Consider the following 144179-nt stretch of genomic DNA (forward strand, 5'->3'; position numbering starts at 1 on the left):
TCTAAGTTTTATAGCGATAAAATAACAATAAAGAACTTTAAAATTATGTTGCGTTTCATTATTCGGTGTACAAATCAGTCTCTTTTCAGCTATCGTTTTGTATGTCAGTGTATGTTTGTTTTGTACTTGTAGCACCTAATAAAATTTTAACATGTTTTCCTAATTTATCAACTAAAGAAACAATCCTGAAAATTCACGTTTTATTGTTATCGGTGGCAACTGTAAAAGTATGTATGATGTAATTCTCAGTGTATTTTTCAAATTCATTTTATGAATTTTTGATTAAAGAAGTTCTATTCCTGCAAAAGGAATACATAATATTTAATGTCGATAATGAATTCCAACGACTAACCTACGATTATATTTGCGAATAAGAGACTTTTTCTACGAAAGCCACGTTTCTAAAGGTTTTAGACTTGAAAAGCAATGACATATTTTTAATACCGTTTTAGTTGTCATGAAAAAGGATATTAAAAATAACAAACAACTTTCTCCATAAAAACAAAAGAAAACTCTATAAATACTTATATCAAATTACATTTTATCATCAACATAGTTGCTTATTTTGTTTTTTAAGAATCCTCCATCCTCCGTGATCGAGTGGCGTACGTACCGGTTTTAAGGTGTCGCTAGCTCTGAGGTCCCGGGTTCGATCCTGGGTCGGGTCAATGAAAAATTCACATTTCTACATTGTCTCGGGTCTGGGTATCTGTGGTACCTTCGTTATATCTGAATTTCATAACACAAGAGCTTTAGCAACTTACTTTGGGTTCAGAACAATGTATGTGATGTTGTCCGCATTTATTTATTATTATTATTTATTTATACATTGCACATAAAAACGGTATTCAAAATATGCCAAAGTACATACGAACCCCTGTACTTATGAAGGTATTTCGTAGGAATGTCACAAGATCCAACTTGGATGTCAGACCTCAAGGCGTTTATCAAGGATCTCGTCTCTCGGTTTGGGCAAGAAGACTTAGATCGATATACCAAACCTGTGATGGCCGGTAAGTGTTTTTAATAACATTTCTATTTTCGATTTTTAATATACTTTGCATAAAAGGACATGGTTCCCAAGCTGTCCTTTATTTTTTTATTTAGGTATGTCTCCCGATACCTCGAAAATGACGTTTGAGGACGGATCGATTCATTTTCGTTGCGATTCTATAGACATCAAGTCAGGATCTGAGACCATCCTAGGGAACTCGAGGGAGCTATTTCAAAATAAGATGGCACTTGTCAAATATAAAGGAAATAAAAAAAATCCATGGCTGGATAGATGAGAGGGGTGGCCTATTCTGAATTTTCGCAAACCGATAGTTTCGATTTTAAAAAAACTTCAATTGCTGTAGGTATATGTATAATTTCGTCCAAAAATTTATATAAATACGTTCTTTACAGCGCTAGAGAAGAAACACAACATACGGGTGACAGATATAGACGGTAATATTATAGTTTTAATTGTTTCTTGTATTACTGTAATGTGTAGACTATCACTCATCCAATATTTCTCCGGTAGGGAATGTGGAAACGTCGTTAAATATTCCAGGAACTTCGCTATGGAATCTAAGTATAGCTCCATATATATATTATTTATATTAGACTGCCTTTTACCTACATCTTCACCCGTGTTGATCTCGGTTGATGCGGCAAAAATGTTTTTTAGTTCTTAGGCTTTGGGATGAATGAAGATAAAGTTTTATCAAAATTGGTTATGTGGTTTAGCGTAGCACAGAAAACCGTGCTAATATATACAGGGATTAGATAAATCTACAATATTTAACACACCAGTGCGGTGATTAATGGTTGTTCCTCCACCATATTAAATGTGGCAAAGGGGCGTATATAGGCTGTAGTTTTTGTAACTTTTAATCAGTCATGCGCTTAGAATAATCTCAGAAATTTTTATATTTAATTCATCTTGATCTAAGGCAGTCGAAGATAGACATGAAAGTCATGTTAGGTTTTCTTGAGTATTTTATAATTGCTGAAGTATGCCTGAGTAGTATAGCAAGAGGCTTAAATTGTGTGCTTACAAAAAAACAAACGGCATAAAAATACTTCAAGTATTTAGATCTTAAAGGTATCCTTTAAACTTATGGTTACCATGTTGGATCAATCTAGCCTGGGATCTAGATCAGTAGTTGATATATGCAAAATATATTACAAAAGGACGAATTCCATACTATAGACATAACAGCACATTTAGGTAGGTACGTGTTAGAGTAACGAAAAACTAACAAACCCTTGTTTTTTCAGTTGATCAATACGGTAAGATATGATTTCTAATAAATATTTTCTCCACAATTTCGGGTACCCACACGCTCCATTAGCAGTTTAATGACGCATTGAGTTTATATAAAACTCTTCCCATATGCGTTATTACGCTTTTATCGTATCAAAAAATATAAACGTCTAATCGATAGTCAAGTTGGTCATTTAGTTTATTTTTTATCGTGGTAAGACCGACGTCACTGACAAACGAAAAATTCTGGAGGTCGAAGTTGCTTGGGGGAAGACGATATTCCCACCGCCTTTTTAATAGGTATAAGGAAGCTATGCATGATAAAGAACAGTGGGCCTAACACCACGCCTGATAGTCATGTTAATGTGGTTGTGAAAGCGTGACAGCGCATTATACGGTTTGAGCGACGTCTTGCTTCAAAGATGTTTGGCTTCATTAAATAAATTTTATCTTTGTGTCGTGGGAGATTTCACTAATATTTAAGTTACATGGACTTAGACACCCTGCACGATTTACAGGTGGAGGTAGATCCTTCGTTCTGTAGGAAGCTTTTGGTAATTCAAAGATTACGCCCTTTAGAAATATGTCATAATGTTGAATACGTAGCTGAATGGTCGAGGTCACCACACCAAATCCACTGATCGCGACGTGTCGGGGTTCGATCCCCGCGTAGCCAAGCATTTGTGAGATCCACAAATGCTTGTCCTGAGTTTGGGTGTTTTTGAGCATGTGAATTGAATATTTGTGAAATCCTCCGCGGATTCCTTCTTAATGGGAAGTCGTGTTTGAAGATAAAAAAAACAATTTAATTATACTAGAATCAAACCTTAAAATCGTAATCCTATCCTTTAGCTGGGTTGGCAGTAAACATAACCATGGTTCCGTAAGTAAATTGTAATCTAACCCTTGGTTTCTAGAAGGTCGATCAACAAATTTAATCAATTCATTAAAACTGATCAGAATACCACAAAAGATTAACAAACAATCACTGCACTTATTGATTGACATTCAAGAAATTTGGGGTAAGACAAATACGTATGTAATAAAAAGTGTAAAAAAATACATTATCTGTGAAATGTTCAAGCCTCCATTATGGTTCATGAGATACAGCCTTGCGATAGACAGATGTAGGTACAAAAGAGGGAATTTGCTTTACGTTTTTTGGTGTGGAATGGAAGCTTTAAAATAAGGAGGATTTTTAATTTGATTTCAAGAACAAGGGGTATTGGAGAACTTTTAAGGCAGTTATTCAAGTGAAATTATTTGGAAAATCATTGAAGTGGATTTCTAGAGATTCTGGTGCCTGCCTCACAATAATATTGAAAAGACTTTATTAAATGAGTTTGTTTTTGTATATCCTTAATCTGTATGAAGACGTCTTTTTAAAGTCCTTCGTCGTTTAGTTTAATGTATAATGTTGGATCCTAATTTTCTTACGCGTTTTCTACTGAAGTTAGCCATTGTGAAAAGGATGTCATGTAATATGTGTAACGTTTTTTTAGAATGCATCATTCTAAAATGTGTTCTATTATAAAGGCAATAAGTATTATTTTCGTATTTGTTGCAGGTGAAATCCACATCGATTATGTCGACAATGTGAAACAGAATGCAGGTACACCAATAAAAATATTCACGAACGACGGAAAATCTGTCGATTTCGCTTTTCAAGTATCTCCGGTCGGTTGAACGTTATTGCATTTGTTTCAGATGTAAAAACGCCACAGTATTAGACACCAAACAAAAAAACAAAGACGCAACAAATAAATCATTCAAAAACTTATGAGAATCATTTTATTAGCACTGTATATAAGTATTGATACTGCCTTAAAACACGCCTTCAAGATCTCCTCATTGGCCTAGCCTTTTCCCAACTATGTTGGGGTCGGCTTCCAGTCTAACCGGTATCAGCTGAGTACCAGGTTTTTATAAGGAGCGACTGCGTATCTGACCTCCTCAACCCAGTTACCTGGGCAACACGATACCCCTTGGTTAGACTGGTTGTCAGACTTTTCAAGCTTCTGACTACCTGTAACAACTGTCAAAGATGTAGGAATAACAGCCGGGACCCACAATTTAACGTGCCTTCCGAAACACGGAGGAACTCGTTATGACAAAGAACTTCTGAAGGAGAAACCATCGTCATAATCAGAAAAGACATTCTTCATTCAAAAAATCCTCTTAAATCTGGCAACACAGTTTAATCAAAATCCGACGAAGCTGTAAAAGCAATTTTCTTCGTCGTGCTAGCAACATGTACAATTTCATTTTGTGTGTTTGCACTGCCATTTCTGTGCGGATAGCCGTTCATCGAATTAAGTAAATAGAGGAAATAGGGCGGGGATAAAATCGATTCTTTAGGTTTAGTTTGAAGAAGAATCGAATTTGCAGTGAATCGAATGAAGAATGTGATAGCAAAAGGTGTCAGCGTTTACATAAGTTTTTGTACTTGGAGGTTTATGATTGCGAATGGTAATCTAAAATAAGATGAAGGTAGTACTTGTCTATCTGATTTCGTGGAATAGTCACTGTGCTATCTCTTGCTAAATAATAAGTGTGAGGTTTGAACTAAACAAAATTTACGATAAATTAAGAAAAAACTAGAAAGTGGCCTTTTTGTTAGTTAACGTTGAGTGTTAGATAACGCCTTGCGGCATTAAGTCAGCCTTATTTACTACAATTGTACATAAAAGTAGTACATAAATAAAGAGGAAATTGTTTAAAGGTTCATAACTTATACATTTGTTTTTCAAAATTGGAAGGGCAAAGCATATTATTCTATCCCAAAACCTAAAACTTGCAGTTCAAATCGATAAGAACCGAATGACAATCGATTATCGATATCGATAAAATAAACACTAAAGTAGTCGATAAAAGATTTTAACGTTAATCTACTGTGTAATCCGACAGTCATCTATTTAGCATTTTTATGTTCTTAAATCGAGGAATGCATTTTCTTTAATGGTACGTAGATAAGTGCAGTGAACTAACTATAGTATTAAGCATTAAATATACGGCTATTGGAAAAGAGATTATCATTTAAAGTTTTATTTTTTTATCACTAGCCATCATTCTCTTTATGTGGAGTATTTTTTCTGATTAGCCTTTTCCTTAGCTATAAAAGCGGTCCATATTTACCGGTTTTAGCTGCCTGACGTATTCACATAGAGCGAGACAACGCACTGCACTTCACATAGCGCTCTCTTTCGCAACGGTAATTGTCATAGGCTAGAAGGATGTGTTCCTTTGCAGTAGGTTACGGGTTTAAAAATACCCGTTCAAGTGTAAGTCGGACTGGCCGCAAACAACTGACCGGGACGACTGTCGCTTATTTCCGTGGTAGTAGGTAGAACATCATCAGTGAAAATTTCAACGATGTAGCCACCACGATTCATGACATACAGGTTGGTGACGGACGTATAGACGGACAAACCGATGGACATCGAAGGCTCATGAAAGATTTCTGATTTTACCCTTTGAATCTGGGTACTGTCCCATTGACTTTTGATTTTCTCATTAATTTTGAACCATAAAATGGGAAACATTGTCACAAATTACAAACATTGTCACCAACAATGATCTCGTGATGTTTTATAGCGCAGTAAAGTAAGTATTCAAATTAAAGTGCACTAACTGTAATATTTATGACGGGCAATAACTATTAACGGCAGTGTACACTGTTGTGTGCGGCGACTGACAATGCAGTATACTCCGTGGATAATTACACTGCCGTGCAGAATAAGTGGTTACTATTTGACTAAATACGGTGGTAATAAGTGAAATATTGACGTCTTGTTTTAAGGCACACTGCCGTGCAAAAGAAAGTACTATTTTTGCAATTCAGTAACAAGTATCTAAGGCCTATATTCATTTATCTTTGGAAACGTAATTTTCTATTAAGATGATATTGTAAATTAAAATAACCAAACCGCTAGCCCCTTTTAGACCAATTTGGTGTCAAGGTAGCACTTTTTATAAACACATACTTTTGTCCGACTTCGTGGCAGCAGAGTAATGTTATTGCCAGTCACTTTAAACGTCAACAGAGCATAATTAGATTCTAAATAAGTGCCTGTGTCTTAAAGGTCATCAGTTTAACAAAAATAAGCTTTAAACTTCAACAAGAAAAACGATTTACCGACTCTCTTAATATCAATTCCGTATTTTACTCACGAATCTGACATTAACCTAAATAGTATCTAAATATATTTTCATTTCTCCATTATCTTCAGGATAAAAGACTCCTAAAGCTCCCAATTTTATCTTTGTACTCATTAAGAAATAAAATACTAAATCCAGTGAAGGGAACAAATGATAAATGATTTCAATTGTATTAACGTAGGTACATTACTGATCGTTTTAAGAAAGATATTATGTTAAAAAAGGCGATCCGATATTATGAAAGATGTTGAATTATATCATTATGAGAGAGGAGCTCGTGGCTAAGCTATAACCGCATAAGTGATTCGATCACAGGTTAAGCTATGATAGACGCGGTTGGTCCGTAGATGGGTGACCATCTTTGTCATAACGAGTTCCTCCGTGTTTCGGAAGGCACGTTCCCGGCTGTTATTCCTACATCTTTGACAGTCGTTACAGGTAGTCAGAAGCTTGAAAAAGTCTGACAGCCAGTCTAACCAAGGGGTATCGTGTTGCCCAGGTAACTGGGTTGAGGAGGTCAGATAGGCAGTCGCTCCTTGTAAAACACTGGTACTTAGCTGAAACCGGTTGGACTGGTAGCCGACCCCAACATAGTTGGGAAAAGGCTAGGCCAATGATGAAATGTTGAATTATATCATTATTATTGAATACGCAAAAGTACTACTTAGCAGATACGGATAATTTTGAACTGACAAAAATAATAAATAAGAGAAGATTAGAACAATTTATAGTGGACAAATTTAGAATTTGTCCACTATACTCTTGGTCTGTGACCTCGATAGCTAATTTAGTGAGGTGACTGGTGTGTCTATCCATGAGTCGTAGGCTTGAGTCCTGTCTGAGGTATACAATTTTGATACAAAGCAGCTTGGAGTAGTTAACCCTATCATTTTAATGAATTCCGGGTTCATGAACTTGGATCAGCTGATTAATAACAATTTTGTATTGTGTATCTTTTTTGGGTTTCTGTAGTTAAAAAAAAATACTGACTAGTTTTTTTCAGTTATAGAGTCAAGTTATAGACGTAATTAAAAAGTTATATCGTTATATCTATAATAAAGGTTATATCTATAACTATAAAAATTATGTCTATAAATATTTCTATAGTATCGCCTTAAGTAGAACCATACTTTAATTGTCCATCGAACCGTTGATCTTCCAATATCTCATATTGATTTCATATTCGAAATAAATTTGTAATGAAACGTTTAGGCAGTGCTTATAAATAATGGACTCATTATAATATTGAGAAATATTGAGAAAATTTTACGGATATGTCTGGAATACAAATTTGGATCTAGATTTGAGATGGTATTTAAAGGGCCTCCTTTTTTGAAGCCGCTTAGAGATTAATGAGAATATTATTAAACTAAACCATTGTTTAGGGTTTCGTCTTCAAAGAATTTGAAGGGTTACTTTATTACCAAGTTCCATTGTCTGTCCGTCTGTCTGTCACTACCTCGTACACATATTTGCATGTATTATTAAATGATGCAACATAATTTGTGTAACTATCAGGGCACATGATATAAAGCTTGGTGACAGACGTACATAAAGCAGTCTTAGTCGTACACTCCCATTTAGCTCGTCGAGCACCCTAAAAACACAGATATAGGTAGAAGCTACATATATGTCTCATGTTTTCCTCATTGAAATAACAAATCACATAAAGGGCGAAGTTTCATAAATTCTCAGCGTAAGGAATAAATTTTCATGTTAAATATGAAAATACTCAGCTTATACATATGTATGTATGTGATTTAGCTGGTTTTTCAACAAACTTACAAGATCATTAAGTATTTAGTTAAGGAATTCAATATTAACAGTTATCTACTTTAAATAATAAAATTTTTAGAACCAGACTTTTTGCCTAGGAATGGGATGTACTAGTTTTTCTTGAATCAAAAGATGTCTTATGAAAAGACGGTTAAAATATTAATTTCGTCAACTATAGGTACAAAAGCAGAAAATCTTACATAGATACCTCCTTTTAAGGAATAATCTCTACAAAGTCACATGCAAAAGTTGAGCACTAAAAATATTAAACGTAGTAAAACAAAATTCAACAACAGTAAGTACCTACCATTCTCAAAGAAATCGATGAAAAATGTTATCTTGAAACGCTGACAGAATAAATAAATAAATAAATGCGGACAACACCACATACATTGTTCTGAACCCAAAGTAAGTTGCCAAAGCACTTGTATTATGGAATTCAGATACAACGAAGGTACCACAAACACCCAGACCCGAGACAATGTAGAAAAGTGATTTTTTTTTACAGCGACCCTACCGGGGATCGAACCCGGGACCTCAGAGCTAGCGACACCTTGAAACCGGTGCGTACGCCACTCGACCACGGAGGTCGTCATATAGGAAGCTACCGTTCGCCGGCAGCCGAAAAGTGTATTTATTGAAAAAAAATCAACAATAGGTAAATAAGTCAGTTGGTTTTGCTTAAAAACATAACAAAAACGTACATTCCACATTGAATTATCCGCACTTTCATTTAGAGTCCATTTTGATATTTCTAGTCCGTAATTATTTGTATTAAGCTTAGCACTTAAGCTCATCCAACAACTTTGGTTTATAAACTGCGGAACTTGTGCGAATCTACTTAAGGCTTATAGCAACAGAACCTCGTAGCAACTATTATAATTATTAATGTGCTTCCTGTAAATAAGTTGAGGAAGATTGGTAACATGGTTATGCTAGATTAGTGGTGTAAGCGAATCCTACTGAAATTATAAACGCGAGAGGTATGTATGGATTTTTGTTCGTCTTTCACGCAAAAACCACTGAACGGATTTAGACGAAACTTGGTGCACAGATACTTTATAACCAGGATTGACACATAGGGTAGTTTTCCCGCAGGACCATTCTAGATTTTTAACATGGGAGCCCGCGAACATCAGCTAGTTTGGTTATAATTTAGCTTGACAGTACCAAATGCTTTTAGAAAGATTTCTTTTGCAATTTTCCTTTTAGATGATTTGAATAAAATTAATCTGCAATGATATATTATAATTTGTGTTACTTCGATAGTAACTTACAACTGCACAAGTTTAGTTAAGCTACGCTTTAACGGTTGATACGTAGATGGGTGACCACCTATGTCATAATGAGCTCCTCCGTGTTTCGGAAAGCACATTAAATTGTGATAAATTGTTGATGTTAAATTGTAATTTGAACGCCACTACAGTCTATATAAATCGTTAATGAATAGCAAATGAGGAGCTATTCATGTTAGTTCCGCTTCTGTTAGAATAGGTTTTTGCTCAGAAGTGAAATGGTAAGTGGCTTGTATTATACATTGAACACTAGCAATGTTTTCTCCTTGTTTTGCAGTTGAAGGTAAAATGGGGTGAATAGATGTATTTTTGAGGTGGATGGAATCATAGTTTTTATTAATGTTTTTACGTTTAACAAGTTCAATTATGAAGATTATACATCTCAAGCTTTTTAGATGATAATTGTTTTTAAACATTTTTATGAAAGCAAACGCATGTGATCTCCTAAAACAACACTATTTTCTAATCACCCCTCTAAGTTTACTATCATATTTTTTTAATCGTCGCCCGCGCTAAGACTTTAAAGAAGGTATGCCTTGTGTCGCGTGGGAACATTTAAGTCACATGAAACCCGACTCAGACCAAGCATTCGCGAATCAAACAAATGATTTTCCTAAGATCACCAAGTCACCATGGATTCAACATGGTGACCTATACTAGTAGCTATCCATGCAGTCAAGTCACTTGCAGGTATGCCAATACCAAGAACTCTTAAAGCACCTCCGATTTCACTCGACATCATTTATGAAAGCGAGACGCTAATAGACTGCAAATAGCCGCATCCCGCTTGCTCTTCAGCAACAGTTTTGCTCTAAAACAGACAGTCGACAGTCCAAGTCATTGTCTCTTCGCCTAATACGCTAAATGTACGAAGTTTGGTACAATTTTCATTAGTTCCACTCTATTGCAGTAGTTTGTAAGCTTACCTAGTTGTGAGTGAACAAATATTTGTGTGGCGTATGTATGGATATTTGTTCAGGAGAACGGTGATTGTGTTCGCGAGTTTCGTCTGTATTAGCAATTTGGGAGTCACGAAATCAGGAGCAGGAGAGATTCGTGCCAACGTTATTGGTTCAGCAACTAATTTTGATAATGTTAGTTTATGTTAATTTGTTGAGGTTATTTTGTAGAACACCATTGTTTTTTATTACGTTTGGGAGTTAATATTGTTTTGAAGGGTACCTATAACTGAGTCTGTTGCCGTTCGTCACTAGGCCATACCCCATGAAGCGCGATATTAAGACGGCAATCTTTTCGTAGATCATGTGTTTCGTTTAAAATGAAAATTGATGTAAAATTTTGAGTGCTTTTTTTAAGCTTATTAATTTGTAAATTAATGTCACAAAACCGTCTTGCACTGAATCGCTTTTCGTTTGTGTGTGTAACACTGTGAACACTCATTTAATTAGAATGCTCAATCCGCCATAATCATTATGTAGCTTACGTAGTCATATAATTAACTATTAATACATCATTGGTATGAGTTAAGAGGATTATCGAGATAAGCTCCTATACATAACGGAATAATTTAATACCGATGTTATCAAAACTGATTAATTAATGCTAAAGCTATTTCCGTCTAAATCCATCTTGAAGCTCTCTTCCGCTTTTTTTTCTAATTTTCCACCATAATTTCAGTTCTTTTATTTTCTAGTAGTCTATAGTAAGGCCAACGAGACGAGATAAAGAGTGTACATAATTTTTCAGGGGTTGATAACAATTTTATTTGAATAAACTATTATCAAGTTCGAATTTTGATGGAATCAACTTGTTCACAACATGGCGGACTGTCATGGCGCACTCTCCAGCTCAAACCAAAGATGAGGGTGTAATTGGATGATTTTCCATCATAAAAAATTATAATTTCTGATATAAATTACTTAATATTCAAGTATTCCTTTGAAGCAATGAATTAAAAGAATTCTTTTAATGCCCACCACCTACACTAACTCCTTACTTAAAATTGAAGTTCTCGTGTCAATGCAAATACTATACTAAATCAGAATATGATAAGAAATACACATTTAACAGGTGTCCTTTTTTCTGTCCGCCACTGTACTTTAGTAAACAATAGAAATGCAGTGTAAAACAACATCGTTCGACATCATTGAAACTGTTTTTAAGGAAATTCTATTTACTGTCGAACTCTTTGTATCTCTTTTATTAAAGACCAAAGAATAGAAAGTTCGAGAAACAGAGCTGTTGTAGAGTTCCGTACGTAAAGGTTAAATATGGAACAAAATATTAACCATACTGTGGCGCCATTGTGGATGGGTGACCATCTTTGTCATAAGGAGTTCCTCCGTGTTTCGGAAGGCATGTTAAATTGTAGGTCCCGGCTGTTATTCTTACATCTTTGACTGTCGTTACAGGTAGTCAGAAGCTTGAAAAGTCTGACAACCAGTCTAACCAAGGGGTATCGTGTCGCCCAGGTAACTGGGTTGAGGAGGTCAGATAGGCAGTCGCTCCTTGTAAAACACTGGTACTTCGCTGAAATCGGTTAGACTGGTAGCCGACCCCAATATAGTTGGGAAAAGGCTAGGCCAATGATGACTGTGGCTCCGTTGTCTATCCATCTCAGCAGGTCGTTTCTTATAAACCGTGATAGGTATTTGAAATTTTCACAGATGATATATTTCTGTTCCACTATAACAAGAAATAAAGGTAAACATACCGGTTAAGCAAAGTAGCTTTGGTCATTTTGATCGGTGACTATTTTTTATTGCAAGTTCCTTACGTACGGAACCGTTGCCGTTGGTGTCGCGAGTCGACTCGTACTTGGCTAGGTTTTCCATTCATTTACGAAAGGATAGAAAGAAAACATTACGACAAGTATTGATGCTATTGTTGTTTTCTGAATGTTTGATTTTTATTCAACATTTTTTAAACTTTCTTGTCGTTGGTTACAAGGCAAGAAAAGTATGGCTTTCTACTTTCATGAAGAAGGGGTAAAACGGGGCCCCTATAACTGATGCTCCGCTGTCTGTCCAGCTGTCCGTCTTACCGTCCGTCTGTCACCAGGCCGAAATTTTCACAGAGATTGTACTTCTGCTGCGGAAAACAAAAAAGATCTAGTTAAGGCAAATTTGTTAGATGGCAAAAAAAAATCACGTGTTACTAAGAAATTGTATGGAGAACAGTTTTCTGATTTATAAATGTCTTCCTTCTTTGCCCATGTTGTTTATGTTTTGCATACAATATAAGCGCGAAAAGTTTAGAAAACTCTGGAAGTTGAGACACTAATTGGCATGTGTGAGACTAGTTTTTCTCGCCGGATTCAGCTGAATACCGTATTTTACATAGAGAAAGTTCTACTGACCTCCAAAGAGTATAACTTAAATAATTTACTTTTATTTTATGCTTCCAACCTTTTTCGAATCATTTTACACAACTTGTCTGCTAGGCCAGGCTGTTAAAAATTTCATTTGAATTACGAATGCGGTTTTACGATGAGTGTTACACATTCATCCTCTTTATTGCGTTAGGGGTTAATAATAATAGTACTTAGCTCGTGGCTAAGCTATAACCGCATAAGTGAATCGATCACAGGTTAATCTATGCTTGACGCGGTTGGTCTGTAGATGGGTCCAACGAGTTCCTCCGTGTTTCGGAAGGCACGTTAAATTGTGGGTCCCGGCTGTTATTCCTACATCTTTGACAGTCGTTACAGGTAGTCAGAAGCTTGAAAAAAGTCTGACAACCAGTCTAACCAAGGGGTATCGTGTTGCCCAGGTAACTGGGTTGAGGAGGTCAGATAGGCAGTCGCTCCTTGTAAAACACTGGTACTTAGCTGAAACCGGTTAGATTGGTAGCCGACCCCAAAATAGTTGGGAAAAAGGCTAGGCCGATGATGGTTAATAATCATAGTAGGGTTGTCAATAGTCATGTTGGTTGTCACAAAGGTTTTTCTTAGGGTTTTCTGTGTCATGGTCTTAAAACAAAACAAGAAATATGTAATTACACTGGGCACTGACGGTAGTCAGATAAGTAAATATTTTGAATAATAATGAATGGTTATTTTAAGAAGTTTTGCATCCAAGGGGTAAACGAAATCCCGTTACTGAGGCTCCGTTGTCCGTCACCTGTATCTCATGAACCGAGATTGCTAGATAGTTTAAATTTCCACACATGGAACAGATGATTTATCTTTTTATTCACAGTAGTAGTATATCATAAAATGTAATATAATAAAAGGGCTTCTCATCAACTATTGCTAAACTTGACTCTAAATATCTTTCAAGGCCCTCTGTGCGACAACAATATATGACGTCACGTCTGACGTCGGTCTAAGATTAGGGTTGTCACGCATGGAGTATTCTTACTTACCTACTCGGTGACCGTGAGACAAACGAGATGAATTAAGGTTTATGTAAGTAGTAGGTGAGGTGATACAAGTCAGAAGTTACATTATAATTTCTTAGGTTTAGTTTTAAGTTTATATTATTCTATGTTTAACTTGTTGAGTAAAAAAAACATGTATTATCATATTTGAATGCTTGTCGTATTCGGAGATGATTGCATGATTAAACGAAGTTTTTATGTTTTATTTTCTTTGTTATGACAAATAGACAAACTGTTACTGAAAAGCTATAAAAATAATTTATAAGTACGACTTTTCTTTATACTTTATACGATATACGTTAAGATTAAACACTATTACAAACCAAATTCAATCCTAATTAATTACAATACGACTCATAATTCACTACCACTTTTAATGTCCGTTTTACTCGCGTATGTAATATGTCAAGTACCTTATATACCCAGCCGGTCTGAGGTACATGAATGATATATTTGTTTGTTCGCGATCGTATATCAGCTGAACTCGGTATGTCTAGGTCTAATAATAGAATGGTTGACTGCACTGAAAGTTTCCTTAGATTCCATGGGAATATTGATGAGGTGAGATAACTTTAGCCGATGGATATTACGGTGCCAAGCCTATAGGTGAAGGATAGTTGTTTTGACAAGGTTAGGACAAGTGTTTGTATGATTCACGAATGTTCTGAGACGGATTTCTCAGTCCATGTGACTTGAATGTTTGTTAACCTCCTGCTTAAAATAAGGATTATAATATATATTATAACTAGTCGATAGAGTTTGGCGTGTCTGTGTATGATTATGGCGTCATAGCTCTCGAACGGCTGAAAATCCTTATTAGTTATGAGACCGTAGTGCTCTAAAATAAAGCATTATTTATGAAAAAAAAAATAATTTGAATCGTTGCACTGCTATTATTTAACAGTTTAAATTATTTTTTTCTCATCTTCTTTAGTTACACGACAACATACACAGTTTAACAATGTTTCCAACATGCTATTTATTTCCAAAAAAAAAGCAATTAGAAAAACAAACTTTCAATTACACAACAGACTAAAATTAATAACGGGCCAACATAACTCAAATTAATAGTGGAAACGCCAATTCCAGAAACAGAACAGTCCGAAAATCGAATCCTACAAAAACAAATGAAAATCGAAACAAGCGTAAAAGTAAAAGCTAAAAAGGTTATCGGGGTAAGTTTAAATTAGGGGTAAGTCATAACAGAGTTGGGGAAATAACGATACGAAATAAGATAACGGGAAATAACGATGACGATATCACTTGTAACTTTGTAACGATGGCACGGAAAGGAAAGATGAGATATAAAGTACTTTATTATTTGATAAAGACGCTTGTAGGTTTTGAATTAGGACTTATTATGTGACTATCACTGGCTTCCGGTTTCGCCCGCTTCGGTGTCGGTTATAGCGGGAAAAACATCACAATGATCTGACGAGGTCGATTTAAATTATACGTTTTTATCTAAAACTGCATACAAATTTACTTGAAATCGGTCAAGCCGTTCGGGCGTGTAGTTATAACAAACATACAAACAGACACAAGTCAGGGCGTTTGAGAATAATAAGAATAAAAGCATGTTAAAAAAGCTGCCTTCGAATATTATTTTCGTCAGGGTAGATAAAAAAATAAAGTTCATGTAAAGTTCGATAAAAAGGAAATATTTTTCTGAGTGACGTTACCTACGCCATATTTTCCAGGATATCCTTCTGAATCAATTAATGTGTACAAACAAGCATTCTCCTAATCTAATATCCATCTAAAAACCCAAAAACAAAAACATAACAATAAACAAGAGTCACTAAACTACCTCAGTAACAGTCCATTTGGTTGCAAAAACAAAGCATAAGGGTAACGCAGTGGAACGATTCGAAAGACCTACCACGATCTATTAAAAAAATAAAACTGCAGTTATTAAACAGAGATGGCGCTGTACACTGTGTATTGCTGTCCTGCTTACACGAATCACTTTGAACATGTAGTGGTAGGTTGTGTACACGTAGCAAGGTGTAGCATGTTCGATGGTCGTTACGCTAAATGTGACTGGGAACGCTAAATGGGTATCTTGTGAGATGCCCGAGATTGCAGCAGGAAATATGGTTGTAAATAAATAAATAGAAGTTCTGAAGATTTTGTTTTTTTAAGCAAGAGGGATTTGGTGGGTAATTTTATCTTGGTAGTGATGAAATATGTTGGGGTAGTTTCTTATTTATAGTGACTCCTTTTGTGTTGAATTAACTAATCAACTAATAGTAACTGGTTAAATAAATGAATCATATTATGTAGTTTTTTAAGATTGGTACTACTCTACTTCATTTTTTGTAACTAATTACGGACAATATCCTGAGGCAATTTTTTTGATACTTTTTGTATGTAAAAGATAAACAACAAAATAACGTTACCCAACTTCCTGGGAATCTGTGTTACCACACTGTTGTTTTAGTGGGAGGACCTATAACATGACATACTGTTAGCATCTTTTTACAACTACTGTAAAAGTTTTTCAGATTTGACATGTTACGGCGTGATAAAACAAAAAAAAACGTGATATCTGTTACCTGATATCGCCGCAACAGCAATCGGAAACAAGAGAAATCAATTAAAAGACTTGTTAAAAATTGTCAGTATAAATGGATTGGAGCGAATATCAGTTTGACGTAGATTCGGGAGCCCGCATTTACTTGGTCATCGCTAGGGTTGACTATGTAAGTCTTTTTTGTATTTTTTGTTAAGTTTCGTGCACCAAATAGCTTAAAATTCAGTGCTATTTATGGCAGACAAAGTTGTCGTGAATTATATTTAACTGAATCGCCATACGGCTTAATATATTTAAAGAATACGAGGACTATCGTGATCGTAAGTTAATATTTATTATCATCAAAACTTTGATTGTAAATAACAAAGTAGTTACGCTGGATCGGTTATACCTGATAACAAGTACCCAATGAGTCCTATCTATCATGAGGTGGGAATGAGGAAAAATAGTCAGAAGAAGTTATAAACTAGGCATAGTGAAAGAATCAAAAAGAACTCTTTGCTAGGCAGTGGGACAGAAAAAAAGTACAAAACATAATCTTTTATGTCCATGTCCAAAATACATATACAACTAACAATATTGCCAAGCGTTCCAAAACTGAAAAACCAAACAGTTCCTACACAACTTAACTAGTAAAAATTGCATGAAAACCCAACAATCCCCAACCGGCTAATCTAAAACAGTTTAAAACTATTTAACATTAAACTGGGAAACAAGTTGAAAATTACCGAGTTTGCATGTGTGGCAACCCTACACGCACCCATTACTTTAATTACTGGTCGTACAGCCCGTGCATCTCCTTTCATTTTATTAAACGAGCCGCGAAACTTACTTCACATCTCGCTACATAATTATTTTTATTTGAAACTAAAGAGACATTTTTCGAATGCATTTTTTCGCGTTTGACAACCTTATTTCGAGTACGTGCTTGAAAATGTTTCGGATTAAAATGAAAAACATAAAATAGCTCTTTACTGTGTGTTTTCGTTTTAAACGATATTTCGGTGGTATGTATTTAGTTATTTTTTTAAAATTGTTATCCATACCTCCTTTACGCTTTGTGATATTTGCGATCAAAACTTTATACTATGTCTACGACGTGGTATTATGATATCAAGTGATTAGTATTTGAACTGGCATTTCAGAACTATCAGTCTAACTCGTAGCAATACGGACGTTCATACTTAGAAACGTGAAACACATGTAATTCGTAGCAAAATCGACGAGACCTTCGTAGCAAGCTTGAGATTTGCGGATAACTTGACACACGTAGGAAAGAACGTGCGATTCGTAGTTAACTACACATTCTTAACGCACTGGACATTCGTAGTTAATTTTACACTTGACATTCGTGGCACACTTGATGTTCGTAAGTCGAGGAAGTGCAGTTGAAATTAATAGCAAAGTTGTTTAAGTTGTAATATTTGCTTTGATATTATTGAATTGATGGTATTAGTTAATAGAAGAAAATGCATAAAATACTATTTATAACTTAAACAATAAGTGAGTTTTCAGGTATACTTTAAGCAAAGGGTTTTTCAAGGTTTCTAAGGCATTAAATTGACCTTTTATCTATAGATAAGTGGGCCAACTGATTAACCAACGCGTATCTTGTTAACGAAACATCAGCTAATTGGTATGTTTGTCTGAAACTTCTCGCGTTATATACGATCAGGCGAAATGCATTAAAAGTTAGTAAACTTCAAAGGTCATATAAGTTCGTAGCTAGTTAATTGTTAATTAATTAGAATATTCCTTGTATCATGTAGAGTAAGATAATGAGAGAAGTTGTGTTCAAGGACAAATTTTAACGAGTTTCAAAATGGTGTTTTCCTTTATTTTTGTTTGTTTTTTTAAAGCTTCCCTGAGTGTGGTCAAGTAAAGGACCGTGACCTGAAACCTGATGGCCTAGAGAACGTTAAATCCTGATTTGTCCATATCTATACTAATATATAAAGCTGAAGAGTTTGTTTGTTTGTTTGAACGCGCTAATCTCAGGAACTACTGGTCCAAATTGAAAAATTATTTTTGTGTTGAATAGACCATTCATCGAGGAAGGCTTTAGGCTATAAACTATTACGCTGCGACTAATAGGAGCGAAGATACAATGGAAAATGTGGACAAGTATAAATCATGTGGGTAGGTGTAAATCATAACTTATATCTTCTAACCACGCGGACGAAGTTGCGGGCAACAGCTAGTCTACGATAAAAGTATTTGAATTACAAATACAAGAATACGTAATTACATTTTGAATCTTTTCTTGTATTTAAATATGTTTTGTTTGTTATCTTAGTATTTTGTTCCTACTTTTCCTGATAAAACACTTTTCCTAATCCTTTAGTAGAGAGTTGATGTAGGGGTGGAAATTCAATTCATTATACGTTCTCAAAGATTGTTATTTGACAAACCGAAACACATGCTTGCAACCCGTAATCGAAACTCAACAAAACGAAATTAAAATTTGAATCTTGAACCATATCACAAACCGATCAAATAATATTTGCATACCCATAAAATTTAATGATTTTGGACCATGATCACGATCATCTGTGCCGGAAAAGATCAGTAACTCCGATTAACACATTAACATATTTCAACACTTAACTACAACATAGCCCTTAAAATGAATTATGAAACATTCGGAGTTATTCGTTAATTGGGTCTCGATAATTGACGTTTTAATTCTTACTGTAATTTTGGCGGGATTAAGCGAGGATCGAGACAGTTAATCTGAAAGCTGTGCTTGTGTAAACAGTGAGATAACAAGAGTATATACGCTGAAGGAATGTTTGAAAATTATTTAATTTGATACTTTTATACTTAGCCTAAGACGCTTACGACATATTTTAATCAGGAATCGTTCTCAAAGAAATAGGGGGAATTGTGCTGTTACGGGATTTATAAGCCAGTAACGTCATAGTAGTGGTATTTGTATATTAGTAAATCTGGGGACAATCACCACCTCCTGAACCACATATAAGGTAAGACTATTATTAATTATTAAGGCGAGAGGGCGGCACTACGTTTCTAAGAGTGGCATCTCTTTTCCACAGTTCCTACTTATATGATACCTATATAAGCTGAAGTACTTACTAAGCGGGTAAATCAGGGTACTATTCAATCACGATTTTGAGTTTCAAAAAGTGCTACTTAATAGCTAAATTTTTATAAACTATATTCATTTGTTTCCATTTAAGGTGGTAGTACTTTTACACACAAGACAAATTATATTGTATCACGTCACCAGCAACAAAATCGCTTTTTTATTCAACACTTTAATTAAGCAATTACAATTCACAATAAACTACGGACCTAAAAAGACTTGTAAACAAAGAAAACATAAACTAAGGAGTATCACTTAAAAAAGTCGTATGTAGTTCAACAAAGGTTGCAATAAAAAAGTTATGAGCAGTTAAAGACAATTACCATCCAAGATTTTATGTTCGTTTGGGCCGAGAGTCTCTTATAAATTCCAGACGTCGTTCACAGCGTCATGCTGTACGCCGCGTGACAATGCTTTTTACGGGGCGTTAGCGTGGCCGAGACTGCAACAACATTTGCCGCCTTCGCTTCGCCTCATCTATGGTCACTACTTTTCGGCTGGTCAGTGAGGGAAACTGGAATTCATTGACAAACAGTAATGTTGTCTTTAGTTTTCAATTTAATCTATACTCTATACCAATATATGAAGCTGAAGAGTTTGTTTATTTGAACGCGCTAATCTCAGGAACTACTGGTTCAAATTGAAAAAATATTTTTGTGTTCAATAGACCATTCATCGAGGAAGGTTTTAGGCTATATAACATCACGCTGCAACTAAACGGCTTCCGTTCAAAAAATCCTAATTTAATCTTCTAACCACGCGGGCGAAGTCGCGGGCAACAGCTAGTTTCTTGATAAAAATATTATATACTTAATAATTTTGCATTTTATTTCAAACTTAGTTAGTTATTTTTGAGGGTTCGCCTTCCTCTGTTTTGAGCTGTTTATGTGCAAGTTGTATTCACCTTCAATTATTTATACACTAAACACTAGTCATCTGTTTAGTTTCAGTATGTATTATTGCGAACTCAGGGTTCGTTGTCCTTTTAAAGTCCATACACCATATAATTTTTGACGTGGCGTAAGACTTGAAGCTGTACGCAGTCTACAGCCTTCAGCAGATCGTAGTATCACGTCTTTCATTCTGGGCACCACAATTCGGGTACCGTCCCGAGGGCATTATAAAACATTTTATGCATGTTGAAAATTTTCAAGGCAAAACGAAAACCATTGCAAGAACAACGAATGTTTAGGGAAAATGGGAATTATGCGTATATATATTTTTTTCTTTTACATAATTGTTTGAGTGTAATGCGGTGAGCGATTTTTTTGTTGAAATCATATCTTTTAGAGTATCTGATACATTATTAGAAGGATTTATTGTTGATGCATAAATAAGAAAAATAAATAAAACAACACTTCATTTTCATTACTTTTTTGCTTCATATTGTTTTTCTCAACATTATTAACACAAAGGTGTTACAAGTTTGAAGTGTCTGTCTGTCTGTTTGAGCCATCATAGCTCCCGAACGGTTTCATATTTTGTATTAAGCGAGAATCGGTAAATCCATTCAAAAGTGTGTGTGTGAAAGAGGTTACAGACGGTGATGAATTTTTGTAAACACTTCTATTCAAACTGTTATTCCTTCGGTTGATCTTAAATTCCAATAAAAGGAATCCGAAATATAATTACAAGGAAAATATTCAACAAACTTATAATTCGGAATCTGTATACAAAAGCTGTAGGGACCTTTAATTAATAAATACATAATTGATGTACTGAATTAATTTCACAGATACAGGTAAGTCTGGGGAGGTATCTCGTATCTCACAAAAACAAAACAGCAGCTATAAGCGCACAATTATTGCCATTAAATTGAGAGTGAGATCTTGGAGAACTAAGTATGTAGACGGAAACAGTATATTTAAAGACATTGCAAAAGAAGATACGGAGACAGAAAAATAGTTGCAGTCAGCAAGTATACTGTTCAAAAATATTTTTTATACTGCTTTTACAACAAAAACACACAACTGAATTTATATAAGCACCAATTTACAGCTATTTCACGTTATATGCAAAATGAATCAATAAAATCGGTTTGTCCAGTCCAAAGTTCTGAGGTAACAACCAAGATAAATTAAATACAGGCGAATTGAGAAGCTCCTCAATTTTCAAGTCGGTTGAAAAAGTAATTTTGTCACAATTTTGCTATTACATTTATGCTTTATGCGAGATACGTAATCGAAACTGAATGGTTTGAAGTCCCACCCTGTATTATATTACTTGTAAAGGTTTATTCAATTACTCTACAAAATATATTTTCTAAGTAGGTATATTATTTCGTCAAAGCTTTGGTACGAACCATTAATTCAAAAAATGTTATTTATTTTTCATTTAATACGTATTTCTAGTAGTTTGTTCAGAAAAGTTCTTGAAAATTTTAGTTCTTGATCATTAAAAATGGTTTGTTGTAGGGCCGATACGGAGTCACGTAAAATAGTTCGAGCGACTAAGGTATATCCCACCGCTGGGAAAATATCCTTCCTTCATTTAGAGGGGATAAATAAGCGATTAAGTCATATCCCAATGCTGGGCAAAATTCCTTTTCCCACGTAGAGGAGGATAGTGCCTTTCCGATCCCCATAAAAATTAAAACATTTCAAGCAGCTTGGTTAGTCAAAAAGCTTAACTTAACATTAACTATAGTCGAATTTCTTTCTGACCTAAAAAAATACCTCTTAAAAATGTAAAATCTGACCTTATAAATGTAAAAAACTAAAAAAAACTACGTTACTTAAACCTGGACACAGCAGAATTTATAAAAGACCACACGTTACTACTGGATGCACAATGCTAAAACCAAAAAAACAAAACTTAAATACCATCCCAAAAAATACCCGTAAACTTTTCTTTTTTTTACATTCACTAAGTTTTTCAACACTAAAAGCCGCTTCTCTAGTGGAGTTTATTAGCGCAGAACATTGGTGAACACTCTAAGGTTTAAGCATTAAATAAATGAGAGGCCGAGACGTTGCGGAAATTACATGTTTCAGAGAAACGACGGTACAGAGGAAGGTTTACAGGGAGGCTGTGTAGAGAACTTGGATGGGATGTTGAGAAAATATTCATGTTTAAAAATATGAAGGGATATACGTATAGATATGTATACTATCTTAGGTGATTTTTGGGGTTTGGTTTTAAAATGAATTTAGAAATAAAATACTATGATATCTGAAAAAAATATATCGACTTCATAAACTCAAAAATCAAGTTTTTATTTCAAGTAGGCCGTTTTCCAGGCACTTTCAAAACTTTAAGGTGATGGCTCTAGTTGCGCGGTTCCAAAATGTCGCTCTTATGGAGAAAAACCGGCAAAAAACTCAATTTCTTATTTTAAACTTTTGTAACGAACTCAAAAATAGCTCGGACGATAAGATTGATGTTTAATTATCTCAAAACATTAGTTTCCTAAAAAATATTCAATTCAAAACCAAATTTTATGTAAATTTTGGTTGGTTTGGACGGTCTCCAATACAGGTAGTATTCTGTAGCTTGGTCAGTGTAATACACCGTGTAGTGCCTAATGACCATACAAATACATTAAACTTTTAACAAGAATTCTTGTACTACTGGCTATCCATTATTTATACTATAACTACAACTTTAGTTATTAAATGTATTAATTTCTTTTTTTCTAATCGTTGTTCACTGGAACAGCTAGAAAAAATAAAGTTACTCGTTGTATTATTAGCGACCTGCTGGTAAAATCTCATCAAAATTGGGCAAGCCCTTGGGAAGATTATCCCGGACAAACACAAAAACAAAAAACGAACAACTACCCGAGCCATATTATGTGCCAACCCATTGTAATTCACAAATCACATACATACATTTATTTGATTATTATTAACATTGAAAAATACAATTATACATCATCAATTAATACCAATTTGCAAAAACCATTCGCATGTTTGTTTATTGTTTGGACGGTTCAGTAACTTTGGCCGATATTATAATTCATAATTAAAGCGATTGTCGGTATTTGAACCATAGCAAGGGTTTACGGGCTGGTTGGCATCGTGGTATTAACAATTAATATCAACCATGTTTGTTATACATTGTTGTATGGGTAAAGATTGAAATGGAAGTTTTATCTATACTAATATATAAAGCTGAAGAGTTTGTTTGTTTGTTTGAAGCTAAGCTCAGGAACTACTGCTTCAAATTTTGTTTTTTTTTTGTATTGATTGATGATTGATGATTTCATCGAGGAAGGTTTTAGGCTATATACCATCACGCTGCAACTAATAGGAGCGAAGATATAATGGAAAATGTGGAAAATACAGGGCAGGTATAAATTACTATAACTTATATCTCCTAAACACGCGGACGAAGTCGCGGTCAACAGCTAGTGTTAGATAAAGGGTATAATTTAATGATACTAAAAAAAACAAGGTTAGGTCAGGAAGTCGCTATAGGAAGCGATTTAATTTGAAGTTATGTGAACTTAAAAAAAACAATTAAGACGATGAAATGGTTACCGTGGTACAAGCAAGGCAAAGGCAGAAACATCCGTGAGTTGTAGTCAGTAGAATTCTAACACACCCAAGGCTGATAGAGTAATTTAATAATTTCCTATCCGAAAAAAAAATTGCCCATATTATAAACTTAAATCATTTTCAACCTCTTTTCTAGAAATCTTAAAGATTTTCTCTCACGCTTTGCAACTTTTAAAGCGGTGTGTATCGAAATGACAAAAGAAATCAAACGTGTGTATAAGAGGAATCGTTTGTTCGACGACCTCCGTGGTCGAGTGGCGTACGCACCGGTTTCAAGGTGTCGCTAGCTCTGAGGTCCCGGGTTCGATCCCCGGTCGGGTCAATGTAAAAATTCACATTTGTACATTGTCTCGGGTCTGGGTGTTTGTGGTACCTTCGTTGTATCTGAATTCCATAACACAAGTGATTTAGCAACTTACTTTGGGTTCAGAACAATGTATGTGATGTTGTCCGACAAAAAAAATATATATATAAAACAAAGATACTTTACTTCCGAGAATAACTTTACTTTTTATCAATGTATTTATTTCATTCAAATTCGTTATATTTGTATTAAAACTTTTTTTTTGATACCAATTATTATTGTTTCCGTTTTGTATTTGTTATTGTTTATTTTTACGACGTTTATAATTGGGATTTTGATATTAAAGAGGTAGAAGCTCTACAGTATATAAAATTTTATGAACATTTGAACACTCGGATTGGAACAAGCGTATGTGGGCCGTACAAGTGTTTGACTTACTTATAGACTGAAAGTGATATACATAATGTGTTGTAGAGTTCTGTGATAGTATTTTTATATCGAATAGAAAGGATGTAGGGTCATGTTGAAAAAAATTATGTCTTGATTCATCAAGGAACGATCCCGACTGAGATAAGGGATAAAAAAATAGCAGTTGAGAAATTAGTAGATACTAATTTCTAGATTGGTATAGATATAGATACTATTGGTAGATACTATACCGCAAAGAAAATCTTCGTCTTTTTTTTCTAAAAAAATACCTTTTATCGATCCCGACAAATGTGAACCCTCCACAATTGAAACCATACAGGGTGTAAGGAACACCGTACCACCAAAGTCGCATAATGACTTTAAAATAACGTGTTAATTAATAATAAAGAAGTCGCTACCGTCGGAGATTAATATTTATAGATTTAGTCATTTTTGAGCACGCAATGAATTGGTTACCGCGCGATCCTTACGCTCAGCGTACGTACTTACACGAACTGTAATGTGGTAGGAGGGCGACACTCGGCGACACGATCGAAACATTCGAAACGCGCGCGCATTTTATAAAAATGTTGTGATGTAACGAAAAACAATCACAAAAAAATACCAATCAATTTACACTATTCTGACTTCAATCTGTGTCTTGTGTATTATTAAATCAAACCTACTCTTACCTTAATCTCGCTCACTTCTAACCAGATAAGGTTCGAAAATTTCGAAATGTCCGCCATCTACGTGCACACAAATTTTGGCGCGGCGAAAAATCTGCTGCTGAACCCGGGGCAAAAAGTACCGCGTCCAGTAAATGTTCATCGCGAGACTTGCATTGCCACGTGCTTCGCCATAACACATTAGCATGTTGCCATTCTCCCGGGCGGTAAAATAACCTATCGAGCTACTAGGATCGTAATTTAAATAATACACACACAACACACGCACTTATATCACTTAACACAATAAAATTGTCTGCCTACACGATAATTAGTCCGCGAATTACCCGATTGCACATGCACATTCGATTAGCGTAAGGAACAAACTGAGTAAAAATAGGTACTATTTTGAAAAAAGCCGAACTTTCGGTTTTACCTTTGAGTAGTGTTGGACCTAGGTACCTATGATTCTTTATCGATAAATTACATGAGGTCGAAGTGAATATCGTAAAATTATTCTTGACAATAAAGTACTTAACTTAAACCTTTAAAATTGATTAATCACAAAATGTACTTTTGTGTAAGAGCATAATTGTTTTATGTGACTGGAATAATTATTCAGCAGTTCGTAGGAAAAAAAATGATAAAAATTTTTAGGCAGGAATTTCATTAGTAGATGATGGATATTAGTAACAAAACAGAGTTTAATTTTAGAAAAAATAAATTATTGTTTATAACAACATGTTTTAGAACTACAGAATTCTAAACAATAACAAACTGTTAATAATAAAAGGTTTTAATAAATTTCGTAGTACGATAAGTTGATAAACGCTGAGAAGGTGATTTTCTATTTTATAACATGGAACCCGTGTAACAAAAATCGATGTACTATTTTATCCAGTGTCACAGGTACGTCACTCGCCGATACCGCTGTAGGTGTCGGCGACGCGCTGGCGGTGTCGACAAAGGCGGCTAGCGGTGCCTACAAAGCGCGCGGCTTTTTTAAAGGAATAGTAGGCAGGATTACGAATAATGCGTGCGAGTGCGCGCGCAATAGTTGCGCTATCTCTTACGCTTGTCGCTCATGAGTATTGGTTCGGTTTTGACGTCACTTTCGGTTAGATTTGCAAGAGAGCGATGACCGACGAGTACCTTTACGAATCAGCTGATCGGGAGCAGTTTTTAGTGTTTCATTTACATTGCCTTTTTTTGTGAAAACGGCTTAATAATGATTTTGTTTATGAAAATATTATTGAAATACGTAGGAAAAATGATTTTATGACACATAAAATTAAAAAAACGCGAAAAAAAACTGCAATTTTCATGAAAAGACCGATGAAAAATTCCAACGCAGTGGGGTCTGGAATCATGTCTAGAACTCAGGTCCCACGGAAAAGTCACGGTGTTCCTGACACCCTGTATAATTATAAGATACCTTTATACTAAGCATTCATCTTAAGTTATGTGACGATTCAATATTCGGCAAACATGACTACTATGAAATGAAATTTCCATAACTTAAGCAGGAACATTGAGTAAATAACAGTCGCGTAGCCCGAAGCTAAATCGGAATTGAAATGCGAATAGCTAAGAATGGATTGAATAGTTTAAAGTTTCAATACAGTACATTTGCATCGATAGTCTATGTACTTTTGTTGTTTGAGAACTAAATTCATAACAGAATTGACTCTAAATTATAATGCATACATTTTTTATAGTAATGAGATTAGAATGAATTATCGGGATCGCCCAATTAGTTTTGAACCCAAAAGGAGATCTTAATCATGAACTGACGTGGCGGGATAGAGAGTAAAAGAGAGGGGTATTTTGTTTTTCAAATATTTTAAAGGAGACAGGAATTTTCAGCTCTCTCTTCCAATGACTGAGATTGTGCCCAAAGTAGGTTTTTTTTTCCTTCAGCTTGATCGACTGCTCAAAATTCACCCGTTATTTTCTCACATCACATTTTACGCGTTTCAATATTTTTCTACAAGGAAAAGAGAGGATAATAATAATGAAAATAACAAATAAATATGTATGTAGGTTACAGTTGAGGGGTTTGGAACATATTAGCATATTAAAACGCGAAGTGTTTAATACGAAACAATGTCAAAAGCTCAATAAAAATGTAATTTAAAATTTTAATAAAAAGCGTTACGCGGTGCGTGGTAGAGGGCTTAACGTGCAGTTTTTTTTTAATAAATACCACAACACTAGAATGTTTGTACTTCGGACGTTTTTTCACAAGTTTTTATTAGCTGTTAACTGCCTCGACTTGGTAGTAATACTTTTAATATGAATATGTTAAAAACCTTCGTCATAAACTGATGTCAATGGCTCTACTAATCGCCTAGATTATGGTTTCATTCAAATCTTCTACGTAATTGAATCAAACGGTTTAATGATATGTACGGGCACCTAGGACGGTAGGACAAGCGTTTATGATTACCGAATGCTTGTTCTGTGTCTTTGTGCATGTGACTTGAATGTTTGTGAAATCCCCCGCGACACAAGAAATAAAGTCCTCCAAAAATAGGTATTCATAAACCAAAAAGCAGATTCCAAATCTGATAAACTTTGTCTTTACAAATTCGTACCGGATTCAGTCAATTCTTACCACCTAACTTCTACAACCCACTTTAATACCTAAAATGTCACCATGAAAACTGATAGGAGTAGATCTAACTACAAAAATACAACCGGAAAGGATTCCAATGTATACGTAAGATTCAATACTAAAATAGGCTATATCCAAAAAATACTGAAACCCCTTTTGCAACGTCAGTTAATGGCCATTGTGCCCATAATGTCCATTTGCACGGTCAATGCCTTTCCCCTCTTTTCATTTTTGATGCTTTCTTTGAGATATAATGGGACTCCAGTTATCGAAGTACCTAAGTACCACTCTATTGCTTTGCAAGTCATGCTGTATTTTCAGAAAGTGCTGCTCTGTTTTCAGTAAATTGTTTGATGCATATAAACAATTCAAATAATTTTGAAAAGTAAAGTATTTTTTGGATCAAGTTTATGATAATTAATGGCAGCATCGAATGAAACATTGTTACTTAAAATCGTTTAAAAAATATTTTCTTTGTATTAAAAGGTGCGTTTTTATATAGATAGTCTAATGCATTTTTATTTCTATTATTTATCTCTGATCATCGACCCTTAGTATTTCAAAAAACAGTCGAACCATTTTACCGTCGTTATATGACAATAATGTCCAAAACAAAAATTTTAATATCGTCCGATATTTATGCTACAAATTCAAATTATCCAAACGATTTTTTCATTATCCTCCTAATAGAAAGAGGATACATTTAAATTAATTCAAAACTCTCTGTTTATAATGGACCGAAATAAAATTGTTCAACATTATTTGTGAAAGTAATTTTCGTTCAGAAGATCAAAGGTGTTTTAAGTACCTAAGGAAAATTTTGAAAGGATTTGTGTCTTAAAATTAGGTACATTTACATTAAATTATCTTAGCCCTCTTAACTTGGACAACATTTTTAGTATTGCGTATTTGCGTTTAACTGAACAATTAAAATTGACAAAGATAAATTATTGCTTTAAAGTTTTAGAGAGAGGGCTTGTGACGTAACGATTTCGCAAAATTTTTACACAGAATTGACGTCACGCGTAAGTTCCATTAAATGAAATTTCATCAACTTATGCTTGAAAAACGAAAAAAAATAATAGAATATAACATAATATTTTCTTTACAAAAATATTGAAATAAATAAAAATCATTCTGATTTAAAAAAATCTGATGGACATTGAAAATAAATATTATCCCCAATTACACAAAGTAAATTTTATATACTTTAACACTATCATTTAAAAACTCGAAACTGAAAGAGCAACCGGATACCACGTTAATTTGGTTATTAAGTCCCTCGGCTCTTTTCAACAGCACTAAAACTTTGGAAATCAGCCAAATATCCACTTGAAAGTAATTAAACTGAACGTTACAATAATATTGTTTCATTCCTAAGTCAACAACATTTCCGAAATACCCCAGTCTACCCTTAATTGAAAAATAGGGGAATGACAACCCATGAAAACGAATACGAAAATAAACTATGCTCAAAAAAATATTGTCCATGCTTTCATGTTCCAGCCTAATGTTTACTTACTATCCTAAATTGAAATTCAATTACCGTAACCCGCAAAGGGCTTCGACCAGTTTAGGAAGACCTACCCCGCCCCCTGCCGCAGTAACGTCAAAGGGGAATGCAGAGATGCATGGGACATCAGAAGGCTCAGCCGAAACTGGTGACTTGGAGTCTTGGTTGCTTCAGTATTGCGACCGTCGCGGTGCCGTTCGCACGTATCGAACTATCAATAATAAAAATAAATTAATTTAAATAATAATATTACGATTGTATTACGTCGTTTTGAGTTCGTGGTAGCTTGTTGTAGTGATTGCGCGAATCGTTGTTGGTGTTTGAAAAAGTTTTGAAAGTTTGAGGTAAGTTCGAAAGTTACGTAAACTTTTTGGTTAATTTTTCTTGTTTTTTTTTTATATTTATATTTTACGAATACGTGGTGAAACCGGTGGATATAATGTGGATAATATTTTTCTAATTAAAATTGTACGTAAAAAAAATATGCTGATGATAAGTTATTTTCTAAACCATTTGAAAACATTTATAGCAAGTTACTAATCGAAGTAATAATTAATTACGCAATATTCTAAAAAAATCGAAATCTTATCAATAAATTATTTTTATTTATTTCGCATATAAAACTGAATTCTATGTGTACGATATTAAGATATAAACATTAATCGTAATAAAATAAAACCAGTCAATCATTGCTTATTAATTTCATGAAATAAGATGATTAATTGTGACATACCAGTATTTAAAATTAATACAGATTAATTAATTTCATAAGATGTCATAATTAACTAAAAGGACAATTATAAAGTTACTGTAAAATAAATATAATTATATGAATAAAAAAAATTACATTGCTCTGAATAGCTCCTAAAAAGTCGAATCTCAACAAAATAACAACATTCAGACTACAAAAAAAAATCAACGAAAAAGTATCACACGAAAAAAAGTCCTAGGTAAATTCCTGAATTAAAAATCAGGCTACACCATAAAGGTCCTAAGTTTCTAACTAAATCTCGCCCAAGTTAAAACTGTTTAAAAATGGAAGACATTGAAAGGGAGGCCTCTTTTCTGATGTAACTGAAATATTCAGGTCGAGATCGGTGTGCCTGTGCCAGTTTTAAGGTACTAGCATCACCTTTAGTAATAAAAAAAACTACTTTTTAGTAGTTCGAAAAAGTCGTTAAATATTTTTTTTACTTGGAGGCCGAAGACAAGTTATATATATCCCACTGCTAACATCAAAATACTCAATTTATTTATTTAATTGACAGGTCAAAGTCATTTATTTAAAAGCAATGTCATTCCCATATATTTGATAGATTGGAATACAGCTATTGCTTGTAAAAATGTAACTAGTCTGATCGCTTTTCAAGGGATATGTTGACTCGGATAGTAGTCTACCATATGGTTTTGGAGGTCAGATAGGCAGTCTCCAAGCTTCCTAAAAAGTACGGAATTCAACAAAATCTAGGGTGACATCGATCTCAATACATTATTTAGGTGCTGAAATGTAAACTGCAACTTTGCGGTTATGATTTCTGGCACTTAATAATTTGCATTGCCATTAAGTAAAAAAATATATATATTTATGTAGTATATATTACGTATACGTACGAATAATTAGATAAGCTTGATAGCTTGATATATAGATTCAATAAATTAATTTGTTTTTTTAAAAGACTTATATGAATTAGAATCTTATAATTAATTAATTTTATCATAATTTTCTCCGACTAAACTTCACAGTTTAAAAAATATGTAGTTGATAAAAATATATATTTTTGATACCATTAAACACCCATAACTTCCTACTCGAATGAACTTCAATTTTACTTGTTCTTTGTTTTTTTTTTTCTTAATGATATCGGCAATAGTTTATAGGATATAATTCAGGCTAATGTTTTTTTAAATTAGCCTGTGTAAGATCAATAAGGTTTGGCAAAAAGCCTAACCTTCTAAACTTCCCTATATTTTGCAGTTACTGGCCATCATCATTCAATCACTATAATTTACCTTTAACTCTATAGGAACACATTCCCGAAGCTTATAATTAACAAATACCACCTTGTAGGATATTTTTGTCCATAATAAACTCTAGCACTGATAATAAATTATCTAACTATACCATACAAACCATTGGGCTTAACTATGAATACCTAAATTCGATCTCATCTGCAAATCTACTATCTTATAAATCTGCAGTAAAATTCTTCTGCTACCAGTCCTAAAATAAATAAACACGTATTCTTTAAGAACACCAGCCTATCAAATCTTGCCAAGAATTTTCCCCAAGTGATATCAATTGAACTGTATTAGGTGTAGGTTTTTGGGTAAAGCCAGGGGTCTCGGGATTAAGGCCGGTTTATAGCAAGGGTGCTATTAATTAGGCGTGCGATGTATGTTGTAAGACGACACGGCGCTTGTTCGCCTTGTGTGCTTTATATGGCCGTAAAGTAAAGTTTGGTTTCGTAATTTTTGGGATGTAAAGTATTAGGGTGGAATTCGTAAGCTTTGCCGAGTTTTTTGGGTAGGTATAATTGTAGATTTTCAATCGTAGCAAATTAAATAACAAGTTATAAATAATAGACTTTTGTTAAAACACATCTAAAAATCATCAGCGGAAAATGAGATGAAATTCGGAATAAAATATAAGATTTTTTTTTTTAAATTTCATTTTCAAAGTTACATATTTTGCTCTTCCGGTCCCACGGTCTAGCGTACAAGCATTAAAAGAAAACAATCCACAGATAAATTGAGAACCTCCTTCCTTTTGAAGTCTGTTCTCAAAAACACCATTCAAATCTCACTTTACAAGTCTAAGAGGAAACTTATACGGAAGCTTTCAATTAAATCCCCATCCTCAAAAACAAGTGAACATTATTCTCAAAATCTGTTCAGCACAGTTCAGAAATAATGACAAAAGTTTTCCCCAACAAGAAGCCAACACATCCAAGAGAAATATATATCTAGAAAAACAGTATCCTTCTAAAGGGCCAATGAGACGGTAAAACAAGTAAAACCGTTTGATAGTCGTTTCAATGTCTTTTCTAACTATTTTATTTTTATTTATTTCAAAAACCGCAGTTAGAAATGTAATCTGCGAACTTTCAAAAACATTCAAGTCACATGCACAAAGACACCCAGACTCAGGATTTAATAAGCATTCCAAAAACTCCCCAAAAACTCTTTTCGATGTCTTGATCGAAACTGCGACACGTCGCGCACATTAGGTTTGGATTGGCGACCTCAACCACTCGAATATGCAGATGAAGATGCACTCAAACTACGGTTTGCCTCAAACTCTCAATATCATAACAGAATAAATGAGGCTTCTTACTGATGACAGACGAGCGGACAGACATAGAGCATAGAGTAGTAGGCTTCCGTTTTAACCCTTTGGATTTGGAATAATCCAAATATAAAAAAATATTCAACGAGCTCCAAACAAAATTTGAGCAAAATTCAAAACCAGCTTGAAACAGTGAAAAGTTTGAGCCAAAACGCGTTCGACAAAGCAGTTTGATAGCCTTGCCCTTAAGGTGTGAACTCGATAAAGGTGAAGTGAAGGAATGTAAGTGACTGCTGCCATTAATCTCGGGATGTTAGTGGTCGATATTGATAAATAACTTTGTTAGGTGATACACTTAAGAGGTATCCGCTTTCTTTAGTTCAAGGGTTCTGGAGAAAATGTATAAGGGTTTTGTCCTTGGGTGTTTTTTTTACCTCTATCTTCAAGTTACTCGCTGATATATGTGTTTTGTGTTTACCTTTGGGAAATTATGGCTAGTTTTTATTGAATGAGTCCAGTTTGTCTCTTTATTTCATTACGAGATGGAAGGAAGGCTTTTGTGCTTCTGGAGGAAATGTTGAGCTCATTTCCCAGGGAACATGGATGAGATATATAATTCATTCATCTGTTAGGTTTGTTTTCGCGTTCTATACTCAAAAACTGTACCCTTTACTGGAGCTTCGCTGTCTATCCGTCTCTGATCATGCTGTATCTTGCAAAACGTGATAGTTATAATTTACACAGAATGACGTGATTGTAATTTATACATTTAAAAATGAAGAACGTAAAGCAACGGTTGGTACAGTAATACATTTGATGGCTGTAAATTTTTATTTACTTAGTTTTTTTAGATATTTCTAAGGATCCTCATTGGAGCAAGTCTCACTAGCACTTGAACGGTTTTTATATTAACATCGTAGCGTTCCGCAGTTACACTGTTATTCGTTTATTCTTTGTTGGTTTATCAAACAATTTCTAGCCGAATGTGATCTGGGAATAGGTACCGATCCACTAATTAATGTTCTTCCAGCCTATAAAATCCATAGTAATAGTAAATGTGTAGTTTTTCTTTTTCAAAGCCTCTGCAGTACCTGCGTTTTCTCCAAACTTACACCAAACAAGAATTCTCTTAATGACGTGTACTAAATCTCCTATTCTCGGTATATTATTTAAAACCATTTGCTTGCCCATTAAAGGAATGAAAAGCCTTAACGAATTTTGCTTCTCTCTGGATGGCGAAGCTCAATTTTTCGAGCAGTGTTAATTGCATGAAGACGTGCAAGAGCCCCATTACTCTGCTGTCTTTAAAAATGTTTTAGAAATAATTTAATGTTCAGTAATTTGTGAGGGGCAGTGAGGATTTAGTATTTTGTTAAATTTTTTGGTGTTTTTAGTAGACTACAGTTGGATATGTAAAATTGTTTTTGTATATGATGACTGGTTTGTTGGTCTAGTGGTGAGTGGCCCTGACTGCTGTAGTTGAAGTCGTGGGTTCGATTCCCGCCCACAGGACATTTTTTTTATTTGAAGTGCACGATCATTTGTTCTGTGTCTCGGTGTAGCTTATCTATGTTATGAAAGTATTTTGAAATTTATATGTGTTCGTTTATCAATTGTTTACTAATAATACAAACTTTGCTTAGTTTGAGACTAGATGGCGTTGTATAAAAGGCCCTTTAGGTATATAGCAGGTTTGATCATTGATAACGAAGCTAGCTCACAGCAGCTTGGTAATTTTAGATTATTATATTTGGCATCCTTTTAACTCAATTATATTACTTACTAGCTGTTGCCCGCGACTTTGTCCGCGTCGTTAGAAGATATAAGTTAGGAATTTTCGAACGTTGGCCTTGAAGATGAATATTTTTCCCCGTTTTGCCACATTTTTCATTGTGATGTTATATGTTCAAACAAACAAACAAACAAATTCTTCAGCTTTGTATAGTAGTAATATAGATAAGGCTTTTAAAAGTTTTACCTTTCTGACTGAGAGTCTAGCACATACAAAAAGCTTAGCTACCGCACTAGTAGCTATGAATGAATCATGAAGTTCAACTCATACCTACGTAAAAACTAATCTACCCAAAAACAAGCTATAAAAAACTTTAACATAAGCTCATAAACCCAAACATTTATCGTTACAGTTTCAACGTATATTTCATAGCCGTGAATAATATTTAATTCATAAAGAAATTTATATTTTTACCTCAATTTAATTTGGGGTTATTATTCTCTACGGTACGCTAAAAGTGGGAATAAAGTAATGAAATTTGCGAAATAGATGAAGTTTGTAAATTAAACACGGTTTATAAATATATTTAGGGACTTGAAACTGTGTCTCAGAAGGCTGGGGGCACCACTTCCTGAAGCGAAATTCTTGCAGTGGTGGGAGGGAGATGCCGCTTTACGTTATGTTAGGCTATCTCTTTCCCTCGACAGTTACAGACTTTCTTTAAGAGGTAGTGGTAGGAACTTAGTTTTGTTCTTAGATATGTGACTGTTGATGTAATTTACGCCACGCTTGGGCTTGAAGTTCTAATTTTGGATGTTATATGTTTCGTACTGGATTAACGGTTTGGAAAATTCTTTTAAATATTTGACCTTAATGATAATGTAATAAAGTTTTCTTTGGTATGTGATGTTATTAAATACTAATCGTCGACTCGAATATTATATTTATTGAGTAGGATGTAAAATATTTAATCTTTATAAAAAACTATATGTTTTTCTTCTTTGGTCTTCTAACAAAAAAAAATAGCAAATAAAAATGTATCTTGCAAAAAAAAAACACGTGTTATACTATTAACAGACTTATTCAGAACACTAATGACAATGACCAACAATGCATAAAGTACAAGTTATAAAGTTTAAAGAAAAAATTGAGACTTCCTTGCAATCATCTGAAAAAGGTTTTCGAGAACTACTGAACACAAGCATTACTGAATATTTGACCCGTCACTGCTTAAACACGATGTATATTTTCAGAGATAAATATCGACAAAGTTTATGCCTAATTCCGTGCCAAAATTTATGCCTCCCAAATTTCTTCTCCCATGTTACAGCTACCGTCTTGCGTTCACGCGTCCCATTTATTCAATCCCATTCCATATTACATTTGCAGCAAGGGTCCCTTAAAAACTCGTAAGAAATATAGCCTTATCCTTTCTGAACAAGATTTTAATAAAAGCTGCGGCAAATGAACAAGAAGTTCGGAGTTTTTGAGCAAAAACTTTGTGAACATCTCAAGTGGAGAGTTAAAACCAAAATGAGTTATAAACCATTGTCTTGCGAGGTTTTTTGAATCCTTAGAGACAGATTTTCATTGCATTTTTAATTTTAAGCTTCGTTTTCTTCAATTTGAGGATATAATGAAACTTGCATAATGAAAGGGTTAGATAGTAAGCTATGTTTAACGAGGTTTAAACAGGTTTCATATACATACTGCCCTTAAGCGGAAACTCTAGTTTCTAACAGTGACGAAAGTAATGTATTTCTATAATTTTGCCTTATAATAATCACCACCATGAACCGTGATATTATGGTTCATCTTGATAACGGACCGAAAGACAGACTCCTGGGTACAGGACTCTAAAAACTCGAAAACAAAATTAATTTACTATAGAAATTGATCCAATCAAGGGCCGTTCAATCAGTGGTTCGATAGTTGGAAACGATTCACGTGTAAAGTGGTGATTTTATAGTTGGCATCGGTCAACATTCAACATACGAATGTCTATATGTATGTTGTGACGTCATCAAATAGATGTAGGCAGAGTGAGTTGAGACTTAGTAATCGGATATTGAAATAAGAGGCTTGATATGATTATACTGATTGATTTAGTGGACAGTTTATGTGTACGTTCTTAAGTATGTTTGAAAGTGCATAAGTCCTTCCAAGGATGCAATGTAAAAAGTTTTTTTGTGTAGTCTGAATATTGAGTTCTTTTGGGTTTTATTCACAAAGTTTAAAAACAGAAACCTATGCCTCTTTTATCATTCCGTAATTTTCCAGTTTACTATCTTTCGATGTCTATAGAATCACATACTTACTTCTTTAATGTAATTAACCGCTTTATTTATCCGCGTGACATATGCGCAGCTCAATTTTAAAACTAAACCAAACTGTTCTTTCTTTTCTAAATCAGAACTTAAAAAAAATGAAAGTATTAGTTACTTATTTAACCAACATTTTTCAACAGCCTTGAACTTTCCAACTACTTTTTATACTTGAATAATAACATTTATCGTGACCTGAACCCGATTTGAGCCAACTTAGCTAGTTGTAATTTAAATTCAATTTGCAAGGTTCCGTTGAAAATCACTTCGTTAGAAGTTAAGATTAAATCCAATAGTAATAGCCCACTTAGTAGTAATCTAACTTATCAACATTTTATTGAAATCGAAAGAAATCGTGGTTTTATAAAGGTCATTTTTAATGACAAACTTTATTTCTTTCGCTTGGAAAAATAAACAACGGTAGGCTTTCCTTGGCAAAAAGACACAACAAAAACTACATTTAACAATCTCTACCAATGCCCAATATGTGAATAGGAGATGATATGCCTAAGTGGAGAGTAAAGAAAAATAACATGGGTTTACCACCGTCTTAAAGTAATTGTGTTGTAACGTGCCCACAGCCATAATAATATCGCTTTAAGACTTTGCGGTAGACCCTCTGGCATTATGTGACAATCTTGAATGAACAATTATTTCAGTATTAGAAAAAAGAGAATCAGATATAACGACAGATTTTAAAAGTCCTCAAAACAAAACAGCTATCACGACACTGCAGGCCAGCTCTAAACTTCCAAATAACTCCGAACATCGAATCTCTAAAACCGTCTCGATAAATTCCAATTTGGAATTCGAGACAGCGCCCTCTCGCGGGGAATTAACACACTTGAAATCGGGAACAATCTCGCCAGAAGTCGGGCAAAAGGCAAATAGTTATAAGTTGGTATTAACGACATCCGAATCGCGTTTTCATTACGATAAAGCGTTTTTGTTGTTCCAGTTATTTATGTTGCCATTTGCGGTTCGGCTGTGGATGTTTCTTTGTTTTATTGCTCGTGTTTATTATTATTATCTTTGTAGTTTTCGAAAGGGATGGCATTGTCATGTAAAAGTTTTTTTGCGATCCCGGAATTTCAACCAAAACTCTTAGTTATATTCAGTCCATCAATCAAACTGAAGGTTAGAAGGTAGGATGCAAAAAGTAAATGATGAAGTACAGCAAAATTAAATATGGGGTTTATTTAGAAAAGAAAATATGGTCAAACTCTTAAGAAAGGAGAAGGTTTTGTTTTTTTTGTGTAACCATCATCGATATTTATAAAGTTTTGTGTTACTGAATTTTTTGTTTATACTGTGACCTTCCAGCTCTCGCCTTTGGCATCCATCGTCCTCCTGATATGTTATTTTTCTTATTCTTTTTTATTTTCGTCTTCGTCGATCGTCGCGAGGGGTCTTACTAACATTTCAGTTACACGCACAAATACACCCAGACTCAGACAAGCATTCGTGGATCACACAAATGCTCTCATGGTGTGGTAGCCACAACCACTTAGCTCTCCGTGCAGGAGAGTTTTCTAAGGACTCTTTCCCAAGTCATAAACATCCCTAAGTAAGTAAGTAATCATTACTTCTACTTAGGAACAGAAATAGCTTCCGAATGAATTTCAAACAATTACTTTACCAAGAAATTGACTGCATTCAAATTTAGAAACAGCACGATTTAACTGTCCTTACCACGAAACTAACCATTATTTATGTAAATATATCAAACCATCTGTAGGATTCGTACTTGTGATACATTCTGAATTATTAATGAAGTATACATATTCAACAGACACAAATATCGAATTTATGTCCCATCGCGATATTTGAATATTTTGGGTAAATATTTGATACTAGCAGAGTCCCGCGGTTTTAAGCGCGTTCTTGTCATTCTCACAATGTGGGTTATTATAATTCCATCGATATCGTATTGGTTACTATTTTATTTGAGAAATAACTTTTTCTACTTTTTAATTTAAGTAATATTGATTTAAAAATCAACACCAATATTAAAAAAAAAAATACTAAACACCCACGTTATTCAAATTTTATCAGAATCGGCCCAGCTGTTTTTATAGTCGTCATCGGATTTGCAGCTTCCCTGAAAGTTTCAGCTTGCTGGGTTATCGGAAAGTGCCTTAACATTGTGTTGCAAAAATCCAACCCGAACGACAAACAATCAAGAAAAGTTAAGTATTAAAACATGAGCAAATACACGCATATGTCCATAAGATGCGACAAGACACATTGGATTTCAGCTCTTGATCAGTAACCTCGATCGCTTGAATGTTAAAGCGACTGGTGCATTGAGTCAGAGGTTTTAGTTCTGCCTGAGGTTTAAATTTTCGTATCAATTGCATTTAATTGATAAAAATCAAGTACATGAAAAAATCCTTCAATGCTATTTCTGTGTATTAAAGAGGACGAAATAAGTTTCATATATCGATTATTAATATAAAGCTTTGACCTAAGAATTATTACCCTCAATACAATTTCAACGTACATCGAAGCGCATCTATTGTAACACTCAATCGATGATTATATAAAGGGAACAAAGACGCCGATGTATGAATAATATTACTCAAAGAGAATATCGGTTTTATTATAGCGTTCCGCGTGAACTTGCATTATAAAGACGAAAGATTGAGAGAAGGGAACAAAATAAAGGGGATTTTAGTACTAAACTACATTTAGTTTTAAAATGATAATATAGTAGGTACCTGAGATTGATGAAAGCTAGCTAAATTAAAAACTAAAGTTTCAAGCTTAAATATTATTATATCATACTAAAATGATGTGCGAAAGTGATTTAGGGTGTTGTTATGAATGTGTTGTACCGTCAAGCCTAAACATCGGGACGATTTCTATGAAGCTTGATTTGTGGTAGCTGTCATCTTGGATTAACATCCATTAAATTTCATATTTGAATGGCTGTTGTCCATAATTTAAAAAAGCTAGCGGTCTCGTCACATTTGAAAATCCTTCCTTGTCTTTAATGGCAATTTGTAAGACTAAATTTACAGAAACTTATCTAAAGATATCATTATTCCGCAACATAAATCTGAAACAAATGACTTCCGAATCCTTGTCCAGACAATTGGGAACAAGACGCAACTTTTGGCGTAGACATCAACGAATAAATCAGTTAGATTCCACCTATTATTCAAGCAGGGACTAATCACGACAATCCCTTTGATGTATTGCCGAACACCGATTTAATTCCGCTTCACAAATACCATTTGGAATTTGAAACACGGATTCTAACGGAACTCAGTCTGAGGATTTGTCCGAATTCGTTTTGGCACCCGCATAGTAAAAGCGTTTCGGAGGCGATGTTACATTTTAAAAGATTGCTTGATTGCGAATGTTTGATGTTGCTTGGAGACGAATCAAGTGTTTTGAAATAAGTTAATATTCATAGAAGCTGGTCAATGTAATCATATCGAAAAAGCACCTAAACTCAATGTTGTGTTGAAATTACTTTCCTGCGAAGAAGACCCACTCAGAAAGGAAAAGCATCGAAATAAAGATTTTGTAGATAGAAGAATTAAATTCTTTAATGAGGGAATAAATAATTAATAATCTACCATTAAGTAATAAAATGTATTTCTAATATCATAATTTTATTCTTAATATCTAAGAAACCCTGACCGACAAGTTTCTCCTTTAAACAATTTTTTTAGTCGGCGACCTCATTTTTCCTCATTGGCGCATCACAAACGCCTTCAATTTCAAAATTTACTCTTCTTTTAAGTAATAAACAAACCCCATTAAAATTTTAATTAAAAAGAGCAGTTTAAAGCATCGATTTTAAAAGCAAAGATTGCGTCTATTGGAGGAAAAAAGGAAGTTCATAAAACTTTCTTAAGCCACCGCTGCAGAACCCCATTTTACATCGGTGTAGTTTTAAACAATTTTTCCAACATCTGCTTACTTAAGTAGTTTCCGAGCAAAAAAACAAGCAGGTGGAAATGGAGAAATTTTAATTGGGGTTTAAATTCTCAACGTTTTTTTGTTAAAAGGTTTCTTTCCTGTTTGAGAAATAAATTTAAGCGTCTATTTAAGCGTCTCCTCCGTTAATACTTCTTGTTATTATCTCTTAATTTGGACGTAAAATAGTGATAGCACTTAACACATTCAGCTACATTTGGTAAATCTAATCCCATCAAAGCCTGGAAAAAGGTTATGTAAAATAATAAGAATAATGCGATTTAAGGAGGTCAGTCTTAACTTCTAAGTTAAATTAAATAATAGAGAACCCTAGATGGATTTGGGGGAGTCCTTTGCCCAGCAGTCACATTGTAGGCTGGAGCGTGAAGTGACGACAGCCAGTTACTTTTAGATTCGCTTCAGCTCGTGATTACGGATTCCGGTTAGGTCTGAAACTAGTTGTGTGATCTCAGCAAATGAACGGGATTAAATCGTTTTCGAACGATGAATCCCTATCACAAAAGTTAAAAAGACGAAATAATTATTTTTCTTCGATGTTACTAATTGTGCAGACATTTCTGCTTTGTCGGTTCCTACAGAATTGCTGACTAAAAATACCCCCATCTTTGAAGAAATCCTTTCCTATATCCCGAAACTTATCAGTATCGGGTACAACAATGTGGTCAAAACATATCGCGTGTGAAAATGTTGCCCCAATTCAATTTCGTGTAGTTTTTGCTCACGGTACGAAATTTTCTGTAAATTTTGCGGCGTCATGTGCAGAATATTATATGAAGTATTACTAAGGTGCTGTTTAGAATTTGTTGCCGTTTATTTAAGTATAGAGAAATTGGTTTGTTTAGTGTTTTTAAAGGTTAAGTTTAGTGAACTTTGTTTAATTGATATGACGTCGAATTTTTAGGGATAGCTTTTTGAAAGTTATTGTCAAAGGTGAAGTTCAAAAAGCTATTCTCTTTTAGCTTTTGACTCAGATTAATTATATCATTTAATTTTAACTTTTTGTGTTTTATGTGGATATCCGACTTGCTATAACACAATAACACATTGCTGATAGCCATATTAATACTGGGCAAGAATGACACAAAGACAAAGACACACTTAGCCTGCGTGTCCACTTAAAGCAAATGAATTTCAACCATGTCTTGCATATACCTTAGGATCTAATTTTACTGAAGAAACAATTCTGACGGTATGCTTATAGATCTTCATGTCAAAGTTGGAAACAACCTAGTCTCAGCTCAAAGCACCCAAAAAAAAATACTCTACACCTCCAAAAACTGTTCGCATACAGATTCTATTTGAGAGTGTCCGCAGCGTGAATGAGGGAACACCCGCAAGGCACCGTTGACGCAATCACACAGAACTAAATCACTGAGAGCGCTCCAGGGCTAGCACTTAACACCGCTAAATAACTGTCCCAGAAGGCTTGGAGCTAATTTGGGAAGATGATCAATGAAATTTATTTATCAATAATAGTGGAATGTTATAAATTACCATAAGTTTAGAGAGTCATAGGTGTTCTTAGCATTGTATCGTATAAGAACGCTTAAAAAAACAAAAATTTTTAAGTGAAATTTCTTCATCGGCGTAGGTTTTTTTTTCCGGCACCGTTCACTTTCTTTTTAATATTACTTTTTTTAAATCTAATTATAAGTATTAATATGTGCAGCACCTTTTCCTTGATTTTAATGGCGCCATCTTTATTATTAAATGCAGAATTGTGATTTAAAGTTAAAAATGAATGTTTATAAAATTATCCTGTTTAATCCGAATCGCAAGAATTGAATAACGATACGATTATTCGTTGAACGATTGTATAATTGTAAGATTTAAATTTAAATATTCATGATATAAAACTAAAACTATTTTATTCTGAGGACATCTTCGAAACCTGTCTTCATTTCTCCTCTTATACATAGTCAACCTTCTCCATACTTCTGCTTAGTGTCAAAGCGCTTTGGGGCTGTGAATTTTTAAAACATGTCGCTATGTATGCCCGCAGTCTAATACTGTGATAAAGAACAGTATTTACTGGTGAAAATTGTACAGTCAGTGGTCAAGACATGGGAAGAGGCAGTCAGGCCTTTTTGTGAACCGTTTTTGGCGTTTTGGGGTCAAATATACGACCAGTCATCTTGGCCTGATTAGTTGCAACTTATTTACGGGAAAATAGTTATCTTTTTTGTAAGTTTTGGAGTTTGCCAGTAGATTAAGGTTTTTGTTTAAAATAAATTTTCAGAAAAAAAAACTCATTTGAGGTTTAGTTTTAAAAAGAAAATTGTTGCTTTTCTTATGTTTTTAAAACCGTTTTTCTGCACCTTTATACTTATTAGCTAAAGTTATTTCTACTTAAAGGCAATATGGTAAAATTTTCTCCACCTGCTTCTATATTAATGACCTTCTTTCTGGCACAATCGGACAGAAATGTCAAAAAATAGTACACAATTTTTCAAGTCGTCTGAAACAATTTACCCTCCATTCAAATGAGGATTAAATAATGTTTATATTTCATCTTCCATCTAGAAACGAAGCAAAAAACACGAGGAAAAAACATGTGCAAAAACCGACGTTAATGTAAATTAATGTTTGTTTTGCGAACTTTTTATGTTGTGTCACAAGAAGAAATATTTTTGTACTTACAAAACAACGGAAATAAACTTTTATTGTCCGTAAGGTACCACATATTCTCAGGCCTATTGTTTCGGTATGGCGTGGTAATCTTCAAGCATAAAAATATGGAATAAGGACGTATAAAGTAAAATTTCTGAGTAATTTTAGTACTTTGTGTAATTATTTACGTCCACGTTTTTTTCTTTAGTAAATCAATCTGTATATTAATCTTTAATTATCTGATCTGTTGGTAAACATAAAAATATATTTACGATTAATTAGCATGTTGCTGCTTCTTGATTATTTTTAAGCTAACGTACCCAAAGGTTAAAGCCGTCTGTCACCAGACTGTATCTCAGAAATAAAACCTTGACAATTGAAATTTTTAAAGGTTACATATTTCCGTTGCTACTAACAAATGGCGGAAGGTTAAACTCAGTACGACGTTTCCAAGAGGTGGTCACGACCCTCAGCATTAAGGAAACCAATGCGCAGCAGTAGCAGCCAATAAATTAAACATTGAGGTTCGATAAAAGTTGGTACGGTCATAAGTGTGATGGATGAAAACATTTTTAATTGTTTTTCTTTAGCCTACTTAATTTAACCGGTTTTTTTCCAGATCTCTCTCATACTTTTTCGTAATATCGCAGTAGCAAAGACTTCGAGACTTCTTTTTGTATCCTGAAACCCTATTACCTGTTACCTGTCCACCAATTTCGGTCTACCTGTTTCTATTGCTGTCTGAATCCCGACCATTGAAATGGGATACGTGGAAATTCACTCACATTTCAGATTTGCTATTCTCTTAATATTTATCGTCCAACACAACATAAAGCTGTCGAAACGTCTTAAGATATTGGAGTCATGGTGTGTTAGGTTCAATTTAATTGTAGAGAATAGTAATGCGTCCATAGATTCAGTGAATAAGTGAGTATTGCTTAACAGACACGGTACTATGAATGAAAACGGACTTAAGGAATTAGATGATTTATATTTGACAAAACAAAAGAGACATGAAATTTTATTTGGGTTCCTAACTCAAAGGGAGCGGTACACTGCTATTTAGACATTTGTCTGTCTATTTGCAACCAGGCAGTATCTCAACAACCGTGATACGTAGATACTTAAAATGATCACAGACGATGTATTCTTCTTGCCGTTTTGACAACAAATATGAAAATAACAAACATCGAAATTGTCATAGATGATTTATTCACGTGACCGCTATGACTACAAAATAAAAACAAAAAGACTACAAATTTAAAAAACAAAGTGCCGGGAGCTCGTCTCATACTAGGCCGAATTCTTGTTGGCGGGGTATGACGTGCAACAACGGTCGACAGCTGACCGACAGCGATGTGTGAATCATTGGCTAAGTGCTCTGTGTATAGGCTACCTTACTTACCAGAGTAAACCTTTGTACAGATGCTACTGACACACAGACATCACAAACGATACTAGGTGACGTTCATAAGTCCGTGTTTGAAGTATACGGCGAATGACAGGCCTGTTGGTGTAGTGGTTAGTGTAGTGTAGTCCGAAAATTTTTATTTGTATTTTCATTCCATTTTACAGAAAAAGCACATCATTTAAAGACATATTTTGTAAGCAGTAGCTTAGTATTATGATCATTGGACTGCCAAGTCAACGGCTGCAGGTTCCAATTTTTGCATGCAAAACTTGATAGATTTCTAATTGACTATGTGTATTTGCCACTTTCTTACAACAGTGAAGGAAAATATCACAAGGAAACCAGCACACCTGAGATTTGTTAAGAACTCGGTGGTCTGTGTCTAAGCTGTTGAATGTTCCCAAGACATTTGTGCCAAAAGCAATGAGCCATCAAGAATACCACACATACTTTCCGAATCACTAACTCGGCATTTAAGGAATCCTCTTTGTTTAACACTCTCGATTTGCGTGCGATTACAGCAGTTACAGGCATTACGATGCGTCTCTCGTTAAACTTGATTGAGCGAAAAAGGGTTATTAGGCTTAATGTAATGTTCTCGGCTCACGTCTTAGAACTAATTGCTGGGAAAGTAATCCAAGGATGAACTCACCATATAATTTCCTTTAGAGAAAATTAATTTCGTATGCTTTACGGAGCAGAAGGTTAATAGAATACGGAAAATGTTTCCGTTTTTCGCCGCCTTTTTGTTTTGGGTGTAAAAATTATAAATAAAAGAATTAGGAAAAACGATATAGAATTTTTCTGGTTTGGAAACTCAAATCAGAACTTCTGATTTGAAAAAAGAAGAGATAAAAATAGTAGCAATGATCTGTTGAGATTGAGATCGCTGTTCAATTTCCCATAGGGATTCTGTAATATATGCAAAACGAAATGGATTGAGCAGAATTATGTTATAGAAAGATTATGGATTGTAGAAAATTGCTTTTTCCTATTATTAACATAACATCAATATATGATTATGATTACTATCATATCAAGGTAAAAGTTTGGATTTTGTAGAACAATATTCCTTTTCCAATGCTTTTGTCCAAAAATCATATTGTTTAGTGTTTTCGTAATTGAATAGTTTTTGACTGTTTTATCTGTTTTTTTCTTGGTTTATTTGATGAAACCTAAAGTAAAAATGCTTACCACTTAGGTCTCTGGCCTTCCTTTGCCCTTTGCGTCCTTAGTTTTTAGTCGGTTAAAGATTGACACTCCCTTCCGCTCAACCCAAAGCAACAGAAGCAATTTGATGGTTTCCTGTACGAAAGAAAAAGTGTTTATTGTCACTCCAATTGATGTTCTTGATACGGCTTGTCAAGTTTATATGTGGCAATGTGAGTAGTACAAAATGTAGCAAAAGGGGAAACGTTATTTGTTACAATGGTGAGTGGCAGTCTGTCAGATCGACAGTCGAATTTCCGTATGGAAATGTACAAAAATAACATATGTTTGCATGTATAATATTGAGTATAACAAACGATACGAGGTGTGATATTGGGATCGTTTTCAATATATTCGGCTTGAGCGATATTTTTTCTTCATGTGATTTTATTTGTTTTGAACGGCGAGCCAAAAAGTAAACGGTAAATAAATTACTGAAGATGTATATACAATCAGCTATCACGTATAAGAGAGATATAGGTTAGTTCAAATTTTGACCGCACGGATAGCCAAGTGACCACGGTCACCAGGCCAAAATTACTGGGAATGTCGTGTCGCGGGTTCGATCTGAGACAAGGCGTTTGTGTAATAAAAGCCTGTGTGACTTAAATGCTTGTAAAACCCCCACGATACAAGGAATACATTTCTTGATTAAAGTTTCTTATTATATGCAAGCCATATAATAAAATGTTTCAAACCCACTAAACTGGTGCAGTAAACCAGACTATCTATACTAATATATAAAGCTGAAAAGTTTGTTTGTTTGAACGCGCTAATCTCAGGAACTACTGGTTCAAATTGAAAAAATATTTTTGTGATCAATAGATCATTTATCGAGGAAGGTTTTAATAAATCATCACGCTGCAACTAATAGGAGCGAAGATACAATGGAAAATGTGGAAAAAACAAGGTAGATGTAAATCATAACTTATATCTTCTAACTACGCGGACGAAGTCGCGGGCAACAGCTAGTATTAAATAAACTTCATGGCTTAACTAGAAGGCTCTTATTTCTAAAGTTACCTAAAGACATTTTTTGAAAGTTAGGTAATTTAAAAAAAAAATATACCTATATTCTTTTCGACGTTCATATTAAAAACAAAAAAAAATGCTTTTAACATCCTGATGCTTCCACGATGTAAGTGACATTGTAAAACGCATACACCAAACGGAAACAAACGTTGCCTCTTATCAATACTTTCTAAACCATTACAGACGGTTTGAAATCTTTTTATACTACATATATATCAGTGTTTGCATATCTATGTAACAAATGAACTGTATTTTAAGATTCAACGTTTTTATTTCACTAAACATGCTACAAAAGTATCTTTCTGTTGCTTTAACAGTAGAAGAGTTTACTGTCTTTTGTTTCCTTATACTTTACCTCTACTTTAGTATTCGTGAAAATGTTTAATCAATCAACTTAAAAAATCCCAGTCCAAAATTGGGCTTCTTAGTTTTTTTTAACAAATTGCAAATAATCCTGTGCTAAGAAAAAGTTTAGGATTCCAGTAGACACTCATGCCGTAACACTGAGATTAAATTCTGAATATTTAATCTCTATAAATTAAAGTCCTGCACAAAATTCCTTTTCCAAAAAGATGTTGTAATCTGTCAAACCTGTCCCTCCATATTTTTTTACATGGAACCCCATATCAGGGTCCCGCAATAAATAGGGTAACCCTTCAACAAACGCATTATCAGTATCAATCAGTGTCACAGATGGCATAAACCGTTTCCCTTGTGATTATATTACAAATATAGAACTTTTCTAATATTTTCAAAATGTTAATATCGAATCGTAGCATCGGTCGTAAGAAAAACAATAATTAAAATTTACACAGATAATTTAAGAGACAAATTGATCGTAGTATTATATTCTTAAACATGACATATAATATTATGTGTGTGCATAAATAAAATATAATTATAAATACCTAGTTTCGTGTGAGTTTAGGATCTCTATATGTATTGCGAAAATTCTTGTCGTTGTCAGTATTTAGTATATCAAAATCAATAAAAAACAAAATTTATTAAAATTATTCCACTATGTAGCACTTTTGAAGAAAAGATATATTTAAAAATTATTAATTATTATTAAGTTATGTTTATAAAGTTACATTAGACAGCACCCACTTGCAACCCACCTTTTATATAAATCTTTTGTGTCGTTACCTCTGCCCGCATTTGAGCACACCTTTCACTTTTTATTTTAGTCTACACTAGGCACTTCTACTCTAATTGCACCTTCCACTAAATTCTGAATCTGCAACATAAATAATGATAATTAGCTAAACAAATTCGGTACAGCCTATATCTCTTTACAATTTACAAGAGCCCAATTAGGGGTCCCCAAAAGCGTTTTTATTTGATGTAGTCTTTAAGTTTTTCCTAGTATCTTTAACGTAAACGTCGGTTCGGAGGAAAGTAATCTGTGTTATTTCGGTTTTGGACTAATGAAAGCACTTGGACTTTAAACAGTTTTCTTAAAGCGGTCTTTGATGATCATTGCGATATCGTTATGGGTATAATTGTGAATTAAGTGATCGGATTATTCTATTTGATGGATGCTTTAAAGGTTATTCAGATATTTATGATAAATGTAGTACAATTTTAACGTGAAATTATTTTTGAATCCGACTTTAAACATAAAATAGCTAATGGAGTTAAAAAGCAAAATTGGTTTGTCAATTTGTGAAGATTTAAAATTGTTAAAATGTAATTGAATATAAAGTAACAAAATATATACTAGTGTCATCTATAAATTAGTTTGTGTAAACATAGTATGCTTATGTGTTCTGTGGTATTTTTTATCTGTGGTAGCCAATGTAATAAACTGTCTGTTTGATCTTGATGCGAAAACTTGAGTTTAATTAACAAAAATATGTTTAAATCATAAGCTCCTTTTATTCTAAGGATGAAAGACACATAATAACAAGTCTGATAAGGTTTTATTACCTAACTAAGTACTTAAAAGATTTTTACTCTCGATACCAAATCATCTCGGCTTTTGCAATAGCTCAGTAAATTAGAATTTTTATAACAATTGCGTCGAATCCGGTGCCAAAACTGTTCTATTTTCCATTTTTATATAACCCACTTTGGGGTCATCATAAAAACTTACTACTTGAGGTTTATGATAATCACAACGAAACAAACTAGAACAACCGTCTTGATAGTCCCAATTAGGGGTCTATCTTGGTGTCTCGCTGCCACCGAGACTTCAAATGGCGTTCATGTATAAAAATGAGGGGGTTATTCTCAGAATATTTTTGTACATTATTTTAATACTCGGACTATGTATTTTTATTTGGGTGTTATAATCTTGTTGTCATGTGAATTTCGAGACATATTTCGAATGATCAGTTTTAGGAAGTAATCTATAAGTATTAAGGGAAATTTAATACTGATACCCTGAAACGTTTTTTTCGCGTACCTAAAACGCACAAAGAGGAACTTACAAAAAATTGACCAAACATTTTATTTCACTCTTTTAATAAAATTACAAACACGAGCGTTTGCTACTTTTTTTTTGTTTGTAACAACAGCAATGTTGAAACGCTGAAAATAAAAACACAAAGCGTTTGTTTGTATTTAAAAAATACCTAATAATTGTTTTAGGAAAAAATTGCAAGGGTCGAATGTGGATTCATATTCAACAAAGAAATGTTTTGAACCCACGTGTTAACAATAAAGGCGGTTTTCCCTGATTTAATTTAAAATTTTAGCGTTTGGTAATTGTAAACATTTGTACGAACACCCTGGTCCTTTGATTGTGTTTTGTTTTTTCTGTTTGCGTAATATTGGACAATATTCAAATGTATGGGAATGACATTTGTTTGACAGGTGATGTAGTTTGACTTGTCCTGGTACCGTTTAATGCATTTGAGTAATTTGAACAGCGGTAACCCCCGAAATGTTAACTTAACCTCAAAGTTAAGCAACGTTTCGAACAGTTATAAATTTGATGTGTGACCCAATTTTTTACAAAGTTTTATTACTTTAGACTATTTTTACCATCATAGTCGAGAGCCCGATTCACAATTAACCCAATTTCAAAAAATAGTACTGCATTTTAAAAATTATCCTGTAGGTATTCTGCCTTCTTATATTTCGGCTCTATCTGTCCCATCAAATCTATGACGTCACAACCGAATGGGCGTGGCCACTGCCCGGCTAACCGCGGTACATGACACCCGCTCAAGGCGTGCCATAGGTCCAAGTGGCCCTTAGATAGAGTGGATGAGAGATTGGATATGACACAGCCAAACACACAAGATTTGTGACGTAGTATTAAGGGAATAAATTAGGGGTTCAAGAGTGATAGTTTCGGATCTGTGTGTTCGTGGTCTTAATGTATGAATTACTGTGTGTTGGTTAAGCACACTAATTATCTTTGTTTAAGGAAATCAAAAAACTTAAGTAATTTAAAAACTCTTGGATGTAATCGTCTTAAAATTGACAAAGATTGTAAATGAGATAATTTGTTTTTTTTTGGTAAAAACTACTGTTGTTTTCGGTTTTCTTGTACTTCGTTTTTCTTAAATCCAAAATCAAAACATTTTCATTTCTTATAGGCCTAAAAAGACGCTTGATAAAAGGTTTATTTATAGAACTACTGATTCTATGTGAGCGGTTCCAAAATATCACTTTCATGGAGAAAAACAGCAAAGAAAAATAGTGTTAATGGTTGTAAACATTAACTAACAAAACTAACAAAAAAGCACCAATCTAAATCTAAAGTTAGAAAACAAATGACTGACACTTCATATTCCAAAGACAAAATATCGGTTCTGATCTCGAGTTTGTCATCGAAAAAGTATTCGTATCAAAAGTGTCATCATTTGTGTCAAGAACGTGGTTCTAAATTCAGAATCTTCTACTTCAATAGATGACGATTCGAATACTTTTTTTTAATATTCGTGTCATATCTCGGGATGAGCTCGTGGTTAAGCTCTAACGTCATAAGTGAATCGATCACAGGTTTGCTACTCCTGACGCGGTTGGTCCGTAGATGGGTGACCATCGTTGTCATAACGAGTACTTCCGTGTTTCGGAAGGCACGTTAAATTGTGGGTGCCGGCTGTTATTCCAACATCTTTGATAGTCGTTAAAGGTAGTCAGGGGCTTGAAAAGTCTGACAAACAGTCTAACCAAGGGGTAACGTGTTGCCTGGGTAACTGGGTTGAGGAAGTCAGATAGGCAGTCGCTCCTTGTAAAGCACTGGTACTTAGCTGAAACCGGTTAGACTGGAAGCCGACACCAACATTGTTGGGAAAAGGCTAGGCCAATAATGTTCGTGTCATATCTTCATCGTAACCATGACGCGTATCGAACCAAATATAAGCTTGGATGTGATGTGCACTTGGAAAGTTTGGGTCCGAACTTAAACGGTAAAAATGGTACATCCTTATTCAGGCTTGTCATCATTAAAATTATCACCAATCTATTTATATTTAGTTATTAGTGTACAACCTAGCCGATTTATTTATTTTTAGCCTATTTGTACGGAACCGTCAGTTTTAACTCTTTTTTCAATTAATTTAAAAAAAGACCTTCGTGAGTAAGATTCATATTTAAATGAAAAGTTTAAACCATGCCTATTAAGCGGAATCGTCCGACTAGTTTTGTATCCAAACAGAATCGCGAGTCGAACTCGTTTCGCTAGTGTCGAAACTAGTCTGGAGATCCCGATTAACACGAGTGAGTAAGCTGTTGTATAATTTAAGTAAATATGTGCTTTATAATAATTACAAAATACGCATACGTTGCATTAATTATTTTAAGGGAAAAGCGCTCTAAATGTACTGTATCAAATTACATGCAAAACAAAGTATTTACATATAAACAACTAAATTAATTTAGTGTAAAGACTTTAAATTATAATTTCAATCCGATTTAAAATTAAAACTGGCCGGCGAGGATGATTATTTTCAGTTGATGAAAATGTTTGTATTTTGTCACCAAACATTTATGTTGCTCATTTAATTTTGTTAATTTAGTTCATCGTGGCACGTGTAAATTGAATTTGTTGTCGTTTTGGTGCTTACATTTATTTATGAGTTTGTTATACGGAAATACATATATGTTTCAATGTGTTGTGTACGTGTATCGGCAAATGTGACCATCATGTTTGAAATAGGTTTCAGAAATATCGTGAGGATTTAGTAACCAACGGAAAAAATAATTGCTAAGTATTTATTGTCCGATACCAGGCTGTATCTTGGGAACTGTGAAATTTCAGATTATATATTTCTGTTGCAGCCATAATAAAGCGACATTAAGTTCGGTTACGAATTTGACTGCAATGCAAAATGTTCATGTAACTTATTTGTATTGAACCCTCAGTGTAGTGAGTCCGACTCACACTTACACTATACATAAATTAAGATAATTACAAATGTTACATTTTATTCACAAAATCGAAAACATAAGCCATCCTATGATCTGAGGCTGGTACTATTACGCATTGAAATAAAATTATTTGATTAATTCATTTGCATTCGACTGAATGGATAGCCAAGTGGTAATAGGATACCATGCCATAGCTACTTTGTGCAACGTGTCACGGATTTGATACCCACGTAGGACAAGCATTTGAGTGATCCAGGAACGCTTGTATAGAGCCTGGGTGTCTTTGTGCATGTGACTTGAATATTTGTAGAACCCCCGTGACACAAGAATTTACTAATTCAAGGAAATTAATTCTAAATTTCGAAAGTCACTTTTTATAACAAACCTCAATACATGCCTAATTTGAAATTAAACATTTCATTTATACCATCAACACTGCAAAACAATTTCTAAAGCTACATTAACTGCTAAAATAAACCATTAAAATTTCATCAAATTATATCTAGCTTAGATTTCCTGTACTCTTTCGAGGCTCTTTCATCGTTCCACAGAATTTGTGGGCAGAATATAGGGGACGAAACTTTGTCTGGCAAACGGGAAATACTAATGAAGTCGCGCGGTTTTTTCTGCCTTTTTAACATCCGAAGCCTGTAATTGCCCGGTCAGTGTCAGAGTATTTTTGTTGGAAATTGTTACTGGAAATTTCGTTGCTGTTTTGTTGAATAAAAATTGTTTGTGAAATTGTATGTAGGGGTATTAGGAAATTGTTTTAGATTTTGAAATGGTTTTGGTTGACAAAATTATTTGTGGTTGATTTTGGGATGATATTGCAATGATAATTATGTTATAGTGCTCAAAATGAGTTTATATTTGACACACTAATTTTGTGTAAAATATTTTTAACAGAAAATTTAAGAAATTTAGTCAATTCACGAAAATGTAAATTAGGCTTAATATGCAAAGTTTCGGCAAACGTAGTGTAGGACGTCCTCAGGCACGGTGGAGTGATGATCTGCGCAAGACGGCTGGAGCTGGATGCGAGCAGTCGATGATAGATCTCGATGGCGTTTTGGAGAGGTCTATAACCAGCAGTGGATGAATATGGGTTGATGATGATGATGATGATGCAAAGTTTGTTTGAGATCACCAATAGAATATTACTTTATAGGATAAATTTGCGTATTGTTATTCACAAATGCAAGAGAATTTCTCAAAAGACTAATTTCAGAAATTCCTTTCTATTCTTACCAAAGAGTTATTTAAATCATGACCGAGCCATTATAGTGTTGTGTGATATATAATGTTTGTGGCTTAATGATCATTTGATTTTAGATTCGGAATAGCTGGTATTTACGCAAGTGTCAGCTTGATTAATTATTCCGACCTTAATAGTCTGTAGTGTGTACTTCGAGAAGAAATTTGGGAAACACTGGTTTTTGTTTTGCTTCTTGTTCTATTTTTTAACCAAAATTGATCTTCTTGTTTTTATTAGATATATTCAAGACGTAATTGTTAGGAGCAAGACCGTTATATTAAAAAAAAAACAAAGTTATATAAAATTTAAGTTACAGATAGCGGTGCGGCTGCAATTGAATATGGACTTAATTGTTATGAAGTTAAAGTAGAAATTGGATTATTGGATTATTCTTGCTTCATGTGTCTTTTTATCTGATTCGATTAATAAAATTGAGCCTTTAGGATAAATGTTGCGAACACTGGCATTGTTTTTTATTCCAATTTCAATTCAATAAGGATATTCTTTTGTTTTCTTTTTATATTTTAAATATAATTAGTATTGACTTAGATTATAATTACGAGCACTAAATAAAAATTGTAAAACATTAACTTTAGAGATGCAGATGCTACAATTGAAAATGGATTTAATTGTCACAGTCATAAAGTTCAAGTTAGACGAGTGACATTGTTCTTCAAACTTTTTAAATGAATGAAACTAAAAGCACAGTAAAGCAGATTTGTTTTCAGTTTTGAGTGGCGATACTTGTATAATAAGTGTCCGCCTATTAAGGCTTTGCTGACTATTTTTTCCACATTGTGGACATAAAAGATGGTTAAGTGTCATTCAGTTTTATACGCTGAACCATTCAGTTTTAACGAACTATTCTGCATTTTGTGGTCATCGTATTTAAATATGATAGTTTTATGAATTAACTTACTTTTGACCGCGGCTTGGGTTGTGTGGTCGTGTTAATGCAGCGCGGCTATTTTCTATCATACTTGTTCTTTTTTTGCATATTTTTATCATTGCAAGTTGTGTCAAGTGCACACTTTTCCATCTTAATGATTTATATTAAGATGAAAAGTTAATTAATAATTTATATAAAAGTTTGTAATATGCGTTGACCTAACAGTTAAGTGTTCGTCACTCCATTCTCAAATACAGTTCAGTGCAATCTCCTTTCAAACACCTAAACACAGGTTATAAAATCCCGTTTATTTTCACTTCCCCGAGATGACCTCTAGCGAACAGGCTTTAGCATGATAAACGTTGCTTTCTTTTCATCCCAAGATTAACATATAAATGTCCTCACAAAATTACATTTAATCGCTCGGAACCCACAAAAAAGACGAAAAAAGAAAACTGTGAAAAAAGGTTTTATTCCGAGTTTTCACTTCGCATGTATTCAGAAGTCCAGTCGAGATTAACAAAGGTACGTAAAAAAATAAAAAAAATAAAAATCTTCAAAATTCGAATACAGCGCTCCCAGAATTTAGTAAACAACGCTTCAGGCATGTCATTTGAATCGTGAAACGAGAAATAATATTTGTATAAGTTGGGGCAATCTGATGGAAGGTAAACATCCAACTATTACTGTGTTCAGAGTTTGAAAAAATACATGAGTGAAGACTGGTGTTAGCAGATGAATATACTTTTGTTTTAAGAAGTATGTTATCCTGAGATTCCGATGATTATTTGTAGATTTGCTGTTGTTCGCAGCATTGCCCGTTGGGGTTTCGGTCATAGCTGCAAAAACATTACCCTTCTAAAACACCGTTGGATAAAAGTAGCCTGTGTCAATCCAAGGCGAACGCTACCTCTATTCCAAATTTCATCGAAATTAGTCCAGCTGTTTAAGCAATTAATTACAGCTGATATCCGTCTTGCTACCACAAGGAAAGCTCGTGCTATGTACATTGATCAACCAAATGTTTGTACGAACTACTAAAGTTATTTAAATAAGATTTCTATGCCAGACAGAAACAGATGTTCTTTTTAATGGAATGCGAACTAAACCGAGGACGATTTCTTTACACAAGTTAATTTACACCTACTAAAACCTCGTAGATTTTGCGTAGACCAGTATACCATTTCCATTTGTTAGGTACGGAACCATTGAATCAATTTTCTTTTTATGCAATTCAGAACATCCTTCAAGCTCCATCATATTGCAGTCATATAATATCTGGCAGGGTTAACAAAAACGCAATAAGGAAAGTACTAGAGTATGTTTTTCCTCGTATCCCTGAGATTTCGACTCCTGCGAAACCTTTGCGTCAATTAACTCATCCTCTATAAGACCACGTCTTTGTATAAGATAAATTGATGCGGTTTGAGGCTGCGCTTACCAAAGATATTGTTTGGGTAATTATATTATTTTGGTTAACTAAGGTAATGTGGATTGTATTGGCTTTTAGCATGAAGATTAATTCAATTATTGACTAATGTTCTTTGCAGAAGCAAAGTTGGTTATAATATTGTTATTAATTTGGAATCAAACAAACCTTGTATTTACTGTATTAAACGAACTTGTAACTCATCGTAAAGGTAAAGTTAGGGACTCTGGTTGATTCCGAAACTAGTCGGGCAATCGTCACAATACCACCGACATTCACGTTACAGAAATGCCAGTGTATGAGGAGTTGATGTTTGACGAGCTCGTGGCTAAGCTATAACCGCATAAGTGATTCGATCACAGGTGAAGCTATGCTTGACGCAGTTGGTCCGTAGATGGGTGACCATCTTTGTCATAACGAGTTCCTCCGTGTTTCAGAAGGCACGTTAAATTGTGGGTCCCGGCTGTTATTCCTACATCTTTGACAGTCGTTACAGGTAGTCAGAAGCTTGAAAAGTCTGACGGCCAGACTTACCAAGGGGTATTGTGTTGCCCAGGTAACTGGGTTGAGGAGGTCAGATAGGCAGTCGCTCTTTGTAAAACACTGGTACTTAGCTGAAACCGGTTTGACTGGTAGCCGACCCCAACATAGTTGGTATGCTATGTATTCAGTGTCTCAACTCGCTGTAACCCCTCAATCCTAGCATTTCGCATCTATCCACATAAATTAAACTAACATCGATGTCGTGTCAAGATCTATACAACCCTAAGGTCATACAGGATTTGTGACGCGTTAGGGTCATCCGGTCTATATCTTGTTACTATAGGCCAGTATAGACGTGATTTTTCAACTATTATGTGCTTTTTTAATCCTTCTTAGACATCTATCCTTAATAGCAGCGAAAACGTAGCGAGATAAATCTCTATTTTAACGTTGAAAATCTGGAGTTGGAAAATCTATGTACTGAAAAGCTGAAGAGTTTGTTTGTTTGAACGCGCCAATGTATTCTGGGAGGCTATAGGATATAATACCATCACGCTGCAATTAACAAGAAGAGCAGTAACACAGTATAGTCCTATAGTGTTTGTAACATTTTTTTTTAATATTTAGTAGGAATATCGCACGAATATAAATTTAACTACATCAAGATCGATAAAATACTGTGTTGCTATATTTTTCAGAGTGTCTGTAAATAAATACAAGCCTATAAATGTCTCACTGTAGTCCATAAGTATCTTCCGCTTATAAGACATTTTTTGTACATTCTACCCATATTTATGTCTTATCACAGACAAACCACAGCGCTCTGTCCATACTCTGAAGATCTGTATTTTATGTCTACCTATGTTTTTACGCATAATTAATGATTCTGATTCTGATACCATACTTAATCTTCTCATAGAGGATCCATGACGCGTAAGGGTCGTCCGGTCAATCTGTTATCAGCTTTGGAAAGGCAGACATGATGCGTGGATTGCGGATGGGTCAATTCTGACAGATGACTGCTTTCCCTTAAATAATGGGAGCTTTAGCCCTAATGTGTATTTTGTATTAATGTGAGGGTTTTTGAAGGGTGATATTGACTATGTTATTTTGGAATGATAGTGATATTTCATGCATGCTTATGTGTATTTAGTGTAAACTCTTAAGGGACTCTTTGGAGTGAAATAAAAATACTTAGCGCATGTTTCATAATCACCCGCTTTATGGCAAATAAATTTGACATTCTTTGTATGAAAAAATCTGTTAAGGAATTTAACAAGAACGTATGAGGCGGTGGTGAAAAGCCCGAGAAGAGGAAGAAAACTGTTGATGTTTTGAGTCGAAAGATATCATTGTCGATCAAATGGTTTGATGTTCTCAGGGGTATTAATACCAGCAAGAGAGATGTTTCTACATAATATAGTGTACAGTCACGTTTCCACTTGAAAGATTTCGTTCAGTAACTAAAACCCACTTGACTTTAAAGTATTTACTGTAAATACGTTAGAATGAAGGTGTCCAGGTAACAGGCTTCCTGAAGCCTGTTATTCATTGTGAAAAACTGGTACCTAGCTGCATCCGGTTAGACTGGCAGCCGACCCCAATGTAGTTGGGAAAAGGCTAGGGTGACGATGATGGCTCATGTAGCAATGATATGCGTTTCGACATGCGTCACCCAGGGGTTAAGTTTTGTCAGCAAGTGTCTAGCATTACCCGTTCCCTCCCCCGAGGGGGCGGGTGTCCATGAGGATTCCCCCGCCTAACAAAAAAAGGGTGATGATTTTGATGTTAGAACAAAAATGATAAAAGCAGTGAGAAAAAAATGCCACATAACCTCAAAGAAAATAACACATCATTTTCCGAAAAGAAAATGTATAGATTAGATTAGATTAGATTAGAATATTCTTTATTGTACACCATGTATATTTAAACGAGTTTTCATTTTCCTTCGGGTTTACTTTGAACAGACAAATAACATCTTTGCTATCGTCGTATTATCACTGGGCTCCAACATCGTATAGTCGGCTACAGAACTATAGTGACAAATTTATACAAAAATGTACCTTATGCCTTTACAATAAAGGTGAAGTTTATATTAAAGTGTGATGGTTACTGTCGGAGTGAAGTGTATCTACGAATTCGTTCGATATATTTTGGTGTCTGAAATGGATTGTAATTATTTTTATGATTGTTTCGTTTGTATTTGTCAATATTGAATTTGTCTCTCGTGTGTTTTTATGTTTGCTATATTGCTTAGTGTTTGATTAAAACCATTTTTTTTGTAAAGTGATAAATTTTGTTACAGTAAATAGATATCCATGGATTTTTTGTAACCATATGTGGTAAAACAGATTACTGCCAAGGTGCAGAATTTTATTGTCACGTCAAAGTGTTGCCGTTTCTTATTGGGATTCCTTGCCCAAAGGGTATAAATGGAACCCTATTACCGAATCTTCGCCTTGTCTGCTGTCTGTCTGTCCGTTCGTTCTTCCGTCTCCAGACAGTTATGTTGAAATTTTCTAAAATGATTTATTTGCATGCATTGCAATGCATGAAAAAAAAAAATTGTCCCCCCACCGATTTGTTTATCTTCAGCATATGACCGGTTTTTCAATTCAATTTAAGTACACGTAAGAAACTACTCACCCAAATATAAATTACATTAAACACAAATTTATAACTGATATTCAATCCAACATAACCCATAACCTTTTCACACCAAGCCATACATTATAATAAATTTCCGTGTTTCACGCATAACTGTCAATTTTGACAAGTAATCGTGATTTAAGTGTCCCCTGCTTCTCATGACAAGGGTTTATGTCTGAATATCCAAAGTGACAGCTTAAGGAACGATGACATATCGATAAATACATTTTACTATTATAGAATTATTATATGTTTCAGTTTTTGTTTCGGCTTATTGAAAATGTTCTTTTATTTTAGGGTCTCAAAAGAGAACACAGTTACTCATCAAAATAAAATACATAAAAATTCCTCCGTACATAAAAATTAAATTCGTCCAAAAATTCATACGCAAAACCGCCGCGGCTGGTTCACGTCACGTTGAATGGCAATGCTAGGAAAAAGTCAACTTGTATTATGAGTACTAGACAACTGATAAACATACTTATATATTTCTAAATAGATGCATAATATAGATAAATTACACCCAGACATAGAAAAAATGATCGTGCTCATCACACAAACATTTGTCTTGGTTGGGAATCGAACTCACGACCTCTGACATAGCAGTCAGGGTCACTAACCACTAGACCAACAGGCCAGTCAAATAATAAGTCCAGTAAATAGATGCTATCCTAGATCTTCACAAAGGTTTTTCTAAACCAAACAGAAGCAAACTTGTTTGACTGGTCTGTGAATCTTTCTTATCTGTGACCCCGTTTGTATTAAAACGTGAATACTTTCATAACAGATATCAATTACCTCCAATACCAAGTCTTGTACATCTCAACCACCAAGGAGTTAATAATAGCTGCGATAATCTGCGTGACATGCATCACAGATTAACTGTCACTTGATACAAGCAAACAATCAATCAGGCATCTAATGAAAGCATGTTCAGTTTCCGCTAATTCGGTGATGGATTTGAAGTGGCGATGTATCAATTTAAGGGCTATTTTCTTTTACAATTAAGTATTGGTGCTACCAAAACTAACTAGGTTAGGGGTAGGTACTGATACGGAGCGGGTTCAAGATGACTTTTTAAAAAAGGAAATAGAAATCACTCTGAAATATTTTAATTAATTAGAGAGTTTTACGTTCCACGACGACGTTCAAATCCACACTGAATAATCCTTATGGAAAAATACGAGCGGCGAGTAAATGCTGACATCGGCTTATTGAAACTATACACGATGGCACGTGTAAACCCGCGGTGTAATCGGTTTAATTTTATATTACTGCGCGTGTAATTTAGCATATAACAGTACCTTATAATTTCGAACCTCTTGCTGGTCTTATAGTATTCCCTTTGATACGTAATTGAATCTCATGAAATAAATTGCTGTGAAAGAAGAAATATCATTCAAATTAAATCGTAAGTCATTTATTTATATTAGGGTGATCAGTAGCACAGTTTAAATGTAAAATTACAATGGACAGCACCCAGTTTTGTCCACATTTCACTTTTATTAGTGCCTTTTTAGCGAGAGACGTCTTTCCGGTTTGGTATATTATACAATACAATTCAATTTATAATTCATTCGTAGTGTCAGTAACAATATTCCTCAACTTGCACACAGCGACATCTAGTCTAAAACAAAGAAAATCTTGTTGAATGAGTACATAATATAGATAAGTTACACCTAGGCGTAGAACAAATGGTCTTGCTCATCACGAACATTTGTCTTGGGTGAGATTATAAGTTTTTAGGTAGAGTGCTAGATAAACAAATATTTAAAGCATTATTCATATTTATAGTTGTAAATTAAAGTATACTTTTACAGAAAATCAAACAGTGCTTTATCGAACGAACGATCAAATTAATGCTTGGAATAACCAACTCTCTAACTTTTGCCGAAACAACCAACCTTATTACATTTACAGTTTCCATTCACAATTCATGCCTGTACCATGAGATATTATAGCAGAACTATTGTCATTGTCTAAGTCAGACAGAGTAGTATACCCCCTGTAGCTACATGTCGCTTTCTCTACGGCAATAGTTCTGTTTTAAGTTACAGAGTAGGTGGGCAGATTTCATCCCAATTATAAGTTGGGATTGTATCTGTATTTCGTTTATTGATAACACTGTTTGGCAACTTTCAAGCTATCAAGTCTCTAGTGGCCACTAGTTTTCAGCATTCATAAAAGTTTTTCTGAACCCGACATTGCAATTCTGCATAAACATGAGCGTTGTTGCTTTTATTTGGAAACTTTTAATTGAATTACAAATTGTGTAACTCATTTATACGAAAGTTTATGATAGTAACATTGACAACAGTTAAGCATCATTTTGGGATTATATGATCCATATCAGGTAATCGTTTAGGAGATAATAAGACAAGTCAAAAATAATTCACAAAAATAATACAAATTTGTATTTTTTCCCAATTACTACTGCAACACCTGCCATTATTTTTATTGCATGTATAATTATGGGGTCCCATATATTTTTTTATATGTTTGGATTACTTGCTTAATAGTTAAATACCACTTACTGTTTAACATTCTTATTCGGTCTGTGACCCTCAAATATTTGTTGTATGCCTGTATAATTAATACAACTTTTGTAAGTCGGATTCATTTATCGAAACCCCGCCTCTGTGTCGGTCAGCTCATCATTGAGGACTCTGGCTGGATAAAACTAGTGGGGCAATCCCAATAAAAACTTACGTCTATTTTTCAAAGGTAACTGAATGTATGCATAACCTTATTTCACCCAATCTGGCAAAATACATCTTGAGGCTGGAAAAGAACAAAAGAAGAAACTTATTCCAAGCATTTCTGTAATATCAGCCTATAATGAGTTAACTGCAGGGCAAACCTCCTTTCTACAAAAAAGATTTTTGGTTTAAGTTATCACAATATCCATATTACCTGCTTCAAGAGCAAATGTTTTTCTCTCTTTGTATCCTCAATTTAGGAAACCAATTAAGCTCTGTATAAGTACATTAAATATTATGTTTTTGGATATCTTATTACGATTTGAATAGAAAAATTCCAATGTTATTTTAAGAAGAAATTCTCTTTTGTCGGTTTGATTTTCGTGAAACGCTACAAGGTTTTCGGGATTAATTTGCTACCAGATCCAATTATAATATTTAAATTCGATAAGTAATGTATTTTGATACTGATTCCATATTGATTAGAAAAGCTGTTTTTTTTTTCTCATGATAAGTATTAAATCTCTTTAGCTCTGATTTCTTGTTTGGCTATATACATTTTATGGATTATTTTCAGAATCAAAAATATTTCTTTCAATATATTAATCAGTTTGGCATCGATAGAGAAAAAATATTGTCTTTTTGCATTCATGGATTTGGAGTTCTTTTTTCTTTTTATAACCCTGTTCCCAATTATTGGGACTTAGTACCACGTGACTGGTTACTCGCAGTTCATGAGAGAGGCAAGTGGATGAAGAGTGGCGAGGCCTTTGCCCAGCAATGGGGCCATTAGGCTAGTTATAATAATATTAGGCGCCGTGTGAAGTTTTCATGAGAACACCTCTATTACTCGTCACTTTATCACATTCTTTTGTTTTTTCATTTACCTTCACATAATATAACTATTTAATTTCAGTATGTCCGTACTTATTTGTCCTTTTCCATAGAATAACTATAAAATAATTTGTCTTTTACAAAAGGTATCATTATTATATGCTGAAGCGGGGAGCTCTCCAAAAGTTTCGACAACGCATTAAAATTTTGCACACCGCCTATCGCTTTCATTACTCGATTTTGGCATCATGCCAGTTTGGATAATATCCAAACTTGGACCTTATGTGTCAAGGGTTGAGTTCAATTTTCTTTGTGATGTTAATCCGTTTTTTTAAGTCATCCAGTGGCTAGCAAAGTGATTGCTTTCAGTACTGAGCATCTGTGAGGGCTTTGTCACCAAAATTTATCAATAGGCGTTTATTAATGCAGGTGAAAGCTGTGGGCTAATTGTTTTATATAGGTGATTAGTTTTCCAAATCTTTATAATTCATCAAGTTGAGAGTGATAGAATTGAAGAGCATAACAACTACTGTGATTCTATAAGAAAACGTTTAATATTAATTTTAAACCTTTGAAAACGTAATAACCAAAGTATAGTTCGATAAACAGCTTCACTAATATTCCAACAAGTTCATTCCACAGAGTATCGCAAAAGCTTATTACCATTTGTCAAGCCCCGAAATATTTGCTGGTATTGCCCGATGTTACTTAAAAAGTGAAATATGATCTCAATTTCATTTCGCCAAAAAAGAAACAACCATAACGACTGTTTCCATTCGAATACATAATTAATCAAAAGTGAATCTCAGATTCCGTCGACCTTTTTAATTAAATGCAATTTATTTTCTTGTTTATCTTCAAGAGCCAAAATATTGGTTCCCAAGTTTACAGTGTCTGCCAAGTTAAGTTCGACTTTGGCTATAACACAAGTCGTGACAGCTTTTGTCCGATGCCTTCGATAATCTTTAAAGTGAATTTGATTGACGTAAGCAAGATAAATAAATATAGCGTTAATGCTTCAGCACTTAAGTGTGGTGGCTAAGAAAATATTGGATCAACATCGATCGTCTTTTCAGCCATTAGTATGCCAAGTTGAATTATTCATCGAGGAGTGTGTGCTTTTCTAGAATCCAATTAGTGTAATGCAGATCACGAGTGGTTTTTTTTCTTTGACCATTATTTGAATTAGGGTTTGTGTGAATGGAATGTCTACGTTCTCGCGTTTGATCAATCGATTTTTTGCTACTATTGATATGCATATATCTTCTGGAAAAGTACTTACCTACTTACTAAATATTTAATGCGATTTTTCTTAAAAAATGATGTTTGAACTTAATTTACTTGAAACTAAAAGCTATTTTAGAGTAATTTACGTTAGGATGGTAGTGTTAACTAATCTACTAACTACGTTTTGACTAAAAGCAGGCCAAAATTCAACTAGTAATATTGAAAGTAATATTACCGATAAAAGGCTTTGCTATCGCCATAACTCCAAATATGTTTACCTTCACCTTAAGATTACTCTAAAATCTGACGTTTTAAAAACCTTTATATTATAACCAAAAAATCTCTCAGCTTATCCATTACAAAAACAATTTTCGGTCAAACACTTTCCCCTAAGACGCTAATACTAGCATACTGAAAGGCACCCTACATCAGAGGCCTACCATCTTTTTTACTCTAAGTCTGTCGGTAGTGAAAACGAGATGGCGTCCTTCAAGGCACAGAACGATATCACGCTTTTACAACTGCAATCTTGCTTTGAGATACAGTGGTATGCCCCCAGTAGCTTTCGCTGTGAAGCAGAACATTTGTTTTTGTAGAACATTGTGAGGAAGCCATTGTTAGTGGGTGCTCAGCACTACTCCACGACCCGACCCGCTGTTATAATTAAAAATACCTGTAAAATGCGGTTCCGTTGAGGAATTATGTTGGGTTTTGGTGCAGTGATTTGAATGAAGCGTTTGATACGGTCTAGGTCATTGTGTGGATCAAGTTCGAAAACTTTGTTGTTCGTTACATTTGTTTGTGTTGAGAGTGTTTTCTATTGAAAAGCGATGCGAATAATGTGATGCTATCCTTTAATGGTGTTGTTTTGTTGGAATCTTTTTATTAAAGAGATTTTTTTACTAAAACTATAACAGATGTAAAAATAAAGCAAAAATTTGACAATGTGACATCGTAGATAACATTTTTTTTTAAATTTTTGATGTAAATAATTTAGGTAATTTATTGAAATTTTTGAATTAATCAGATAAATTAATTTATTCTTGGAAGAAAATGTTTTCTTTCAAGTTCAAAACAAGTTCCTCAAGTATGTAATTAAAAATTATTTCCAAATCCAAATTGATTCAATTAATTTCAATTATCAATTCTGTTTTATAATTACAAAAACTTTTCATCAATAATCTGGATTGTCTGGTAATCTAGACCTAAGCTCTTTTAATTAATTTGTCGAGCCGACTTCGTTGTAATAATAACTATGTGTTGCCAGAAATTAGGTTTTGAGTCCTTGAAATAATTTTTGTTCGCCATCGAAATGTTACGAGTATATAGCGTTATTAATTTACTTGTCTTCATTTCTAGACTTTTGCTCCTATGTTTATGTTTATTAAATTTAATAATTATGTCGCGGGGGCTTGATAACAAAAGTTACATACATAATATTCAGAACAAGCATTCGTGGATCACACTAATGCTTGTCCTACGTGGAGATCGAGCACAGTGGTTTTGGCGTGGTGATCTATACAAATTAGCTATCTGTGCAGTCGAATTAATTGTTAGTTTATAGGAAAATAATGAAATACAAAATATAATTCTTATTGAAGGATACTAGGTCTGCTTTAAAACAGTTTTCATCGTTGAATATCTTGAATTTGACTGTTACAGTAACTTTCGTGAAACTCTTTACGACATAAAAGGTCACCCGTCCATGGACCTACTGTATCAAGAGAAGCTTAACCTGTGATCGATTAAGTTTTGTAGTTGTTACTTCAGAATGAGCTCCTCCTGACATTCGTAACAGAAATTAAATAGAGTATTAAAGATATAGCAGAATTTTCAATGAAAGTACTTTCCTCTATAACAAAGATTTCTCCAAAAGTATCAATTTCCAAAATTATCTCTTCACGTCTTCCGATATGGGTCCCCCTTGCTTCCTATATATGAGTTATGGTTTCCATGTAATTATTATGAGAAATTATAGTCCGCGTTTCCTATTAATCATCTGAATTATTTGCTTGTAATCCTGGGGAGCTAAACTGGTGTTATTCGGGAATTAGAATATGATTTTTAAGAGGAACTTTCATATGCCTTTCTTCCTAAAAATTAATTTTATATGATTAAATAGGTAATAGGCATTAATAGCCATTATTTGAATCTTATTTCTTGCATTGTTACGTTCTAGGATGGACTCATATTTTTATTTGAAAATTTTCATTTTTAAGTCTAGCAATGACTAAAATAAGTAAAATACAAATAGGTAAATTGTAAAAAAATTGCAGCTATCATACTTATAACAGTTGCAAACAATCCCTTAAAATGGTTTTTTTTTTTGTGTTTGTTGTAATAGCAGTTTTAATCTAAATCGTGAGTTTTGAGTCCTAAAGAGCAATTTTTTGTGAACCTTAAATTGAATTCTGGAATAAACGAAACAAATACACAATATGACTCTGCGAAACGTCCATTTTAGGCCCCCAATTCATTGGGTTAATAACATTACGAAGCGGAGTGCTGGTTATTGTACAATATTTATCGACTTCCCTAATTAATTTATTATCAGGGATTAACTTAATTACTTTGTGGTTTCAGCTGTTTGTAGCATAAAGGTCTGTACACAAAAGGGCACTTAAAATAAACCTTATTGAAAATGTGCTAGCTGTTTTATTATTTTTGGTATGGATGCGACTTTAGAAGAATCCAGTTGGACTGGAAGCCGACCCAATATAGTGGGGAAAAGGCTAGGAAGATGATAAGGCGGACATAGTTGGTAAAATTGATGTATCGATGGCTTAGAATGCGATTATTCAGCCGTGATAGCCTAGTGGTAAGACTACAGGAATGTCAAGTTAAAGATCCCGATTTCGATCCTAAGACACGCATCTACTTTACGAATGTAGTGTTTTTAAAGGCACGCGACAAATAGATTGAAATCCAATGGCACGGGAGTCGTTTAAAAAAACAAAGGCTCTTTGATCAGCAATGGGTCATTCAAGATACTTACCTTACTCCTGTACAAAGGGCCTAAGCCATTACCCTAAGCGCTCTAGGCTACAATGTCGTAAACTGGACTAGTGTCGCTAGTCCCTAGTAGAAGGTGTCATCTGGAGAAACTACATACATTTAAATTGTCTGCTTAATTCTCAGAAAGATCAGAGATAGATCTGGCTGGCCAGAATCCAATCAATTACCAAAATCCTAAACTGTAAGCCACATGTTCCTTGGTTGTTAACTTATGTAGGTTTTAAAACCTTTTTTCATAGAGGCATAAAACCTGCGGATGGAAATATGGTGCGAATAAGTATAGTTCCTAATGGATTTTTTGTTTTATTTCGGTTAAATTTGAATGTATAGTGTACCACATAATATTATCAAAATCCAAACAGAATAACATATGTAGATATAAAAAATATTAACTTCAATAGTAACTCTGATGGAACAGACGAAATTCATTGTTAAAAACTGTTCTTAACTTCTACCCGTAGTGAGATATCAAAAACTTAATATTGCTCCACTTGCTGCACTGCACAGCATAAACCAGTTCATTCCGGTTATACAGCTGTTGGTGACATTTAACAAGAACAATTTCACGGATGTCCAAATGAGGTTTAAAGTTCTTAATAAAAAACTTCACGCCGTGCAAAGAGGTCACGTTATTTTACTTGAGAATTTTTATAAAGTTGTTCCTCATACGACGACTTAATAAAGCCTTCTTATGTTCATTTCTGTGGTATGAGTCAATTTTTGTCTTTTGTCAAGTAGAATTTAATCCTTGTGTTGCGGATGTTTCACGAACATTCAAGTCACATGCACAAAGACACTCAGATTCAGAACAAGCTCCCATCGATCACACAAATGCTGGTTCTACCCGGGGATCGCACCCGCGATACGTGACTTACAATTTCTGGTGTGGTGACCACTTGGCTATCCGTGCAGTCTCAAGGATAATACATTGTTCACATTATTTAACAGGTAACCTATATCACTCATAGAATGAATGTAAAAAAATATGACATGAGTTTTGTTTACCACCTCTTCCACCAAATCTGTCTGTATTTTGATGAAATTCAGTAAGGAGGTCGCTGTTTTCTTGGATCGACATATGGACACACTTTTATCAGACTACGTTAAAAAGGGTTCTTGCAGCTATAATCGTAATCAAGGCGGTTGAAGCCCTGAAGAATAGCTAATTTTTCAATAAGAAAAAAAAAGACATTTTATCCTTGTAAATTAAGCGAACCACTTAAAAACCCCTCTTTTCTTTGCAGACCATGTCGTGTACGCGGCTAGCCACGGTGTTTGTCCTGCTGTCCCTAGCGGCTACCTCCAGCGCCATCAAATGCTGGAAGTGTGGGCAGTACAGTGACGGCGTCGGTTCTATAACGCCTTGCAGTAACAGGACTGCTACCCGGTTGGAGGAGTGTCCAAGCAACGCTAAATATTGTATTGTGAGTATTTAATATTACTACTAGTACTAGTTCTTTAAATTTTGCGTGTGAAGGATGATGATTTGGGCGACCCCCTAAACAGAATAATGAAACTAATACAAGTGTTATAAAGGTGTGGCTTGTTTGTTATCTACTGGGTGTTTCTGCGCATTACAGAAAATAAACTTAAAAAATAACAAATTGATTTCATTCAGGCGGTTTTTTACAAAAAGGCACTATTTGCTCAGAACCCGTCGTGTCGTGAAACCGACCTAAACTTTACCGGTTTTTTAATCCAATCTTGCATAATTTTCTTAATATGAAGACTTCACTTAAACCCCAAAACATCTATAACACTTATTAAAACCTTAAACAAGTAACTTCATGAACCTTGCTAATTATCTCGCCGTTATAATTTAAAGTAGCTGCAATCAAACTCTCCAAGCCTCTTCCTTTGTGTAGCAACGAGAAACTCATGTGAGAGAAACACTCGAAATATTTGCGCAGTGTTCAGCACTGCTATTGTGTTATATAACACGTTTATTTGTTATGTTATATTATGCTTACATCGCCTCGAGTTAAACAGTTTAATTATGATCGTCTTGATTGTTTGGGTTTTAAGATTGGATCGCAGCTCAGAGGTTGCAATTCAAATATCTGTATCGCACGGCTTCAACCATGTTTTTTCGTCGTTCTTACATCGTCGTTTTGAGAAGTTATTGGGACTTCTCAAAGAAAGTTCTTTCGATATCTAGTATTTTCTTAAAATAAATAGGGAAGCACGTATAAGGTATTTAATCCTTGTGTCGTGATTTTCACAAACATTCGAATCAGATGCACAAATGCCATTGGGGAATCACTCAACTCCATCTTCTAAGCGAGGATTAATCCCTGATATTTTTACAAATAATATATTAAAATCCTTATAAGAATAAAGATCGAGGTTAAGAGACGGTAATTAATTTGCTTAATGTCAAATACTAATCATTTGTGGGCACCACATACTCTTGTGGGATTTATTTGTCACCTAACCGCTCTTTGGGGGAGGCCTACGTTCAGCAGTGGACGGCGATAGGCTGAGATGATGATGATGATGATGAACCGACTTGTTTTTATTAATTATTTTTCTAAGTTCTATCAATATAAGTAGGAAATTGCGGTGTACGACGGATGTGAACAGGAATGCAATGTAGACAGCTATTAATGAACAAAAGTCTTTTTGTAAATTAGATACAGATCACAGAACTCTCCGGATGGATAGCCATGGAATGTCAGATTAATTTCACTTAATTTGATGTTGACAAGAAAATAAGGTCTTATGGAGAAATTCAGAGTATCCAGCTTTTAATAGAGAAAAAAACATTTCTCTCTTTTTAAAGTCTAGATAAATAAATAGTAATTGAAATAAGAATGTAATTTATTTAAATGTCGATTAAGACAGTTTGTGTTATAAAAAGCAATAGCTTTTATGATAGATATTGAACATATGAAGTTAAATAAAATAGGATAGTCCTAACAAAAGAAGTTCAGCATCATTGTTAGAGTTTGCTACCCAAAGGCTCCAGTGTCTATCTGTTTGTCTGACACCAGAATGTATCTAACAAACCATGATAGTTAGATGGTTGAATTTTTAACCGACTGTTGCTATTGTTAAATTCAAGCTTGTTTAAATTATTATTATTGGTCAAGTGGCGTACGCACCGGTTTCAAGGTGTCGCTAGCTCTGAGGTCCCGGGTTCGATCCCCGGTCGGGTCAATGTAAAAATTCACATTTGTACATTGTCTCGGGTCTGGGTGTTTGTGGTACCTTCGTTGTATCTGAATTCCATAACACAAGTGCTTTGGCAACTTACTTTGGGTTCAGAACAATGTATGTGATGTTGTCCGCATTTATTTATTTATTTTATTTATTTACTTTTTACCCAATTCACGGAAACCTTAGTACCGCGCTTCCAACACGCCTTTAACCGGATTTTCCGATACTTAATATACAACCTTAAACCAGTGTAAGTGTAAAAAATCCTTTTTCCATATTAATTTCGGTACCCTTTGTCCAAAAACAATTCTTAGCGCAATCTTTGTTAAGCGTCCGTTCGATAGACGCCAAGACGGCGACGTCCAATATCCGGAACGGACCGGATCGGCATCGGGAAGACGGTTTCTCCGATTTGCGAGGCCGTTTACGAACCGGGTTCGTGACGTCAGTTTGGCTTGGATTTTGGGGTTATTAGTTACCGTGTTACATATAGCGGATTTGGAGTGGAATGAAAATTATGAATGTTACTTTATATGTTTTGTACACAGGGACATACATGGAAGTTTGGGAGCTAGTAGGTTAAGGGCTTTTAGGTTTTATTTTTTATCTTGAAATGGAGGAATGCTGATGTGATTTTTAATGATGTATTATTAAGATTTAAAAAAAAACAGTCCGTCTAGGAGAAAGAGCAAAAAAAGAATTTGTTGTTCTTTTTTTAATCAGTATAATATAACGAAATTGAAACCCATGAAACAGATAGTGAAATGTCGCCACTATAGACGACTCTGCGAATACTCAGTCATAGATCAATCAACAGAAACGTATTCTGTGGCAGTGAAATCTTTAAATCTGTTTCAAAACATATTTTCATTTGTTTCTAAGTGCTTTTTTGTGACAATGATGGAAAACAAAAAAGAAATTGACAAGTGATAATGTCACTTGTCATTTCTTTTTTTGCTTTCCCTTTTAGCTGTTATAAATAAATAATAATTAATGATGTGATTTTCATTCAAAATAACTTTGCTGTTTGTTTGTTTCTTTATTTCTTTTTGAATTTATTTTAATACCGTTAAGGTGCACTTTTGCTTGTCCATCTACCAGTCTTATGCTTGTTGAATGACAATACATTATTGTATTGTCGTTCATTTCTTGTCTACACGTCACTCGACAATACGCATAGTCGAGTGGTATAGGCCACCTGTCAAACCCACTGTGCGCGACGGTTTGTGGGTTTGATTCTTACGTAGAACGAGTATTTGTGTGGTTCACGAATGCTTGTTCTGCTTCTGAGTCTATCTTTGTGGATGTTACTTAAACACATAGACAATGAGACGTATTAAAAAAAAACAAAAGACATTAAACAAAAACGGATATAATTAAGACGAAAGTGTTTCATCATCTTTCTCCCTTTCACAATTCAGTCAGTGTGTGACCAGCACCGCTACTTGTCAGACTGCCCCCTTACCAAACAATTTCAGATAAGGTTATTGAGATAACGAACGTCTTAGCGAACGGATTACCGAAGTTCCCACTGTTTCTCTATCTTACTTCCCTAGTACCTGTGACTAACTTGGTTTAAGTTTAATCAAATTCTGTGTGTGCAATATTTAGTCGAATTTATAGAGTAAGAATTATCTTTTCATTGTTTGAATGATTGTGTGAACATGTTTGAGTATAGTTCGTAATGTGTTAAATTGGCTAGTGAAATTAATATCTAATACATTATCTAGAAGTATAAAACTTCAAAGAGCTAGTTTTCAAAGTAGATGTGAAATAACAAGACGAGTTATAAGTATAAAATATTGTGTTCAATAAATAATTATTAAATTCAAAAACGGCCACAACACAAAATTTTGTTAAAAACAGACCGTTTTGTAAAAAGGGACCATCCATCAAATTTTTACTTCCAAATGCACTGAACTTCGGTTTTAATTTTGATTATTTGTTGTTAAAGCAAATTATAAAAACGTATGACGTCAATAGAACCGTAACGTAACACATTTTTATACACCGTGATTTTTTAGTCGTCTTACAAAAGCAGCCCAGTTCATGTATCCAATGACTAGAACACGTTCATGATAAAAAAATAGGTATTTATTAGATTTGAAAAAAAAAATGCAATTTTTATTCAATATTATGATGCAATTCGTAGTTTTTTAGAAACACAGCTCTGTTGTGAGCGCTGTCCGAGCCTTGTAACAATGTAACAATTTTTTGTAACAATTTTTAAGAGTATATTGAAGATTTCTCTTGTTTAATTTTTTTCGTACTTATTACCTTAGTTGATGATAAAAAAAAATCGCGCCTAGGGGTAATTTACGTCGTATACATGAACTGGGCCGCTTTTGTAAGACGACTAAAAAATCACCGTGTATATGTATCAAATTTATCAGCGCGTATTACAATATAATGTCGTTTATTAATAATAAAAACACCTTTCATTTTCTGCAATCAAATATTTGATGTATTAAAGCTATATTACGTTAAACAACAGTAATGTCCCATGACGTGAAGCCTTTAACGCTTGGTTCACCAAACACTCCCTGATCCTGAAACCCTGACAAAACAGATTAACAGCCCTAAATCAACACCCTTTATCTTACCGTAAATAAGGCTACATATTTCACTTTTGTTAACTTAAAACAACTGTAAACATTTTTTTGTCGCACAGGGTTGGCAGGTCAAAAGTGAGCTGTAAATAAAAACAAGTTGACAGCTGAAAAATTACTCTAAGTACGGTGTGATTTTGTGAACAAAATGGCTTTTTTAAATAGTAAAATTGTTGAAACTTAATAACTGGTTTCGGTTTGGTAATCTTTTTTTAAACTGTTCACACTTTTTTCCCCCATGGAGATATTTATACCTACACATTTTCTAAAAATGCTTTACGCAATTGCATTTATTGGGATAGTTTGCTAAATATATTTAAATATAAGGCCTTAAACAAGCCGAACCAAGGTGTAAACCATTAGAACTGAATGAAAAATTACATTCAGAAATTCATGGTGATAACTGCGTAATTTACTATTCAGGTTTTAACTATAAGCTACATCACTAATATAATCTTTTATATCGTTAATTGGCGGTAAAAAAAAATAAAAAATCTCTTCTAAAACGGGGTAAAAATGAAACGGATTTGGTAACCCTATATGCTTGATAGCTGTACGCGTTTTGGAAAAAGAACTGTTGGATTTAATCCGCTTTTCTTTTGATTTGCTAGCTAAACATTGTGTTGTGTTACTCTACGGAGTAAAATAATGTAGTGACAATTAGAAGAGACTTAACGAACCATTTTTATGTAGGTCTTATGTTTTAGTTTACTTCACCGCTCAGATAATTCGAGCATTGTCGATTAATGGGTCTTCAAAATATCCTGACCTAAGGATTTCAAGTCATGCTATCACCACTGATCCTTTTTTTTTGGTAAGGCGGGGTAATCCTCATGGACACCCACTCCCTCGGGGAAAGAAATGGGTAGTGTCAGACTTTTACTGACTAAACCTGAACCGCCGTGCTACGTCATCAGCGTTTTTGTGCCGGTGTATGGCAATGCGTTGCAATCCTTCAAACACCGACCGCGGGCTTCCACCGGCCAGTAATGTGGGCCGGTAGGTCACTTTCTCGTGTTGTGTGAAGGCCGACGTGTAAAGAGCGTCGGCCTCCTCGCCTCATATTGGGACCGCATCCATAGCACCGAATGTGGCCCCACGCCGTGGATCACCACTGATCCTGCCTTTATTTTTATAAGACTGTAGTAGTTGAGGATTTTAAAACATGGTGGTAGACTCCTTTTCTCAACGAGAAATATTGCATATTTACGTGAGTAATATTACATTATTCAATGATATTCCTAATGCGTTTTTTGAATAGCACTCTTTTCTGCTCGTATTTGATCAGGTAATTACCGATAAAAAAATCTAGATAAACAATGTCCCAGTCACTCGAAGTTTGAATAATATTTATCGTCGAATAATAAAAATGACTCACAAAACGATAATGACTGTAAGTATTATGTCATGTTGACAGTTATGAGAAAATCACGTTCTGATAAATACAGTATTAGTATGTGTACCTTCAAAAGATTGAATGATAACAATTATTGATGGTTAGCGAACTTCAGAATAAATATGTCACGTCACAACTTAAGACAGTTTTTGCGAGACTAATTTTGTCGAAAAATAGAGTCCTTAATCATGAGCTAGCCCAGGCTCAGTGAAGATGTTCTTTTAAAATTATATTAAGTACATTGAATTGCCCCTGGCAATTGCGGGTGTAACGTTTTCTGCCCTAAGCATATGAAGGATTAACGCCAATGTGTAAAGCACGCAAAATTAAGTGAGAAATATTTTTTAATGAGCAGAATTTGTAAATTCGAAAATATTTTTGGATTTTTACATCTAGATCCGTACCTGCTACAATAATAAAATTTACGATCAAATTTTACTTCCTTAAGCCAACTTGTCCTTTAGCGAAAACCGCCCCTCGTCCTTTCATATCGGTAAAACGTATATTAAACATACGTACTGTCCTGAGCTTTATAAGGCTTCGAAAGATCGTCAAAATCCCCTCTAAAATATCACAATTTACTTGTCTCTTTCCTTCGGACACAGGTATAAATTCTCCCAAAAAAAGTAAATTCTGGGCTTTATTTTTACACTGTTTTTACAGAGCGAAATCACATTCAATACAATACTTACCGTCCTTTTTATAATCATAAGGAAAAAGTACATATCGCAACGATACATCTGACAAAGGGAATATTTATTTTTCTGAGGGGGCATAATATTGTAGGGGACTTTGTGTGAACTGAAACGTTTTGTTTGAGATAAGGCGGTCGCTGTGAGAATCGCAATTGTAGGTTTTACTGACACCCATTTGTTTCTTTGAGAATGGCCTTTGGTATTATTGGTTTATACTCTGGTTTCGGAGGAAAATAACTTTAAAGTTTGTAACTTTAAAGGCATAGTTAGGAAGTATCGAAGTCCGATGACTGTTTTTAAGAATTTTGTATCTCCTACTGAACTTTTAGCTCACCTTTTTATTATTGACTTCAAAATGCATAAAAAAAATCAATTAGGTACTTTTTGACGTACTTTTTGACATTAATAGTCGTTATTTTTTCTAAAATTACTGTAATTAGAAAAAATTGGCGTGTCTAATTCTAACACATAGCTAGCTCACTACGGGTTGGCGATTTTAGATTCCATTATTTGGGGTCCAGGCCTCCTCACTAAATTTCCCTTCACCTTTTTCACTCGAGTCTTACAATAACTAAGTACACGTAACTTCACAAAAATCACATTGGTAGATACTATGCCTGCATTTTGACCGAACGTGCACCTTGAGAATACAAATATAATCCTAAGACCGCGGCTAGATAAGATATCTTAAAACGACGATCAGCAAAAACAAATGCTCTACATAAAATACAACCACCACATATTGAAAGTTTAAGGTTAAGCTGTGTATCGAGCCGTAGATAAGCAAAATGGCGGCGATTCACACAGCACTACAGCGGTAAACATTTTTATTCGATTGTTAACCGGATCTACTCCGTATCAGTTTAGACTTGTTGTTTGTCTGTTGTTACTGTTTGTTTGTTGCATGCGGGTGAACTGTTGCAGTTTTACCTGAGGAAATGATATATTGTTCTAGGTTCGATTGCATAGGGGAATGAATGTACGATATTTTTAATCGACGTTTGCGCTATGAATTTGCTTCCTTGTATCGCGTGGGGACGGTGGGGTTTCACAAACAAGTCACATGAATGTTTGCGAAATCCCACGAAAGACACAGAACCTCAGAACAATAGCCAAAAGGAAAACAAATTTGAGACAAAAATTGGTCATATCATATCAAATTACGGATATGCAAGTAGACGGATAGGCAGTGGAGCCTGAAGTATTGGGTTCCGTACCGGTCTCTAAGAAAGGTTCATAAAATATATGTTAGAGAATCAGTGGCATATCAATTTTAATTGTAATTATAATTTCAAAATTATAAATGTAAGGGTGCGAAGGTCGGTAAGCTATTGTCGGGACTACGTGCTTTCACTTGTCAGTTGCTGAAAAAACATACGTTGTCTAAATAATAAAACTATGTCTTTTAGAGTGTTTATATTTATGACCTAACAGAAATTATATTATTTTTTCATATCATTAGCATGCTTTCGCTAAGAAATATTTCAGAAAACAGATTCCTTGCTCCGTTTTACTGGTTATATGTACCAGTCAAGACGACGAATACCTGCATTTTACTTGCAACAAATTGTTCAGGGAATGTCGTCTCGTAAGCTTGTGAAAATGAATGCAAAACTAGATAGGGTGAGAATTTCCCCGGAAAATTTGTCGTACGGATAAATTTGAAGATTTTAAAGCTTGAATCCGGATATCCAGGTTCACGTTTTATTTTTGATCCGGTTTTAATTAAGCTTGCATTCGATTGCACGTAACCGGATTATTCGTTTAGATTCCGATTTGAATATTTTCGTTTCTGGTTTTTTCCCTGGCTGATCTTTAATTTGTGGGAACTTTTTTTTGAAACGGATGGACTTATTTTATGATATCAATATTTATGCTTTATTTTCAATACTCAATACTTAATACGTTTATTGCATTCCACAATGTGAACTTAGGTGGTAGGTACACAAGATACATTAGTTTTGGAGCATTGTGGTCCCTGTCGGGCATAACAAAAATAAGAATTTGGAGGAGAATATTAATAACATTTTAGAATAAAATAGCAAGTTAAATAGGGTATAAAACTTTTTCTAAGAACGCTTCAAAGGCAAGAAAAAGGACATAAATAATTGATTAACATGTGATAGTAATATTATAAACCTAAAAGTTGTCATTTGTCTTTCTGTTTGTTATATTTTCAAGCGTAGCAAAGTAAAATAGCAAATTTTTGCCGTTATAACGTAACCCACATCCACAGACAGTCCGAAAAGCGATTCGTTAATAATTTTCATTAAACCAACCATGATACCTTTAAAACCAATAAATTAATGGACATTACACTGTAATTAAACACGTACGAACATTATCGTTCTGTATCCATTCGTTGTGACGTCATAAGCCGGTATTTATGGGACTGTTCATTCAATTGCTCGCAATTAAAAGGATTTCCCACTTTATATTTTATGTTTTTTCTTTGCATTTATGGTATAGAGAGTAACATTATTTTCGAATGAAACAATGTTTGAATCGATTTTGAAACTTATAATATTTTTGGTAGAAATCCGAAGTCTCACAGCTTAAGCTGCGTTTATTACGGACGGTCCGTAGGTGGGATTTGTCATAACGAGTTCTTCCGTGTTTCGAAAAGGCACTTTAATTGTGGGTCCCGTCTGTTATTTAAAAATATTTAACAATCGTGGGTAGTTAGAATCAATAAAGAAGAAATCATTATTGAAGATGTCTGAAAACTAAGGAAGGTTTCAGGCTTTTAAGGGGAACAAAGGGGTATCATTTTGTCCAGGTAACAGAGATGAACAGGTCAGATTGGCAGTCGCTCCTTGTAAAACACTGGTACTTAGCTGGATCCGGTTAAACTGGAAGCCGACCCCAACATAGTTAGGAAAAGGTTAGGCTGATGGTGATGACCAACCGTACAAATATAAATTCATTTTAAATTTTTGCATTATTCATTTTTTAGATTACCTATACAGCTATACATTAAAACGGGAATAAAAAGTATATTGAAAATATGTTCGTAAATGTATCACCACCTTATCTTTAATTAAGAAGCTTTGAGTGACATAATTATCCGTGTTTCTTTGATTGTTGAAAAGTTCATTAGGATGTCACCGATCCTCATTAGAGTCTTAATAAAGGGAGGACTCGCAAAAATATAGGCCTTTCCTGGTGAGTACTCCCGCAGGCCGTAAATCGTTGGATAGGTTTTTTTTATTCTGAACATTTTCATTGGTTTCAAAGAAGAAAAAAAAGATAAAAAAAGCACAGTGTAAGAAACATGTCTTCGTTTATCCTGTTTATTTCGAAAAAGGTTGATTTTACATTAAATACCGATTTGTACGGGTTTCAAGCAAAGTTTCATTATCGACACAAAATTAAGCCTAATAATTTTTTTTGTACTGGCTTGCTTTCTTTTAGGAAACTGCTTATTTCCATTCACACAATCATAAGGAAGGAACCTGCATCGGTGCTTTTTTGTATTTTATGCGCCCATTCCTTTATAAAATTATCTCACTCCGACCTTTTTCTGGTCTGCAGCAGTTATTAATAATAAAAGTAAATTGCTGTTGTTGGTATAGATACATTTTAGCCCAACTGGGTCTAGGGATACGGCAAGGCATATCAGCGAATAAATATACGTCGATTGTGTATTTTGGTCGGTAGAATTGCTCCCGTTTTTATGGTGTTTACCAAAACAATAGGCCATTACGATCGTGTGTACATTGCCTTAATGATGCGTGTTCGGGTTCTGCACGAAATGTTCCGAAATTACCCGAAGCGGGCTCGTGAGGTCTGTTAAACCGAGATACATAAAGTCAGGGTATCAATGTGCAAAGGTTTATCCTGAGTGTGGGAGAGTCAATAGCTTTTGTTTAATAGTTTTTCCTCGGAATAGTATGTAAGAGCCATTCGAGTGATTTATTGTTTGTCAGGTGTTCATGGAATATCTAGGTAGTACTACCAAGAGGTGAAAAAACAACAGTAAACAAAGTGGTTTTTATTATCATCGTCATCTATGTTCTTGTGTTGACCGTCTTTGGACGAAGTGCGGCTTATATTTCACATCTCCATCTCATCTTATAACCGAATAAGACCAAGCCTTTCATATTTTGGATATTCCTTTACCTAACCAGTTTCTCTTAAATACATATTTTGTTCCTGCTCTTCTTCGAATGTAATTATGTCAATTTCGACACCAATCACCATTTTCCCTCAAATCACCTTATTACGCATTCGGTTATCCTAGAAAATTACAAGACATAGAAAAATAGGACCATCCAACAGAATCGCTTGATATAGACCTTAACAAATATCTTTATTGATCTATTGATATTATATATCAGGAAAAAAGTAACCTTTCTTCCATTCTTTCACAATTTATGAGTTCAGATACCAAGATTTGTTTGTTTTTGTCCCTGATAAAAGGGAAATTAGTGAAAATGGACCAAGTTGGAAATCGCATCTTGGGTTTCCGAACAATATCAGAGATTGGATATTGCTAGGATTACTTGTGAATAAAAGATCGTTTATTCGTTCTTTGAAGAAATTTTCAGGTTGCAATAATTTTTCGCCAATCTACAAGCATCTTTCGTTCCCAAAGGGAAAAAATTGAACCTTATTATGAAGGTAGTCTGTCCGTCTGGCTCTCTATCCCCAGGCTGTGTTTCATAATCCGTGATAGCTATGAAGTTAATTACATATATTGCATTTACTGCTATAACGACAAACAAAACTTTCTTACAAGTATTGAGACATTTGGTAAAAAATATTTTGAACTTTTGAATATTTGAAACATTTCAATTGCAATAAAGGTTCAATATCAAATAAATTTTTAATTGCACGAGTTACAAATTAATACTAAAGATATAATGACAGTTGTAAGAGAAAACTCGGAGACGCTAATTGCCTGAATTGCTGGCACATTTTATTGGAATGTAAAATTAATATGAATTGGAATCTGTTCAGGATTTCAGAGCCTAATGGCTGAAGTAGGCACTAATGTTTTTATCGATACTTTAGTCGTATTGAAGTGTGACGGATAACTTTATTTGAAGGAGGTGTTCAATTGAATGTTTATCGATAAATTAAATGTTGTTTTTAGAGTTCCGTTACCAATGGGTAGGAACGGAACCTTATTACTAAAGCACTGGTCTGTCCGTTTGCCCATCTATTGTAGAGTAGTGTCTATTTGGCACCAGGCTACCTCATGAACGGTGATAGCTTGAAACTTTCACAGATGAGGCATTTCTGTTGCCGCTATAACAACAAATACTAAAGATAGAGGAAAGGTTATGGAATAGGTCAATTTTGTCACTCAACCGTTTTTTTTAAGCTTATTCGCACGGAAACCTCGTTGCGATTCTGACTTGCTCAAAACCGGTTGTTTTCGATAAATATTTGTTTCACTTTCTTTGTTTGGTAAATGCAAATTAAACCTTATTTTTCATTAGTTTTTATATTGGGTATCAAAAATCTTCAAAGTTGATAATTGCATGTATCATCCTAATCGTTAAAATAAATTATTCACAAATTATTGACACTTCATAATCCAAACCAAATCAATCTTTAAACATTTCAACCGCAATTTAAAAACCAACGTTCCTCACATCGCCTCTTAAAAAACAGACGATCAAACCAAAGCTCCACAAAATGGCGATTTCAGATTCAGGATGTAATATAAAGCACGATTTATTTGCAAGTGAAATTAGGTTCCACTAAAAACGTTGAGCTTTTGAGTCTAAGCTTTACTCCTACCACTAACTCTTATAGTAAAACTGTTGCCATTGTTAAAGAGAGATGGCGCATTATACGGTGTATAGCTGCATCTTGCTTCCACGATTGGGAATGTTTCGCTTCGAGATATCGTGGTAGAGGCATTGCAGTTTATTTGTGATAATTTCGTTTTGTAAATACTGAGTCAGATTGTGGTAGTTGCACAGTAGATTAGTGTCTGTTTTCGTTTTGGCTTATTTTCGTATTGCTAATCGGCTTAGATAATGTTTTGTGATGTGAGAAATGGGGTTATGGGTGACTTTTAATTTTACTTTCGGTAAATTTAAAGTAAATATATTATAACAATACAAAGAGATCTCAAAGAAGCTTATTTGCCGGAATAGAAAACCCAGGACCAAATTAGCATGGCGTAGAAAACTGAGGAGATCTTGAAAAAAACTACTTTAACGGATTTTATCGCGGTTTAATTTTAGATTTTGTGACCATGATACCTGCAAAGGTGTCAAAGCATCGGGAAAATCCGTAAAGGTAGTTTTATTACAATATCTAACATTCGCGTAAACCTAAGAAACCACTATGGGGAAATCTTACTACAAATGGTAAGATAAGGTTGGGACAAAGAAGAACATGTATCAAAACTCAACACTATCTTTACAAATTATTCTCTCAGAAAAAAAAAACCGTTTCGCATCTTTTTCCAATTTAAGACTGCTTTATCATTTACCTTGTATATAACCATGTTATGAAACATTGTAAATGAATACTCTTTTCAGTTGATATCGACATCTATTTATATGAGCTAAGTTCGTGCTATAACACAATCGCATTGTTAATCGCGTTAATTTATGCAAAACATTCATTACTCGCGATATCGCATCATGCGAGTACAGTGTGACCTCTTTCCATAAAATTACATGTTTTTTTTATTAGCCCCTAGTGCTATTATTATTACTAATAACTAGTTATATTTTATATTTATAAAATTGCATGTTATAAAAGTGTTGTAATATGACTGCACGGATAGCCGAGTGGTTGAGGTCACCAAGCCAAACCTACTACGCGTGATGTATCGCGGTTTCGATCCCCGCGTTAGACAAGCATTTGTGTGATTCACAAATGCCTTGAGCCTGGGTGTTCTGGGTGTTTGTAAAACTCCCCGCGACACAAGGATTGAATAGCTAAAAGCGGGAAAACTTAACAATATTTAAAATATGAATTGTTCAAACTTTCGTGTCTATACTGTTAATATAACCCATATTATGCAGAAATAAAATGCGGCGTCATGAAGTTTTTAACGTACATTTTTCGTAATTTGAAAGGTTTGCCGAACTTTTTTGCTTTTTTTTTGGTTTTATGCATTAATATTGCATAGTGAAATGTGTGTGTTATATATTAACTCGAGTTTCAGTTTCGGTCAATTTTAGTAAAATTTAAACCATTTTTGCAAACATTTTGTTAAGGTAAACGAATATAATTTAGAATACAAGAGTTGTATATTTATAATCATAAAAGAATGAGTTGAATTAACTACATAAAGGTTTTTTGGCAAAAGAAACGTCCGAAGTAAAAAAAGTTATTATCAAAGTCAAACGTACTTAAGACTTCATAAAAATGCAATCACATAATTGTATACATGTTATGTGATTGCATTTTGTTTTATGATACAAGTTCTGTGCTCTTCTACTTTTGACACAACGTTTCATTCTTCGTCAGCCAATATTTATGAAACTAGTCAACGGCCTATACCAAGTACCTATTTAAATAAAGCTTTAATATCTTGTATTGAGCACGAGCAGGTCAATCAGCCTCTCTTATGTATGAGCAGTTCATGCGCACCGATGCCTCTCAAACAAATTGAATATTAAAGAGTTTGTTTTATTTTTTTATTAAAATATCCACTTTGTGAATGTCGTATGTTTGGTTATTGAAGAGCCGCTGGGGAGCAAAAAGGTTTTATTATGACATTCATTATTTAAATGTTTTTTTGGGTTGTAGAGTTCTTTTTCTAAAGCTGGCAGTTGCGAGGGAGCAAGACTGAGGAGTTGACGGAATGACATTAATCTCTTTTTATTGGGTTGGTGTGAAGTCTCTCAGGACAAAATACGGAAGAACTAACGTAAATAACCGGTAATTATAGTTATACAGTTTTTTTAGTGGCAATAAAAATACATAATTTGTGAAAATTTTAACTTTCTAGAGAGTATAGCTATCATAGTTCGTGAGAAATGGAGTGGTGAATGATAGGCAGACAGGCGGTAAAGGGTAAAAATAAGTGGAGGTCACACATATGTAAGGGTAGTTACAAATTTCTTCTAAGAAAATTTTAATTTAAGATAGAATCCACTGATCTCACTTCAGTTCATTATTTTATCGACAAAATTGTAGTATGCAATTCACGATAAACATGAAGGTGTATAAAACTTCACAAAAAATCCAATATTCCCATTAATGTCAAGTAGAAACGGCTTTTAAATAAAGTTTGTTTGACCAGGTCGGACACTGAAATGCACTTTCACAGCCAAACATGGAACATTGATATGTAGGGAGAAGTGCCATTGTTATAGAACTGGTTGAACAAGAGATAACAATCTTTATTATTGACTGTCTTACACCATATATTGTAAGACAGTTCTTGGTGTCTGGTTCCAGTTCCGCTCTGTGTCAACTATCAAATGCGTAAAATATTGTGCACCAGTACACCGTGACTCGTCTCGAGTGTAAGTGCAAAGCGCTTGTCACTTGTATGCCCCTTTGAAGTATACCCAAAATACCGCTCAAAATTTCAACGCGAGACGAGTCACAAGATGTCGTGTGGATCTCGGATAGCAGGCCGGCTCATACAGTATGTATATTCTCAAAAATGAACTGCTTCAAATCTAAGTAGTCTAAGTAATCTCGATAAAGACGCGTGAGTGAATCGTTGCATTATTTAATTAATTATGTATCATCTTCACAAAAGGTATTAAAAAATATGTTTCAAATCTATCATACAATTTGTCAAGGTTGATCATCACCTCCTAACAGCAGCACACGCACGTATCTAAAGTGCCTCTTCATTCTACTTCCCTGCTCTACGACAACAAAGCCATTCGATGAAATCTCAAATAATGATTTGTTCATTCCATTTATTGCAGTGGATAATGTCAATAGTATAGTTTATTATGCCGATACGGGAGTAAAGCGGTAAGTTTAACTGATCTGATAATTTCGGTTCACTACGCTTTTAGTCCGAGATTATCTGGATTTTAATAATAAATGTGATTTTGCTATGATATGATTTCGTTTTTGCGAATTGTGTTTTCGTAAATTTGTGTATTATACAGTATTCTTTAGAAGGTTATGCTATTCGTTATTTTGAGCTCGTGTCTCAGTTACAACGGTACAACATGATTGAGCACTGGTTAAGCTACACATGATACGGCTAGTCTGTGGATGGTTGAACACTTTCTAAAGCCGAGTGACTTATTACGAATATGTCTGCTATATTTTTACTTTATCTTTTGATTGATGTATACTTATTTCCAAAACCCAGATAGTGGAACCTTTACCCCACAATTTTGAAATGATTCGACCGTTTTTTATCAAACGTATAAAACACTCGCACATCATTCATTATATACAAAAAAAAAACATATCGCTATGATGATACAGACACACGGACACGTCCAACTTATTAAACACGTTAAAGACCTCTTTTTTTATCGGGTGGTAATAATATGTTAAAGGCGTTCTTAATGCTGGAAGCATTCTTAGCCAGTGTCATTTAGAGATAACAAGAAGTGGTAGCATTGGCCAGACTTTACTTGCATATTTAAGGTTATAAGGCGATGTGGATGTCAATATGCTGACTGTATGTTTGTGGACCGTCCCATACGCCATATGGCGATACTCACCCAAATAGCTACGTCTGCGGAAATGTGGTCAGAACCCGCATTTAACTTGAAACGTGGCATTCGCAAACTTTTGTGGGATATAGGAAAATTTACACGCAAGTGAATGGGACTGATTCCTTATAACATGGCCGATTGAAGGATGTCTGGTGTATTGTTTTTTAGATACCATATCAGTATAGGGTTTAAGGAGTTAGATTGAGCCACAATGGGTAGTTTATTCTAGTAATAGTGACATTCAAAGGCAATCAAAGTACTCAATCTAGTGTGTTAGTGAAAGGTTTGCAAAAACAAGAAAATATCGCAACTTGTAAGACACCAGTTTTACTGTTGGACTCTTTCCATATTACGAAGCTTTATTTAATTTCTAAATTTGGAATATACATATGTAGGTAAGTGATAGTATCAGTGTTTAACAAGTAAATAATAGTATCTATAGTTTTTGAAACAGTCTCATTGATTACCTGCGTCGGGATCGAACCATCAGGTACATCGCAAAAAATATTATGCTCGTATTTTTACCGTTATCTGAACAAAAACTTAAATTGATAAAGTTCCGAAGCACGGGGCCAAAGGGGGACTGGTGACGTACTTGTGTGTCAAAAATGTGATGTGACGGGAAATTTCCATTAACTGTATTTAGACAATTTCATATTTGACGGAAGGAAAATATTCAATTTAGTAAATGGTCCTTCAGGTTGTTTAAAGAAGCAATTTAAAAAATGTCATCATGGTAATTTCGTAACTTTGAAAGGAGTCATATGTAAACATGTGGTATTACTATGGACTGCTAAGTCAAATGTCGTAGGTTGGAATCCTAGCACGTACTAATGTATGTAGGCATTATGTGCAAAGAAAATTAATATAATTAGCTAAAAATGGTAAAAGAAAACTTCGTGAAAAAGTCAGCGACTCTGAGAATTTTTAAAGGGTAGTGTATGTTATGCATGGCAAAAGCCTATTCCAGGTGTCAGAAATGGAAACAATACTGTTTCTCTAAAAGCAAACAACTATTGGTAAAGTAATGTATTTCTTGTTCAATTTCAGATACAATATTCTGAATTCAATCGAAGATATCTTTTTTGGTGAATAGATTTGATATAATACCATTTCCTTGACATAAGTTCTAGTGATTTTTCATGTATACACAAAGAAATCTAGGAAATAAGTTTATACTACAATATAGTTTTCTAGGAGCTCGTGGCTAAGCTATAACCGCATAAGTGAATCGATCACAGGTTAAGCTATGCTTTATGCGGTTGGTCTGTAGATGGCTGACCATCTTTGTCATAACGAGTTCCTCCGTGTTTCGGAAGGCACGTTAAATTGTGGGTCCCCGCTGCTATTCCTACATCTTTGTCAGTCGTTACGGGTAGTCAGAAGCTTGAAAAAAGTCTGACAACCAGTCTAACCAAGGCGTATCGTGTTGCCCAGGTAACTGGGTTGAGGAGGTCAGATAGGCAGTCGCTCCTTGTAAAACACTGGTATTTAGCTGAAACCGGTTAGGCTGGTAGCCGACCCCAACATAGTTGGGAAAAGGCTAGGCCAATGATGACTACAATATAGTTTTCAAACTACATAATGTTTACCAAATATGAATTTATGTTGACGTTGACGTCAAGATTTCGTACTTAATAAGGCTCCGCATTAAGTCCGTCTGTCTGTCTATCGGTATGTCTGTCACCAGGCCATATCTAATGAACCGAAAGTAGTCCTCAACCGTTACATCATTTAATTAAGATTGCAATCAACCAATTTTTGAGACTTAACCTCAACATATTTAATGAATCAGTCTCATTATAGTTACTAAAAAAACAACAAAGATTAAAGTGCAAAAATACCATATTTAATGGGTTCCAAGCAACATTTTTTCCCATTTTTAAAGATCGCGCGAGTCCGACCAGCACTTCGGCGGTTTTTATATTTAACACACACGAATCTGGGTTAGCACAGCTAAATCTATTTTTATTAATATTACTTTGGCTTTGTATAGATATCACAAAATAGTGGAACAATAAATTGAAATTTACGAAAAAATAAAAATAAACCTTTTTTATGCAGCATACATTTCCATATATTGTAATAACCGTAACTATTGAATATATAAAATATAATAGTTACAAAATAAAAATATAAATTTCGACTAACTTTCAAATTTATTTCAATACCAAAAATGATGAACTCAATGTATTTTAAAGCTTATCAATGCAATAAATTATTCTAACCTGCAAAACGTAAATTATGTATTGTGCTGTAGCTTTTGTGGCCGCATTTGAATATAATTGTTCCCAATTATGAATCAGCGGGAATGACTGTGGTTTCTATCGTAAGTTAGGCAGAAAAATTGCGGCCGCGAAATGAAATTTGAAATTATTGCCAAATTTTTGTTTGTGTTTTTAATATTTCATTTTAGGATGTTGAATATTTTTTAGGAAACACATACTCGTAGTATGATAGAAAGGTTTATTCATATTTTTTTCCCAACCCACAAAGTGTTCGATCCCCGCGTATGACATTTGTGTATCTGAGTAGTTTTTTTCATTTGACTTGAGTGTTTGTGAAAACAAAATTGCTTAGCTTGAAACCATATGGCGTTTTGTAAAAGTTGTAGGATAAATTATTCATCCTTTGAAAGATCGAAAATCAGCAACCGGTGCAGTAGCAGTAAAAAGCAAAGATTTAAGGCACGCCTGCGACGCGGCGACGTGTATTGATAGGCACGGAACGTTCGCGAGCTTGACAAATTTGACGTGCAAAGCGAGTTTTCAGCACAATATACACGTGCCGAAACATCCCATCATTCATGATCATTCCCATCCCACACCGCCAACAAAAACCAATCACCATAACACAAAAAGAAACAAATAAATAAACAATTGCTTTTTTATCGCGCTGTAACTAATTTTAGGGTGTCGCCCACTATAACCCGCCATCCAATCATTGAGCACAATTTAGCTGACCCAATGACCCGTTCGTATTGACAAAGAGAAGTTATTGGGCCACAGTTTGTTCCGTTCCGAACGATGGACGATAACGGGTGTTTATACCTTAACTTTTGCAGTTTCCCGATTGTTTTTGTGAACTTTTTTGTTTCGTATCTCGTTATTAGGGGATGTTGTTGTAATTGTTTGTGAATTGGTTTAAATTAGAATTTATATAAGACATTGATCATATCAACCTTTAATTATCTTAAGTGTTGGAAAGTCTGTACAGATAGGATAAAGATAAACAAACCAGAATACAAAAAAATATTATTTAGTTAAGAGAGACTGTATGTTTCATTGGTTAAGCTTATGTCGAAAGAGTCTTCTTAAAATGAATAGAGTATACCTATATCCAGTATTTTGATATAATTGTCTGTTTATGCAAACCAACGCAAATTCAGTCTAAAAAAGTGTTAGAAGAAATTTAATACTTAGCCCTCTTTAGGTGTTTTTACTAAGCATATTCCCGAAAAATTTAACAAAATATAGACCAACCATGACCGTCTTTTTATAGACACTAAAACTTATCAATGGCAGACAGGATAGAGTTTGCAGTAAAAATAAACCTTAATGATATTACATACTTATATTTAACTACCTATTAACGCTTGACATTTCCTACGCTATTAACTTAGATATAAAAGGCTATAATAATTAATATTAATAGCCATTACGGCGGAAAATATTCTTGCTTGTTTACGTATTTTTATGGAGGAGTTGTAAAGTTGGAACACACTGGGGTTAGTAGGGTTCTTGCATAACTATATTACTAATATACTATATTCTGATGTGTAGTGACATTTATACTTCGTTTATTCTGGCTTAGAAAGACAAGAAGAAGAAAGGATGTTAATGATGACGCGCATGTTAGCTAGTACATCTAGACTATTTAATCTCATCCTAGCTTTTCCAAACTATGTTGAAGTCGGTTATCAGTCTTACCGGTTGCAGATAAAAACCAGTGTTTTATTCAACCTTTTCAAAAAAGTTACCTGAACAACACAACACCGCTTAGTCAGACTGCTTGTCAAACTTTTTAGCTTGTGACTACCCATAGCTACCCATATTTATCAAATATGTATAAATAACAGCCGGGACAATTCAACGCGTCTTCTGAAACACAGAAGAACTCGTTACAATATGCATGGTCACCCATACGCGGACCTACCTTATCAAGTGTAGATTAAACTGTGATCGATCAACTTGTGGAATCGAATTTAGCAACGAGCTTCTCATTAATTAATGCTCGCCTTCAATGCATCATGAAATTACGAATTGATGCAAAGTTTTCTTGCATCTATAGCACGTTATTGGTGTGACGAAATAAGCCGTGTGTATAATCGTTAATTAAGCGTCGTCTCAAGGGGCGAATGATGAATGAAATTGATTCGATCGATCATTAATTACTTGAGGAGCGATTGCTTGAATTAAGTGGCGGTTCTACGAGCCACTGAAACTGATTTATTTTGAAGATGCTGTTATGATAATGTTAAAATATTTTTTTGTAGTTAACTAAATAGATTATGAGACATAAAAAACGAATTAGGCCAAAGGTATGATAAAACATCGATACCTTTTTTATTTGATTAATAGAATTACGAACCTAGTATATCTTTTAAAATTTATGAAAGTATGTTAAGCTAATGACGTCATTTGTCGGTACAAAAATCTACTGGTAAGTGACGTCACACGAAATTTCAATTTCATTTACCGTCATTATTTTTTGGTTGCGCCTTAAAATATCGCCTTCCTATTAATTTTGAAATCTAGCGGAATATTTATTTTTTGGTAATTTGTGCCCCTCCTATAGCTGAGTGTCAAAAATCTTGAAGAACAATATGAGTAAAGTATAAGAATAAACCATTGAACGCAATTCTCCAATATCTAAAGTTTCTGCAAAAGATTGTTTAAACTCGTAGTCTCGACCATCGCCTTGTTTACTAAGAACCTTATTCAAAATATATACCAAACATGTTAATGTAATACAAATACAATACAAAATACAAATATAACAGCATTTTATCTCAAAATGGCCTCACTTAACAACCAAAACACTCGGTATAAGTATCACAAATTTGTTTTCGCATCTGCAAAATGTAATAAGGAAGTCTATTTTCTTAAGATAATAGACGTACAGACGAATAAAAGTAACTGAGGGTAACAAATGTTTTGAAGGGTGGTCCTTATTAAAAACAAGTTGCATCGTTTATTCTGAACATTTCTGCTCGGCCGGTTATAAAATAGAAGCTATAAAGTGTTTTGCTGCGTTTGTTTAAGTCTGTAGTATATTAACGTGCTTTGTTTAATGTGTATTGTTCTGTTTTATTTCACGTGGGAGAGTTTTTGTTTAAGTAGTTTGTTATGAGAGGTTTAGTAGATAGAGCATGCTCTATGTATGATAGAGGATGTTGTATTTCAAACAATTGCACATCATGATAGTTGTTGCTATTGTTGCTGAATTTCATTGTTCATTATGTTCTTAATGAGTTAATTGTTTGTCAAGTCAAAGCTTAAAGTAGCACAATCACTCGGCTCTACATGTAGTCAAAATAAGTCGTAAGTCAGCGTGATTTAATATTTTTTAAATTATTAAATTTTTTTTGACATTTAGAACTAACCAAACTTTCAAAACTTTTTATTTATTTACTTTTGAGAAATACAGAAGTGGATGGAAAAGTAGTAAAAAGAATTTAGGCAAAGTACAAATCAAGCAATTACAGCAAACAGTCTAAAACCAGTCACATTCGCACAATTGAAACTAATTCTACAAACGTTTGGAACAAAAGCTGAAATTAATAACATATGCTAAACGCGTGTAATTGCCTATGAACGACAATCGTTAGCCGCACCTGCAACACAAACTACCAGAACGAGATATCTAGCCATAGTAGTGTATGGACATGTGTTTAAAGGATATGTGGTTAATATTTTTGTTGCTTTGAGGCGATTGACTTCATGGATGGTAAAATATTTCAGTGTAGGGGATGGGGGGTGAGGGGGAGGGTCCTGGGTGAGGAGGACTGCAAAAAAACCAGTCATGTGCGAGTCGGACTCACTACGCTGAAGAGCTCAAGAAAAATTGGTTAGTTGACAGATAACGAATATAGACTGTTTCAACCAAAGCTTAATTTAGATTTTTATTTTAAGCCAATATCCTTTTAATAGCTTACGGGAAACTAAAAATACTGAATTTCTTCTTCGTTCTCTATTGCGAGGGGCCGCATAAGAGCACTTTTGCATCACTATCACAAGGGCCCCGATTCCAAATCAGTATGGGGACACTCACTGTTAATAGAACTTTCAATTATTGTATTGGCAAAATGCTTAGGAAAATACGAATATTGACAAATTTAATCCAATTTCCCAACTATGTTGGGGTCGGCTACCAGTCTAACCGGTTTCAGCTAAGGACCAGTGTTTTACAAGGAGCTATCTGACCTCCTCAACTTAGTTACCTGGGAAACACGATACCCCTTGGTTAGACTGGTTGTCAGACTTTTCAAGCTTCTGACTACGTAACGACTGTCAAAGACGTAGGACTAACAACCAAGACGGAGGAACTCGTTATGACAAAGATGGTCACCTATCTACGGACCAACCGCGTCAAGCATAGCTTAACCTGTGATCGTTTCACTTATGCGCGTATAGCTTAGCCACGAGTTCCTTACTCCAATTCCCATTCATTCATGGGAAATTGTAAATAACGGAATTGGATGTAATTAGTTACCTCTAAAAGCGAATGTCATGTAGTTTTCTGAATGTTTTTGAAATGGTTGGTTATTTTAAAGTATCCTTATTGTAACTGATCACCCTAATCGAATTTCATAAAATAATCCGTGAAAGCCTTACCTAATCAGCCTAGCCCAGTCTATCTTCGTTTATAAATTGTCATAGATCTAAATACTTGCGTCTTTAAAATATAAGTTAGAAATTTGATAAAAACGAGCATTAAAAATAAACAAAATCACCTATTACGATACAAACATCTAGAAAACTAAAACAAACATTTCAAACCTTTCCTAATTACACCGATTCACGTTTGTTGAAAAATAGCCCGCTATCGGCCCTCAAATTAATTGGTTCGACCATCAACGTTATAATCTTTGGTGATTCAGTGTTCAAGTTTGTGTTTCCCACTTTGAATACATTAAAGTAAGGGATCGTTAAGCTAATAGCTAGTAGTTTATTTTGATTTAGATATGCATGGATTTTACACTGTACACTCACCCTAATTTTGTTGAATATTTATCCTTCGCTAAGGGTAACGGTGTTATGGGGTAAATGTTTGCGTTGCGTTTTAGTAAGTGCTAAGACGTTACGATTTTTTATGGGGTCTGGATTTTTTGTTTTAAATAACGACAATACTTTAAAAATAATAAGAAAAAATGAGATTTATCGAAATGTTTTTGATTGTGTCCAGTCTTTTGCATAATACCTAATCCTTAGTCTATTGTTTTTAAAGATACGATAATATATCCCTCACAAATTTAATACAACACAGAGTGTGTTTAAAAAGGACTTCTGACCCAAAGTGACTTAAAAATACAAAATCAAATAAAATAACAACACCTTTTCCAAGAAAGAGAATTAATTCAAACTCAGGGTTGCAACAAACGTGACGGAAAGAAAACAGGAAATTGAACTAAGTATTTAGAGGTTATGAATAATTCAGATTGACAATACATCATTTCATTTCTTTTACCTGAGACGATAAATCAAAGTTTATATGACGTGCTCTGAAAGGCTCGACTGTGATGGATGTTATATAGATCATTCGGGGATCGGAAGATACATAGGTATAAATGAAAAAGTAAAACGAGCTTAGAAATTGTTTTTTTTTTAAAACGACTCCCGCCCTAAGGATTTTAATCCTTGTATCGCGGGGGGTTTCAAAAACATGCAATTCACACCCACAAAGACACTGTAATTGCTTAGTGGTAAGACCGGAATCCTATTTAAGGATCGCCTAGAGTTCCAGCCCAATACACGACGTGACTTTTTGAATGTTGTGTGCGTTTCAGACATTTAATGTGATAGTTTCTGCGTTTTGGGAAAGTATACCTCTCTATGGTTGTGTCCAATTGTTCTAGAGAGTATAGAATAGGACCTGTGTTTGCGCAAACATTTGTGCACTATAATAATGTTGAGCTCAGATGACTGACGTGTTATGACACTAGTCGTCATGTCATTTACGACAATTAGAAAAAAATCGATGGATTTTAAAATCGATCTCAACGTAGCTTGAAAATGGGCTATACCGCCTAATTAAAATAAATGCACTTTTATGTAAATTAAATATTGAAATCCGCTTGTCAAGTGAGAGTATCAATTAGTGCATTTCAGTCTTTGCAATACTGTTAGAGATGATTTGTCAGATATTGTTGGGGGATTTATTAAATTATGTTATTTGTATCCAAATCCGGCTCTTTCTCTTTCCTTCTTTGTACTTACGTCTGATAGTTTTAAAAGAGTAACTCATGGAGTTTCTTGCCAGTTCTTCGAAACCAAATTTATACATCTCGTTAGCAACTCACTTAACCAAAGATGCCGAATTCGAGAAACAATAAATCTTGTTTGGTAAACAATCGCGTGTGGCCATAACTTAATTATTACAGTTGTTTCCAGCCAGACCCAATTTAAGTTAATAAAGAAAACTGCTAACTGAACTCTTAATAGGTTCTGGTTAGATTTGTTTCACTGTTATATAGGTAATTGGGTTCGTATGTTTTTTATTGTTGATAGAAAAAATATGCTGTTCGATTTGAAAATGATAGCAATGGTCGTGTTTAAATTATTTAGTTAAAGCTACATTATATGTGTATATTGTGTCTAAATGACGTATTTTTGCTAATAGTCTCTAAATCATTATCATTAGAGGCCTCTTACATATATGACAGATGATTAAATCAGCAGCCGTGTTAGTTTTACAAGCATGCAATTATTTATGCATAGAGCTATAGCAAGTCTATATTTTCATCGTTTCCACTTTTGTTTTAAAATACCTACTTGAACGCGCTGCTTACAAGCATTTTATCATTATTTTATAATCCCTAAAATAATATTATCCTTATTATAAGCCTATGTTATTCCACAGCAAGGCAAAGGCTTAACTCTCCTTTTTTTAAATATACTTTTTTTAGAGTAAGCTTTGCTCAGTCCTTCATGTAGGGACCAAATCTATTTTTTTATTAATATTTAATTACTAAAACAATAAACTTAAGACTTCAATTTCATTACATTCACCATGAAACTATCACTTCATTCAAAACCACTATTAATAATACACTGCCAATATCTATAGTACAAACCTCCAAAGTAGAGCCTATATTTTAACTATGAATACGGCCGGCCGTCGGCGCGCGGTCATGCCAATTAAGCGCTAAAAGCAATTAAATTACACCGCTGTAAAATTACTAGCAGTTTGGACGTCATCGCGCTGTCAGCGATTAAAGTGATAATTGAATCAATATCGGTGTTTACTGTCATGTATTGAGTACTATCTAACTTTAATGATACATATTTTGTAAATTGCTATATTCAAACGTGGTCGTTATAGACTGTTATTTTGGGTTCGTTTTAATTTCATATTTGATGCACGTTGGATGATGGTAACTGGGTTGATGCACTAGTTATCGATCACTCGTTAAACTTCACTTGACACGGTATGTCCATGGATGGGTGATAACCTATGTCAAGACGAGTTCCTCCATGTCCTACGCAGGGATCGAACCTGAGAAATATCGCTCTCGTGCTTTTGGCGAATGTATTTTAATGCATACTCAGAAATTTTAATAACAATGAAAAAACTTCAATTATCTAGTCGTTAAAAGAAGCATTTTCAAGAATTTTCTCAGTATTCTTAGAATATCTTTTGACACACTAGCTTTTATGACGTCATCTACTTAAATCACACACAGATGACGCCATGAAAACTAATTTGCAGATTACCTTACTAACTACCCTATACTTGAAGCACGAACTAAACCCATTAAGACAGCAGATCAAACAGTACACGACTAAGTTCAGTAAGTAAACGTGGTGTTACAGGTCACTTGGTTTTAACTGCAGAGTATATGATGCTAAGGAGTAAATTTCTGTTGTGGAAGGGTGACAGCGCTCTACAGTACATATAGTGCTGTCTCACTTTGATAAGTGCAATTATATAAAGTGTGGTGGTAGACCCTTAAGTTAGTTCAGGTAAATTGATCTCACTAAATACTTGACGGTATGAAGAAAAGTCGTTAATCGATGAGCAAGTGCAAGCAAGCAAGTGATTTGTTGAACTGAGTAATATTTTTAATATTTTCAGACTACCAAGTCAAAGATCATATGTTTAACATTATTCTTGCTAAAAAAACGGTGAAGGAAACATCGTGAGAAAAACAATACTACTTGAGATTTTTTCCAGGGTGTGTTGAGACACATCAGACACCTTCGAGCTATTTCAAAACTGACACTAGTTAACATATCGTATTACGTTACATACAATATTGCTGTCGTTACGTGACAGAGACAATACTTTACATTAGTGCTTCTTTTTCACGCTTTTAAAACTACAAAAATATCAGTGTAATACGTGGTGGCATGCTTAAAAGTCATTTGAGTCTATTTGCCGGCTATGAGGCTCAGAAAGGTGATGAGTTAACAAATATATTATGTCTGTTTAGCACTGGCCCGAGGACAAGAAATGTTAAAGTGAACACTAACGCTGTTCAAATTGCTGAAATGCATTGAATAGACTAGACCAAGTCATGTGACTTGTCGAATAGGAATGTTAGTCCCATATAGTTCAGTCTTCTATTCGTGACTGCGGTGTAGCAATGTTTGACTCTCTAGGATGCATTATTTTTTTTTTGGAAAACAAGAAGAGCCTTACACATCTTGACCTCTCCTTGGTCACAAAAAAAAAATCCAGTTGACAAGAAAAGCTTCTATAATACAAAAAGTTAAGATAATATTTGACCGATCTGATAAAAAATCAGATGCATAAAACAAATTATTTCAATCTTAAAAAAACACAAACATTTACCCCAAATCTTTCCCAAAACCTCCTTCAAAAACTCAAAATTAAGCCAACAAAAACAACCAAAAAAAAATAACCTCCGCTATGCTTCAAAGAGGAAAAATGGATCCCTTAAACCAAAGTTACACAACGTCACAAGGATCCGACGACGCCAGGTAACACCGCCGATCCCAAGGTAATTAATTTAATCCAAAAAGGTTTACATTTCAAAAATATTAAAGGTATATTTTGTTTACCAACATAAAGCTTTCAGCTCTCCGCATTACGCACGTACTATAAGCATTTCTTTTCATTGCGTCTATTTCGCAACGTTTTCTCTGAATGCTAAATAAGTCTGTTGTAAGCCTATTAATTTTTCTGCCAAAAATGAAAAAGTTGGCATAGTTAGGGTAAGTTTTAATTAACTCTAGGTAACGGTTCAGTTACAAAGCCTCGCTGTTTTATCCGCATTTTTTGGTGCTATAGAAATTGGGATGAAGTTATTCTTCTTATTAATCCATCCTATAATCCCTCTCTATGAGTACTTAAAAAATCTTTTCTTATATTATTATGAGAATACGTTTTATTTATTTACATATATTTTATATGAAATACATTTTGGGACTTGATGCCTGAAGCATTCTCTATCAGTCAACATACATAACATATTCATATATGGAACACAATATTCCGTATTCCATATATGTTCGACTGAGCTACAATTAATAATAATATCAAGTCAAGAAAGTGGACACACAAGGGCATCTCGAAATTCATAATGTTCAAAGCAAGGGTACTATCCAAAACGCTCTATCTAGGTATACTAACATTATAAATACGAAAGATTTGTTTGTTTGTTTGACAAGAATATTCTTCGAAACTACTAGTCCGATTTGAAAAAGTCTTTCACGCTGAACATAGGCTATAATTTATTTCGAAAATGTTAGGGTTCCGTAAGAAAATTGCGATAATGTAACTAAAGGTGTAAAATCGGAAACCTATTTCTGCGTACGTTGCTAAAACTATTGACAAAATGATGTACTACGGGTTTGCCTACCACGTGGACGAAGTCGCGGGCAACTGCTAGTAAGTTATATGACGTCTCAACGTCAAGAATTTCAGTAGGTACATCTCGAAAGCACAATGTACACAATTGCTCCATTATTGGCTTTCATCTTGGAGCGGAAAAGCTTATGGCTCTTTCGGAGACTGCAGTACTCCTCGCAGCATATTTGGCGGAAAGCGTCTTGCTGCAGTCGCTACTAAGACATTTAATGAACGTAGAAATATGGAAGCTTACGACTTTTATGTAACAAATTCTTCTTCTGCTTATTAGTTTGTCAGTTTATTTTGTCGCTGGGAATTTTAAAATTGCCTATTTAAAGGAAGACGTTGGCATAAGCAATTCGTTTTTAGGTGTGTTTCTTAACGGGCTTTTTTCTGGTGTAAACTGAACTATACATATCTACATATTTAAATCTGAAAGGAAATAATTGTAAATCAAAACGAACTCGTCCTGGGTGGGATTCGAACTTACTATCTCCTGTATAGCAGTCAGGATCACTAACCACCAGACCAACAGGACAGTCGATAAACAGAATAGAAAACCAAATACGATTACGAACCTAATAGGTCTCAGGTTGTTTATCAATGGCTTCCCTTAAATTACCGAGCAATTACCTGAACCTGATTGGCTGGAAAACGACACTATCTAACCAAGAATTACGGTAAACGTCTTCTATAATTATAATTATTCATGTGTAGAGTAGAGTTTCTTTGATAAGAAACTAGAATTGCATGTGATAAAAATTGAGTCAGGTTTTCAGTCACGTTTCATGTAGGATTCTTTTTATGCTTTGATAAGCTGTTACAATTAATTTTAATTATTCCAATATCTTTTTCTGTATTGGCTAATGGTCAAAATAGAAATCGCTGAAATCGTTTAATAATGTAGCTAATAGGAATACGACTCGACAAAAAATTTAAACTAAATAGTCTAGTGATGATAAAATCTAAAGAATTGTAATGGTGTAATTAAACAAACTGTGTTTATCCTGTTGCTAAAGTATCTGAAGAACAAAAATAAACATGTTTATTAAAATAATAATACAATATTACTAAAATAACGTTCCTGAGGTAGATTCATAATTATTCATTTATCAACAGCCTACTCACGCGTATTTATAGACGCGAGTAGAGTGCTCGACTCGCGTCCCCGCCGCGTCAGCTCATGATTAAGGACTTCCGGTAATCGTCCAACTAGTTCCGGTGGTATCCGAAACTAGTCGGACGATTCCGATAATTACGAGTGAGTAAATTGGTCTTAAATCTGTATACTTACTAATATATAAAGCTGAAGAGTTTGTTTGTTTGAACGCGCTAATCTCAGGAAACTGCGCTGGTTCAAATTCTTTTTGTATTGAATAGACTATCCATCGAGGAAGGTTTTAGGCTATATACCATCACGCTGCGACTAATAAGAGCGAAGATAAAATGGAAAATAAGGAAAAAACAGGGCTGGTATAAATCATAACTTATATCTCCTAACCACGCGGACGCAGTCGCGGGCAACAGCTAGTAAATAATAGTATTACCAAAATATGCCAGAATATTTTAATCAACGATAATTGCTTGAATACACACATCAAATAAATAAATGACCTTTACGTGTCTCTGTAAATAAAGGGTCCATTTAATTAAGGACAATAGAAAGATATCATTAAGGTCCAGCGGATTAATCGTTTATAGCGTATTATTGTGTTGATATGGGTTTATTTGGATCTATTATTTATGATTATTTCGACAAATATTATTTATTTATCAGATTCTTATTTATGAATAGCTTATGCCTACGGAATCACTCGGATAGCTATTATAGTTACAAAATGTAGGCTATGTGTTTATCTACAGTGTATATGGCCTCCAAAGGTAATTTGATCAGAATTAGTGCAGGCGTTCGCGCCCGCAGATGTAACATACAAAGTTAACAAGGTTTAATAAGGTTTTAGAAGGCTTTTTTAAGAGGAGCTCGTGGCTGTGCTATAACCGCATAAGTGATTCGATTACAGGTTAAGCTATGCTTGACGCGGTTGGTCCGTAGATGGGTGACCATCTTTGTCATAGCGAGTTCCTCCGTGTTTCGGAAGGCACGTTAAATTGTGGGTCCCGGCTGTAATTCCTACATCTTTGACAGTCGTTACAGGTAGTCAGAAGATTGAAAAAGTCTGACAGACAGTCTAACCAAGGGGTATCGTGTTGCCCAGGTAACTGGGTTGAGGAGGTCAGATAGGCAGTTGCTCCTTGTAAAACACAGGTACTCAGCTGAAACCGGTTGGACTGGTAGCCGACCCCAACATAGTTGGGAAAAGGCCAGGCCGATTTTAACAGTGCAACATTAAGAATTTTTCAATTAATGAACAAAGTTTCTTTGCCTATAATTAAAACAGGAATTTCCAAAAAAAATGGTCAACATGTCTAATATGGCTATTTCTATTTCTCCGATAATTTAAAACAAATGAAAATGTTCGAAATGTATGGCACAACAAAAAGAAACACGAAAACCCATGACCGCTTTTTTATTTTGAGTGCCCGATTCGACTCTCCTGAATTGTAGCAAAACGTAGCTTATTTGTGGGTGATAGAGTGTATTTTCCTTTACAACCTTTTAATCCTCAATTAAGTATACGAATGCTTACGTCATTGTTTTGTTTCAGAAATATGTGAGCGAATTGACAACTGTACGGGACTGCGTACCAACCTGCAGCGAAAAAGGTAAACATTTGGACAAAATTACAAAATGGAAAATTCTTGTAGCATTTTTTTTTATTTAATTTTGGTCACAGGGCAGTGACATTTATAAAAATATCCGCTGTTTTCTAGTTCATTCTGTAGCAAAAGATTCATAACCTCTATCTGAGTATATGTAAAAATGTATGTTGCTAGACTTTAAGATCTTTATTAGAAAGAAATATTTTTATTTATTATCTCGGATAGCTGAGTGTAACCTGCCGCGGGTTCGATCCCCGTATGACTCAAGCATTTGTATTTGCAACCACGGATGTTTGTGCTGAGTCTGGGTGTCATGTGGTTTGATTATATGAGGTGATTGATAATTGGATTCAATATCACTTAAACTTTCCAATAAATTTCGTCGTCAAGAATTCCAGAAAACCAAACACGACGGCACGTGAAGCCTCAAAAACGACCTCTGAGTATGAAATATATTGAGGTGAATATTATCAATTTTCCAAAATAACCCTGAAAAAGTTGGCAACACAGTTCGGGGTTCCAATAAAAGAAGTATAGCAACACCCTGACGCTGCATTGTTTTGGTCCTTTTTGTTTATTATTCCAAAGTCCCGCCCATCTTAATGGGTTATTCCCACCCACCTATAAATTTTGTTTATGCTAACACCGTTATATATGAGACTAATTTTATGAAAGGATAGGTTTATTTGTGTTTTGGTTTAAGATAAAAACAGAACCAGTACTATTTTTATGTCATAAATTACGGGTAAAGATTTTTTTCTAACAATACATTTGGTAATCTCATAATTCAGTTGAAGCAACAGGAACATTTTATTTCCTTATTTTGGTAGCCAACTTGTATTTTCTTAACTTTTCTAAGTTACTTAGCCATCCTGAAAAAGGAAAGCAAAGAGCATCCTCAAAATGATAACTTTTAAGGATGCTCTTAAACTTATAAAGTTTTGTGGTCTAACAAGAGTTTTGTAGAGGCCAAATCGAAAAGACAGAAATAATTGATTGGCCGTTCTTCCGAAGTCTTACTAACCAGTAGTACCAATTCTGATGACAGCAAATTAAATTAAAGACGTTCTCATGTGCCCGTCATGATTTGTACTTTTATTATAAGTTTCCTTGTTCTGAGGGTACTTACAGTTGGAACCTTAAGGCTCTGATTTCTGTCCAACCGTATGTCACCTACATCGATGTATCTCGTGATCTGTATTAGCTTGTTGAAAATTTCGCCGATGATGTATTTCTGTTGCCACTATAACAAAAAAAGTTTTGTCGAAACAAAACTTAGATGGGTGACATAGTTTTGTTTCCAATTATTTTTCTATAACCTATCTGTAAGAAACGAGTTTCTATTTACTTAATTCCATTCAAGAAAATTTTCCTGTCATTACTAATTTCAACTTCCGTAAATGAAAAGTAATTAATTCGAAAATAAAATTACTCTCAATTCAAACCTTATTAATAAATGTTAATCTTTGATTAACTTTCCGGTAATAATGTAAAGTCTTTAACCTGGATTCAACTTGTTGGAAACTTTAAATCGAACTTGTCTCGAACCTGGAGTCAAAAAGATTCATCTCAAACAAATAGAAAAGTCAAGACGTTTCGACGAAATCGTTTTCTATTCATTACTCTGTCGATAAATTCTTGATAAAATCGGTTTTAGAGACGGTTCGAAACTTTATTTGGGAGAGGTTTTGGTGGATAGAGCAAAGTAAGGGTTTTTGGGTAACAGGTCGATGTACCCGGTGTGATCTGCAATTCTGCAGTTTCGGTATATTTGATGCGATAGTTTTGCTATGGGTTTGGTAAGCTTTGAAGTTATCATCGCATATTAGGGTAAGTATGATCGCAAAAGAAATCACAAAGTCAGCTAAAGCTGGGTATGAAAAAATGAATATTATGTTTTACAAAAATAAGTTGGAAAATTATATGAAAAATTTAACATGGCAGCATTTATTGAAAAAAAGATATTTCATTGATATTTTATTATTTCATCACATCAGCATTCTTTAGTTTATTTAATTCGACATCTTTTTACTTAATAGTCTAGAACTTATTACATAACCCAGTTACAGCATCAATCATAAGTTCATTCCGCAAATGGGCTCGCGATCAATGATTGTCTTACTATAGGTCTATAAATCGCTTTCCAATTTCCGATCACAACAAAGCAATATCGCCCAATAACATAAATACAGACGTACACACTGCGCGATCCGATCAATGACAATTTACATTGCTAATAAGAGCAAGTAATACAAAAACTCTGGAATGAATTAAATTTTAATTAGTGTTATATTGAGAGCGTTTTAATAAAATACGCCATAAATTATACTGAAGCGTATTTCGAAACAGATGGGTATTTTTATTAATCTTTGTTAGAGAGAAAATAGAGTCATTTATTTGATTTATTTTGTGGATAACCAGCTGTGACCGAGGTGACTTTTGAATCGATAATTCAGTATGATTAGAAAATAAAAATGCCTTGCCTGAATTTTTCGTAAATTACCATTCAAGATCAATTAAAAGAAACGTGGGTGTTTAAAATAACATGTGGTACTTGTCAAGTTCTTCATTAATTAGAAAATACCTATTTTTTTTCATCGAGTGTATTTATACACTCGATGAAAAAAAATATGAAATAAAATATGAAAGAATGAAGCGTAGCCATATTCATATGGCTACGCTTCTTCTTTAAGTTTCATATTTTAACGCAAATGATAAATTTTCCCTCATAACATAAACTGCCATATTGCTCTCCACCTACGCATGTCATATGCATCACTAGATTCAAGTAACAGTTACAAAGAATATCTTTTCCATAACCACATAAGAAGAAATTACAAATTCCATATTCGCATTAATCATCGTCCATCAGAACGAAATACAAAATACACAATACGATCTTAGATTTAGCTTTTCCTATATCACAACCTGTATTATGAAAACTTATAGCAGAAGGGTTTCGGTTGTGAAAGCGGGATGGCGAGAAGGGGATCTACAATACGCGTAGCGCCGTCTCGCTTTGATAGCTTCGCCTTAAGAGCTCATAATAAGGACGTAAGAGGTTGTATCATTTATCATCCAGTACCATTTGAAAAGAGAAATGTACGATCTGGAAGACTGAAGATTTTTCGTCGCCGCCATCAATTTAAAATGGAATATCTATTTATCTTTCGAAATTTATAGGACTCTGCAAGAGGGTGAGGTAAAAAGGAGAGTTGGACGATGTAGAGAAATATAAGTACAAATATTGTAAGATAAGTAGCTTAGATGGATTTTTTTCTGGTAAGGGAAAAATGAGGAGGTTATATTGGAAATGTCAGTATTTAAAAGTAGTTTATCCAAATTAAAAGTCCTTGATTTTTTTTTGGGATCTCTTTAGTCGAAACCTATTACTGGCTACCCTCTAAGAAAATGCCAAAATGAATTGAATATCACTAAACTTTGACGTCCAGACTATTGTTGTACTTTCACAGTGTAAACAACAGCAGTGTTTGGACCTACTTTGGCTAAAACAAGTAATAATATAATGATTCTAAATTGTTCTAGTGGGAGGGTTAAAGCCTTCGCAATTTTCTGTTATAATATACTTAGTCATCATTATTAACAAATAAACATACCACCGAAAAGAGGAAAAATAAAAATAATAACTACGGTGTTAAAGTATCGTAGGTGTTATGGAAAAAACTGGGCACTTTTAATAAGTTGTGTTATCTAATAGACTTTTTACACAAAATGATTCTGTTTTTTTTTTTCAGTGAAAAGCAAATTAACATTTTAAATTAAATCACAATTAAAATGAGTGGAAAATTGAGAGCAATAGTTCCAAATACTATAATTATATTACAACTAGCAGGACAACCTAGCGAAATTTCCATATGACCTCTTTCCTTTGAAAATTCAAGCACACAAAAATGATCTCTACTTCCTTACAATTTAAGTGCAAATTCATTGACTTTAAAACTTGCAACAGTACATCAAAGAACGAAAGGGTTAATTAACACAGCAGTTATGGAAATTCTAGCTTCCTCCTAACTTTTCTTTGATACAATAAAAGTATGACCTTGAAAAGAAATTCGAACTTTTCTGTCTACAGACTGTTTCTTATTGTTTTCTCTGTCTTTTGTTTCAGTTCTTCATTCTTTCGTCTTTTATTTTCATTGTAACGTTGTTTGGGTTTTGTATATCTTTGTACTATGGTTTGTTGAGGCATGTGTTAATATGGGTAGTACTCGTCGAAATATTGGAGTAAGAATAGAGATTCTGATATAATGTTTTCTATCTGCTCCTGTCCCTTGAGCTTCTAAGACAAGACTTGTTATTATAGAAGCTAGGTAGAGCACTAAACAGAAAGTCATGAAACATGGAGGGATAGGGGTTCAGGGAATTGTCCGTACACTCTGTAGTTCTGGAACCACTGTAGCTAAATTTATACTTATTAGATTCTTGCCAGTTTTTGTCCTTTATGAAAAACGTAATTTAATATTCAAAGTACAAAATTGTGTTCTTTTGTCATGGAAAAACGATTCAGAACAATGTAGCTTAGGGTAAGGTGCAATATATTTTTCGTTACACATTTGTCAAATTTCTAAATGTAGTGAGTGATTTCTATATGCAACCTTAAAATTTTTAAAAGTCAAATTTAGGTCTTCTACCACAAATTTAATCCGCTTAATATAAATTAAAACTGAATAAATTTTCGATACATAAATCAATCAATCTTCACCAAAATATATTAGCTACACTTTTATGTAACCACAATCCTTCAATCCCCAGTCTTCAGGGTATTGACAAATGGCAAAAATGTGAGGCACGTATGATGCTCAAATGTTGCGACATTTTCATCTGCAATGATTCTGGCATCGCATTCTGCATTCTCCCTGAGGATTGGATTCTCAAAAGGCAGCCAACATTGTAAGGAAATCTATTTTCAATCTATCTTTTAGTATGAAGGCTCTTTGGCTGTGTTTACGAATCCGTCCTACATAGCAAAAAAAATATTTTTAGTGCTAAAAAAGGGATTCAGAATTTTCGTCGTTTACTAGATGAGTCAGTAAAAAATAGTTTAGGTATTGACAGGCATTACAATAAATAAATACTTTTGATGATAAATGATGGATTAAAAAATCTCAATATTAGCTTAAAAACTAGTAAAAAAATAAATCTAATAACATTTACGACATGAAATAATCTGCTACAGATCATTTATATTATTTTATTGTAGTTCTCAACCCCTGACAGCAGTTAAATTATTCTAAACTTTAAACCAGTCAATTTGACTAGACTCTATTTGGCACAAAATTGGCAAAAGGAATATACTAACGGTAACTACTACTGGCATTGCCAAGTCCATACGTCGCAGTGAATGTCCGAACACAGACAATTATTATAATTTACCGGCCGGTCTCGGGTCAACCGATTGACCTTCTCGTAGGCGTCTACAAAGTGCTACACACACGCTACAGTAATTCGTAGGCGCTACGAGATTTGTAGAGCTATTGCAAGTTTAGGTTCTCAGGGATTCTGTGAATTGTTTTGATGATATTTGTTAAGTCAAGGGTACAATTATCACAAAAGGTGAATTTTCTTACGCTTATGACTAGATAAAGGCTTAAAAAAAATCACAAAAGTAGGCTCTAGCATCAAATATGTAGCTGAATCTTTAAGATACTTTATTTAAATTAATATAAGATATTTATATCTTATCCCGTTAATTAACTGTAAACCAAACACTTGCCTGAGAAAGTTTTATATCCAAAACAAAAGACTATCCACAAATTTATCGACAGGTAAGACATAGAATCACCATTTAGATTTTCACGGCAACATTACATAAAGACTCGTTGCCAGTAAGCGGGCTTGAATAAAACCTCAATTTGAAGCGGTATTACCATAAAGGTCTATAGCACTCACCCGCACTTGAAACTCCTTGGTTTATTATCGACTATCTTGATATGTTTCCTTACTCGTACGCTTATAGTAAACTCAATGTTTTAAGAATTTTGTCTGTTTTCATTTTGTGCATCCATTTTTCTAAGGAGAGCTTTAGACAGGTTTGTTTTATTACTTTAAAATTCTTAAATTAGCGAAACATAGCAAAGAGCAAACTTTAAGCTATTACGTTTTAGATTTTTTTGGCTTAGTATAAAAAATAGTAATATTACTATTAACAACAGGAAATCCAGTGACCAGTAAAATCATTTTTATCACAATGGAATAAAGTTGATTTTCCATTGTTTCACTGTAACAAATATAGAACAAAACTAAATAAATAGCAGTCGGCAAAATAAATATTTGTTTCGTGTAATCATTTATTTTAAAGCACTGTTTGCGCTTTAGTTTATTCTGGACTAGTGCCAATATTGATATTATGGGCATAATGTACTTTAAATATAAATAAATAGCATTGAACCGAGGAAAGTAATTGAATAATTTGGTGATGACAAATATTTTTGTTGTTCTTTTCGTATGGTAGATGCATGATGACAAGCTGACAAATTTTTACCTTCGGGTAATTTTCAGGTGAGTTGGTTTCCTCACGATCTTCCCCTATATAGGAGACTAGCTGTTGCCCGCGACTTCGTCCACGTGGTTAAGTTATTTCCACATTTCCCATTGTATCTTCGCTCCTATTAGTCGCAGCGTGATGTTATAGCCTATAGCCTTCCTTGATAAATGGTCTATTCAACACAAAAATATTTTTTCAATTCGAACCAGTAGTTCCTGAGATTAGCGCGTTCAAACAAACAAACAAGCAAACAAACTCTTCAGCTTTATATATTAGTATAGATATTTACTTAGTAGTACATGACATGGCTGCTGGCTAGTATTTGGTAGTCGATCGATACCTATTTGAAACCTGTTAGTGAAAAGGCCTTCAGTGTGTTTAATATTCAAATGCAAAATCTATACTGAATATAAAAAAAATACAATATAGGAAGGGACTTCAAACTTGATTTTTTATTATTTGCTGCTGTAGCAATAAAAAATACATCATCTGAGAAAATTTTAATTATCTTACCATCATGGACAGACAGCCAAGCCTTACCAATAGGTTTACGTTTTTATCCTATATCTATGCAACCCTAAAAAAAAAATCGTTCCGAAAACATCACCTCGATTTTCCAAACTCTACTTTCCTAAGATACATACTCACAGTGACACCGCTTTTCAAAATATGTCGCGACCTGTTCGCTCCTCCACTTACTTGTCCATGTTTGTCAAACATGTTTGTTCGCGCCTTAATTCCTGACAAGGAACGCGTTTGACATTGCTTTCACGAGTTCGACACGTCGCGCGTCGATTGATACGTCACTTACGAAGAGTCGGCCATTTGAACCGTTGTAAGTTATTTCTTACAATTCCCTATGGGTAGATATGCGTGAAATTTAAGGGTAGGAATAGAATTTGTTTTTGCTATTAGTGTTCCGATGGAATTGATAGGAAGCAATGAAGGGTGGGTCATATGGGGTGTTACTCTGTGTGCAAATTTTGAAATTTTTAGTTCTAATTAATGCTTATTTAGGCTTGAGATCTTTTTTTGTCTTGTGGTTGAGCGTGTTTGTTTAAGCACTACACTGGTTACACTATACAGGGAAAGTGCGAGTAATGTTTTGATGAAAACTGGAGCTATTTAGGCACTTATATTATTTTTCTTTTAAGTCGCGTCAGCAGGTTGCTTCTGTGGTATCTTTTACGCCTTTAAATTAGAATGGAATTTTCCTTAAAGTTTTCTTGTGACACAAATCATATATGTACTTCATTTCCGGTTCAGTTTTATTGACGACAATTCAACTCTGTTACTTTGTTCACAAAATTTGCCATCGAGATCCACTGCTGGACATAGGCCTCCCCCAATTTGCGCCACAAAACCCAGCCATCCACCTTCCGCATTAAATCCAAGCCAAGTACATTTTCTTAGGTCATCGGTCCACTGGGCTGGGCTATACAAATGCTAGTTTAATTTACATAAAATATTTTAGGAATTCTTCAAAAAAACTGAAGCCAACTTAAGCGGTTGACTTCCTAATGCCGATCGTTACCAAGAAGCCGTAACACTTCTCTCTTTTACATTTCCCTTGAGGGATCAAAAATTCTCGCAAAAAAAGAAAAACTCGTTTTACAAAAGACCGACGTTTAGTCTTTGTCAAAAAAACGACTTTATTACCCGACTGAGTCAAGAGAAGGATGATAACAAATAAAATTTGCAAAATATTTTATTTGCTTACGGAGAAAACTCAGGCATTTTTTTTCATTTAAGACTTATGTACATCTCAGCAGTGACTGTCAAAGATTGTATATTCATTCCTTTCACCAATATCTTCGAATCTACATACGTGCGTATTACCAGCTTACATAAATCCCACTCCTAGGCGCATGAAGATTGGAGTATTCAATACTGAATAAATATTGGGAATGAAAATTTCCTTCCGAATTTTCCTTCACCGATTGTCAGTAGTATTAAAATTATTAAGAACTTTAAAAAGTTAGATCAGTGTTAAATTCAAACATGCATGTCAAGCACACAATACACTAAAATTCTAAATTAAAATACTGTTAGTTTAAACAGTGTTAATATGCAACTTTCAGCCACTAACAACAAAACAGAAACTAGCTAAACATATTTTGAGCGACAAAAACAGCTTCAATGAAACTGCAACCATTACCGAATTAGCATGATATTGGCTCTAGAACGTATTCTAAGCCAACATGGCGTCTTCTATCTTATTCGAGCACACGACACGTCACAGACACAATCCGTTGAAACAACCTACATTATATTTCTTTAAAATATCAAATGCATATTCTTATTAGTTGATGCATAGATTTGTACGCACCAATTGCAGCTTCGATCCCAACGCAAGCAAAGTACTTATGTGACTTTTAAAGTTACAAGAAGAAGGAAAACATCGTGAGGAAACCTGTATTCCAAATATTAGAATCTGAAATCGCCAACCCTCAGTGAGCTAGCGTTTTGATGTCCAAAGCTTTCCTATACGGAAAGAGGCTTGTGCCTAGCAGAAGAAAGTGTGTCGGCTGGTATCAATATTAGTTGATAGAAAATTTAAAAAACTTATATAAAAACTGTGACATAATAGTGAAGGCTTAGAGATCGTTTTCGCATAATTTTCTTTATCAAGACCTGTTAATAGAAGTACGTAATAAGACGCAAAATGTAATTTAATATAATAAGTAAATGATTAAGTACTTCTGTCTATTAGGAAGACCTTATTAGGGGATATTAATAACAGCCCAACTAAAATTTGACTGTTATAGCTCGCAAGAAAAACATTTTTTTATTTTATTAAATAGATATTTTAGATTTAAACAAACTTTACAGATAGCTGAGTCGTTGAGATCACCACTGTGCGCCAAAGCCACTGTGCGCGACGTGTTGTGGGTTCGATCCCCGCGTAGGATAAACATTTGTGTAAACCGTGAATGTTTGTCCTGAGTTTGGGTGTCTTTGTGCATGTGACTTGAATGTTTGTAAGAAACCCCACGGGAAAAGCATTAAATTTCTTAGTGTGGGAGTCGTATTGAAAAAAAAGGATGAATATATAAACAAAAGACTTACTACATCCTTTCTTTGAACATTCTTGGTTATTTTATGCATTTTGCGATGAGCTCCTAATAAGTTGGTTTGATTTTAAGGGTTATAAAATTTAAAGCGCATTTTATTAAAAACATCGTTAAATAAGTTTTAAAAATTCCAGATTAAGTACCCGTTTAGTGCTTGTTAAATAAACTCAAGAGCTAACCTAATTTCTACCAAGATTCAAACTTACCATCTGAAAATTTACGATGTTTTTCTCATAATTTAAGAAGAACTTCTACATTTTTTTTTGTTTACTTTCTATGTAGAATAAAAATAATATTTTGGTACTTTTCTACAAATCTTCTTTTAAAGGGCTCGACCGACTTTTACCACACGTGTCTAAGAACACCCTTTTTTGCGTCGGGGTTTAAAAAACTTTGTTTCCGAATTCCCGTAATTTTAGCCAGTTTAATTCGACCCATAAATCTAAAACGAACCAATCTATATTTAGTGCCAAAATAAACTGGGCTAGGTTATGTAATCGAAACACAGTACCTATAGACCCAGATGTGAGTTCCCGCGAATATAACGTATCGAGAGCTCATTATTATGTTGGCAACGATCTAAGATGGACGAAGAAACTTCTCACTTCTAGTAGAATGTAAACAAGAGATTTTCCTTTCGAGATACCGGTTTGTACAAACACATAAATCATGAGATGTGTTCTCAGTTTTATACTGTTTGTACTAGGTCAATATTTTTAAGGTTTTATTGAAAATGTTTTCCGGATTATTCGAAGTGATGAAGAAAAAATAATTATGACCGTTGCTTGATCTCGTTTTTTTTTCTTTTTTTTTAATACAAATTTCAGATATCTAGTTATAAAAGTGTATGAAATAAAGGGGAGTAATAGTTATAATTTTCTGTTATCATCCTTTGGGAAAGGAAACCCAAAACTTTTCACTAAAAAAGACTTAAACTTAAACTTCACTACAAAATAATTTCACAATACTACAATCTATTTCGATTATTTTTCCACCAAAAAAAAAACAGTGTTTAACTGATTTACAACAGTAATAATTACCAAGTATTACGACTCATCATCATCAAAACTTTCAAAACAGCACCAATTCCTATCAAATTACATTTCCGAACACAGTTGCTGAAAGCCGGTATGGTAACACATACGCTATCTATTTATCGATAAGCTGCAACACGCGATCCGACCAATTATCCGCCACCAATGTTATTAACGATATTGAGCTTCAAGTATTACATGTCGACGCTATATCAATGCAGATGTACTACTCTATTTTGTATAGCTATCGATTTTCTGGTCATTTGAAGTTTGTGATGCATGCGGAATTGGGTTTGAATTGTTTAGAGGGTGATTTTTAGAGCGTGTTTTAAAATAGATGCTTTTATTTTTAAATTGAAGTTTTGTTTAAGTGGGGCAGGTAGAATTGCAACGACAAAAAAAAAAGATTAGTCAAAAACTGTGTCACACTATCTGCTTCCTCCCCAAGGAGGCTTGTCTCAATGAACATTCACCAGATTAACAAAAAAGCCTATGTTGATCTAAGAACATCACAGAAACATTTTAATCAATCATTTGAATAACACAACGTGAGTTGAGTGATCCTAATTTTATTCCTAAATAGGTCACAAAACAACGAGCACTATCTGAACGTATTAGTAGTTAGAAGTCGAATAACTGGTTATACAGCTTTGGGCTACTTCCAATCTTACCTTTTCGCTTCTCTTATTTATAAAGTTACCGCACCCTAACTAGGTACAAATGTATTCCCTGTTACATACAAGAGTATACAAGAACGTTAAAAAATTATCTAACTCAAATATTAATGAAATGCGCCTACATATCTCAAGGATATGTAAAGGTTTTCTTTCTCCAAAGGCCCAACTTTTCCAACTCTAACACCAAGTTAATCATCAAACAAAAGAAGAACACCATTAAACCTATTAATAAAATATTTCTCCCACAGAATGGTGGGGAGCACGGACCTTCTGCTGTGACTCAGACGAGTGCAACAGCGCGCACGCCGCGCGACCAATCACGATCCTCGCCGTCATAGCAGCACTGATCATCGCAGCGGTTGCGCGCTGACCGCTCCAGGCAACCGGAACAACAAAAGAGCAACCGTGTTAGGTCCTTCAAATTATATTTATGAGTCGACTTTTTTTTCTTGGAGGTATAAAATATTTTTATCTTTCATGTTGTCTGTATTCAAACATGTTTAAAAATGTAGTTTAATTTACCAAAAATACCGAAATCTGTTTTGTAGTTTTACTTTTAAAACTTTTTTTTTTTATTAAAGTCAGAGGGCCTACCAACACCGTTTTGAAGTAATATTATTTCAGTAGTGGGAAAGAGACAACGATTGACAGAATGTAGCGTGTTGTGTCGCTCCCACAGCTGATATAGCCATTACTTTAAAACGTGGTAGGCTCTCAGTTCTTAATTATGTAAAGTTAAAGGCAAAATACAATACTAGGTATGAAGATGTATTTATCAAAAAAACTTTGGAAAAAAGGTCTAAATTTTCATGTGTCCTTAACTACAATATATTATTATTAGATTGAATCATTGGCAGCTAAATCATTATCACGTTTTAATATAACGCAGTGATGGACTCATTTTTCATAAGAAATAACGTTATTAGAAGGTTTATTAGAAATCGATAGTTACTATTTTTCATGGGGTAAATTGTAATGGAAATCATTAAATTGCACTACAAATTGAGAAAATACTATATAGGATATAGGTACCTACATATTAACAAACAAATTATAAATAAAAACTAAGGTCAAATACGAAATTGGATTACGACACCACGGGTTCCGTACAAATGGGCCAAAGGGAACCAGATTTACGACAAAAAATCATCCATCAAATTTATGACTGCACCAAAACTTGCTTAACCCCCATAGGGTTCCGTTTTTAATTTTAGGTACAGAACCTTTTTAAACCCTTTGTATAACTCTTAAAAAGAAGTTTTACTACAGTTAAATTCACTGACAGAAATTCCTACACACATACATACATATCACAATTCGTTAGTAGTTACATAATACGTAAAACCAATTCGATGATGCTGATACAACAGAAATTTTGGTAAACGCACATACTACTTACAGGCTAAACCAGTCGTAGGACACACCTGTTCTCAATACAAGATAGCGAACGAACATTGGAAATGCCAAAATAGCCAAGCTTGTCCCAATATCCATGTTCAAGAAATTGAAAAATAAAAATGCTTTGAAAGATCAGACCCCGCAAATATCAAATAGATATTACAGGGACATTTATCTACTATGAGAAACCCTTTTTTTGCGTTGGGATCGGAACTATTTTGTATTAAAATGTGCTTAAATAGAACTCATTTTATATTTACAAAAAAAAAATCTGTCCATCAAAAAGTTGTTCGGTTTGCAAGTACAGATAGCCGAGTGGTATTGGTCACCACGCCAAACCCACTGTGATCAGGTTCGATGCCCGCGTCAGAAAAGTGTTTTTGTGATGCATGAATGTTTGTAAATACTTCCACACCAAAAGCATTATAATCCGTACAGCAGGAATTTATTTTTAATAATATAATAATTATTGAAGAGATCTGTTCTTGTAGTAAATGTTAGTCTGTTAAAGCATGTTTTATAACAAAACAAAGAAACGAAATAAAATCAAGACATTTGATTGGAGATTGAAGATTTTATCGATATAGGTCCCTAAGGCGTCATCGGTCCCAAATATAGAGACACAAACGATATAATGTAAAATTTGAAATCGTTTTTGTCGACTGGCTTTTGTTTTTAGTGACACCGTCTGTGTAAAAATAAAATAAAATATTTCAAAATAAAGAATGATAGAAAAATAAAAAATTATATCTTTCGACTAAATTGAAATAAGAATGTCATTCTAATCTGTCAAATTTAAATGGATCACATTAAAATTTAATTTATATCAATTTCATCAATAATTTATATCAATCAATTTCAATTGTAGAATAAGCAGTCTCCAATTGTCGTTCTATAAGTATTAAAGATGAGTATAAATAAATGTATGGAATTGACATGTCATTTCGTTAAGTTCTGTCAGAACCATACATTTGATTAAATCTATCAACGTTGACGTTTTTAATGATTTCAAGAGGATCATGTGTAATTTCAATCTTTAATAACAGGACAATAACGCTGGGCCCCGATTTTGATATTTACAATGACCGATGAATGAATGGCTATTGGATTAAATTTGAAATTATTCATAGTTTCCTAAACATTTTGCCAACACAATGACTGGAAGTTAAATGTGTTGACCTTGAGTGTAGCGTCAAATACTAAATTTCTAATTATTGTGTAGGAAAAATGCGTAAGATAATACGAAAAGTGTAATTTTAAGCCAATTTTCATTCATTCATCGGTCATTAGCAGAATTTTGACCCTGGTTGTAATTAACGCTACTATAACACCGTTTAAATGATTTACATTGCAATTTACTCCATGTACGATATCCATCACTGCGTTTTTATACGAATTTTGTTCTTTATAGTCCAGTCGAGCAGTAATGTAATTTGTTTTGTTCTTTATTGCTAATTTTATTGTGGTAGGGGTGCGTTTATTTATGTTATTTGCATCAGTGGTAAAGTTGATCTAATCAGTAAAGAATATTTTGTTTTTGTGAAATTAATGTTTATTGTTATGTGTATTACTGAAGTTTAAATCTGTTCTGATTGTTCAAATATGTATGCTGTGTTATCTAATTTCGATCTTTGCAAAGTTCTGTATATATTTTGATTTATTCTTTTGGGATTCGAGTTGCTATCGCATTCCTAAATAAACACCAGCACCATTGGTGATAAATATTTATATAAAAACTTTTCTTATCTGCTTACAATTCGACTGTTGTATTTATTTTACAGTTTCGTTCCAAATCCTTTGTATTACAGCCATCATTATTAATTGTTGGCCTTTTTTCTTGGAACAAAAGCTATCCGACAAACTCATTAATCACTTGGGGTGAGTTTAAAGACATGACACTACAAGTAACGCCTACGTTTTTTGACGAAATATTTAATTTTCGGTCACTGGCATTCTGTGTTTTGAAAGAGAAGAAAAAACAACAATAGGAGGATATTCAAATGAGGATATAGATAGATATTCAAAAGTGTAATCACTGATTGAATAGCTCAAATACATGGGAATGATAGTACTCTTTGACTGATGACTTTGGTGTGTCAATTCAATCTAACGGATATCCGAGTGGCGAGTGATCACCAAGCCAAACTGCTGTGCTGTGCACTTTCGATTGCTGTGTAGGACAAGCACTTGAGTAATCCACGAATACTTGTTCTGAGTCTAGGTGTCCTTGAGCATGTTTCTTGAATCTTGTGAAACCCCCCAAGAGACATTTAAATTCCATATAGATGTTTTTAAGAATGAAATTCATTTAAGGGATTTGTTCGGAATTGACGTTTTGCAAATTTAAAGTTGTATATGGGTTATGAATCAGTTAAATTGTAAGCAGAAAAGAAAAATATAGAATCATTAGTTAGTGTTAAATGTATATAGAACAATATCACCCACAATTGACGCTTTACTAAGTAAATCACGATAAAATTCTTTTCTATATCTAGATGTATCTTATTAATAGATGTACAAATATATTCACAGTAATGTTTGATATAGGATAGCGGGTTCGTTGTCTTGAATGATTTGGGTAAAAATATTTAAATTATTTTTCTGAAATATCTTTGTTAATATAAATGGAAGAGCAACTGTAGGGCTTAAGGTAAACAAAACTTTTACAGTGTTATTCAAATTTTATCGGTTTAGCTATCGCGGTTTATAAGGTAAAACTTCTTGACTGATGAACGGACAAAGAGTTACATGGAGAGACAGCGGAGTCATAATGACTGCACGGATAGCTGAGTGGTTAAGGTTACTACACCAAACTCACTGTGCGCAACATGTCGCAGGATCGATTCCCGCGTAGGACAAGCATTTGTGTGATCCATTAATGCTTGTTCTGAGTCAGGGTGTCTTTGTGCATGTGAATTGTATGTTTGTAAAACCACCCGCGACACAAGGATTAAATTACTTACTGCGGGAATCGTTAAAACATATAGTTTTTTACCGTTTGGTCGGAGAACCCTAACAACCGAACCTTATAAATCAGAAAAGATACTCTCGAAGCACGAGAGTAAGACGTTGCGTGCTAATGTAAAGATAAATACAGATTTATTACACCTAAGATGAAACAAAAATACCCCAGCCCTTGAACCGACCCACATTGAGATGCTTAGGAGGTACCTGAGGGTACGTGATCCCACTTTCGAAGCGACCTGATTTAATATTCGGCAAAGTAAACCGTGAGCCTCTTTATTTAATAGAATATCTATTTTGATAATTTCTTTGCAACTGATACTTGGAGTTTTTTTGAGTTTTATATTTTGAGGTGAAATTTGTTGAGATATTTTTACTGGAAAGACGACTGTTTGGATAGCTGTGTGGTAAAGGTCACCACCAAAACACACTATGCGAAGTGTCGAGGGTTCGATCCCCGTGTTGGACAAGCGTTTGTGTGGTACACGAATATTTGTTCTGAGAGTTCATATTTGTGAATGTGAGTTGAATGTTTGTGAAACCCTCCGCGATACAATGGAGTAATTAGTGACGGATTTGTTAAAAAATAAGACTTATTATAATTTTCAGATTTTATCCCTTGATTCCCAAAATCTCTTAATTATCAGTGTACTGTACTTGTGGATTGAGTTAAAAAAAAAAACAATAAAATGCATGTACAGAAAAAAATTGTCGAAGAAAACAATTGACGACACACACAGACGAAACAACTTGAATCGAATAGAAACTCTTTCATTCTCTTGTTCAATTATGCGGGTCAGACCGATGAACTACCTATGTGGGATACCACCAAGCGGCTTACTCAATGTGGCGCGTCTAATACGGCTTTACTTCCAATGGGTGTCACAGTGTACAAATGATTGAACCACAAGGGGATAAACTGAGGGACGGCGGTATTGTATCAGGATGTATTATGAACATCGTATATAGGAGATGTAAAATATTGTATCAGGGTGGTATAATGACTATGGTACATAGGAGATGTAAAGGGTGTTGATAGAGAGATATGGGTTAAGTGAATGTTTAAATTTGAGAATGTGTAACTAAATTTATTAAGGAAATGACTGAGTTATTTTTATTTAATTGCTAATCTATATTAGCAACAGATACATACAGTCACTCAGATTTGAAGCGCTTTATGTGTGTTAAAATATAAAAATTCTTTATTTTAGTTAAATTTCAAAAAAGGTGTAATAAGGAGAGTTGTATATGAAGTGTAATATCGATTATTGCGACGCCTATAAGTTGCCAAATAATTAAAATTAACCAATTAATTCGATCTTTAACGACGTTCAATTTAATTATGTGAAAGTACCTAATAGTTACTACAAGCTGTTACAAAATGTAACCTATTTTGCTCTTCTATTTATATGGTTACATATATTTATTAATCAAAAATATGTAATTTTAATTTTTTAGCGCCTGGGCATGATATGAATTTAGGTTATTAAATGCAAATCGAGACGGTTTAAGAAGTTCCTAAAAAACCTAGATGAAAACCCAAATTTATATTATGTCTTACAAAACAGACTATTTTAGTTATTATTTTAAAATATTATAAATACATTTTATTTAATATGGAAAACATATTTATGTGACGAAAACGTCGGCATAATCTGGGTCAAGAAAATTGACGGAATCTGTTAGGTTTAAAATATTTTCTAAAAAAAACATAATTTAATAAAAAAACTAACGCTTTATAGTAATTTTATCACGTAACATCAAGAAGCTGAAATATTCTAAATTATAATAATCTAATTTATAATTAATAATTAGAGTAAGAATAAAAATTATTTAAGTCACTTAATGATATACAAAAAAGTCACGTAATTCATTTATTATTAAAATAAATGGCTGTATGACGGTACCTTTGCCCCTTTTTTGATTAAGATGATTTATAAAAGAATATTTTTTATCTCTGGTCAGAAAAGGGATGTGCTTAAGATGAAATTAAATAAACTGCTTCCGTAAAACCTTTGTGGATTTTCACGCTTACTCTCAACTCTTAAAGTCAGACTGTTATGGGTGTAAGCAAGATGGAGCGCTACAGTTTGTAGTTGCATCTCGTTTCCACAACGACTGCAGTCTTTCTCAAAGCGTTCATAGTACAGGCACTATGTCAAAGAGAGCGTGTTATGGAATTTCTTTGAAGGATAATAGAAATATTGGCTACACTTTGCTTCTGTTCTGAGAATATTTTCAAAATATGGGAAAATGGTTTTAAGCTTACATTGACAAATTGCTATAATAACATCAAAGTTTTAGCGTTGTTGTCAATAAATTCTATCTAATAGATTCTCCTAGCATATGTCTATTGGATCAACAATCCAAAAACACTTTCTAGAGCAAAGTTTCACATTGTGCATGTAACTTGAATATTTGTGACACCCCAAGCGACACAATGATTTAATTACTCAGTACGAGAGTCGTTTTTGGAGAAAGCAAAAAAATATAGTCTTTAATCAATCTTAACTCCTGTTCAAAATATAATTGTAGACGCGTGAATTCTATTTTTTGATTGTATATTTATGGGCCAGTGTTTAATGCAATGCGACATATCCAATGTTTAAACAGTAAATGTTCACCAAAGGCCTCCTCACAAGGACCACTAATTACCTGCAATACGCACAAGCGCCTATAAGCTTGATTAACGCGATTTAAAGCCTATATAAGCCTGTATACGGTTGAGTTTCGGTTATAATCGGCAGTGAAATAGGATATACGCAGTTTGAATGTATGGATAGAAAGATTTTCCCTGATTGATATGTTAAGAGTTTTATAGTCTTGTGGAATTATTAAAGTACGTTTTCAAGTTAACTGCAGATATTTATTATTTATAATCGTTTGTCTTACCAAATAATATACCTACAACTTATTGTACTACTTCACATTTTGAACGACATAATTTTTCCTTTGATTTAAATTTGGAAAAGTAAGTACGGCTTCGTGTAGCCAATATTATACAGGGTGTTTTGGTCGTTTTGAAAAATATGTTTTGACAGATACGAAAATGGCATTGGAAATCGAAAAAGCCTCTACAAGCCGATATAATACACCCTGTATATCCTTATAATACGCTTTTAACACTAGCACTCTAAATATTTATCAATGTATGTTACTTATTGTTCTAGTTTTAAGAATAATGAGCTGTTTTAATTTAATTTTTAGCTAAATAAAGACCAATTTATCATTCATTGAAGGGTTCGTTTGTTTTCTCATATTTGATATTGTTTCTCTTTAACAGTTTTTTTGACGGATCAAAAATAACTTCTAATATTTTTGGAGCAACATGCGGAAGGAGGTATGACATAATTTTATTTTCAGGAAACTGTTCAATTTGAGGATCAAGATAACAGAATCAACATTAAATTAAACATTAGCTTATTACACTCAATTCGATCTCAAAAATAAATTAAACTGGAATTATGTTTAAGAGAATAGTTCTCAATCTCAAATCTTCGACAAAAAAATTTCGACCAAAGAATTTTCCACCCAAGTTATGACTTCAGGAAAGTAGTTAACGAAGACTTTCTACCCCACTAACTCCCCTTACTACTGCCCTACATCCCTTAAACGGAACTTCTGTAATTAACTCAGCCCAATCACATTTGTCTAAGCCACGAACTGTTACATAACATAAATCTTTTGTGTTCCCTATTCGCCTTTATTTATTCGGTTAGCAATATTTCTCTACGTTTCGTCTATTGAACTACGGATAATCAAATATATACGTAATCGAATAATGTTTGACGATTGGGTCTTGTAGACATATTATTATTGAAACGTCGAATAAACATCACTCACTAGATTAGTGATTTTAGGGGCATGGCATGGAGGTAGCCAAGTTTTTGTTTAATGTGTTAATAACATATGGAACTATTAATTTGTGCTTTAATTTAATATCTGATATCACTTAGGTTGAATTGATAAATATGCGAATAAAAATGTACTTAATCGTTGATAATGATTGTAAGATCCACGAATGCTAATAAATCTGGGTATTTGTTTATGTGACTTGAATGAAGGTGAAAATCAGGGTCAGGTTATAAATTCCTTAGTGCGAGAGTCGTTTTATAAACAAAGAAAGAACCTACCTTATTTGTATGTATATAATTCGTATATTTGATCACTAAAAAACTTATCAATCAAATTGGACTTGGCGGTCACATATTTTCTCGTCAAAGCATCAGCTGTTTCCTCCAATAGATTAGGGCTTAGTATCCGAAGTCTAGCTTAGAAAATAATATACTGGCAGACAAAACTACAAAGACGTGACATAAATATATATTCCAGAAAAACAATAAAAGTGTAATCTGCGAAGAACGGCCAGTTTTATTGTTTTCGTCTTGATTTATTCGAATATCTTGAATAAGTTCTTTTTTGCTTTTCTTTTGACGTCAAATTTCTTTTAAGGTTGTGATTCTATTATTTTGGTACATTATAATATTTCTAGAGTAAATTTGTCGTAATCCTCATTTCCAGAGTGATGTCGATATAATCTCCTAATATAATTAAAAAGTGACTTCAGAAATTTTCAGCAAATACACACTAAACTTCAGCAATTACTATTTGCTAACTAGCATACTTGTGTTGTACTAATTCTATTCCTTCAGGTGATAACATATCTACACATCGCAGCAAAAAGAAAAATTATACATACTCTGCACATCACACAGAAGAATCCGCAGAAGAATTGTCAGTACGTTGCCGACATTAGAATCAGTACGCTTTGTCGTCACTTGCGCGCGAGTTCACAAAACGACCTGATTCTTCAGTCGGCGCGTGCGCATACTACGCTACCACAGAAGAATTTTGTAGAAGATTTTTTAAAGAAGAATTGTGTTTCCTTCTTTATGTGAACTGTTCATGTCAGTGTGTTGTAGGTACAATAAATATATTTTAGTCATGTTTGTTTTCTATTTACAGAACTTTTACTCAAGATACCTAATAATATATATGTAGGTATTTATCATCTAGATATTTAAAGCTGTTCAAACGTAAGGATGTTTTATTTTAAATTATTGAAAACCTGATTTCTTTACAGACTACTTGGGTGTTTATAAATATTTTCACCAACATAAGATCAGACGTATAGACAACGAAGCCTTTTATTTGGTTACATTTTCATAATTTGGTAACCATAAACATATGATTGGTACACGTACATTAAATTGTAAACTCCGCTATAAAAAAGTCAGTATCTTAAAAGTCATATTTTAAATGCAACTTCACCAAAAATTCAAAACAAATAGTGATGTACTAAAAATGTGCACAAAACTGCTACAAAATACGTTACCCTTAAACTCTTTTAATAACCCTAAAATAACCGAGCGAAAATGCTTCACAAATAAACGTACCCAATTAAATAACGTACACGACCGGGTGCCGCAGAAACTCGAAAACTATTACCAAGCGATCTGTTTCCAACAGAAAATCTCAGTTATATTCCATAGCTTAGCGAAGTGCCCTTTTAATGGTTAAACCATGCGTTTTGTGTACTCATGTTCCGGAATTTTAAATTGAAATGGGTTTTCAATTCGATTTGTGATCCCCTCGAGCTACGGTAAATTTGAATAATCAGTAACGTTGATAGAAAACTCTGTTTGTATTACATTATTTTTGGGAATGACACATCGTATATTCACATCGATTTGTAACAGTATTTTTAATCCCCGACTCAAAAAAGGGGTGACGTATGATGTTTGTCGTGTCTGTTTGCAGTTCTGTGGCGTTTTGGCTACGAACGGATTGAGTGATTTCAAATTAGTTTTGTATTAAATATGGATTATTGCAAGTGTTCTGACACATGTTTGATAGAACCATTTTAAAGTTGGTGATTGAAAGTGTTTAGTCTCGGGGGTTTTTTTAAATTTAATATATTTGCATTACCTATATAGAAAGCTAGAATAAAAAAACATACTTACATGAACATTAACGGATTTAATTTTATATTTTAAGCCCCGAAATGCAAAATACAAAATGTTTATTTTGAGTGAATGGTTTATATTCTAGTTTTCATTCGCTATTGCGGTCGTTTCGCTCATTAACTTCCTGAGTGAACGGGTCGCAAGCTAAATTAACGTTCAATTTGCAACGGAGCGCAATGTTGGCACTCTTGCACGCTTCTTAAAACCCTGAGGGGGCAAATATATGGAAATTAGGTTTACAATTTATGTTGTTTTCGGTATTAAATTGTGTATTTTTAATGTGAATGTATTGTAACTGAGGAACTCGTACCTAGGTTACAACTGCACAATTTGATCCATCACAGGTTAAGCTAAGCTTGCTTCGGTCGGTCTTTGGATAGGTGTCCAAGTATGTCATGTGTTCCTCCGCGTTTAAATTCTGGGTCCCGGCTGTTATGTATATATATTTGTCAGTCGTTACGGGTAGTTAGCAGCTCGAAAATCCGACAACCAGTCTTTAGGGGCTAAGATGAGCAGTTGATTTTTGTAAAACACTGTTACTTAGCATCATCGGGTTAGAGAAGGACCCGACCCCAAAATAGTTGAAAACACGCAAATATTGCACAAGAATGCTTAAAAATGATACATACTCAGAAAGTAAGTATTTACAGACCAGCAAATTTATTTCTTATAGTAACATAAATATAATTCGAATTATGCTTTGAAAGGATTCATTTGCTTTAGTTAGGCAGCTATTTCTTTTGTTTACTGGTTAAAATAATTGCTTATTTATTCATCAATCTACATAATTAGGCTGCAGAGGTATACAATTAACTGGGTAAGACATATGCGTATACCGCAAAAAATCCAGATACGAGGAAATAGGTACAGAACTTAGTATTTCTTTTAAAAGTTGTAACAGCTGATTAAAAAAGACCTGGCTTTTGGGTTAAAGATGAGACAATAATAATAAATAAATGCGGACAACATCACATACATTGTCTGAACCCAAAGTAAGTTGCTAAAGCACTTGTGTTATGGAATTCAGATACAACGAAGGTACCACAAACACCCAGACCCGAGACAATGTACAAATGTGAATTTTTACATTGACCCGACCGGGGATCGAACCCGAGACCTCAGAGCTAGCGACACCTTGAAACCGGTGCGTACGCCACTCGACCACGGACCAGGTAGTGGGTGGCTTAGTTTAGGCTTAGTGTGCAACGTCCTAGAAAAAAATCACAGTAGAGCCAATAAGAGAGACTAAAAAACAAGTCCTGTAGCAACGGTGCTCATTTAATTAGTATGTTTAATAAAATACCCAGACATCCCAAATAAACTGAAGAAATTAAAACTGAATTTTCAAAATGAGGTTAAACACTCAAAATAAGACAGGCACAACCAATATTGCCTTAAACCGGTACTTCATTACGTACCTCAAAAAAGCAGTATGCTATGAGCAAAACGTAAGGCTAGTTTGTGATATCACAAAAAATATTTTGGAAATTTTGTTTCTGCAAGATACATAATACCACCGTAGGACATCTTTTAAATATAAAGGAAGGCCCTTTCAGACTAAAGAAACTCAGGCAACCTTAACTCTTGAATACCTAATTGCTACATCTTAAATTGCCCGGAAATGTATTCTACAAGGAATTAAGGATGCACGAAAGTATGGTAATGTTGGTATTAGCCCTCTTTACGGGGACATTATTCAAATGACCCCCACTTTGAATTGTGTTGCTCTGTGTGAGATAATTACCGTTTTAGCAGTAGCGTGAATATGCTTTTGAAAGCTGTTCAAGTGTATAGTGTAGCATCTATGGCTACAATTATACGACATTTCTAATCTTTACATTAAAAGCTACTTGAACATATAATTTGGCCCCATTTCTCTGGTGGTTGCATTTTATTTTGAAACTAGCTGTTGCCCACGACTTTGTCCCCGTGGGTAGAAGATATAAGTTATGATTTATATCTGCCTACCTGCCCTGTTTTTTTCACATTTTCCATTGTATCTTCGCTCCTATTAGTCGTAGCGTGATGGTTTATAGCCTAAAGCCTTCCTCGATGAATGGTCTATTCAACACAAAAAGAATTTTTCAATTTGGACCAGTCGTTCCTGAGATTAGCGCGTTCAAACAAACAAACAAACAAACAAACTCTTCAGCTTTATATATTAGTATAGATTAGTATAGAAGTATAGATTAATGAAGAAAGGTATTTTTTTAACACGTTAATCGAATTATTTGAACGAGACTGGTTAACTTCCACGAAAGCAACTGTATTCTATTTATCGAGACATTGTAGTTTTAGAAAACAAGATAATTAAATTTCGACCCTTCTACATGTTATATCTCCTAGCAATTTCAACCGCAAAGTTAGAAAATACCTAAAAGCAAGCAAAAATTCCGAAATTGTAATAAAAAACGAACAGAAAAACTTGGTCAATATATTTTGAACAAGTTTTTTTGCTCGTATTTTAATCCTGCTTACTTGATGAATTGCAAGACTGCGGTTTTATTTTGATCAGGCAATTGATCAAACCTGTCACCTCTGAAGCAAGCCAATTAAGAAAAGGGCAGGGACCAAGTTCACCCTTGTCCATACAACGAGTTGTGTCAACAGGAAACTTATTTGCACAGATTTGGACCCTTCGGGGCGACCGCTTGAAAAGCTCACTCCGAAACCCAAAAGTGTTCCCAAAAAGTTTTTACTGAACCTCCTAATTATTAAAGGTTATACTTTCATAGGGAGAAACAATATTCGGTAACGTTGACTTTTCAAAAACATTAATTGCAATATGATTTTCAAACTTCAAACTTCAAACTTCAAATATTTATTGCGATCATGAGTGGATACAGATGTTATAAAACTTAAAGGTACATACATGATACCCTGTTAGGGCGCAGCAATACAATTACAGTACTTATAGAATTACTTACTCACTAAATCTTACACACTATTCTATTTATCTTATATATAAGTATATTATACACATCACACACTTATACATGTACTAGCTGTTGCCCGCGACTTCGTCCGCGTGGTTGGAACATTTTCCACATTTTCCTTTATATCTTCGCTCCTATTAGTCGCAGCGTGATGGTCTATAGCCTAAAACCTTCCTCGATGATTTTCTTATCAAGAATGCGGGTATTATTGGTGTAGTGGGTATTATTTTTGGATAAGCACATTACACTTTACACACATTGCAATACATTTTGGGATCAATTTTATTTTATTCTTTGTCTGTCCGTATAACCAAAATAATTTGTGTGATTTGCTTTTCTTTAGCCGTTAGCTAAGCCACACTTGACCGGGTTTTCAATAACAGTTATTAACATTTTTTCTTAAAGTAACTATTTCTGATAGCTAGCGAATGGGAAATACGGACAGGCAAATGATCATGTCGGAGATTACGAAAGTTTTAGTATTTTATTCATAAATTTGTTATGTTTATACACACTTTTCTCAATAATCTTTCAGCCAAGGTCAAAAATCCTTAGTCAACACTACATCCGAACGAAGTATATGAACTGTAAAAAGGATTCCTCATGATTTCATTATTCTCCTCGGCTTGCACAAAGATCTCTGCGTGGCGAGATTGTGCGCTCAAAACGTATTCCCAAATAAATGTTACAAAGCGAAATCACTACAGGATTTTCTGGGTTCACGCGACAATCGAGCGTGTAAAATGAAACGTAATCTGTAACACATAAGGTCTTCATTGTAATGAAGTCTGCAGTCACGTAGAAAATAGAGCTATTTGTCACTAAATAAGAATGGGCTATATGTCAGTTGTGAGACTTTTTGGGACAAGTATATCGGTGGGTTCCAACTACTCTTTTAAAATGTGCTTTTACGTGTACATTCATTTGAAAAATAATGGCGAGTTTTGAGAAAAGATTTTCCCTTATTTATTTTAATAGTTTATGTTTATACAAAGTTGATTGGTATCAACATGCAGGTTCGATTCGAAGCAGGCAAAGTACCGATGTAACTATTTCAAAGTTATATCTAGTTCTTAATTAAGACACCTTGGTTATTGGAATCTAAAATGGACAACCCAAAGTGTGCTAGCGTGGTGGTCAATATTCAAACCTTCCCTATGTAAGAGAATAGTACCCAGCAGTGGGCTGTACATATGCTTGGACGACCAACCTTCATGGTAACCTCTCTTATCTCGTTGAGGGCAAAGAGACGGCGTAACAAACTCAACCGCAGCACACTCCATCACAACACACACACATCTTGTGTTTTGCACAACATGATATCATCTGGCCTCCTTATCGTTTTCGATAACGACGTCCCTTGACAATTCACTTCCTAGCGTGAGCCCTCATGTGACTGGTTAGACCGAGTTTAGATCTAAAGACTCGGTCGCAGGCGCTGCAGTAAAGTTGACCCGCAGAATTGAAAGTATAGGTGTACGACGGGTAAGGCCTCCCTTTCTGGACTTGGCGGTTTTCGTCTATTAATAGTAATGTAAGTATGAGTTGCTGTGCAAGATAAAGAAATACTAGATGTCGATGAACCACTACGATATTCAATGAAACTATTAACTACTAAGACAAATGTCAAGAAATCGACCAGCCAGCGTAAGATGACCCGTTCACGAAAATATAAAAGTCGCTTGTCATTTTTTTTTTAGTACAAACTACGGAGATGACGTCAGATAGAAAGATATAGAAGAAGAGGACTAAGTGCTCCGCAAAGTAAAAATTGGGATAAGGGCAGAGGAATGACTGCACGAATAGCCGAGTGGTTGTGGTCACCAAGCCAAGCCCACAAAGTGCGTCGTGTTGCTGGTTCGATCCTCGCCTAGGACAAGCTTTCTTTTGTATGATGCACAATTGCTTGTTCCGAGTCTGGGCGTCTTTTTGTGAATGACTTGAATGTCTGCGAAACCCCGAGACACAAGGATTAAATTCCTTTAAATGTGGGAGTCATAAAAAAAATGATGATTATTTGTTCCTTTTGCCACAAAATCTATAAAAATAGGAAAATGTATTTAAAACTCATTGATAAAAGTTTAATCAATTATTTTTTCAATGAAAATTCTGATTGCGTGACTTTTCTAATTTTCATTTCAGTTAACTATAGTTCACAAACACAAAACATCGAACAATAATAAGTAGTGTTTGGATAAACTAAAAAAAAGGCTTTTTTCAAATAAATAATAGTCTTGTTAATAATTAAAAGCGTGTTATACTTATGAAAGTCATCTGTCAATGAACCTGTAAAATTTCTTATTAACAACAAGAGAATCAGTTTCAGAAATGTAAAGCTTAGATCAAAAATTATTTGTGGTCAAAACTTTACCGCTTTTAGACATAACTGATTTTATTGTTTGCTTACTAAAAAAGAAAATAAATATATTTTATGATCACTTTATGGACTAGTCAAAAATCGTGAAAATTTCGTCTAAGATTGATTATTACAACTGAAGTTCAGCTGTGTACTTATTGAAGGAAGATTGCAGCAAGAAATGAAAATCAATAACAGAGTAAAGTCATAATGTTTCGTTCGTTTAGAAGATTAAGTCATTTTCTGATACTAAATTTGAGTGTTTTTGCCGGTAAGTAAGTCCTAGTTACATTTTATACTTTTTGATTTATCCACAGCTAGCTGTTGCCCGCGGCTCCGTCCGCGTGGACTACAGTACAGTGGACGACCATAGAAACTTTAACCCCTCCATTACCCCCTGTGCAAACCTTCTCAGTTAAAAAGTAAACTATGTCCTTACTGAGGGTGTTGTATACCTGAAAAACAGTTTACGCAAAAGGGTATGGGGAGAGTCCGACTAGCTAACTTACACGGTCTTACTATAAAACATGGCGATTGGCCTCCTGCAGAGATATGCTAAATAATAACCGGTCAAGTGCTAGTCACACTTGAGGATCCGAGGATACCGTATAGGCTAAAGAAAAACAAAATTGCAAAGGTATCATGACAATCTTGACTGTAGAAACCTTTTTCAAATTCCGTTCTTTTCCATTGGGGCAACAGGAATATATCATCTGTGAAAATTTCAATAGCTTAGCTATTACGGCTTAAGAGATACAACCGCGTAACAGCCGGACGGATATACAAGACAGCTTTATAGTGTTTTGTTTTCACCATTTTATAATCCGATTTTTAATTTGAGGCAGTAAAATGACAATTGCAACTGTCATTTATACAAAAAAGGGTGACCCGCTACAATAGTGATGTTTGGAAATCTTACTACGACGATGACATTTAGTCATGCTTTATTTTATTATGTATCAAGAATTACTATTTCTATTAATTGAGCTTTTATAATTGTAAGTTGATATTAAATTTGTTTTTCATCCAACCACTGCATAATGTTAGAATTCATCCAGTTTGGAGTTGGATGCGCTTGACTTTTCTTGCATGGTAAGGTGTTTCATCTTATACCAGCAACGCATTTGGCTTTAATTTTATAAATATAAATTAATATTATTATTTTTTTACATTTAAACACACAGTCACCGTGCATGTCTTTTGATTAATTGTCGTAAATATATTTTTTTTCATACAGAGCTAATTTGATATCTGAATAAAAAAATGTAAGCTCGACTAACTTTTGATTGTAATAAGTCGATTCTAACACATCACTATTTATTTTTAATTAAAAACCTGCCACACTGGAAATGTCATTTTTCTGCCTCGAATTAAAAATCGGACTATAGTAAGTAATTCTAAAAAGTAGTTGATATTAATAACAACCTTTTTGCAACCAGTATATCCATATGATTTGGCAAATGGACTACACGTCGCTGAAGCAAACCGGCGGCAAGATATGCCTGGTCCGTTACAAGGAGGTGATCCCAATCAACCAATGCAACAAGGAGAAGGTCAGCAAATGCCAGATGACCAAGTTCCGCCCGGACCTGAGGAAGGCGGCCCCCCCCCTAACAGGCCAGGCCTAGCAGATCAAGCTGATATGGCAGCTAACCGGTATATATTTGGCTGCCTAAAACAATGGAATCATACTTCATAAGTTTTAATGGAGTCAATCAAGAACTCTCTTTTGGACCCAAAGCTATGGGGCAATTACAACAAATACATAGGAGTGACCGCTTTATCATATAAATATATGTTTAAAAGTACATTATATCTGACAGGCAAAGAGTGTGTACTATTTTGTGAGACACTATACAATTTCATAAGCATAACATTTAACTTTTATAATTCAATAAATAAATAAATAATAATTATACATCATTCCAAATTAAATATAAATAATCTTATTCAAAAAGGGATTACTTGAATATATATATTACAATATTAACATTTATTGGATCAGGTTCTCAACGAAAACGACTAAGGTGAATCAGTACGAACGGACGCCACCATACCGGAACGAGACAAATGAACAATGCGATCTACTTGCAAACTACTGTTTAAGAGCTTACAAGTAAGAGATTTGAGCCATTCTTACAGTTCCACGGATTCATTATTATTGATTTAATAACAGTTTACACAGCTTGGCTCACGACCTCGAAGCGTCAGGAGATGGTAAAGTCGCGTGGTTTATTGTACCGGGATCGATTCCCGCGTAGGGCAAGTTTCTGTGCGAAACACGAATATTTTTCCCGAGTCTGGGTGTCTTTGTGCATGTAACTTGCATGTTTGTAAAACCTCCCGCGACGGAAGGATTAAATTACTTAATGTGAGAGAGGTTTTTTTAATAATGTTTTTTTATTATGATCCTGTATGAAACCTTTTTTGTTCCAATGACTGTTAAGCTAAGAAAGATAAGTTTTAAGATAAGTTTTTTCGTCCTTAAGGGCTACTTTAACATTATGTAGGAACGCCAGAATCAGTATTTTCAATGAAATCAAATATCCGTCTTTGCTACTGGAAAATTTTCAGATATAAACATCCATTTTCTTCTCATGGTCTGGGGCCGCGACATTATGTGATAAATAGAGATGACCACTAAAAGTTTTAATTCATCAGAAGGATAAGATTGCTTGACCCAGTTGTAACTGGTACACACCTGGTTGTTATTTATAGGTTTTAATTACTTTGACGACCTCCGTTGTCGAGTGGCGTATGCACCGGTTTCAAGGTGTCGCTAGCTCTGAGGTCCCGGGTTCGATCCCCGATCGGGTCAATGTAAAAAATGTCATTTCTACATTGTCTCGGGTCTGGGTGTTTGTGGTACCTTCGTTGTATCTGAATTCCATTACACAAGTGCTTTAGCAACTTACTTTGGGTTCAGAACAATGTATGTGATGTTGTCCGCATTTATTTATTTATTTATTATATTGACGTCCACTTTTATTTTTTGCAGAACTGGAAGAATATGTGCAAAAACAATTTATCAAAAATTTAACACGTTCAAGAATTACTGCTTGCTGACTTATGTAAATTGTGTCGAAAAATATGAAAGTATGTACTTTGGATATTATGTACCTTGGATATCATTAGACCCTATGATACTAGGTCATTGCAGAAAAATGCTTTTTCAAACTAGATGAACATAGGTAGTAAGTTAATCAACATTTGTAAAGCGTTTTGATCTTGAAAGCGTATACGGACAGGTTGAGTAACTTATATATTAGACTGCCACGTCAAAGGTCGTAAGATCAAATCCCAGTGAGCAGGGATGTCTTTTTGAATTTATCTGCGTATTACAAAATACCTACTTAATGAAACATGAAGGAGAATATCATAAACATTAAGCAGAAATCCACGTCAGGTTGTATATAAACCATCCGAAAAGAAGAAGGGGATTTAAGGCCAAACCTACCCTAATAGACCCTATACTCAGTGGTCATGCACCATACGATATTAAGAAGAACCTTGACATAAGAGATTTGAGCATTTGGCTTTCTCTTACTTTTAATAGTACAGCATAGCCTAAAAGGAATTTTATTATAAGGCTTTTGAACGGAAGCCTCGAAGATGAATAATTTTCTCTGTTTTTTTCCACATTTTCTATTGTATCTTCGCTCCTATTAGTCGCAGCGTGATAGCATATAGCCTAAAACCTTCCTAGATGAATGGTCTATTCAACACAAAAATATTTTTTCAAACAAACAAACTCTTCAGCTTTATATATTAGTATAGATATTATTTTTAAATACATACAACCGACTTCAAATAAAAACTACCGAGTCAAACTTGGTGAAATTGCTAATTCTATTCAGCTTTTTCACGATAAATAATAATTCAGATGAATTGAGAACCTACTCGTTTTTAAAGTCGGTAGAAAAAAAGTTGGAATTCCTCGTTTTTTTTTTTTAGTGTGGCAATTGGTACATATGGGACAATGCATCGTCCCGAAACCTATTACTGAATATATTCGTAAGTTTATATAACCTAACTACGTAAAATTATTAGTACTCCATTTTGTTAAGATACTGGCCTGTTGGTCTAATGGTTAGTGGCCCTGACTGCTACACCGGAGGTCGTGGGTTCGATTCCCACCCAGGACAAATGTTTGTGTGATGAGAACAATCATTTATTCTGTGACTGGGTGTAATTTATCTATAACATTTATATATTTAGATATATATAAGTATGTTTATCAGTTGTCTAGTACTCATAATACAAGCTTTGCTTAGTTTGAGACTAGATGGCACTGTGAGAAAGTTGTGGAATATTATTATTATATACTTAAAAAATGTTTAAATGCTGGTCACGATCGCCGGCTGCCAAATGAGTTTTGGGCTAAAGCCACCACAGTGGATGGTAAACAACAGAAAGAAACCTTGGCTGAGGAGGTGAATGGACGACATCGATTCCTTTTCGCGAACTTGGACCGATACAATTGCAAGGAGGGAGGGGAGGCCTTTACCTACTGTGCATTGGAAAACCGAGTGGTTGAGTAGAACAAGCATTTGTTTGAGTCACGCACTACGCAGCGAGTCCTGACTTTGGGTATCTTTGTGCATAAGAATTGAATGTTTGTGTAAGCCAAAAAAAAATAATTATGAATTGCCATAACTGTCTTTTTTTCCAGATATGCAATACGAAGACGACTTTTTTTTGGATGATGATTACATCGAAGAAGCTGAATTATTTTAAATAAAGATTGATAAGTCAACTGGACTTTTTCAAGATTTATTTTATTTTATTTATTATGTTGGTTTTGATTCACTCCCGGTTTCCCGTTGAGTTGATGTTTTTTTTAGTTTAATGTTATGTTTATGATACGTATAATGCAATATTATGACTTGATGATAGAGTTGATGGGATGCCGGTGGCCATAGGATAAAGAGGAGGCCATCTAAAACACCACCGAGTAGATTATCCTTTTGAGTCCAAAGCAAAAATAATTCTAAGTGCTTGTTTTTTTATTCTAGCTTGTAGGTATAACGCGTTGTTATTTTAGCTTTTAAGTAAAGTTTATTGCAGAGATTCACAATTTTTGTTATTAAGTCTAGTATGTAACCAACAAATACATACTAGACTTAATAAGTATACTAGACAAGGTGTTTGTATTATCCCAGAACAACTGTTTAAACATACTGGATAAATCTCATCATCATCGTCCTAGCCTTTTACCAATTACGTTTTACGCTTCCAGTCTAACCGAATGCAGCTAAGAATCAGTGCTTTACAAGGATCGACTGCCTAAATGACCTCCTCAACCCAGTTAGCTGGGCAACGCGATACCCCTTGGTTAGACTGGTTGTCAAACTTTCTAGCTTCTGTTTCCCCGAAACGGTTGTCAAAGATGTGTAAATAACAGCCGGGACCCACTATTTAACATGCCTTCCGAAACACGGGGGAACTTGTCATGGCATAGGTGTCACCCATCCGCGGACCGACCGTACCAAGCTTAGCTTAACCTCTGATCGATCGACATGTGCAGTTGTTGTTTAGCCACGAGTTCTTCTACATACTGGACAAACACGTGAGGAAAAACGTGCCGGTAGTAAAGTCAAGCCAAGTTCAATAAATATACTGATTAAACTTCATTCAATTGCAGGTATTAATAAAAAAAAAACTCTTGTTCGATATAATTATATGTATAGTTTTTTGTCTAATACTAAGAACGTTTTCATAAAAGAAGTTTGTTTTCATATTATTATGCCATTTGTTTAGGTTGTTTTAGTTTTCTTTTTCATAATTATATAAAATGTATATGTGTGTGCCATATAAAAATATTAAAATGAAATTTCAAGGATTTGTTAGTTATAATGCGAGTATATACTTTTAAATGATACAGGATTGGCAAGTGACAGTAGTATTGTAAAAAAATAAATTAATCATAATCAAAACTTTTTATTGGTTTTCAAGATTTTTTTTTAGATAGGTTTTCAATTTTAAACTCAAATGAAAGATAGACGAAAAATCATGACAACGAGAAGACAGTTGCATTCTTAATCCAAACGCGATCAAATATTACCAAAACAGAATGGACTTATCACTTAATTATGTGATGTCTTTTGTAATGTTACAATTGTTTTTACCTTTTTGTAAGTATGTATTTTAATTAGCTATCTGTCTGTTAAATTTAAGAATTTGGAGGATAATTTTATCGAGACGGGTGGTGAAATTACTGTCCCATAATAACTTAACGCCTAACTTTTACCAGCCATTTAGCTTGGCTTGACTGTTTTCACAACTGGGCAAAGCCCTCCCCCAAATACTTTCATAATTCTCTCTTCTGGGCCACATGGAACCAGCTCGCGAGGTAAGTGTTAAGATAGTCTCGCCACCGATTCCTAGGCCTCCCATGGCGACGTCGTCCATCTGCATGGCAAAGTGTGGTGACTTAGGCCCAGCGGTCATTGTCCTTAGGCTGACGTGACCCTCCCAATCCCAGTCTCGGATTATGAAATAAAATAGTATCAAGCTTAAGATGTGACTTAATGAAATACATTATATACATCGTCGGATTAACCATTTCACCTGGAATGGGTTCCGTACCATTTACGTGCGACAAAACATTTTTTCTGGTCTTTATATGCTTGAACAAAAAAAATTGTAAATTATGACTCGTGTTAACACAACCCTCTCTGGTTGTGTTCCACAAACCTTCTAGTTGCATAAACTAAGTCACCCAGACTCAGGACAAGCATTCGAGGATCACACAAACGCCTCCACATCTTCACTGCTGGACATAGGCCTTCCCACCTTCGGTTGCTCGCCTCCAGCTCCATCTATGTTCATATATCTGACTCATATATACTCTTTTTTCCAGTATTATTTCAATGCGACGTCGGAAATGCAAAGCCGAGACGTATGATATCGCGCAGTTATCGAAGGCAAGAAGGACAACAAATACCTGATGAGGACTTAAAGGATTTCCAGAATGCTACTGGGCCAGTCGGTCCAGATTCCAACAGGGTTAATCAGGCTGCAAACAGGTATAACAAAAAAATGCGTGCGTACAAAGTACACATGTCAGAAGTGAAACTTCTTTGGCGAACTAATTTATAAATCTTGTTTATATTTATACAAATCTAAAACTTTAGATTTCCGAGACTTAGAGGAAGGGAAAAAGGAAGAAAGGTTAGGAATTTAATTGCCATTGAAATATAAAAAATGCTACGTAATTTTTGTCAATATTAGAAATTATTAATTAAAGAGCTATGGCAGCTTTCTAATCATTTTTAGGAACTAAAATAAGCGACCCTAAATGAAGTATATCTCGTTTTAAAGAGCATATGTTGCTGATTCACAAAAAAAACAGCGCATTTATAGGTTAGGCTAGGTTTATGATTTATTAAGCCAGAAATTTTATTAAAATATTTTTACGAAAAATTAAAAAATGGTTTCAATGCCATCTAGCGGTTCAGTAATGTACTTCCAACCCTGAGTACTGTAATACCGTTTCACTGTTTTACCGACGGTCACGTCAATATCCAATCCAATTGATTATGTCTACCTTCATACTAGCGTTTATCCAGCGTGTACGCAACGTATGCGCCGCGTTATTGCGGTGTTATGTACAATCCTGGTCGCATTCGACTCTCCTGGCCTGAAATGACAAGTCTTTCAACTTTGTATTTTTTTGTTACAATTAACCAAATACGGGTTTCGCAATTCGAAAATAAAAATAAAAATAATTTGAATCATTTTTCGAATTTGGCAAGTGGAAATGTCACATGTTATTTATAAATATTAAAACTACCTAACCTTCAAACCAATTAGCATAAAAAATTGTAAATAAAAAAAATTATAACAGATATATTACTTACTTTTAATAATTGCTTGGTATAGGACAACACCAAGCAATTTATCACAAAAGTGAATTTACATATTTTGTTAATAAAATTCACTCACTGTTTATACACTGTATAAGGGCTTATAATATTGTAAATAGATAAAAAATCTGCGTTTACTGCAAATGACGCTATGCATATTTAGAAATGCCATCTAAAGTTCTACTAATTAACTAGTAAACGAATACACAACCAATATGCGTGTATATACACAACCGATATATTTCTCGATATGCCGTATTCTCTCTCTCATTCAATCTTTCTCACTATAGCTCTCTCCCATCTCTCACTCCATAGCACGGTGCGTGATACAACGTTCGCTCTGTCTCTCTTTTTCTCTCAGATTTTCTCACTTGCTCGTTCGCCCTGGCTTACACTCTCTCAATCGGTCTCGATCGGTCTCTCTCTCTTTTTCGACACTTCCGCATACCGGCGTGACGTTACATCTGTAAAAAAATTGCCCTCATGCGAATAAAGAAGTTTCAATTCAAAAATAGTATGGTGCTATATATAAGCATGGGAAGTTAATAGTTACTATGGTATCTTCAGCCATATGGCGAGTCCATAAAATGCATTTAAACCTACAGAAATAGCATTTCTAGTTGTGGCCGTTGGCTTGTGTGGTGTGTAATATACCATAAGGCTGAAAAAAATGAAATAATTGAAGACTGTCTTTTTTAATTACAGACTCTCTACACATGCAACAAAAGCGAAGAAAGAGAAAATTCGAACTACTCCAAGTGGGGTCACTTTGATACCATTCTGTGATCATATACCAACAAAATGTTTGCATGTTCAAGAGTAATTATAATTACATACTTACTAAAATTCACGAGGAGCTCGTGGTTAAGCTATAACCGCATAAGCGAATCGATCACCGGTTAAGCTACGCTTGACGCGGTTGGTCCGTAGATGGGTGACCATCTTTGTCATAATGAGTTCCTCCGTGTTTCGGAAGGCACGTTAATTTGTAGGTCTCGGCTGTTATTCCTACATCTTTGACAGTCGTTACAGGTAGTCAGAAGCTTGAAAAGTCTGACAACCAGTCTAACCAAGGGGTATCGTGTTGCCCAGGTAACTGGGTTGAGGAGGTCAGATAGGATAGGCAGTCGCTCTTTGTAAAACACTGGTACTTAGCTGAATCCGGTTAGGCTGGAAGCCTAAAACCTATTAAATACCCCGATACGGTTTCATTCGAAATAAATCATAGTTGTGATTGTGATCACTCCCGATTCAACAAAGAAGAAACAAAACCAAAATCGGTTTACCTATTACAGAACTACAATATACCACAAACGTCAAATATTTTGCAATAAAGAATTGAGAATTGAATTGAGAATACCCATTCGTCAGAGGTTTGAACATTAAAATAAGATCATAATTAACAAATTCTGTAAAAAAGTTATTTATTTCCAGGACAGGAAAATTGTGTGCCAGAACTGTAAATTACAAATATGAAACTATGGAAAACTACTGCATTTTAGAATACATCAACTGCATGGAAGGATATGACAGTATGTTATTCTGTTTTTAAGATAAGGATTTAAGACTCTTTACAAGGCATTCTTACAAGTAAGGCTAGAAGCCAGAATTACAATGAAGATAACGCGACAATTAAACACTGTATTTACTTTGCGTAACTGGATCTTTATGGTATTCATATTATAGCGGTACCAGAAATACATCACCTGTGAATTTCAGCGGTCTAGCTATCTCGTTTCTTGAGATTCAGCCTGGTGACAGCCAGACAGATAGCGAAACCTTAATAGGCTTCTATTTCTGTTCTTTAGTTAAGGAAGTGTGGTTAAGAGAAGTTTAATTCTAACCTCTTTCTTAAATGAGTATTGAGTTATTTGTAGCCATCTGTTACGTGAACTTGTCTCCTACGGCTACCGCGTGTTTAGTTTTGTTGGGAAGGAGATGTTTGCAAGATGTTTCTTAAAAAACAACAATACCTTCTTTCTATTAACACCTGACAATAGAAACCGCTTAAAATAGAAATGACTGTGAAAGGAGCTAGAATCAAACTATCAGTTGTTATCTTCTTCTTCTCCTTCTCCGGAAACAGCTAGTTTAATCTATATTTTGAAAAAAATGAAACCCACAATGCAAGTATAATTTTTATATTATTGTTACAGTATGGCAAGTTGTGCACATGGGGGAATGTTTTGATATCCATGTAGTTGACGACTATTTAGGTGAGTATAACATTTACAATTAACAACTACGTATAAAAAATGAAAGAAATTTGAGCTTAGCAAACACAATTTTTTGTATTTTACAACACCCATTTGTACCCTACAAATTTATGACCGGAACTATCTAAATCACTAAAATCTAAATAGTCTTAACATTCAATACGCTTTTTCTTGTTTAGTTGAAACCTTGTGTGTCGCTATTTATTCTTTCCTTTAGACAAGTGACGTCAAAAAGCCAGTATTTTCATTTTATTTCTTTGTTGCATAGTATTTTAAATTAATAACTATTAAAGACACAATAGCTAAATTATTTTAATAAAATCAACACGTATTAAAATATAGCTTAATATGATAAAGCCTATTTTTCTTTCAGATTATCCCTATCACGATGACTTCTTTTTGGATCAATATTACATTTTAAACGATCACTAAAAATGTTTTCATGTATTTACATCGTGAATTCTGGAACACGATTAACCTCATAAAAGTAATGTTTTTTTTTGTAATGAATATTTCTTTTTTGATGTACGAAATAAAATTTGTGAGATGTGACCAAACAACTGTTAAATCTAATTAAACGCTACAGTTCCTTGTGAACCGCAGTGGTTAGATGGTAGAAATATAGAAGTTGCCATTTTGGTTTACAATGTATATTATAATAATATCTGTTCTTTAAGTAGATTAGTAAATCTTGTTTATTTGTTTGTATAATGTATTCATAATATTATCTCTTGTACTTAAAGTAGACTAGTAAATCTTATTCTTGGATAAAGTGTTTGATATTGTACATCATACTGATTAGCTTTAAAATATAGTTTCGGCAATAGTAATTTAAATTATGATTACAGTAAAAAGTGCCTAAAAACAATAAAAAGTACAAATGTGTAATTACAGTGACATAATGTTTGATAGTTAAATTAATAAGGCCAGGTGTCCCTCAAGGTAGCATTTTGGGTAACATATCCATACGGATAAGTTTTTGTATTCGTTTAAGGTTATTTGCCAGTTTTTGCCAGAGAAATTATCTGAATTCATATACATTCGGTCCATAGAATCTCATGGGTGATAATGGATATTTGTTTCTCGTACGATTTCACAAGTATTACTTGACTCTCTCGGATCATAATTGCGTTTGATTAATTATAATCAATTATTGGGTGACTATCTTTGTCAGAGGAGCTCGTGGCTAAGCTATAACCGCATAAGTGAATCAATCACAGGTTAAGCTATGCTAGACGCGGTTGGTCCGTAGATGGGTGACCATCTTTGTCATAACGAGTTCCTCCGTGTTTCGGAAGGCACGTTAAATTGTGGGTCCCGGCTGATAGTCCTACATCTTTGACAGTCGTTACAGGTAGTCAGAAGCTTGAAAAATTCTGACAACCAGTCTAACCAAGGGGTATCGTGTTGCCCAGGTAACTGGGTTGAGGAGGTCAGATAGGCAGTTGCTCCTTGTAAAACACTGGTACTTAGCTGAAACCGGTTAGACTGGTAGCCGACCCCATCATAGTTGGGAAAAGGCTAGGCCAATGAATGTATTTCTTCTCTTGTCTCCCGCTTGCTATGGAGCGAAGTGAACATTTTTTTTACTCCTCCCTTTTTACTATTTCTGACTAATTTCGTTGCGGATTCCAAGGCAGTTAAGTTTTCCTCTTGGGACACAATAATCTTAAATGTTTCGGTAGTTTTCCTTGGTTTAATTGTAGATCCTGGCTTACAGAAGTTGCAATGACGGGCCTGTGTGGCGGGCTAGTCCCAGATAAAAGAAATCATTCAATAACAATTATCGACAAATGAAACAATAAATAACTACAGTTCCTATAACTAAAATAAAGACCCATAAGTGTAATACAAGGTTTTAATGCTAAGAGAGTCATAGTGTAATTAAATTTTAAATCAATCAACTCCGTAATAAAATTTTATGTTGAAACTGGAGAATACCGATGAATTGTTGTTTTATAACTATAGCTATTCTGGCTGTGCATTCGTTAAATTATTTCTTTCTTGTATTGTGGGATTTTATGAATAAAATTTATTTAAAAATGACTTGTGTTATAGCGTTTGGTTTCGATTTACCCGTATTTTAAGTTCGAAATGTATTTAGTTTTAAAGAATGTTTGTAACGTAATAATTTTGCTGTTGATTGTACCTTCATGTAAGTACCTTCCTTAATATCATCATAAAGAAAAATAAAATTTAATATTATTTAACCATCAGTTTTTGGATATCAACATGAACATTATGAGTGAATATAGTTCTTTCACAGTGATATATAATATCGAAGTCCATGGTGTTCTTCACAAGGCGCCGCAATGGGCTATCACCACTAGAAATACCCAATCGACTTCGAAACCTACAGAACCGATTCGACGACAGGGCGAGGATGAGCAAAATATACCAGACAACTTTAAACCACCAGAAGGACAAATAGGGCCTCAGGGCGGAGATCCACAGCAACAGGCAAATAGGTGAACAAATAACCTAAAGACCATAAAGCCAAGACATACTCGTATATGCTTTACATTGCATTCAAATATAAAACGAATAGAAATCTTTAAATGTGAACCGATGACATATCTTATCGACAAGTAGTATGACTTTCATCTGTCAATTCAATCAACATTGGAGTGATTTCACGTTCGCACTCCTAGAAACATAACTTGTCTACACGTCACGTTGAACTCAATCTTTTTTACTTTGAACGAACGTTTTGCGCTTTTATCACAACAAGTCAGACCTTCAATGTTGTTTGCGTGACTATTTTTTCGGCTTCCCCTTAGTCTTCTCTCGTTTTTATTTTCCTTTAAAAGCCTGCTCAAGAGTTAATATTTCCACTTTGGATGCATTGGAATTTTGATGCTTAGTACAAACAACTTTGTCCACGACCATGGTTTCCAAAGATTACGAGTCAGTGTTTGAAAAAAGTTTAAAGTTAAACTTTTTTCTATGGTTAAAGTTAAAATATGCGTTGAGATGTTCAAATATTTTATGAGCTTTTTACAGATTTACACAGAAAGAAACGACCGTGTATGTACGAAGACGTACCACTCAAGAACATCTTTCGTTAGAAGAATATTGTGATTACATATTACACTTCTGTTTGAGAGCCTACCAGTAAGTATTCTTGTCATAGAAGCGTTTACATGCTTTGAACATTGATAACGTGCAAATTGACTCTGATCGTAAAAAAAAAACAGTTTTCTTTTTGTTCATTTTATTTTTTTAAATGTCAGCTTTTTCATTTGTATTGTGAACAATTAAAATATAATTATGTAAGACCTTGCATACACCCAAGAGATGGCAAGCAAACATTTCTTATTTCAAGTGATTAATGTTCTAGGAGTTCTTTAATGTTCCAGGACTGGCAAAATATGCGCAAAATCAGTTTACTTCAACTATTTTTCATTCAAAAGCTATTGCATGTTGGATTGGGCTAACTGTATATTGAGGTATGCGAGTAAGTATTTCAAAAAATTGCCTCTTCTTAAATAGAGGCATGTATATTATGCAGTTTCTTTTAGTGCAGAACATTGTGTCACGCAGTTATTTAAGTTCTAGAGAACGAAAATAAAAAATGGGAGTAAGACTTCGATCGTTTGAACAACGAGTATTAAATAACATGTTCATGTTTATATTTTAAATATACGGTTTTCATTTCACTTATACAGGTAGGTCGTTTTACTTTTTAGTTTGTCCATTGGTTGTTGTCCTTTCCTGAGGCTGTGAAATGGAGCTGTCGAAATTTAGAACTTCAGTTGGGTTCAAAACTAGTTGGGTAATCCCGATAAATACGCGTGAATAAACCGTCGCATCATCTCATAGTTGTATGGTTTTTAGAAATAAATCTCACAGCTCACGGTTACAGTAGGCTCGTAAGAATGTGGGCCTGACGTTTTGTATTGCAGGCCCGTGCGCGCCAACACGCCGTTATCAATCGGTCAGTGGCGTAGCGGGAGTCATTCACACCTTGGCGCCCAATGTAGGCATCTAAAAAATACTTTAATTTGTCACGATGTTAAGTTACACCTGTTTGTTTACAATGATACTGATGATGACTTTTTGATAATTTGCCGCCTTTTCTTAATATTGCCGCCTCCTGATAGTGACGCCCGGGGCGGATCGCCCCTCCGCCCCCAGCTACGCCACTGCAATCGGTTTAGACATTATTATCATTAAAATAAAATTGCTTTGCTTTATTTTCAGTGTGGCAAATCATTCACATGGGGGAATGTGCCTATTTGCCGCCTCGAGATGAAGTCGTATGTAAGTGTCAAAGATTTATTTTAAAACTAACCAAAATATATGGATAGATGTAATTATTTAACTAATAACGCGCCAGCTTCTATATTTTATCCCAATAAATACACATCGGTTAACCGTTTTAAATTAAAGATTAAGAATCCAATTCAAAAATTTATATTATAAATATAATCAAATGGATTGCCATGTTTTTTTTCTATTGTTTGGTATAATTTAAAGTATTGTTTTCGTTTCAGACTATGATTATAATGAGGACCACTTGATGGACCAATATTTCGTCCCTGAGAGGGAATAATAAAATTGTTTTTAAACCAATTTTAGAACTTTCCCTCTAACTTCTAATTAGTCAAGATACTGTTTATTTTAAATAGGAACCAAATATAGTTAAATTAAAATAAAATGGAAAAATCATTCGTCCATAATTTTATGACAGTTGACCAAACAGCCATCAATGTTGTCTGGGATGGACTGTTGTTATTCAAATCCGCGCCTAAAGGGTAAAACCCGAACCCTATTATTAAGGTCCAACCTTTTATCCGTCTGTCATCAGGCTTATGAAATTAATAGCTGAATTGATTTCACCACGCTAAATCCACTGATTGCTGAACCACGTCTCGCGGGTTCAATCCCCGCGTGTCACAAGCGTTTGCGTAATTCAAGAATGCTTGTCCTTAATCTGGGTGTCGTTGAAATCTCTCATGACACAAGAATTGAAATCTTTAGCGCGTGAGTAAAAAAAATGCGTTGCGCTTGTTCATGAAAACTACTGGTTCTATTTTGGCGAAAGCTAGTATATTATTATCCAATAGCAGGCATAAAATGGCCGAAAATCAGACGTTACCTTATTGGTAAATCGCATGGTGTTACAAACTCTGCTGAAATGTAGGACTGACTACGAATCAGTCTCTATTGAGTACGAAAATTCCTACACTCGACTTTGGAAAATAGTCCCTATTTATATAAGCACCTAAAAATCTTGAACAGTATAAAGATTTTTTATGCTCTTTCTGAATTATGAGAATCCCTTTTGTTTCTTGCGGTCTTAATATTCACAACGTCACGACTTCGAGAGCTCTTAATTAAATTATTGTCAAATCCATTTTTCATTCAGTTTGAGACTGCATTTTCTACTAAAGCTGGACGGAATAAACTAATTCCGTCTCTTACTTCTGAAACGAAGGGCTTCTGGTTTTAGCTTTTTTCACATTAAATAAAACTATTGAACTAAACAGTTTTTGTTATTAGTTTCAAGGAGGTCAAAATCATTGGTAACTCAATCACCAATGTTTGATTAAAAACTTAGGAATACATTATTCTGGAGGATATTGCCATTTTGGACGAGACATTGAGCAGACCGCACTATCTCATGTCTTTTCTCTTATCAGTCGTCCTTTAAAAGGTGATAACAGGCATCTTGTTCCGAAACAATGGTCTTCTCAGTCCAAGCGACTGCGCACCCATTAGTACCGGCTCTTGAATTTTGGAACGTCTTTAGATGAAGTGATTGATTGAAAAAGAGTAATTAATTGTTACTAGCAACACGATACGTCACCCTCTACCAGAAAATTTAACTTATTCCTTTATTATACAATCCCGGAATCGTTAACCTTGCAAAGATAGGATGAAAATATTATTCAACAAATTATTTAGCCCACATTTCGCCAAGCTATGTTTAAGTCAGCTTCCAGATTTTCAAGATATAACTTCATACGGAAACTCATGAAGGGACAAACTATTTGAGTATATGACATAGGTAGCACAAAATTCCACAGTACGAGTGAGGTAAGAATTAATAGAAAAACTTGTACGTATCAGGATTCTAGACGAAAGTATTAACAACTAATCTTAATTGCTGTATGTGTTAGAGAAAGGGGTTAGGAGCTCGTGGCTAAGCTATAACCGCATAAGTGATTCGATCGCAGGTTAAGCTATGCTTGACGCGGTTGGTCCGTAGATGGGTGACCATCTTTGTCATAACGAGTTCCTCCGTGTTTCGGAAAGCACGTTTAATTGTGGGTCCCGACTGTTATTCCTACATCTTTGACAGTTGTTACAGGTAGTCAGAAGCTTGACAAAGTCTGACAGCCAGTGTAACCAAGGGGTGTCGTGTTGCCCAGGTAACTGGGTTAAGGAGGTCAGATAGGCAGTCGCTCCTTGTAAAACACTGGTACTTAGCTGAAACCAGCTGGACTGGTAGCCGACCCCAACATAGTTGGGAAAAGGCTGGGCCAATGATGATGTGTTAGAAAGGGGAATCAAACAACGTGGCGCCGAAAAGTGTAATGTAACGAATCAGTTTTCCGTTTTATTACTTTTAAGCTGTCAAATACTTGAGAAGTAAATTAAAAAAAACACCCACGCTCGGTAATCACGCGACTACAACTAGACAGCAGTTCAAAGATTGCTTGTTAATGTTAAGTAAAATATATCCACGTCAGAAAAAAATACTTTTTATACTCATTATTGGATGCCACCAGCAAAGCGTCGCGACAATTTCTTAGTGCGAACAAAAGGGCCGTTTTACATAATGTTAGTGTAAATATTATTTAAGGTATTCCGAATTATGGACCACAAGTCATTTTTCATCTTATGTTTAAGGATTTTAGGTTTCAACTTGCTTGATAAAAATTCAGGAAATTCTATGATTAATGTGTAAATTTTTATGAATTCTTATAAAGTTCGTGTTTTGATGCTTCCAAGGTTTACTTACTGAGACTTTATTTATGGTAGCGTAACCTTTTAATTTCGAAAAGTTTGGTGTGTACTCAAAATTCACTTTTGTTATAATTCACCTTTCTACAATAAAAGAATCATTAAAATCCATTCATAATTGGCGGAGAAATCGAGTAACATACATACAAAAAAAAAACATACGGGTCGAATTGAGGACCTCCTCCTTTTTGAAGTCGGTTAAAAAATACTAACAAAACAACCTTAAAAATTGTTAATTTTAAGTCTCTATTAAATTAATAAAGAGATTAATCATTTCATTTGTCTACGAAAGCCAAAGATTTCAAGATGGCAAACTTTGGCAAGTATAAGTTTACCGCGACGTTATCAAACTTGGCTCAAAACAACTAATCCAAATGCACACAAGCAACAAACTTCAAAACTATATAATATTGAATATTCAATAAATTAAATCTGTTTGGTTCTCACTTAGATTGAGAGTTTCAAATTTAAACGGATTGCTCGAAACAACTGTCGATACAATACGATTGAATCGAGTAAATATATCGATACTATTTAAACATGTCGATTCGATTGCCTTAGGAGATTTGGAATCTGTAATGAGAGTGCATTTGTTACGTCGTGGGATTTCCTTGGTGAGCGGTAATATACCTACCTGTAAGTACGTCTCGTCCGTCTAGTACGAATTTACGAAATACAGATAGAGCTACTCAATTGTGCGCGCGGCGCTATGTGTGCGTGCGATTGACAGCGAGTGTTTATTATGGAAGCTTTTATTCGTGTGGTAGTGACACACAAATCAAAGCTACATATGTTGACACGACGTCACAGTGTTTTAACAAGGGCTGCCCACAGATGACGCCGCACCCAAATATATTATGAGTTGAATTGACTATAAAAACCTGGCCATTTTTCGTTATACACGTTTTTTAATGCGTTTTTTAATAATAAAAGGAAGAGTTTTATATTATGTTTGATAAGTATGCGTGTATGACATATGTAGCTCTTAAAGATACTCTAGTCCAATATACCGAAAGAACATATTTTCAATTGCGACCAACTATCAACAATGTAAAACAATCATAAAAGGTAAGATAAAATCAGCCTTATCTATTCTCACACCCAACTACTCACAGTTTATCGATGACGCGTTTAAATTGTTCGCGTTA

The 144179-nt window shown here is 34.4% G+C and overlaps 3 protein-coding genes across 6 annotated transcripts in view; all 3 read left to right on the forward strand.

Moving 5' to 3' along the window:
• LOC113495379 overlaps positions 1 to 4147 on the forward strand; it is an 8386-nt gene extending 4239 nt beyond the window's left edge. For 2 of the 4 annotated variants that reach the window (XM_026874070.1, XM_026874072.1), the window contains 2 exons: positions 903 to 1013; positions 1408 to 2100. In XM_026874070.1, the coding sequence (XP_026729871.1) occupies positions 903 to 1013; positions 1408 to 1679 (383 nt within the window). In that variant the 3' untranslated portion in view covers positions 1680 to 2100. Of the gene's footprint in view, positions 1 to 902; positions 1014 to 1407; positions 2101 to 3818 lie in introns of those variants that run through there. The other 2 variants (XM_026874073.1, XM_026874071.1) reach the window with 2 other exon arrangements.
• A 25447-nt stretch (positions 4148 to 29594) lies between these two features.
• Positions 29595 to 110790, forward strand: LOC113494904. Its single transcript, XM_026873421.1, has 4 exons — positions 29595 to 29816; positions 68077 to 68256; positions 99011 to 99068; positions 110604 to 110790. Exons 2-4 carry the CDS (start codon positions 68080 to 68082, stop codon positions 110723 to 110725), a joined length of 357 nt encoding a protein of 118 aa, XP_026729222.1. The 5' UTR covers positions 29595 to 29816; positions 68077 to 68079; the 3' UTR covers positions 110726 to 110790.
• A 27376-nt stretch (positions 110791 to 138166) lies between these two features.
• On the forward strand, positions 138167 to 139240 carry LOC113494696. Its single transcript, XM_026873119.1, has 2 exons — positions 138167 to 138527; positions 139063 to 139240. The coding sequence occupies exons 1-2, from the start codon at positions 138292 to 138294 to the stop codon at positions 139175 to 139177; spliced, it is 351 nt and encodes a 116-aa protein (XP_026728920.1). The 5' UTR covers positions 138167 to 138291; the 3' UTR covers positions 139178 to 139240.
• Positions 139241 to 144179: the final 4939 nt, after the last annotated feature.

The sequence above is a fragment of the Trichoplusia ni genome, chromosome 6 (assembly GCF_003590095.1).
Source record: "Trichoplusia ni isolate ovarian cell line Hi5 chromosome 6, tn1, whole genome shotgun sequence".
Classification (NCBI taxonomy): Eukaryota; Metazoa; Arthropoda; class Insecta; order Lepidoptera; family Noctuidae; genus Trichoplusia; species Trichoplusia ni.

Coding starts and splice junctions, on each gene's coding strand:
- LOC113494696 (XM_026873119.1), top strand. CDS start 138,292: ATGAACATTATGAGTGAATATAGTTCTTTCACAGTGATATATAATATC. Junction 138,528..139,062: donor CCACAGCAACAGGCAAATAG/GTGAACAAATAA, acceptor AGCTTTTTACAG/ATTTACACAGAAAGAAACGA.
- LOC113494904 (XM_026873421.1), top strand. CDS start 68,080: ATGTCGTGTACGCGGCTAGCCACGGTGTTTGTCCTGCTGTCCCTAGCG. Junction 68,257..99,010: donor GCAACGCTAAATATTGTATT/GTGAGTATTTAA, acceptor GTTTTGTTTCAG/AAATATGTGAGCGAATTGAC. Junction 99,069..110,603: donor ACCAACCTGCAGCGAAAAAG/GTAAACATTTGG, acceptor TTTCTCCCACAG/AATGGTGGGGAGCACGGACC.